At 43.3% G+C, this 144,179-nt stretch overlaps 2 protein-coding genes across 2 annotated transcripts; both read right to left on the reverse strand.

The window, feature by feature from the left end:
• Window positions 1-7,224: 7,224 nt before the first annotated feature.
• LOC110490298 (endothelin-2) lies at window positions 7,225-14,583 on the reverse strand. Its single transcript, XM_021563612.2, has 4 exons — window positions 14,259-14,583; window positions 11,141-11,291; window positions 10,655-10,768; window positions 7,225-8,036 (listed from the first exon to the last, which is right to left on the reverse strand). The coding sequence occupies exons 1-4, from the start codon at window positions 14,314-14,316 to the stop codon at window positions 7,946-7,948; spliced, it is 414 nt and encodes a 137-aa protein (XP_021419287.1). The 5' UTR covers window positions 14,317-14,583; the 3' UTR covers window positions 7,225-7,945.
• A 25,783-nt stretch (window positions 14,584-40,366) lies between these two features.
• Window positions 40,367-108,501, reverse strand: LOC110490306 (transcription factor HIVEP3). Its single transcript, XM_021563622.2, has 7 exons — window positions 108,218-108,501; window positions 58,506-63,223; window positions 58,078-58,217; window positions 48,954-49,129; window positions 44,865-44,966; window positions 42,532-43,181; window positions 40,367-42,121 (listed from the first exon to the last, which is right to left on the reverse strand). Exons 2-7 carry the CDS (start codon window positions 62,805-62,807, stop codon window positions 41,618-41,620), a joined length of 5,874 nt encoding a protein of 1,957 aa, XP_021419297.2. The 5' UTR covers window positions 62,808-63,223; window positions 108,218-108,501; the 3' UTR covers window positions 40,367-41,617.
• Between the last annotated feature and the right edge of the window lie 35,678 nt (window positions 108,502-144,179).

Consider the following 144,179-nt stretch of genomic DNA (forward strand, 5'->3'; position numbering starts at 1 on the left):
AAAAAATACAGTTTTATATCTTTATGTTTGAAGCCTGAAATGTGGCAAAAGGTCGCGAAGTTCAAGGGGGCCGAATACTTTCGCAAGGCACTGTAAATATTTGTATATTTTTTCCGAGTTTGCTTTCTGGTGAATATTTGAATGAATTGGCTGTGAATGTTCATTGCAAGTAATAAAATATTGACTGAAATTGACTGTTCATTTCCTTACTTGTCTTTAAAACCCCTTCTCCCTGTTAATTAATATTTTGTGCCCAATTACAAATCAAACTTTAGAGCAGGGTTGGTTTGGAATTGGACATCGGTTTCTAGTTAGTGTTTGCATATCTGGAGGTTCTAGATTTGTGTAAGTGATGTGGCAGAAGTGTCCGAGAGCCCATTACACAGCAGGGTGGAGTCATCACCATATTGCGACCCCTATACATGCCCCATCAGGTCAAACACAGAAATTATACAGTAGGGGGTTAAGGGCGTTAATTAAACTGGTTTGAATTTTTATTGTAATTTTATAAGCCTTCTCTCGGTCTTACTCACATTGGTTACAGAGAGCGAGATCACACAGTCATCTGAAAGACATAGCAAACAACTGGATACCGCCTTTCTAAATACTCTGCACTGATGACTTACCTACTATAATTCAGCCAACGTCAACCCAGTCACAGGGACATCAAGTGCACTTGTGCAGCTACAGAAGATTTTCTACGGGGTTATTGGGGTCGCTTTGCAAAGCAGCCAAATCGGGGACAATAGGAGTGCGAGGCATTTATCCGGGGGAGTAGAACGGGGGGCAAAAGTAACTTTGTTTGTTTGGGTTGTTGAGGAAACAGCCCTTCCTGTTTTGGAGACCACCATGTAAAAGGCAAAGAGTTACAAAGGTTGTATGGGGTTGGATAGGAGATGGATAGCCAACTGTACACTCTATACTGAGTGTAATTGTATACTAGTCTCACAGAGTCAGGCAAACTAGTGTGTCCATATATTGTATGTACGCTGGCATGTAACAGTATACAAGCTGTTACAAAAACATCACCATTTTCTTTTACTGCAGGCTCCCTTATCCAAGCTTTGAAACCAGATTATATTGGAGGATCTAAAATGATTACCAATAGTTTGTCACTGTTTTCTATCTCATCATTGCAGTCATGAAACATTCATCATTTTCCCATTGTCACGCCCTGGTCTTAGTATTTTGTGTTTTCTTTATTATTTTGGTCAGGCCAGGGTGTGACATGGGTTAATTATGTGGTGTGTTGTGTCTTGGGGTTTTGTAGGTGTTGGGATTGTGGTATAGTGGGGTTGTCTAGAAAAGTCTATGGTTGCCTGAAGTGGTTCTTAATCAGAGGCAGGTGTTTATTGTTGTCTCTGATTGGGAACCATATTTAGGCAGCCATATTCTTTGAGTGTTTCGTGGGTGATTGTTCCTGTCTCTGTTTGCACCAGATAGGCTGTTTAGGTTTTTTCATCTTTATTAAAGATGTATACAAATAACCACGCTGCATTTTGGTCCTCCTCTCCTTCACCGGAAGAAAACCTTAACAGAATCACCCACCACAACAGGACCAAGCGGTGTGGTGACAGGCAGTGGCAGCAGGAGCAACAAAGTCTGGATTATACGACTTGGGAGGAGATAGACAGGTGGGTGGTCGACCCAGGGAGAGTGCTGGAGCCCGCCTGGGATTCGCTGGAGCAGTGCGAGGAGGGTTATATGAGAATGGAGTTGGAGAGACGAACACGGCGGCGTGGAAGGAAGCCCGGGAGTCAGCCCCAAAAATGTCTTGGGGGGGGGGGGGGGGGGCTCACAGGAGTATGGCGATGCCAGGTAGGAGACCTGCGCCAACTTCCTGTGCTTACCGGGGGGCTAGAGAGACTGGGCAGGCACCGTGTTATGCTGTGGAGCGCACGGTGTCTCCAGTGTGGGTGCATAGCCCGGTGCGGTACATACCAGCTCCTCGTATCGGCCGGGCTAGAGTGGGCATCGAGCCAGGTAAGGTTGGGCAGGCTCGGTGCTCAAGAGCTCCAGTGCGCCTGCACGGTCCGGTCTATCCAGTACCACCTCCACGCACCAGCCCTCCGGTGGCAGCTCCCCGCACCAGGCTTCCTGTGCGTGTCCTCGGCCCAGTACCACCAGTGCCAGCACCACGCATCAGGCCTACAGTGCGCCTCACCTGTCCAGGTCTGCCAGAGCCTTCCTCCTCTACAGCGCTGTCGGAGTCTCCCGCCTGTCCAGCGCTGCCAGAGCTGCCAGTCTGCAAGGAGCTGCCAGTCTGCAAGGAGCCGCCAGCCTGCATGGAGCAGCCGGAGCCGCCAGCCTGCATGGAGCAGCCGGAGCCGCCAGCCTGCATGGAGCAGCCGGAGCCGCCAGCCTGCATGGAGCAGCCGGAGCCGCCAGCCTGCATGGAGCAGCCGGAGCTGCCAGGATCTGTCGGAACCGCCAGCCAGCCAGGATCTGCCAGAGCCATCTACCTGCCCGAGCTACCCCTCAGTCCCGAGCTACCCCTCAGTCCAGTGGGGCCCTTGGTTAGGGTTACTAAGCCGAGGTCGGTGGCGAGGGTTGCCAATCTAAGGACGCGATGCATGTGGACTAAGACTTTGTTGGAGTGGGGTCCACGTCCCGCGCCGGAGCCGCCACCGTGGACAGACGCCCACCCCTATCGGTTTAGGTGTACGGCCGGGAGTCCGCACCTTGGGGGGAGGGGTTCTGTCACGCCCTGGTCTTAGTATTTTGTGTTTTCTTTATTATTTTAGTCAGGCCAGGGTGTGACATGGGTTAATTATGTGGTGTGTTTTGTCTTGGGGTTTTGTAGGTATTAGGATTGTGGTATAGTGGGGTTGTCTAGAAAAGTCTATGGTTGCCTGAAGTGGTTCTCAGAGGCAGGTGTTTATCGTTGTCTCTGATTGGGAACCATATTTAGGCAGCCATATTCTTTGAGTGTTTCGTGGGTGATTGTTTCTGTCTCTGTGTTTGTTTGCACCAGATAGGCTGTTTAGGTTTTTCACGTTTATTGTTTTTGTATACTGTTCGTGTTTTCATCTTTATTAAAGATGTATACAAATAACCACGCTGCATTTTGGTCCTCCTCTCCTTCACCGGAAGAAAACCTTAACACCCATGATGAACCTTCATGCCACAATTTCTTTCAGAATCTCATTCTGTAAGAGATGACTGACTACGTTATGATGAAACATTATCTTACATTTTCTCCTTATTTCCTAACCGATATGAAAGACCTCTTTGAAAAGGACAATCTGACACGATCATCTGACATTACTTCATTGGAATGCTTGGAATTGGAATGCTGACAAATTGTTATATCATCAGTTACAGAACTATACAGACTTTCCAAGCCTGTGTGTGCCCTCCTGACCCACTGTCTGCAGTGATGTGAATCATTTTGGCTCTAATATCAAATGAGTTGTGAAGAATGAACAAACTACATACACTTCACTTGATTTATTAATGCACTGTAGTTGTAAGCGACTGCAAGCCTTAACAAGGCTACATTTGATTTTCGTACCCTAGTTACATATTCACAGAATTCATTAATTTACTAATGCACTGACATACTAGAGTGGATGACTTACGTGATAATGTACCCTTATTTCTTGCACATACTTGAACAAGTACATTATAATACATGTTTTGATTAATTCCTTGAACATTAGGTTTGATGGTACATTAGGTTGTAGAATGTAAGAGTGACACATTATTGTAGCGGTATTTATTAGAGAGGGGTAAAAGATTTTGTTCGGGCGCCAGGCAGGTATTAACCATGCCGAAAGGAAAAGAGTAGAATAGAGAGAACCACTACCAGACCCACACACATCAGCAGAAGAGACTGCCTAGAGTGTAGCCTGTTTACCAGATAGCCAGTGGAGAGAAAAGAGAATACACATCATATAAAACCCACATCACAGCACAGGGGTAACCCCAACAAGAATACCTCATACAATAATACTAATAATGGCAGAGCAATTCAACAGCAACTTCATACAAGAACGAACCCAGTCAGAGGATTTGCAATAATCTGTATTACTTTCTAGTGGATGAGTGCAGAGGGTATGAATGTGTGTGGGGGGGGTGTTCATCGACACAACAAAGGCCTTAAAAATGTCCACAGTCTTCTCGGCCACATGTCATTAGTACATCTCAATACAGTTCACATAACAATACACAACTTGCAAACAACCTCCCTTTTAACTAAAATGTCCAAATACTTCTGGCAGGGCAATAATAGTCCAGCTCTAATGAACCTCAATGGGAAGTGCATTGGAAAAATAGAGAGTCTGTTGCAGGGTAAAGCACTGGAACGATAGAGGGAAGAGAAAAAGAGAAAGAGAACAAGAGAGATCTTAGCTGTGGTCTTCAGGCGTGCAGGTGTACTGTCTGACTGTCCGATGGTTTGTTGGTTTGCATGTTAAAGCTTCGCAACAATGTTGCTACTAATCCATGCGATCCATAACGGGTGCGGTCCCAAACGAAAACAACCACGACCTAGAGCGATTACACCGATGATTGAGTCAAATACTCTATAAACTACACACGCTGAAAACAAACAAAACTTCTGCAGCACAGCACACACAATCAAACTGTCGCGCCACCAAAGAGCCCCTCCCCAAAGAGCTGAACGAGCTCTCTTTATTTCCTCCTTCCTTACTGCTCATGCGCTCTTAAAGTGGCAGTGCACGGTGAAGGCTCCGTGCAGATTTCGCCACAATATTAGTGGCAATAATAAATCAAGTGAACAAAAGAGCATGAACCAACTATACCAACATATCTCCTCAAACCGAAATGTTGGAAATAATGTCAGCTCAGTAACTTTTGAGGGAAGCTAGTAATTTACTTCTATCAGAACGCAATATCTTAGAATAGTCTTCAATCAATGCATTATCTCCTCTTGTCACTTTAGGCTAACTGATCACAGGAAGGATGAAAGTGATGTTAGCGTCTGCAGTTTGAAGTCTGGCTTATACAGTAGGCCCTTTAGAGACTTACAGCACCATGGATAAAGTTTAGCCAGCCCAGTAGAGGCACAGACAGATGCAAGATTCTGCTGCCAGCTGATTTTAAATCCATGCTGCAGGTTCTCATAGGAAATCACTTCACAAGGTCACAGTATAGCTGTTCATTGTTACTAATGAATAGAATGTAGAAGTGGGTTAACATAAACTATACCCATTGAGTGGCATGCTGTTTTCATATATAAATATTGTTGGGTACTTTTGCTTACAGATCGTACTGGGGTAATGACAAAAGTGCACCTTGGCAACAGCCAAACAGGGAGAAAACATTACTCACCTCATTATCAACCCTCCGCTACTTCATATCACTTCCTCTCATTGACCAACAACTAGCCTGCAACTTCCTGTAATTTCTCCCTCCTCAACTTTGGATGAAAAGGAATGGGAGAAAGCATCCTGTTTTTCTGTGTAGAACCGATATGACCATTGTTAGGTTCTAATTAACCTATTAAAACTCACGGACGCTTAATAAAGCACAAACCAAGTTCATTCACCAATTGAATCGATACAGCTGCATAAGACAAAATACATATTCACACAAGCACTGATATTTAACCCTTTCTCCTATGCTGAGTCTCCTACACATCTGAACAGCCAATGCATCGCGGTTGCTAGACAGAACCTAAGTGATATCTGTTCTTCTGGCCTGCTTTTGAAGGGGAAATCTTTTTTTTGTTTTAATTAATTTGAGGTTTTGAATTCCTTGGGCCTTCGTTTGAACTAAGAGCAGTGTTTGCATTGGCTTGAGAGACTGGGAGAAGTTAAATACTATACACAAACAGAAAAATCATATTTCTCAATTATTTGCTCCATGTGGCATGTGAGAGTATTTTTCAAAACAGTAGTTTTTCAAAATTGTTATTAGTTTGCTTCCTAGTAAAAGTGAATGGAGAATCATAATGTATAGGTCTGTTGGAGAGCTAAAATGTACCTTATATACGTAACAATTCAATATTACAGCATTTTCTTCCTCACTATAGACGCGTCACATCATAAGCTCATTTCTATAGTATCCTTTCAACGTTTCACATTCTGGTGAGATTCAGTGGCTTGGTGTCAGTTCAAAATGTTGTTCTACACCACTGACAAATGAACAGTCATATACTGTACATTACATAGTTTAGAAATGGCCTATTCAATCTCACCTATTCCTGCATGCAGTGCAGGGAGTTCTTCACACAACTCTAAAGTTACCTTTTACTTTTCCACACATACCTCATGAATTAACAATACATACAGTATGATGTGGAGTGATAATGATTTATATGATTCCGTAAATTCAAAGTGCTCAGTCATTGCTTATTAGGTGTTTCCCTTTCTGTCCCAGTTATTGATCTAAGTATACACCAGGAAAAAAAAAGAAGAATCCAGGCAACTTGTATTACTGAACATGCTTCCTGTCTCTTATCCCATGGGCTAGACGTGTTCTGTATCGCACCATAAAACAATAACACAGGAGAATCGGCCACATGACTTGGGTGCAATTCCTCGTCCCTTGACATTTCCTTTATAATATGTTCTGTTGCAGGGTTATAAACCAAAGAAGACTGACAACTCCATTTCGCCTGCACTCCTTGACCCATCAGAATATTTATAATGGAACTATTACACTGTGTTGTAGGTAAACGTAGAGTTCATCATCTAGTCAACGCAGTCAAATAAGGAGAGTCTGGCAAGTATTTTGTATAATTCAACTATTCATTTGTTTATTATTATTATTATTATTATTATTATTATTATTATTATTATTACACACTGCTTCACACAGTCACTCAATACAGAAGTGGTCAAAATCAATTTAATACAACAATATACCGTATGTTTCAATGTTATGTATTTTTTACTCCCACCCAACCATACCCACTCAATATACACTGAGTGTACAAAACATTAAGGACACCTGCTCTTTCCATTGCATAAACTGACCAGGTGAATCAAGGTGAAAGCTATGATCCCTTATTGATGTCACTTGTTAAATTCACTTCAATCAGTGTAGATGAAGGGGAGGAGACAGGTTAAAGAAGGATTTTTAAGCCTCGAGACATCTGAGACATGGATTGTGTATGTGTGCCAATCAGAGGGTAAATGGGCAAGACAAAAGATTTAAGTGCCTTTGAACAGGGTATGGTAATAGGTGCCAGGCTCACCGGTTTGTGTCAAGAACTGTGACGCTGCTGGGATTTTCACACTCAACAGTTTCCCGTGTGTATCAAGAATGGTCCACCACCCAAAGGACATCCAGTCAACTTTACAACTCAATATTAGGAAGGTATTCTTAATGTTTTGTACACTCAGTGTATAATCCTAAACATTGCACCTTTAAATGACCTCAGTCATTTTCCTTGATGAATAACCTGCATGGCAATCATAATATGTTGTTATTATACAAATCAAATAAAGGAGAGATTAAATATGTTTGGCAAAATAATGAGAAAAACATAGTGGCTATCTCATACATAATTTTGATGATCGTATCAGTCATATTCTCCCTGTTCATTGCGGTCATGATGGAAAGAATGTGTCTGCCACTGTTTTGAGCACAGACAACCAGCATAAACACATCAACTGTTCTTTCCTCTACGGCTACCTGGCCAGAGTCTGCCAGTAGCATGGACCATCCTTGTCCCTCCTGGCCCTAACAAACATTTTGCTGCACAAATACCCTGTATGTATCATGCCTGATCCATCCCTCAAGGTTTGGATCTAGTGTCTATTCTCTGTCTTCAGGCCTCTGTCCCATTTTGTTTTCCAACCTCTCCTTATAGGTGCAAACCAACAAACAAACAGGCAGTCCCACCGGTCTGTGGCCTTCCTGCAAGTGACACATCTCTCTATCAGCAGCCCTTTGTTCTGCTCCTCTCCATGTTAGAGTGTCATTTGTTCTGGTACTCGCTCTTCACTCCTTACTGTCTGCCACACAATGTCGTTTAGCGCTCATTAAGCCCAGGGGCCCTGGCTGCTTCCTTCCTGGGTGGAAAGGCCCATCCCCTGGCTCTCTCAGAGGCTCTGACCATAGATCTTTGGAGGAAAGAGACACTGGTCAGCAACATAATAATAACGGTCATCTTGTGGTACAATATGAAATAATTCTGTGTACAGCCTATGCTTCATTTGAAAACCAGAATAGCAAACAGCTGTTTCAAGCTCATTAAGGAAAGTCAAAAGGTTGGGGAGCTCTTAATTGAGCTCTGGGTGAAGAGTTATCTGAGCTGTACACAAGAAGAGAGAGAGATGGGGGCAGACTGGCCTACAGAGCTAAGCGCAGGCAAAATCTTAGAGGAAATCCTAGTTCAGTCTGCTTTCCACCAGACACTGGGAGATTAATTCACCTTTCAGCAGGAGAATAACCGAAAACACAAGGCCATTTCTACACTGGAGTTGGTTACTAAAGAAGACAGGGAATGTGGCCAAGTTACCGTTTAGATTTAAATCTACTTGAAAATCTATAGCAAGACCTGAACACAATATCCCATAACGTTGAAGTGAACATTTTTACAAATTAATAAAACATGAAAAGATTAAATGTTGAGTCAATAAGTATTTAACCCCTTTGTTATGGCAAGCCTAAATACGTTCAGGAAGAAAAGTGTTCTTAACAAGTCACAATAAGTTGCATGGACTCACTGTGTGTGCAATAATAGTGTTTAACATGATTTAGGAATGACTACCTCATCTCTGTACCAAACACATACAGATAATTCCAAGGTCCCTCAGTCGAGCAGTGAATTTCAAACACAGACTCAACCACAAAGACCAGGGATGTTTTCCAATGCCTCGCAAAGAAGGGCACCTTTTGGTAGATGGGTAAAATACAAATAAAAAGCAGACATTGAATATCCCTTTGAGCATGGTGAAGTTATTAATTACACTTTGGATGGTGTGTCAACACACCCAGTCACTACAAAGATACAGGCATCTTTCCTAATTCAGTTGCTGGAGAGGAGGGAAACTGCGCAGGGATTTCACCATGAGGCCAATGGTGACTTTAAAACAGTTACAGAGTTTAATGTCTGTGATAGGAGAAAACAGATGATGGATGTACAACATTGTAGTTACTCCACAATACTAACCTAATTGACAGAGGGAAAAGAAGGAAGCCTGTACAGAATACAAATATTCCAGAACATACATCCTGTTTGCAACAAGGCACTAAAGTAATACTGCAAAAAAAATTGGCAAAGCAATTCACTTTTTGTCCTGACTACAAAGTGTTATTGGATATGCTCCAAACATACAACACATTAATGAGCACCGCTCTGCATATTTTTAAGCATACTGGTGGTTGTATCATGTTATAGGTATGCTTGTTATCGTTGAAGGACTGGGGACTTTTTCAGGATAAAAAAATAAACGGAACGGAGCTAAGTGCAGGCAATATCTTAGGAAATCCTAGTTCAGTCTGCTTTCCACCAGACACTGGGAGATTAATTCACCTTTCAGCAGGACAATAACCGAACACACAAGGCCATTTCTACACTGGAGTTGGTTACTAAGAAGACAGGGAAGACAAGTTACCGTTTAGACTTAAATCTACTTTAAAATCTATGGCAAGACCTGAAAATGGTTGTCTAGCAATGATCAATAACCAATTTGACAGAGTTTGCAGAATTTTGACAAGAATACTGGCCAAATGTTGCACAATCCAGGTGTGGAAAGCTCTTAGAGACTTACCCAGAAAGACTCAGAGGTGTAATCGCTGCCAAAGGTGCTTCTACAAACTATTGACTCAGGGGTGTGAATACTTATGTAAATGATATATTTCTGTATTTCATTTTCAATAAATTTGCACAATTCTCTAAAAACATGTTTTTCCTTTGTCATTATGGGGTAATGTGTGATTATTTTTTTTTAAATCCATTTTGAATTCAGGCTGTAACACAACAAAACATAGAAAAAGTCAAGGGGTATGAATACTTTCTGAAGGCACTGTAGATACCCTTCAAACAAACTCAGATCAGTGAATTCTCACAATACCTTTGATCAAAGAATCAGGTGTGTAAAGAACTGTTGCCTCTTTTTTTTTTCAATTTGGCAATCTAAAGACAACTTTATTGTACACTAAAAGTTTTACTGACATCAAGGTCATAGACCAAACAATAATGTCTTTACAATATAATGTCTAACGGCTCTATCCAAGCGTGTAGCGTTACAGATTGCACGCTAGAAATTAGGAGTGCATTGAGTCTCTGGGTGTCTCCAGGTGCCTGTATTTGTTTCTCTATCATCCTTAGGAACCATTAATCCCAAATTCAGCCTTCAATTCTTGAGAGTCCTAGACACTTCACTCCCCTGTCCCTTGAGCCAATCAAAACATGCAGTGGGGATTACACAGCCTGGGATTACACTGCACCTTCGGGCACTTGGTAACATCCCACCACGAGAGGGAACGCCTGTGTGACACACACAACAACACTCCCTCAAGCTAATAATAGAATCCCAGAGAAGTGAGCTATGCTCTCAGACAACACCTTGAAGAGCTTCAACAGAGAGTCCCTCCTGTTCTGTGTACTCAAATGGCCAACTAATAAAACTAGAACATTCCACAGTCTCTGAGTATCTGTCTGTCTGTCTGTCTGTCTGTCTGCGGTGGTGGTGTGTGTGATAGTGTCTTGGCCATTGTTTTGACCCCAACTCACCTGTCTTGACAGAAGCTGGTGCAGGTGTGGTCGTCAGAGTCGGCACACACACAGCGACCGGCAGACCTACGGCGACGTGACAGAGGGCTGCCCAAGCCGTAAACAGTGGTCTTACTATAGAAAGGGAAAGAGAGAAAGGGAATATCTGTTTGCTCAGTCACTCTCAAGATATAACCAGAATGTTTATAGACTTTGTTCCTTGGCATTAATAAAATGCAGTGTTGCAAGACAGGGATGATTGCCAGAATAATGTCATATTGATACCAATGATACACAGCCAAAATAAAAAAAAACGGTGCAAATATTAATGTTGATATCATCACACTGTGACGTAATTGACCCACATAAGTGAATTGCTCAAGTATATGTCTGCAAAGCTGAGTAGGTATTTGTTTGACGTCTTTGATGGTGTGTAGTGTAAGTAAGTGTATGAGCATGTGTTTCTCTCTGTGAATGCATATATTTCTGTGATGTGCGTTTGCCCACCTTGGTGTGTTGACCCAGATGATGTCAAGATGGCAAAAGTAGTGGCATTCAGAGTCCAGCTGGTTGTTGCAGGCACAGCGTTTGGTCCGCACTCTGTGAGGTGGAGCCAGATCACTGGACTTAGGCCTCTCTGACAGTGGAAGTCCAAATCCTACATGACAGACAGAAGGATATAGCTAAGAAAGCAATCCTGGAGCATCAAGAACGTACAATCCACCTGCCAGGGTTGGGTAGGTTACTTTCTAAACGTAATCCTTTACAGTTACTAGTTACCTGCCCAAAATTGTTATACAGTAACATAACTTTTGGATTACCCAAACTCAGTAACGCATTCTGATTACATTCCATTACTTTTAGATTACTTTCCCCATAAGAGGCATTAAAAGAAGACAAAAATGTATGTTACCAATTGAACGACATCTATTGCAGGATAAATCAATGTTAAAGTTTACATAGCTGGCCATATATGGGATGTTACATTTTACTTTATGAGTTTGTTATGTAGGCTTCTGCTTTCAGCTACAAATAATAATAATACGATTAAATTATGTCTTTACATTAAAAACCAAAGTCATTCAGAATTCCAGTTATTCCAATAAATGTTATACCCCTTGATCTTCAAGAATAGGACTTGGAAACATGGTAAGTATTGATTAGCCAAATTGTTTTACCTGAGCATGACCCCAGAACTAAGGATGTATTAGCCAGCCCTACTCTGTTGTTTATGATTTTGTTGTCATGGAGGACTGATTAGGCTCATTGATTCGAGTTGAAAAGTAAATGCTGCGCTCATTAAATGGCATGTTTTGAGCGCTACTGAAAAGTGCTATTTACATGTGAAAAATGAATGCAATATGCTGCATTTTCTATAGGCCTATTGTTGACCTTTTTGTTGGTGACACTTCGATATCTTGATAATATGCAGCTGTTTAAAGGGCAAATCCACAGATGAAATAATAACAAAACGGTCACCTTCTGTTTTGGTAAAAAGCTGAGGGATGGGCCTGGAGAAATGTAATCACTCTCAGATTAACAGACAGAGCTGTGGTTGCAAGGACTGACCATCCATGATATCAAGAGTATTGTTTTAACCATATTATGAGGCTATACAGTGTTTGATTACATTTATAATGTTTACAAACATTGGAGAAAAACAAGCTTATATTTTGGTTTCTCATGGAGTGTGCCATTTGAACTAAGCTCAGGGGGCATTTATAAGTTATATTCCTCAATAATAAATGGATAGATATATCATTTATATGTCCAAAAATGGATGTAGCAACTACAGATTGCCCCTATAAGTCTATCAAAAGTGTGTGAGTTTGAGCATGTGTCCATTAGGCCTATGGATTTTATTTATTTTTTAATCAGCCTGAATTAGATTGAGCAATAAAAGCCCCACTTTTATTCCATAGGCTTGGATCCGCACTATGCAGCTGTTGCAAGAGCGCATTTTTCACTGGTTGTCCACTGGTTTCAAAAACAATGATTGATAGGCAGCTTAAACTTCTTGAATTCAACCATTATTGGGTTCAAATACACATTTTAGATTTGTGAACAGCCATCCACAACAACCACAATCCATAACACGCAAAAAGCTAAATGAGAGAGCAGAACTGTGATTCACAATTACATCAATGCAGATATCAATAATAAGTGATATCTGTATCACTGTAGACTAACCCACTGCTGTCATCCTTACCTCCAAGCGTTGATTCAAGTTGGATAATCTTTGGATGCCGACAGCAGTCGCACCATTGGAAAGAATAGCTTAGATTGTAGCCTACAAAAGCCTGTTCCTGCTCTTTTCCCGCGATCCATCAAACACATTTGGTGTGTCATCATAGTGGTCTTTGACTTGTGGTCAGACTCGCTCAGATGGAACAAACTTAAACGTGTGCCTTTTTTCAATGCTGATTTGAATGTCATTGAGAAAACAGAGAAGTGTCAAAGATTTTTTTTCCGCAAACATCCTTTCTGAATTTAAAAGTAGTTCTCAAAGTAATCATCTAGTTTTTCAAAAGTATCTGTAATCTGATTACAATATTTTTGCTGGTAATGTAACGGATTACAGTTTTTTGTAATCCCTTACTCCCCAACCCTGTCACCAGCATAAATGGACACTAGACAAATGAATTATTACCGGTACTCCGCTATTTGCCTTGATCGATCACACCAGTCTAATCAATCCTTTCTGTGGAAAGCTAGTAATCATCTGTAATCTCTGTTATCTGTCTGTTCAAACATTCTGAAGGGAGTGCCAATGCCAATAGTGAAGGGCAAACAGACATCTGGAGGAGACTTCACCTCTTTTTGACCGTTTTAAGTAAGTAAGTGGGTCCCTCGATAGGAAGGGAATGTGTACTAGTGTTTCAGTGGAGTCAGTACATCTCATTTGTCCCGATACAGAGATGACCAGAATATGGAGAAACACAGCCTCTGGTATTTTATGATTGTACAATGATAAGTCTACAACCAGCAAACAAACATTGTAATGCTCTCACAAGTTCAAGTTTAAGGTGCTTTTGACAACCAAGATCACTCAAACACAAGATAATCCATTCGCTGTGTGAGATGAAGAGGTTCTCCAGAGAATCAACATTTGAGAATGTGTACCCCTGAGCTAGTCAGCAAGGTTGAAGTGAGATGTAACACGGGTCCTAATGTGTTAACGATAAATCTTCATTGATGATGGAACAGTTGGAACGGGGCTTGGTGAAACGCGTCTCTTTGTTGCTTTGCATATCTTGTCACTGAATATAATGAGTGTGCTTATGAGTAAATCTTTACATTGCTCTGGACAATAAAAACATGTAGTCAATGCTGCACCATGTCATCATTGTATAGGGATATTCATTCGTTTAAATAGAAAGTCAGCCAGTGTTTTGTTGATGCAGAACCTCAATACAATTACATCATTTTTTATATAGTGTGTCATTCCAAAGTAATATTTTTATGATATTTTTATATTTAGTTATGCATTCAAAAAATGATCAGTGGAAGACACTTGACCATTATTTTTCAATACTTCAATGACATGATTAAGTCTATTTTTGCTTGTGGAAGACATAACAATTCGTAAGATAATTTATTATAGTAATAGCGCTGTAGTACTCACCTTCCTGCATGGACACACACACAGTGATGAGAAGGAGCAGGCTGGTGTGTGCTGACATGGTTGCTGTTGGTCTGTTTGTAGAACTCACGGTGAAGTAGAATATCCTTAAATGCACTTTGGCAAATTATCCCAGCCGTCTTCTGCTTTGCTGCTTGCTTGTTTGTTTGCAGGTGCCTGAGAGGTGGCCCTCAATTTATAGTCCTCTTTCCCCATAATGTCACACTGGAAGTCCTGCCCCTTGCTGCTACAATGTTACACAACTCCTTCAGAGGGTTTGAGATTCCTATTATCATAGGAATCTATATTCACTCCACCCCACCACAACTCACCAACCCTCCAGCCTGCAGGTCAATGGGCAGACAACATCTGTACTTATCACCTGTAGCATGTTGCATTCACTTTCCACATGCAATTTGGTTGTGTGACATGTACTTTTGCTGTCATATTTTGAGTGATGTTTGACATATGGCGAGAGCCTGAGGGGGAGGGTAGGAGGGAAGGAGAGGGCGGGAGTGGAAGACCATGTGGAAAAGGAAAGAGATGGCTCCTGATTGCCTGCTTTGCATGGAGTCTGCAAGGGAAGGCCAGGGTGCTGTGGAAACAATGATCAGGGGGAACATTATCCAATACAGGGGGGTTGGCAGATTGTGGTGGTGGAGCAGATGTGCATTGGGTGACAATTGACTCAATTCGGGATTGATTGACAGAACAAATTAATTCCCCATGGTGTGTTGACCGAACAATATTATTTAATTTGTTTTCTCTTTTAAAGAAGAATGGAATTCCACCATCCTTACGATACTTATTTACTCAAGCTCTATTTATAGTATAGACAGTGCCGAAGATTGCAGTTGTAACATGTACTGTTTGAATACTGCTGTGAGTGTTACCACTAGGCCACACGGGCGCTGTCACGAGTCCGACCGAGGGTGTTTCCCTTTCCCGGGCAGGTGGCGCTCGGCGCTCGTCGTCACCGGCCTATTAGCTGCCACTGATTGTTTTTCCTTCCCCTCCTTGTATGTTGAGTGGTAGCACCTGTGGATGTTTAATTAGTTTGTCTTTATTAGACAGCCGGCCCGCCTGGTTGCTGTGCGGGATTATTTCTATGTAACCTTCGGCTCTGTGGTATAGGCACGTGTTAGTGTCCGGTCGGGATTGTTTCCCCATTTGTACATTTTGATTCCCTGTGTTTTGGGAACGTAACTTTTTTGTGAGCACCGTGTGGTGCGTTGGTGCGATTAAAAGACGCGCAGCATTGAACTCTCTGTCTCCTGCATTTGACTCCACACCCAAAACACCCGGAGCATTACAGAACCCCGCACCTATCAAATTGAATGGAGTCAGCAGGAGCAGCAGCCAACCCTCTCCCATCGATGGAGGAACGGGTTCTCCACCACACCACCGTCCTTCATCGGATCGGATCCGCGATGGATCAAGTGATGGAGAGAATGGACAGATGGGAGAGGAGTGGGCTCCTCTCTCCACCTTCGGCACCCACGGTTCCGGACTCCCCATCTCCCGACTCCTCTCGGAGTCGGGAGATGGGGAGTCCGGACGCTACCAAGGGCTTATGATGGAGCGGCGGCGGGTTGCCAGGGGTTTCTGTCGCTTCACCCTTTCTGCTCCAGCTGGAGCTATACCTGGCCACCATCAGACCCACTCCCTCAGGAGCAGAGAGGGTGAGTGTCCTCATCTCCTGCCTCACGGGTCGTGCCCTGGAATGGGCGAACGCGGTCTGGAATGGTCCAGACTCAGCGCGGGAGCACTACCCAGAGCGGGAGAACGACTATTTCACCTCAGGCAGGAGAGGAGGAGCGCCCAGGATTACGCGCTGGAGTTCCGGACCTTGGCAGCCGGATCTGGGTGGAACAACAGGGCCCTCATGGACCACTACAGGTGTAGTCTCCGAGAGGACGTCCGCCGGGAGTTAGCGTGTCGGGACACCACTCTGTCACTGGATCAGCTGATTGACATGTCCATTCGACTGGATAATCTGCTGGCTGCCCGCGGGCGTTCAGAGAGGGTCCTGTGCGTTCCACCACCCAGCCCCTCCGCTCCCATTCCGATGGAGTTGGGAGGGGCTGCGCCGAGGGGTACCGGAGGAGGAGGCCTTCCCTGCACCAACTGTGGTCGGAGAGGACACACGTCTGATCGGTGCTGGGGGGGTCCGTCTGGGAGTAGAGATGGCAGGCGGAACGCTTCTCGGTCACCCCAGGTGAGTCAGCATCAAACTCACCCAGAACCCCCTGTTGGCCACATGTTTGTCTTAACTTTTTTCCTTCGCTTTTTTCCCCTCTTCCCAGCATAGGGCGCTAGTCGATTCAGGCGCAGCTGGGAACTTTATGGATTGCGGACTCGCCCTTAAGTTAGGGGTTCCGCTGGTGCCGATAGATTATCCTTTCCCCGTGCACTCCCTAGATAGCCGGCCATTAGGGTCAGGGATGGTCAGGGAGACCACGGTCCCACTGGACATGGTGACGCAGGGGAATCATAGGGAGCGTATCAGTTTCTTTATTATTGATTCGCCTGCGTTTCCAGTGGTGCTGGGGACTCCCTGGCTGGCCCGGCACAATCCTAAAATTTCGTGGAGACAGGGGGTTCTCCAGGGGTGGTCAGAGGAGTGTTCTGGAAGGTGTTTGGGAGTTTCCATCGGTGCCACGTCGGTGGAGAGTCCAGACCAGGGTTCCACGGTGTGCATTCCCCCCGAGTATGCCGATTTGGCAATCGCTTTCAGTAAAGTGAAAGCGACTAAATTACCACCTTATCGACCGGGAAGGGATTGTACGATAGATCTCCAGGTAGACGCTGCGCTTCCCAAGAGTCACGTGTACCCGCTGTCCCAGGAGGAGACGTTGGCAATGGAGACATATGTCACGGAGGCGCTGGGACAGGGGTACATTCGGTCCTCCATTTCACCCGTCTCCTCAAGTTTCTTTTTTGTGAGGAAAAAGGAGGGAGGCTTGCGTCCGTGTATCGATTATAGAGGTCTAAACGCCATCACAGTGGGGTATAGTTACCCTCTACCTCTCATCGCTACGGCGGTGGAATCATTCCACGGAGCGCAGTTCTTCACAAAACTGGATCTCAGGAGCGCGTATAGTTTGGTGCGTATTCGGAAGGGAGACGAGTGGAAAACCGCATTTAGTACTACATCAGGCCACTATGAGTACCTCGTCATGCCGTATGGGTTAAAGAATGCTCCAGCCGTTTTCCAATCCTTTGTAGATGAGATTCTCAGGGACCTGTGCGGGCAGGGAGTGGTGGTTTATATCGATGACATTCTGATCTACTCGGCCACTCACACTGCTCATGTGTCTCTGGTGCGCAAGGTGCTTGGTAGACTGCTGGAGCATGACCTATACGTCAAGGCTGAGAAATGCGTGTTCTCTACCCGAAACCTACCTCTCTCTTTTCTGGGATATCGCATTTCCACCTCGGGGGTAGTGATGGAGGGTGACCGCATTCGGGCCGTGCGTAATTGGCCGACTCCGACCACGGTAAAGGAGGTGCAGCGGTTTCTGGGTTTTGCCAACTACTACCGGAGGTTTATCCGGGGTTTTGGCCAGGTAGCGGCTCCCATCACCTCACTGCTGAAGGGGGGCCCGGTGCGTTTGCAGTGGTCAGCAGAGGCGGACGGAGCATTCAACAAGTTGAAGGCGCTGTTTACTGATGCGCCCGTGTTGGCGCATCCGGACCCCTCTCTAGCATTCATAGTGGAGGTGGACGCGTCCGAGGCTGGGGTGGGTGCCGTGCTATCACAGTGCTCGGGTACGCCACCAAAACTCCGCCCCTGCGCTTTCTTCTCAAGGAAGCTCAGCCCAGCGGAGCGTAACTATGATGTGGGGGACCGGGAGTTGCTAGCGGTGGTTAGAGCTCTGAAGGTGTGGAGACACTGGCTTGAGGGGGCTAAACACCCCTTTCTCATCTGGACCGACCACCAGAATCTGGAGTATATTCGGGCAGCTAGGAGACTTAACCCACGTCAGGCAAGGTGGGCCATGTTCTTCACCCGGTTCCGATTTACTTTGTCTTATAGACCGGGCTCCCAGAACGTGAAGGCTGACGCACTGTCCCGCCTTTATGACACGGAGGATGGGTCCACCGAACCTACTCCCATCCTTCCCGCCTCGAAGCTGGTAGCCCCAGTGGTATCGGAGGTGGACTCGGACATCGAGCGGGCGTTACGGGCTGAACCCGCGCCTCCTCAGTGTCCAGCGGGGCGAAGGTACGTGCCGCTTGGTGTTCGGGACAAACTGATTCGGTGGGCTCACGTCCTACCCTCCTCGGGTCACCCTGGGGTGACGAGGACAGTGGGGAGCCTTCAGGGGAGGTATTGGTGGCCTACGTTGGCGTTAAGGGTTATGTCTCCTCCTGTTCAGTGTGCGCTCAGAGTAAGGCTCCTAGGCACCTTCCTAGAGGGAAGCTACAACCCCTCCCTGTTCCACAGCGGCCATGGTCACATCTGTCCATAGATTTCCTAACCGATCTCCCGCCGTCTCAGGGGAACACCACGGTTCTGGTGATTGTGGATCGGTTCTCTAAGTCATGCCGTCCCCTTGTTGCCCGGTATCCCTACAGCCCTACAGACTGCGGAGGCGTTATTCACCCATGTCTTCCGGCACTACGGGGTGCGTTCATGGAACGTTTGGGGGTCTCTGTCAGCCTGACCTCCGGTTATCACCCCGAGAGTAATGGGCAGGTGGAGAGAGTGAACCAGGAGGTGGGTAGGTTTCTGCGGTCGTATTGCCAGAATCGGCCAGGGGAGTGGGCACGATACATTCCCTGGGCTGAAATGGCTCAGAACTTACTACGCCACTCCTCTACTAACGTGTCCCCTTTTCAGTGTGTGTTGGGGTACCAGCCGGTCCTGGCACCATGGCATCCGAGCCAGACCGAGGCTCCTGCGGTGGAGGAATGGGTACAGCGCTCCAAGGAGACCTGGAGGGCCGTCCAGGAATCTCTACGACAAGCGAGTGGACGGCAGAAGAGGAGTGCTGACCGCCACCGCAGTGAGGCCCCCGTGTTTGTACCGGGGGACAGGGTCTGGCTCTCGACCCGAAACCTACCTCTCCGCTTGCCCTGCCGGAAGCTGGGTCCGCAGTGTGTAGGGCCCTTTAAAGTCCTGAGGAGGATAAACGAGGTGTGTTATCGATTACAACTCCCTTCCTATTATCGTATTAACCCCTCGTTTCATGTGTCTCTCCTCAGGCCGGTGGTAGCTGGTCCCCTGCAGGACAGTGAGGTACCGGAGGTACCGGAGGTCCCCCCCCCCCCCCCCCCGCTGGACATCGAGGGGTCCCCGGCGTACACGATCCGGGCCATTCTGGACTCAAGACGCCGGGTGAGGGGCCTGCAGTACCTCGTGGACTGGGAGGGGTACGGTCCGGAGGAGAGGTGCTGGGTGCCGGTGGGGGACATCTTGGATCCCTCCAAGATGCGTTGGTGCGATTAAAAGATGCGCAGCATTGAACTCTCTGTCTCCTGCATTTGACTCCACACCCACGACACCCGGAGCATTACAGGCGCCACAGAGTAAAAATTTCAATCATACACAGTTGTGGGTCTACAGTGCCTTCAGTCTACAGTGCCTACTTTTTCCACATTGTTACATTACAGTCTTATTCTAAAATGTATTAAATAGTTTTTTTCCCCTCATCAAGCTTTCACACAATACCCTTAATGACAAAGCAAAACCAGTTAAGAAATGTTTGCTAATTTATATATAGAAAAAAAAGATATTGCATTTACATATGTATTCAGAGCCTTTACTCAGTACTTTGTTGAAGCACATTTGGCAGTGATTACAGCATTGAGTCTTTTTGGGTATGACGCTACAAGCTTGGCACACCTGTATTTGGGGAGTTTCTCCCATTCTTCTCTGCAGATTTTAATTGCTAAAAACTTGTTTTCACTTTGTCATTATGGGGTATTGTGTGTAGATTGCTGAGGAAAATGTTGTATTTAATCCACTGTAGAATAATGCTGTAACGTAACAAAATATGGAATAAGTCAAGGGGTCTGAATACTTTCCAAAGGCACTGTACAATAAATGAGTCAGGCAATATGTGTTTTAAGAACATGATGCGTTATTGATGTCTGAGAGTATTACGTTCATCTGATTAGTCATTGAACAAGATAAACTGGGGTCCAATGGAAATTGAAGACCAGAATGGAAATACGTTTTTTTGATGTATCGGATTTTTTGTCTCCAGCTGGAGCAGCCTACTACTTTTAATTATCCAATCAATTCTATCAATTAATCTAAAGGATGTGGTAGTGATGAACACTTCATCTAAAAATGGTTATTGGGTTGAAGAGAGTCAGACAATAGATGTGAGGCTAAGGCCAAGGTACAATACTCACAGTAAATCACGAGCCAACCCTTATGACACACTACCTCAAAGTCAGCAACGTACAATACAAAACATCTTATGCAATACAGAAGCAGTATTTTGAAAATGAAGGCTACAGACCAACAGAAATATCTCTACTACCATTGCCAGCTATTACGTTATGATTGTTTGGACAACTGCACTGTCAAAGAAGTTGCTAAACTGTTTCTGGAATTACATTTGATCAAAATATTCTTGGTGTATTCCAGAGAAAAAAATATCCCTTCGTCTCTTGTTCCGTGATGGCTGGCACTAGCCCATGCACAGATAAACCAACAGCTCTCTTCCCTGCCTCAGGGTACTGGTGCTCCCAGTGCATTGTGCCACCCACACAGTGCCCAGTGAGTGACTGGCACAGGAGCCAAGGGGGGAACCTTACCACTGCTATGCAGATAGCCAAATGGGAGCACTCACTCATGCAAATGAACTGCGGCATTAATCTCCCCACACACTCAGATTAGTCAGGTTAATCAAGATGGATTTTATCACTAATGCCATAAAGTGGCTTAGGTGTTGGTTAAAGCCACCGGGGCATGGCCGATGAGTGGATGGTCAATTATCTGATAGGGAAATATGGCAAATGTGTATGGAAATGCTGCATGGATACAGCTGTCAGTCATCAACATCAGCGTGGGCTGTGATGAGCTCTGTCAGACTTAGATACTGGGGTCCACGTGTCTCGACAACACACACACACGCACAAACACACACACATCTAGAGTATGATGAAAGTGAAAAAGAGTTGAGTGTGTTTTTTTGTCTAGGCATGTGTGTAAATCTGAATCAGTTTTACATGTGCATTTTATGACCATAGGAGTCTCGGCGCCCTTCTGAACATTTCTGATTATATAGGATTATAATATACTTATACTACGGTTCTTGTGGATGTGAAAAAATGTGTTATCTTTTTCAAATAGTCTATTCTTTACCAGTACTGCATCTAGTATGCAGTCTGTTGACAAATATAACACACACACACACAGACAGACGAGCACATGGTCAGCCCCAGTATAGCACAGAGATTTGAACCTGCAACCCTCTGCCTCTCTTAATATTTGTGCAAATATTCCTTGATTTGTTCCCTGAGTCAAAGGGATGGCATCTCTCTGTGAGTACTACATGTACTATGTTTTGAAGAAATTGGTGCGTGCCTGCTGGGAAATGACTTCTGTGAGACTTAACACCTTAAAATGGAATCTAAAAGAGTACAAGTTCTTTAAACTGGTACTTTTCCTACACAAATCTTTTGTATTAGACAAATTGTCCATGAAGACAAGACCAACATGGTGACCTGCTGTACAACCCCCCCCCCCCCCTCTCCCTTCTCGATAGGGCATCCGCGTTTCCATGCTTCACCCCTGGGAGCACAGCGCTTCCTTCAGACGGCTGAATGACGCTTCTGTCTCGTTCGTCCATTTCACTGTTTTTGGGAGGCGCTGGTTAGATCGGTGAGGGGGGAAGCTATAGCCGCAAAGTTGGGGATAAATCGGCTACAGTATACTCCCAGTCCCAGGAAGGACTTGACCTGTGTCTTGGTGAGTGGAACGGGCCAGTCACGAACCGCATGAACCTTCCTCTCCTGGGGCTTGACGTTCCCCCATCAGATCAAATACCTCAGGTACTCCTCCTCGTCGAAACCTAGTTTGCACTTCTTGGGGTTCGCGTTCAACCCGGCTTGTCTGAGCGTGTCCAGCCCCGTCTGGATGTGCTTCAAGTGCTCTTCCCAACCTTGGCTGTGGATGATGATGTCATCCAAATAGGCCGCTGCGTACTGCTGGTGGGGTCGAAGTACTTCGTTCATCAGCCGTTGGAATGTGGGCGGAGCTCCGTGGATACCGAACGGGAGCACCCGGTACTGATACAACCCGTCTGGTGTCGAAAACGCTGTCTTCTCCCGGGAGGAGGCTGCCAACGGTACCTGCCAATATCCTTTGGTCAGGTCAAGGGTGCTGATGTACTGGGCCTTTCCCAATCGGTCGATGAGCTCGTCCACCCTTGGCATGGGATATGCGTCGAATAAGCTGATACCGTTCACCTCCGGAAATCTTTACAGAAGCGGAGGCTACCGTCCAGTTTGGGCACCAATATGATGGGGCTGCACCATGCACTGTGGGACTCTTCAACAACCCCCATCCTCAGCATAGCCTCCACTTCCTGCTTCACGGCCTTCCTTCGGGCCTCCAGAATCCGATATGGCCTCTTTCTTACAGTTTCGCCGGGCCGGGTATGGATGTGGTGTTCAATGAAGGTCGCGCAGCCCAGCTTCTCGGAGAACACCGTCGTGTTCCGATCGACAAGCTCCCTGAGCTCTTGCTTCTGGGCCGGGTCGAGGTCCTCATAGCTCGGGACCACCACTGGCTGTCCTCTCGTGCCACTTCTTCAACAGGTTCACGTGTGAGGTTTCCATCTTCCTGGTTGCCGTACGCGATAATTGACAGGTCCCATCTTCTCGACGACCTCGTGCCATGTTGCCAGGAACTTACTTTCGGCCGTGGGGATTAAGACCAGCACCCTGTCTCGCATCTGGAATTCTCGGGGCTGGGCTTCCCGATTGTAGACCTGGGCTAGGGCGCCTTGGGCCTTCTCCATATGTTCCCTCATGAAGGGCTATATGGCTGTCATCCGCTCCCTTATCGTCTCTTCGTGCTCTACCACGCTGTGTAATGGGGTCGGTTGGGCTTACCACACCTCCTTTGCGAGGTCCAGTAGGCCGCTTTACCTCGTCCCATAGAGGAGTTCGAACGGGGAAAACCCAGTGGAGGAATGGGGTACTTCTCAGATTGAGAATATTAGGTGGGGTAGTAGCTGGTCCCAGTTCTTCCTGTCCTGCTTGATGACCTTCCGCAGCATCTGTTTGAGCATTTTATTAAAGCACTCGACGAGCCCACCCTTCTGCGGGTGAAAAACGGAGGTACGGATCTGCTTGATCTGCAGGAGGGCACACAACTCTTTCATGAGGTGGGACATAAACTCTGTACCTTGGTCTGTCAAGATCTCGTTCGGGATGCCCACCCAGCTAAATAGGTAGAACAGCTCCCGGGCGATTCCCTTGGATACCACCACACGTAGTGGATTGGCCTCGGGATACCGGGTGGCATAATCTACTATCACCAGGATGTACAGGTGTCCTCATGCCGTTTTTACCAGGGGTCCCACTACGTCCATGACGATGCATTCAAAGGGCACCCCGATGATTGGTAGGGGGACCAATGGGCTTCGGAAGTGGGCTTTCGGGGTCGTGAGTTGACACTCCCGGCAGCTGCGACAGTAGTCTTCCACAGCCATCCTCATCCCGGGCCAGTGGAACCGGGCGGCGATCCGTTCCTGGGTCTTCTCCATTCCCAGGTGCTCCCCCAACAGGTGGGTGTGGGCCAGCTGAAGAACGGTTCCCACGTACCGTCGTGGCAGCAACAATACCTCTCGAAGTTCCCCCTGTTGGCATGACACCTGACACAAAAGGTTATTCTTGATTTTGAAATGGGGGTATCGCCAGTCACTCACCCCCGGAAGTAGCTGTCCATCCACCGCTATCACTTGGGCTGCGGCGGCTTTCAAGTTCGGAACCTCCCACTGGGCCGTCCCGAATTGTCCCCTCATTTGGCCCTCAGCGGGGGTCTCGACTGGCCCCTCAAAATCGAGGAGGGGGAGGATGGGCTCCTCCTGCAGGGGTTCCCCAGGGGGTTCGGGTTCCGGCGCCCCCTCCGACTCTAGAGCCGTAGACCCATGCTGGTTAACTGGTTGCTTCCGGGCCGCACAGGCTATTGGTCGTCCCCGCTCTCTTCTTCGGCCGGCTCGTACCTTCTTCCTCAACTCGTGCCCCCATAGGGCCACGAACAGCGAATAATCGCGTCCCACTAGGAGAGGTACCGGCAACTCTGGCACGGCACCCACCACCATCTGGCAGCTCCCTTGTGGTGTCACGATGGTGGTCCATACTGTTGGATACCGCTTTATGTCACCGTGAGGCCAGGAAATGGACATCTCCCTACCCCTTTCGTTCTCCTGGTTCAGCAGGCTCATGGTTACGAGCATAACCATACTTCCAGAGTCCAATAGCGCTTCCGTGTTGTGTCTGTCAAACTTCACCAGGACCATGGGTGCAGTTGAAATAAATAATAAATATAAATTAGACGGCTATAACGACATTTAGCGGGGCGGGTGGGTCTTTTGATGGCGGCTATATGTTGTCTTACCTCCATTAGTAATAACAGTAACCGCTTTTAGTCATTGGTCCATTTCTCAGTGACCAGGATTGTCCATCAAAAAACGTTTTGCCTCTTTGAGAGTTTTGAAGTGTCGCAGAGCTCCTTGGAGAAGAATCCTGAGCTTGTTTGGGTATTTGAATCCCCTAAATATTTATTTATTTATTTATTTATTTATTTATTTATTTATTTACTTACTCTCTCTCTCTCTTTCTCTCTCTCTCGACAGGTGGTGTCACGCCCTGGCCATAGAGAGGGTTTTATTCTCAATTTTGGTTAGGCCAGGGCGTGGTTTCATTTTTATTTTCATTTTGTCTCAGTGTTCAGTTTAAATAAATTATCATGATTATACCACGCTGCGCATGCAACGACGAGCGTTACAGGCGGAGCCACTCGGGAAGTTTGTCTTGCAGGTAGCGGAACAATGGCATGTTCCCCTCTTATTTTTCGCCCAGATTTAATAGAACACAATTATTCCTTCGCCCCCTGTTTTCCAGGTCCTCTGTTTTCTCTTCCAGATGCTCTATTTCTTTTTAGCATAGCTATTGTTTCCATGGCGTCTGTCAGTGAGTTTTCTATGGATAGGATTCCAGGTTTGTCACCTTGCCCCCTATTGCACTGAGCTGAGAGTTAGTGTAATCTAATTTGATGTGAGTTCTGTACGTTGGGATCTCAGCTCAGAAAGGATGTCTTCAACAGAGTTAGAGGTTGACATTTTTTGGGGGATGGGTCCTCTTGCTCCTGGCACTAGCTTTTTCTGAAGCTAGCTATTTCTTAGAGGCTTTTTCCGTGGCTAATGCTTCAGTAAAAATGTCACCTGTAATGGTCGCCTTTTGTAGCCGCCATTACTTTTTGACTAAAGCTAAATGAGTTAACTTGAATTGGAGGTAAGATTAAGAATTGGAAACTACTTGTGCGAAGCTCTTAGTTCATGCGGCCATCTTGTTCAAGGGTCACATCTTCCTAGATTTGTCCTGTTTTAAACATTTTCAAATGTTACATCTTTTACTAAACTTGTATTTTCTTAGTCAAAGTAAAGTGAAACAGGATGGTCATAATGCTTCTTGACTGTGTCATGAAGTGTATTTTCTAAAAGGTATTTAAAATATGATGAAAAAAAACAGGACAGTGAAGAATTCATTACAACAACAAATGATTTAAGAAACACACTTTCAAACGAAAGGAAACTTCTTGGCAGGGAAAAAACTAATATAAATAAATGTGGGTTTTGACACTCTTATGTGGGCCTCATAACCAGCCATAAAATAACACGTGTCACAACAGGAGTAAATATATGGATCATGACAGTTATGACCATATTATGACAGGTTATGACAAGTTATGTCAGCTGTTATTACATATTATGACATGGTTATGCAGTGTTAACGTGTTATGACACTGGGTGTCAAGTAAAGTGTTACCAGAGATGACTAGACAGGACATGAGATACTCTAGTGCAGGGTTTCCCAAACTTGGTCCTAGGGCCACGCCTCTGTTCAATTTTTTTTATTTTTTATTTATTTCACCTTTATTTAACCAGGTAGGCCAGTTGAGAACAAGTTCTCATTTGCAACTGCGACCTGGCCAAGATAAAGCAAAGCAGTTCAACACAACAACACAGAGTTACACATGGAATACACAAACATACAATCAATAATACAGTAGAAAAATCTATATACAGCATGTGCAAATGAGGTAGGATAAGGTAAGGCAATAAATAGGCCATGGTGGCGAAGTAATTACAATATAGCAATTAAACACTAGAATGGTAAAATGTGCAGTAGATGAATTTGCAAGTAGAGATACAGGGGTGCAAAGGAGCAAGATAAATAAGTACAGTATGGGGATGAGGTAGATTGGATGGGCTATTTACAGATGAGCTATGTACAGGTGCAGTGATCTGTGAGCTGCTCCGTGCTTAAAGCTAGTGAAGGAGGTAAGAGTCTCCAACTTTAGTGATTTTTGCAGTTCGTTCCAGTCATTGGCAGCAGAGAACTGGAAGGAGAGGCGGCCAAAAGAAGAATTATCTTTGGGGGTGACCAGTGAGATATACCTGCTGGAGCGCGTGCTACGGGTGGGTGCTGCTATGGTGACCAGTGAGCTGAGATAAGGCGGGGCTTTACCTAGCAGAGACTTGTAGATGACCTGGAGCCAGTGGGTTTGGCGACGAGTATGAAGTGAGGGCCAGCCAACGAGAGCATACAGGTCGCAGTGGTGGGTAGTATATGGGGCTTTGGTGACAAAATGGATGGCACTGTGATATGATGCAGTCTATCAAATCAAATGTTATTTGTCACATACACATGGTTAGCAGATGTTAATGCGAGTGTAGCGAAATGCTTGTGCTTCTAGTTCCAACAATGCAGTAATAACAAGTAATCTAACTAACAATTCCAAAACTACTGTCTTGTACACAGTGTAAGGGGATAAAGAATATGTACATAAGGATATATGAATGAGTGATGGTGCAGAGCAGCATAGGCAAGATACAGTAGATGGTATCGAGTACAGTATATACATATGAGATGAGTATGTAAACAACATATTTGTTGAGTAGAGTGTTGGAGGCTATTTTATGACATCGCCAAAGTCGAGGATCGGTAGGATGGTCAGTTTTACGAGGGTATGTTTGGCAGCATGCGTGAAGGTTGCTTCGTTGCAAAATAGGAAGCCGATTCTAGATTTCATTTTAGATTGGAGATGTTTAATGTGATTCTGGAAGGAGAGTTTACAGTCTAACCAGACACCTAGGTATTTGTAGTTGTCCACATATTCTAAGTCTGAACCGTCCAGAGTAGTGATGCTGGACGGGCGGGCAGGATCAAAGAGCATGCGTTTAGTTTTACTTGCATTTAAGAAAAGTTGGAGGCCACGGAAGGCGAGTTGTATGGCATTGAAGCTCATCTGGAGGTTCATTAAGTTGTACATGAAGAGGATGTGGTACTGGTCCTATAAGCACTGATAGGCTTACCATGTGATTTGAACCAATAACAGTCTCAATATCAGCACTGCCATACAAGCTCACTAAACAGAAGCATTGTCGGTGGTAAAGGGATTACATAACTTCACCAGTCCGTGGTGTCTCGTTTGACTCTGGTTAGAGACACAGTCACGCTCCCAATAAACCCTGCTCCTACTTTCTAACCATCATCTGTGCATGCGGCCAGTTTATGTTTAGAGGTAGGACATGTTAATATTTTATCTGAATTATTCATATTCGGCTCCCCTACTTCTTAATACATTTGAACACTTCATTTACCTACAACCTCTGGGTGACTGCTTGTTCTCGGATAGAGCAGTACCACAAGTTGTCCCTACTGATTCACACAGAGATACAGGATGTGTGCACTTCACATTCCTAGCTGCCTTGTTTGCAATTACTACAGCGGCAAGTGTCTCTCTGAGCTGGGCTGTTTGACTTCGAGAAGAGAAACCTCATGGCTTGTCTTCTAAGTGCAGAGGCACAGTAGAGCAGAGGTCACTAGTGCTCCTCATCTGACTTGTCAGAAGGAGATTATGCTTGTCATCCCAGAGCCATAAAGAGCCTTCAAGATTTAAGGAACAGAATAATAAATCTCAGTATCTCTGATAGTTTATGGGTAAAGAGCTGGGTGCCATCTCCAGTTATGTTTTTATTATGTCAACACATTCATACTGCATCGTACTTTATCACTCTGTCTAAAAATTAACACATCCATCACTGTAGCAATTATCTGATATGACAATCATTTATAAATACATTTATAAATGCAGTGACTGCACTGATTTGCCCACAGTGGTGGAAAAAGTACCCAATAGTCCTACTTGAGTAAAAGTAAAGATACCTTCATAGAAATTGACTCAAGTAAAATCAAAAGTCACCCAGTAAAATACTACTTGAGTAAAAGTCAAAGTATTTGGTTTTAAATATTCTTAAGTATCAAAAGTAAAAGTACAAGTAAACAATAATTTTTAATTCCTTATATTAAGCAAAGCAGATGGCCACATTCTCTAGTTTTTATTTATTTACATACAGCCAGAGGCTCAAGCCAATACTCAGACATAATTTACAAACAAAGCACGTGTTTTGTGATTCCACCAGAACAGAGGCAGTAGGGATGACCAGAGATGTTCTCTTGATAAGTGTGTGAATTAGACAATTTTCCTGTTCTGCTCAGTATTCCAAATGTAACGAGTACTTTTGCGTGTCAAGGCAAAATATATGGAGTAAAAAAGTACATACATTTTCTTTAGGAATGTAGTGAAGTAAAATATGTCAAAAATATAAAATAGCAAATGGATACCGATACCCCCAAAAACTTCTTAAGTAGTACTTGAAAGTGTTTTTACTTAAGTACTTCACACCACTGCTTACCCACCCAACCCCTGTTGTCCCCAACTGTATCCATCCACTCTTGGTCATTCACAAATCTACATAGAGACTTCAGTAGGATTATCTACACTTCAAACAGACTGCGAACAGACAGAGCACATCAAAGGGAAAAAGGGGAATACTTTAGTGACTTGCACACAAAACATCTGGAGACACCCTATTTTGTAGGTTTCATGTCCCAAATAGAAGGGAAGAAGTGATTATGAATTACTCGCTACCTCCTCCACGGTAGTGTGCAGAGGAGGTCAAAGTTCAGAGACCGATAGGGAAGCAGGGGATGTTGGGCTGGGGAGTTTATTAAAGATGAGTAATTGTGCATGGGGGTGTGGTAGCTAATTAAAGACAAAATACCAACAGCAAGGACTGAAAGACTATTCAGACTCACCCCCTTCTGTCTAGAAGGTAGAGCAGAGGGCTAAGTGTATAAACTGCTTATCTTGCTTTTCCCTGACTTGCAGACACTCCATTGTTATTGATTTGAAGTCGGCAGCTGCGGTGTGGTGTGTTGCTGCTGAAGAGACGGGTTGTGCGCCTTATGGGATGAACTCATAACCTCTGTCTGCAGAGGCATCATGCCCCCTCAGATTTTTCATTTTAAATTCATTACTTCAATTACTCAACTTAAGGCCACGCTTTATCATAATTATTTATAAAAATATCTGTCAGCTGTATTTTGCGGAGGGGGCACACTGACTGGACCAGGCAGCAGACCCATCCCCTCTTCTCCATAGTAAGTGGTTCCTTCCAAGGTGCACAAAGGAACAAACACACACATCGTTTGATTTGATTTTAGCTGCGGTGATGGGCTGGACGAAAATGTTCTGTTGTTTCTCTGTCATACTGGCCACCTAGCCATTTTATGAAGTTGACTTTAGGTTCCCTATCTCCCAACCTTTTCACTAGCTACAACCTCTCCCGCAACGTGATCAAGACAAAGGAGATGATTGTGGACTGTGATTGTTCCTTTGTGTCCACATCACCAACAAACTATCATGGTCCAAACACACCAAGATAGTCGTGAAGAGGGCACGGCAATACCTATTCCCCCTCAGGAGACTGAAAAGATTTGGCATGGGTCCTCAGATCCTCTAAAAGTTCTAGAGCTGAACTATCGAGAGCATCCTGACAGGTTGCATCACCGCCTGGTATGGCATCTGCTCGGCCTCCGACCGCAAGGCACTACAGAGGGCAGTGCGTACGGCCCAGTACATCATTGGGGCCAAGCTTCCTGCCATCCAGGACCTCTATACCAGGCGATATCAGATGAAGGCCCCCAAAAATTGCCAAAGACTCCAGTCACAATAGTCATAGACTGTTCTCTCTGCCACCGCATGGCAAGTGGTACCGGAGGGCCAAGTCTGGGTCCAAAAGGCTTCTTAACAGCTTCTACCCTCAAGCCATAAGACTCTTGAACAGTTAATCAAATGGCTACCCTGACTATTTGTATTGTCCCCATCCCCCATTTTTACACTGCTGCTAATCTCTGTTTATTATCCAGGCATAGTCACTTTCCCTATACCTACATGTACAGGACATATTACCTCGACTAACCGGTGCTCCCGCACATTGACTCTGTACCGGAACCCACTGTATATGGCCTCACTACTGTTATTTTATTGTTGCTACTAATTCTGTGTTATATTTATATTTCTTTTTTTCTTAATGCTGCATTGTAGGTTAACTTTTTATGGCTGCAGGGGCAGTATTGAGTAGCTTGGATGAAAAGGTGCCCATTGTAAACGGCCAGCTCCTCAGTCTCAGTTGCTAATATATGCATATTATTATTAGTATTGGATAGAAAACACTAAAGTTTCCAAAACTGTCAAAATATTGTCTGTGAGTATAACAGAACTGATATTGCAGGCAAAACCCTGAGGAAAATCAAAACAGGAAGTGGCTTCTATTTTGAAAACTCCATGTTCCATAGCCTCCCTTTGCTGGATTTAAAGGGATATGAACCAGATTCCTTTTCCTATCGTTTCCTCAAGGTGTCAACAGTCTTCAGACATAGTTTCAGGCTTTTATTTTGAAAAATGAGCCAGAAAGATAACATCGCGTCAAGTGGTCACATGAGTTTTGCTCGCACAACATACTTTGGATAGGTATTGTTTTTCCCTCTCCTACTGTGAAAGACATTTGCGGTTGATATATTATCGATTATATATTTTAAAAACAACCTGAGGATTGATTATAAAAAACGTTTGACATGTTTCTGTGGACATTATGGAAACTATTTGGAATTTTCGTCTGCGTTGTCGTGACCGCTCTTTCCTGTGGATTTCTGAACATAACGCAAAAAACAAACGGAGGTATTTTGGATATAAAAATAATCTTTATGGAACAAAAGCAACATTTATTGTGTAACTGGGAGTCTCTTGAGTGAAAACATCCGAAGATCAAAGGTAAACTATTAATTTGATTGCTTTTCTGATTTGTGACCAAGCTTCTTGATGTTAAGTGTACTTAATGTTTTGTCGTGCGATCGATAAACTTACACAAACGCTTGGATTGCTTTCGCTGTAAAGCATAATTTCAAAATATGACATGACAGGTGGATTAACAAAAGGCTAAGCTGCGTTTTCCTATATTACACTTGTGATTTCATGAATATAAATATTTGTAGTAATATTTATTGAATGTAGCGCTATGCTATTCAGCGGTTGTTGATGACACTTATCTCGTTAACGGGATTGCAGCCATAACAAGTTAATGGCTTGTAAAGTAAGCATTTCACTATAAGGTCTATCTATACCTGTTGTATTCGGCGCATGTGACATATACAATTGGATCTGATTAGACTTTATGCCATTTCAGGCTATTTGAGGTTTTATTGAACCTTTAACTAGACAAGTCAGTTAAGAACAAATTCTTATTTACAATGATGGCCTACCAAAAGCCCTCCTGCAGGGACGGGGGCTGGGATTAAAAATCAAATAAAAATACAGGAAAAAACACATCACGACAAGAGAGACACCACAACACTACATAAAGAGAGGCCTAAGACAACATAGCATGGCAGGAACACGTGAAAACACAGCATAGTAGCAACACAATATGGCAGCAGCACAAAACATGGTACAAGCATTACTGGCCACAGACAACAGCACAATCAATTAAGTTAAAGTAGATTGTCTAACAATCTTAGCTAGCATGCCTACTGGTAAGGTTGCTAGAAAAGCAAGCAATTACAAAATGTACTGAATAAGATTAAAATTATTTTCAATCTTTTACCCAGATTTTTAGCAGAGCTGCTAAAAAGAACCACCAGTCAGGAGGATACAGACAGCTCAATCGGTATGTTTGGATATGCCCAAAAAGGGCAAAGGGTCCAGAACGGCAGGCAGTCTCAGGGCAGGCAGAACGGTAAAAACCGAGAAGGACTAGAAAAACAGGAGCAAGAAACAGGCAGGAGCAGGGGAACAGACCCATGCTGAAGTACAAACTTCAAGCAAGGCAGCTAGAAATGAGAAGTGCAAACATCCCTTATCTCTATGTGAATCAGTAGTGACATCTAGTGGTACTGCTCTATCAAAGAACAAGCAGTCACTCCAGACGTAAGAAAATTAAGTGGTGTTAAAATGTAGTAAGAAGTAGGGGAGTATAATATTAATATTGAAGGTGCTATATGAAGGAATCGCTTTGCCATTTCCTGGTTGTTAAAATTCTAATAGTTCGCCTAATTTCAGTGTGTGACAAAACAAGCAACAAGTGTAGATAATCATTGTACCATCTAAACCACTGTGAAATACACTGCTCAAAAAAATAAAGGGAACACTTAAACAACACAATGTAACTCCAAGTCAATCACACCTCTGTGAAATCATACTGTCCACTTAGAAAGCAACACTGATTGACAATACATTTCACATGCTGTTGTGCAAATGGAATAGACAACAGGTGGAAATTATAGGCATTTAGCAAAACACCCCCAATAAAGGAGTGGTTCTGCAGGTGGGGACAACAGACCACTTCTCAGTTCCTATGCTTCCTGGATGATGTTTTGGTCACATTTGAATGCTGGCGGTGCTTTCACTCTAGTGGTAGCATGAGACGGAGTCTACAAACCACCCACTGGCTCAGGTAGTGCAGCTCATCCAGGATGGCACATCAATGCGAGATGTGGCAAGAAGGTTTGCTGTGTCTGTCAGCGTAGTGTCCAGAGCATGGAGGCGCTACCAGGAGACAGGCCAGTACATCAGGAGACGTGGAGGAGGCCGTAGGAGGGCAACAGGACCGCTACCTCCGCCTTTGTGCAAGGAGGAGCAGGAGGAGCACTGCCAGAGCCCTGCAAAATGACCTCCAGCAGGCCACAAATGTGCATGTGTCTGCTCAAATGGTCAGAAACAGACTCCATGAGGGTGGTATGAGGGCCCGACGTCCACAGTTGGGGGTTGTGCTTACAGTCCAACACCGTGCAGGACGTTTGACATTTTCCAGAGAACACCAAGATTGGCAAATTCGCCACTGGCGCCCTGTGCTCTTCACAGATGAAAGCAGGTTCACACTGAGCACGTGACAGACGTGACAATCTGGAGACGCCGTGGAGAACGTTCTGCTGCCTGCAACATCCTCCAGCATGACCGGTTTGGCGGTGGGTCAGTCATGGTGTGGGGTGGCATTTCTTTGGGGGGCCGCAGCCCTCCATGTGCTCGCCAGAGGTAGCCTGACTGCCATTAGGTACCGAGATGAGATCCTCAGACCCCTTGTGAGACCATATGCTGGTGCGGTTGGCCCTGGGTTCCTCCTAATGCAAGACAATGCTAGACCTCATGTGGCTGGAGTGTGTCAGCAGTTCCTGCAAGAGGAAGGCATTGATGCTATGGACTGGCCCGCCCGTTCCCCAGACCTGAATCCAATTGAGCACATCTGGGACATCATGTCTCGCTCCATCCACTGCATTGCACCACAGACTGTCCAGGAGTTGGCGGATGATTTAGTCCAGGTCTGGGAGGAGATCCCTCAGGAGACCATCCGCCATCTCATCAGGAGCATGCCCAGGCATTGTAGGGAGGCCATACAGGCACGTGGAGGCCACACACACTACAGAGCCTCATTTGGACTTGTTTTAAAACCTGTTGGTACTAGGGGGCAGTATTTTCATTTTTGGAAAAATAACGTTCCCAAATTAAAACGGGATATTTTGTCAGGACAAGATGCTAGAATATGCATATAATTGACAGTTTAGGATAGAAAACTCTAAAGTTTCCAAAACTGTAAAAATATTGTATGTGAGCAAAACAGAACTGATGTTACAGGCGAAAGCCTGAGAAAAATCCAATCCGGAAGTGACTCATCTTTTAAAAGCCCTGCGTTCCGATGCGTCCCTATTAAGCTGTGAATGCCCTATCAACCAGATTACGCATTCTACGCATTCCCCAAGGTGTCTACAGCATTGTGACGTAGTTTTACGCATTTATGTTGAAGAATACCCGTAGGCGGCTTCATTGCTCCCAGAGAAATTCTCGTGTAAAATACAGAGGTAGCCATTATTCCAATCGCGAATAGATATTTGAAAAACACCTTGAGGCTGGATTATAAACGTTTGCCATGTTTTGTCGTGACCGCAATTTCCGGTCGATTTCTCAGCCAAAGGTGAAGACCAAACGGAGCTATTTCGCCTACAAAAATAATATTTTGGGAAAAAATTAACTTTGGCCATCTACCTGGGAGTCTCGTGAGTGAAAACATCTGAAGTTCATCAAAGGTAAACGATTTAATTTGATTGCTTTTCGTGACAAGATTGCCTGCTGCTAGCAAGGCATAATGCTATGCTCGGCTATCGATAAACTTACACAAATGCTTGTCTAGCTTTGGCTGTAAAGCATATTTTGAAAATCAGAGATGACAGGGTGATTAACAAAAGGCTGTGTTCCAATATATTTCAGTTGTGATTTTCATGAATAGGAAGATTTTCTAGGAAGATTTATGTCCGTTGCGTTATGCTAATTAGTGTCAGATGATGACAACGGTTCCGTTCACGGGATGGGGTGTCACTAGAGGTTAAGGACATTACATCAAAGTTGGATCAGCCTGTAGTGTGGTTTTCCACTTTAATTTTGAGTGTGACTCCAAATCCAGACCTCCATGGGTTGATAAATTTGATTTCCATTGATAATTTTTGTGTGATTTTGTTGTCAGCACATTCAACTATGTAAAGAAAAAAGTATTTAATAATAATATTTCATTCATTCAGATCTAGGATGTGTTATTTTAGTGTTCCCTTTATTTTTTTGAGCAGTGTATATTTTTAATATGCAAAAATATTGTATTTTTCAGCTGTTGTAAACTAGTGCAAAAAAACGAAAATAAGAACAAAACTTAAGAATGGGAAGCACCTGAAACAGCTTTTCTGCATATCGAATCATACCGCTTGAGATGTCTGTACCCTCCTGACCAGTGTTTTTTATTCATTTATTTTTTATAAAGTAAATGGTGTTTCTCTGCTAAAATCTGGGTAAAAGATTTAAAGGAATGCATGTCTTATGACATGAGTACCCTGATATCGGGGAATTTGTGCCAATAACATGTAGTTATTGCCTGCTTTTCTAAAGTCTAGCAACCTTGCCAGCAGGCTTGCCAGCTAGTTAGACAAGCTACTCTAACTTGATTGATAGCCTGAAATTACTTGCAAGTCATGAGTTTGATTGATTGGGAATTTATCTAGCTGGATACCTAAAGACAACTTTATAAAATTGCTAGGTGACTCGTTTTATAGAGAAACAAAACATTGTTTATGTTTCATCAAGAAGGAATGAATAGGCTTAATAGCTTAATCAAATTAATTTGCAAACATACCTCCAGCCCATCACCAGGAGCTAAAATCAAATTAGACACCGAGTGTCAACCTGGGAGGAGGTAGAGAGGTGGTCGGTCGACCCAGGGAGAGTGCCAGAGCCTGCCTGGGATTCAATTGAGCAGTGCGAAGAGGGATACCGGAGAATGGACACGAAACACGAGGAAGCCAGAGAGGCAGCCCCCCAAAATATTTTGTGGGGGTCACACGGGGAGTTTGGCTGAGTCAGGTTGGAGACCTGAGCCAACTCCTCGTGCTTACTGTAGGGAGTGTGGTACTGGTCAGGCACCGTGTTACGGCGTTTCCAGTGCGCGTTCACAGCCCGGTGTGCTACATTCCAGTTCCCACATTGGCCTGGCTAGAGTGGGCATCCAACCAGGACGGATGGTGCAAGCTCAGCGCGCCTGACCTCCAGTGCGTCTCTTCGGCCCAGGATATCCTGCGCCGGCTCTGCGCACTGTGTCTCTGGTGCGTCTGCACAGCCCAGTGCGTCCTGTGCCAGCGCCCCGCATTTGCCGGGCGAAGATAACCATCCAGCCAGAACGGGTTGTGCAGGCTCTACGCTCGCTCTGTTTCTATGTTTTGGTCAGATATGGTTCTCAATCAGGGACAGCTGTCTATCGTTGTCTCTGTTTGGGAATAATACTTAGGCAGCCTGTTTTGCCACCTTAGTTGTGGGTAGTTGTCTTTGTTAGTGGCCTGTATAGCCCTAGTAAGCTTCACGTTCGTTTTTGTTATTTCTTTGTTTGTTGGCGACATTTATAATAAAGTAAAATGTACGCTCACAACGCTGCACCTCGGTACGGTCATTTTCAAGACGACGTTCGTGACAAAAGCAGAGATCATAAAGGCTCAGGTGAGCTGGGTCCCAGCCAATTTTGGGGTGGAGGGGAATGAGGCAGTTGATGTACTGGCTAAACAGGCACTTAGTAGTGGGGAAGCTATAATGAGCTTAGATTGGTCAACAGCGTTAGGATGTGGCAGAGTATTTGCATACTCAGCTTTCCCCAACTTTTGTCCCGCCCTGTTCATGCTCCCTCACCCATGGAAGTTAGGATTTGCCATTTGTGTGGCTGCACGACTTCAACACCATCATTAAGTTTGCTGATGACATGACGGTGGTAGGCCTGATCACCGACGACTACGAGACTATAATAGGGAGGAGATCAGTGACCTGGCATTGTGGTGACAGGACAACAACCTCTCCCTCAATGTCAGCAAGACAATGGAGCTGATCGTGGACTACAGGAAACGGAGGGCCAGGCATACCACCATCCACATCGACAGGGCTGTAGTGGAGCTGGTCAAGAGCTTCAAGTTCCTCAGTGTCCACAACACTAAGGAATGTTCCACACACACCAACATAGTCATGAAGAAGAAGCGGCAACGCCTCTTCCCCCTTAGGAGTTTGAAAAGATTTAGCAAGGGCCCTCAGAATCTCAAAAAGTTATACATCTGCACCATTGAGACCATTTTGACTGGCTGCATCACAGCCCTGGTATGGCAAATGCTTGGCATCTAACCACAAGGCACTACAGAGGGTAGTGAGTACGGCCCAGTACATCACTGGGGCCGAGCTCCCTGCCATCCAGGACCACTATACCAGGCTGTGCCAGAAGGCCTGAAAAATTGTCTCGACTCCAGCCACCAAAATCATATACTGTTCTCTCTGCTACCGCATGGCAAGCGGTACCAATGCACCAAGTCTGAAACTAATAGGACCCTGAACAGCTTCTACCCCCAAGCCATAAGATTGCTAAATGGTTAACCAAATAGCTACCTAGACTATCTGCATTGACCTTTTAGCAATAATTATTTTTCCTCATGAAATATGCTGCTGCTAGTTTATTATCTACCTATTGCCTAGTCACTTCACCCCTACCTGCACTCAGTGACCAGTTTATTAAGCACTCGGTCAGACCCCCTTTGTCTCCCGAACAACTTGAATTCTTCAGGGCATGGAAACATAGGTCCCTTGATACCAATTGAGCAAACAGAAAAACATTCCCCACACCATTACACCACCAGCCAGTACCGTTGACACCAGGGAAGAGTGGCCAAATCCTGACTCTCATCAGCATGACGCAACAGGAACCGGGATTTGTCGGACCAGGCGATTCTACTCCTCAATTATCCAGTGTTGGTAATCGCGCATCCTACTGGAGACTATTCTTCTTGTTTTTAGCTGATAAGGAATGGAACCCGGTGTGGTCATCTGCTGCAATAGCCCATACATACGTGACAAGGGCCGATGAGTTGCGCATTCCAAAATGGCGTTCTGCACACTGCAGTTGGACGGCGCAGTTATTTCCCTATTTGTTTCCGTCTGTTAGCTTGCAAGATTCTTGCCATTCTCCTCTGACCTCTCATCAACGAGCTGTTAGCGCCCACAGACTTTTTTGTTTGTCGCGCCATTCTTGGTGAACCCTAGACACTGTCGTGCGTGAAAAGCTCATTTTGCCCATTCTAATGTTCAACCGAACAGTAACTGAATACCCCAATGCCTGTCTGCCTGCTTTATATAGCAAGCCACAGTCACGTGACTCACCATTTGTGAACAGGGTGGTGTACCTAATAAACTGGCCTCTGTTTATCAGGTACATTGACTCAGTATTGGTACCCCGTGTATATACAGTGGCTTGCGAAAGTATTCACCCCCCTTGTCATTTTTTCCAATTTTGTTGCATTGCAACCTGAAATAATTTTTGGGGGGGTTAGTATCATTTGATTTACACAACATGCCTACCACTTTGAAGAAATATTTTCTCTTGTGTAACAAGAAATAAGACCCCCCAAAAACTTGAGGGTGCATAACTATTCACCCCCCCCCCCCCCAAAGTCAATACTTTGTAGAGCCACCTTTTGCAGCAATTACAGCTGCAAGTCTCTTGGGGTATGTCTCTATAAACTTTGCACAGGTAGCCACTGGGATTTGTGCCTATTCTTCAAGGCAAAACTGCTCCAGCTCCTTCAAGTTGGATGGGTTCCGCTGGTGTACAGCAATCTAAGTCATACCACAGATTCTCAATTGAATTGAGGTCTGGGCTTTGATTAGGCCATTCCAATACATTTTTTTCCAACTTTAAACCACTCAAGTGTTTCTTTAGCAGTATGCTTAGAGTCATTGTCCTGCTGGAAGTGAACCTACGTCCCAGTCTCAAATCTCTGGAAGACAAACAGGTTTCCCTCAAGAATATCCTTGTATTTAGCACCATCCAACATTCCTTCAATTCTGACCAGTATCTCAGTCTCTGCAGATGAAAAACATCCCCACAGCATGATGCTGCCACCACCATGCTTTACTGTGGGGATGGTAATTCTCGGGGTGATGTGAGGTGTTGGGTTTGCGCCAGACAGTATTTTCCTTGATGGCCAAAACACTCAATTTTAGTCTCATCTGACCAGAGTACCTTCTACCATGTTTGGGGAGTCTCCCACATGCTTTAATGCCCTCCTTGCCTGGTCCCTGAGTTTTGGTGGACGGCCCTCTCTTGGCAGGTTTGTTGTGGTGCCATATTCTTTCCATTTTTAAACCATGGATTTAGTGGCGCTCTGTGGGATGTTTAAAGTTTCTGATATTTTTTTATAACCCAAACCTCACCTGTTTGGAGAGCTCCTTGATCTTCATGGTGCCACTTGCTTAGTGGTGTTGCAGACTCTGGGACCTTTCAGAACAGGTGTATATATACTGAGGTCATGTGACACTTGCACACAGGTGGACTTTATTTAACTAATTATGTGACTTCTGAAGGTAATTGTTTGCACCAGATCTGATTTAGGGGCTTCCTAGCAAAGGGGGTGAATACATATGCACGCACCACTTTTACATTTTGTATTTATTTTTTGAAACAAGTCATTTTTTTCATTTCACTTCACCAATTGACTATTTTGTGTATGTCCATTACATGAAACCCAAATAAAAATATATTTATATTACAGTTTGTAATGCAACAAAATAGGAAAAACGCCAAGGGGGAATAAATACTTCTGCAAGGCACTGTAAACCAAGTAATCGTTACTCATTGTGTATTTATTCCTCGTGTTAGAATTTTATTCTATTATTTTAAACATTTTCTCTGCATTGTTGGGATTGTTGTTCTCTGCATTGTTGGGATTGTTGTTCTCTGCATTGTTGGGATTGTTGTTCTCTGCATTGTTAACTAAGCATTTCACTGTTAGTTTACGAAGCAAGCGACAAATGTATTTGTTTTTGTTGATTTTAACTCCAATTGTTATTTTGTTTGAATTCAAACAGCAGCATTCTATATGGATTAATCAATTGTTATTTTAGTTTATCTATAAAAAAAGATATATTTTTCAAAAACAAGAAAACCAGTAAAACAAAGAAGTATGGTGCAATTTTTATTGGTTCAGAGACAAAACATTTGCTGTGTGTGAAAATCTTTAGGGCACTTGTTCCTCCTTGTACCATATCCAATCTTAAAGAGACCTTCCTGTCCATCTCCATTTCAAGTTGTGAGAACATTATGAAAAAGACAGACATGTTTTTTTTCCTCCAAAAATACAAAGTAAAAGAACTTAAACAAGAATCACTTTCATAGTTAAACAAAATAATAAATATGGAGCACTTCTCTGTACATAGGCATTACATTGACAAATCTTTTTTTATAAAAAAATATGACTTCAGTGCATTTTCTTTGCAAAGCGCTCACTGCTCCTTCAATATACCACCTCATATCCCATATTTTAAAATACCCTGACATCAATGCAATGGCCTTAAAGGGATAGTTTGGGGTTTTGGCAATTCATTTTCATGTCTCTGCATCCAGTATGAATGAAGGTAGAGGTGCTGTAGTTTCGCAAGCCAATGCTAACTAGCTTAGTGCAAAGACTGGAAGTCTTCGGGTACAGCTAGTTAGCATTGGCTCGCGAAACTACCTCTAACCCTTAACTATCCCTCTAATAAGGATACAAACAGTCATCACGCCACACAGGAACCCCCTTCCTAGAAACACAGAGTGCATATCACAGCCTTTTATCTTTGTCGTCATCTCAAGACACAAACCCAGACAGAAAAGGCACAAGTAACTACAGTTTGAGTAATACTGGACAAAGAGACAAAACAACATGTGCATTTATTGTTGATTAAAGATTTTGGTCATTTACAAATGTATTCATATTTATTTTACATATATTCAAATATATATTAAGATAGCAGTATCAATAGAGATACAGAAGGTAAGATCGAGAGATTTAAAGAAATCGTCAAAAAGAAAAAAGTGCATTTTATAACAAACCTGAATATTGCAGAACTAACATTTAAGTTAACAATTGTATTGAAAACTGTATAAAAACAAAGCAATACAAAACCCAAAAACAAGAGTAGCAACAAAAAGCGTAAAGGACGCATGACGTATCAAAGGGTGGAGTGCTCTGGCCTTGATTGGTTGAGTCTCCACCTTTAGCTCCTCCCTCTACCAATTCTGAACCAGTCGCTCTGGACCCCAACCCTGGTGGCTCCTGCCTCTCAAACAGCTGTCCAATCCTGTGTGTGGGAGGGGGGGACTGGCTGACTAGGGGGATGGTCCTGCCTGGCCATGTGAGGGCCATCGTTCTCTGGTCTCTGCCTCAGACCTGTGTCAGTGGGAGGAGCTGTGTGAGCTGTCGTATTGCTTTGTGTTTATCATCCCTGGGTCCATCCTACCTTGCTGCGAGGTGGAGGGTTTGGAACGTATGGGTGGGGTTAAACTGGGAATGCACAGCCCTGATTGGCTGGCTCCTACTACTTCCTGGCTGTCTGACCAGTGGTCCTCGGGAGTTCTGAGCCCTTGAGTTCTGGGGGTCCTGCACCAGGGGGCTTCCCTCCTGGTCTGGCCCAGTAGAAGCCCCTCCATCGGGGGAGAGGAGGCCGAGGTGGGGGTAGTGGGGTGGGAGCGGGGACGAGCCTGCACCATCTGAATGCCCCCAATGGGGATCATCAGGTAGGGCACCCTGGCCTGCTGTGAGTGCAGTGGCAGGTGGCTGAAGATGCGGTCCATGGACTGGGCTTTAGTGCTGTCCCTGGGGGACAGACGGAAAGCTGGGGGGAATGACAGGCAGGGCTCTGGACCAATCTGCCCTTCACTTGGTGTTCCTATCCTCTCCTGTTGGGGGAGCAAGGACCACATTATTACTTCACACAGTAGAACAAAACACTGAACTTGTTTTCACATTGCCTTTGGCTAAACTGGGCTTACAATGCAGGTTTTAAAATGCAGGGGAGGGAAGCAACAAGCAGGCATTAAACACCATCAACCATCAAAAGTACATTTACAAAGTATAGCATAGTTATGTATTTAGGCCTCTGCTATTTTCATATAGTGAGTGTTAGCTTAGTACCAAAAGGGAAATTAGTCTGCAATAAGATTTACGTTTACTACTGACCATTACTGACAATGTAGTTATGTGGAGGGATGGCTAATTACATCTCATTTTGTAACTGACAAGAATAACTGTGGATTAAAATAACATGAAAAACTACAGGATCAGAAAGTGAATTAAATGCATAACTTACCATTGAGCCCACCTGTCTGCGATCGCTGGCCATCGTACTGGGGATGTCCCATGGCAAACGACTGGGTGAGCTCCGAGGTCTATGCTGAACCCCCAGGGGCGAGGGAGAGGCCTGGGCCCACAACACCCGATACTGGGTAGGGGACATTGGCCGGAGAGGGGAGAGAGGCCGCATAGGGTTCAGGGGGGATAGAGCTCTGATGGGGGATGGTCCTCTCTTGGGGGAAGGCGAGAGGTGTCGGTTGTGGGAGGCCAGCTTCCGTCTGAGGGAAAGGCTTCGGATGGGAGAGCAGCTTTCACTGCTAGGGGAGAAAGCCCTGGGGGAGGCGTCCAAGCCAAGGCGGGAGAACTGTGCCCTCCGGCTTTTTGGAGAGGAAGCATGCCCGCTGGGCCACAGTCTGCGGGTGGGAGAGAGATCCTGGCTGGGACAGGGGCTGGGAGCTGGCTGGGGTTCTGGGGCTGAGGGGTCAGGCGTGCCCTGCTGGGACTGTCTTTTGCTGCTGGAGTGCCCCCTTGCAGACAGACTGCAGTTGGAGGAGCAAGATGAGGACTCTTCTTCTTCCTCATCATCGTCCTCCTCTGAATCATCCACGTCAGAGAACTGGTGCTCATCCTGGTCCTCGGAGCCAGACAAATGCTCTTCAATACCTCCTGATGAGAAGAAGGGGAAAACTTAGAAAGAGGGGGAAACTCACACAATTCTCCAAACTCCAGTCCTCCAGGCTACACCTAAATTAACACAGTTGTGTTCAGTAGTCACGAAATGGAAGAAAGCAGTCAGAAACAGAGTGAAACGGGAAGGTACTATCAGAACCTGTCCAATACGAAACATTTGGTCTAAACTAGTTCCAGATTGAATGGCAAGACTGAAAACCAGCAGACAATTCAGCTCTCCAGATACGAAGTTCATCTAAGTCACTCTGGACTTACAGCGAGCTCTAAAAGTATTGGGACACTGACATTTGTTGTTGTTTTGGCTCTGTACTCCTGCACTTTGGATTTGACTATGAGCTTCAATAAAAATAGAATATGTTTCTAAACTCTTCTACATTAATGTGGACGCTACCATGATTACAGATAGTACTGAATGAATCGTGAATAATGATGAGTGAGAAAGTTAGACGCACAAATACGCTAACCTCCCATTCTATTGTAATGGTGAGAGGTTAGCATGTCTTGGGGGCATAATTCTTGTGTCTAACTTTCGTAATCATCATTATTCACGATTCATTCAGGAATATCCATAATCATGGTAGAATCCACATTTACGTATAAGTGTTTAGAAAATGATATTCTTATTTACAATAAAAGTGACTCCAAAATGACACGATACATTATTTATCATTCATTACTATTGGGCAAAAACATTTCTTAACACAATCAAAAACTTAAAATGCATTCAACAAGTTTGTAGAGTAATGTAATCATTGCATGCTAGGAATATGGGACCAAATTCTAAAACTTTGACTACTTTAAAACACATAACTAAATGTGTCCCAATACTTTTGGTCCCTGAAAATGAGGGGACTACGTACAAAATGTGCTGTAATTCCTGACGGTTCCCCAGATTTGGAAGAAATTACCCTCAAATTAAAGCTGACAGTCTGCACTTTAACCTCCTAGTCATTATATCATTTCAAACCCAAATTGGTGGAGTGCAGAGCCAAAACATAAAAAAATTGGGCACTACCACAATACTTGGAGCTCACTGCATATAAACACACATTCATACACACGAACACATGAAATGGGCACAAGGACCAGGACAGGCTGGCTTCCTATCCAACATAACATTCTATCAACCTGATGTTATAAATAGCAAGCAGACGGACAAGGTTTGATTTAATGGAATCGTGCTGCTATTTCCATTCATGAAGTCTAACAGCTGGCTTTTGAATGGAAGGGTTATTTGAATGGGCTGTCCTCGGCTCAGTGTTGACTGCAGTCTGCTACCGGGATGGATTGAGAGAGGGATGGGTGGCATTGAGCCTGCACAGAGAGGGGGTGGATGTGAATGTCTGGAATGCTGTTCTTTAAAGGCTAGGACTGCAGCCTTGAAAACAACAATGTACATCTCTCCCATCCTACACCAGAAACAGACTCTATGGAATGTATTTGGCCATGTATTTTTTATGTATTAATTTAATATTTTTAATTTCTCTTTAGCACGACAGAGGAACGAGAATAGCACCATACTGCCTTACATATCCAACATACATGTCATGCCCAGTTCCAGTTTCTTTAGAGGAGCAGATATAGCTACAAGGGTAGCTATCGAGTCAGGTTTGAGGAAAGATGTTTGATGGGTGAAGTTTCCTCCCTATGTTATTGTACCTGCTTCCTCGGTCTCTGGCTCGTCCAGTGAAGACCCAGACGTTCCCATTGACTGGCACTTCTTCCCATGAGCCTTGGACTTCATGTGCTTGGTAAGGTTCCCTATGAAGACAAGGAAAACAAGAACAGCAAAGCCACATTAGACTGAACCGGAGCAGGGTAGATGAGGAATAATTGATGGTGCGGGGAGAGACCAGAGTACAACCAAATAGTCGAGCATAGCTAGGTTTGCAAAATTCTGGGAACTTTCAATAAATTCCCTGTTTTTTCCAGAATCCCAGTTGGAAGATTCCTGGAATCAGGAGGGAATCCAGAAACCTCCAACCAAAATTTCTGTAAAACCAGGGAATTAATTGAAAGTTCCCTGAATTTTGCAACCCTAAGCCATTTCCCAGTCATTTTTAGATGGAATGTCACAGCCCGCCCGTGAGGAAAACCACCTCTTGTTATCTAGGTTACCCCATTGGTTCACAGCAAAAACGTGACATTTTTAAAACTGAATTTTCCTGTCTGCTTGTTTTAGTCAACTACAAAATTACATTTAAGTACAACATGTCTAAAGATTACTTTTCAACATTCACATTACTAAAAGTAATATTGTAGGGCTTCCCTCATGCCCCTTTTCATGACGCATGAGGCCTTCTGTCTTCTGGTAGGCCATCATTGTAAATAATAATTTGTTCTTAAATAAGGTTCATATATTTTTATACATTTGCAAAGAAAAACCAACCTATTTTCGCTTTGTCATTATTGGGTATTGTGTGTAGATTGATGAGGGATAAAAAAAAAATTAAAAAAAATAGAATATGGCTGTAATGTAATAAAATGTGGAAAAAGGCAAAGGGTCTGAATACTTTCCGAATGCACTGTAGCTATGTGTGTGTTAAACTTTTCATCACATTTAACTTGTTTAGTGTAGTCCGTTTATAACTCCACTCACTACTGGTATAGTCTGTTTGTTTATGTTGTTGGTTTTGGCTAGCTTATAATGGTCCAGTCGGTAGGTAGCTAGCACTCACTCACGTGGCTGCTAGCACCGTCATTTTTTTTCTCTTTTTTTTTTTTCTAACTAGGCAAGTCAGTTAAAGACCATTAGCTATGAGACTTGAAACTGAGCTCAGGTGCATTCTGTTTACGTTCATCATCCTTGAGATGTTTCTACAACTTGAACTTTAATTAAATTGATTGGACATGATTTTGAAAAGGCACACACCTGTCTATATAAGGTCCTACAGTTGACAGTGCATGTCAGAGAAAAACCAAGCCACGAAGGTCGAACTAATTGTCCGTAGAGCTCCGAGACAGGATTGTTTCAAGGCACAGATCTGGGGAAGGGTACAAAAACATTTCTGCAGCATTGAAGATCTCCAAGAACATAGTGGCCTCCATCATTCTTAAATTGAAGAAGTTTGGAACCACCAAGACTCTTTCTAGAGCTGGCCACCCGGCCAAACTGAGCAATCGGGAGAGAAGGGTTTTGGTCAGGGAGGTCACCAAAAACCCGATGGTCACTCTGACAGAGCTCCAGAGTTTCTCTGTTGAGATGGGAGAATCTTCCAGAAGGACAACCATGCAGCACTCCACCAATCAGGCCTTTACTATAGAGTGGCCAGACGGAAGACACTACTCAGTAAAAGGCACATTACAGCCTGCTTGGAGTTAGTCAAAAGGCACCTAAAGACTCCCAGACCATGAGAAACAAGATTCTCTGGGCTGATGAAACCAATAATGAACTATTTAGCCTGAATGACAAGTGTCACATCTGGAGGAAACGTGACACCATCCCTACAGTAAAGTATGGTGGTGGCAGCATCATGCTGTGGGGATGTTTTTCAGCAGACAACGCAGGAGTAGATTTGAGACAAGTCTTTGAATGTCCTTGAGTGGCCCAGCCAAAGCCCGGACTTGAACCCAATCGAACATCTCTGGAGAGACCTGAAAATTGCTGTGCAGCGACGCTCCCCATCCAACCTGACAGAGCTTGAGAGGATCTGCAGAGAAGAATGGGAGAAACTCCCCAAATACAAGTGGGCCAAGTTTGTAGCGTCATACCAAAGAAGACTTAAGGCTATTATCGCTGCCAAAAGGTGCAAGTCCCAAGTACTGACTAAAGGGTCTGAATACTTATGTAAATGTGATGTCAGTTTTTATTTTTATTTTATAAATTCGCAACAATTTCTAAAAACCTATTTTTTCTTTGTCATAATGGGGTATCGTGTGTAGATTGAGGGGATTTTTTAATTTTTTTTATCCATTTTAGAAATCATTTTAGAATAAGACTAATGTAACAAAATGTGTAAAAAGTCAAATAGTTTGAATACTTCCTGAATGCACTTTACGTGTGGCCTACTTGGGAACCGGATCCCATATTTTCCATGTCGAATAGCCTGAAGCCACATGGCTTTTTTCGCAGGCTCTATTTCCTTATGTTGTTTTTATCTGGTTATATGTTCATTGAACAACACAGCAGTTTTCCGGCATGTATTGTTATTTCTGTATAATAAGAACATTTATGAAGTTGGCTCTTTTACTATGGGGGTCAATGGGAAAGAATGTTTGTGTTCCCCAATTTGTGGACGTGGTCAAGGGGAATTCCTTCTTATGGTGTGAATATCGACTTGGAGTATAGCTAATCGTTAAAGAAACTGCTCAACCATATACGAAGCAGAGCGACACCGAATGCCGTATTATGATTTGGGGGCCTATTTTTTTATTTATTTTTTATTTCACCTTTATTTAACCAGGAAGGCAAGTTGAGAACAAGTTCTCATTTACAATTACGACCTGGCCAAGATAAAGAAAAATAAGTCTATATACAATGTGAGCAAATTAGGTGAGATAAGGGAGGTAAAGGCAAAAAAGGCCATGGTGGCCGAAGTAAATACCATATAGCAAGTAAAACACTGGAATGGTAGATTTGCAGTGGAAGAATGTGCAAAGTAGAAATAGAAATAATGGGGTGCAAAGGAGCAAAATAAATAAATAAATAAATAAATAAATACAGTAGGGGAAGAGGTAGTTGCTTGGGCTAAATTATAGATGGGCTATGTACAGGTGCAGTAATCTGTGAGCTGCTCTGACAGCTGGTGCTTAAAGCTAGTGAGGGAGATAAGTGTTTCCAGTTTCAGAGATTTTTGTAGTTCGTTCCAGTCATTGGCAGCAGAGAACTGGAAGGGGAGGCAGCCAAAGGAGGAATTGGTTTTGGGGGTGACCAGAGAGATATACCTGCTGGAGCGCGTGCTACAGGTGAGTGCTGCTATGGTGACCAGCGAGCTGAGATAAGGGGGGACTTTACCTAGCAGGGTCTTGTAGATGACCTGGAGCCAGTGGGTTTGGCGACGAGTATGAAGCGAGGGCCAGCCAACGAGAGCGTACAGGTCGCAGTGGTGGGTAGTATATGGGTCTTTGGTGACAAAATGGATGGCACTGTGATAGACTGCAGAACCGTCCAGAGTAGTGATGCTGGACGGGCGGGCAGGTGCAGGCAGCGATCGTTTGAAAAACATGCATTTAGTTTTACTTGTATTTAAGAGCAGTTGGAGGCCACGGAAGGAGAGTTGTATGGCATTGAAGCTCGTCTGGAGGGTTGTTAACACAGTGTCCAACGAAGGGCCAGAAGTATACAGAATGGTGTCGTCTGCGTAGAGGTGGATCAGAGACTCACCAGCAGCAAGAGCGACATCATTGATGTATACAGAGAAGAGAGTCGGCCCAAGAATTGAACCCTGTGGCACCTGCCAGAGACTGCCAGAGGCCCGGACAACAGGCCCTCCGATTTGACACACTGAACTCTATCAGAGAAGTAGTTGGTGAACCAGGCGAGGCAATCATTTGAGAAACCAAGGCTATCGAGTCTGCTGATGAGGTTATGGCGATTGACAGAGTCGAAAGCCTTGGCCAGCTCAATGAATACGGCTGCACAGTATTGTTTCTTATCGATGGCGGTTAAGATATCGTTATGGACCTTGAGCGCGGCTGAGGTGCACCCATGACCAGCTCTGAAACCAGATTGCATAGCGGAGAACGTGCGGTGGGATTCGAAATGGTCGGTAATCTGTTTGTAGAAAGGTCACACCTTCTCTTTCTCACCTTTGGTTTTGAAGGCGAAGTTGCAGTGTTTGCAGATGTAGGGCCGGAGATCCGTGTGTGTCCGAATGTGCTTCCTTAGCATGCTGGGCTTCTTACAGCGGATCCCGCACTCTCCGCACACGTACTTTCCTCTTCCGCGACCCCGCACATACACATACTCCTCATTAGACTTGTACCTGATGGGAAAGAGGGGGAGAGGGAGAGGAAGTGGGGGGGAAAGAGAGTGAGTAATTAAAAAAAATGCATAGTAAGTTAAAAGTAGGTAAAGATAGCTCCCTGGGCCTACTCTACACAAGGCACTCTTCACATCAGAACGGGTTAGCCCCACTAAACCCCAGCTTCCTCTATGTCCCCCTGTAGTTCGCTCTCTCCAGCCTGTCTACGCCCATAGCAGGCAGGCAGGCAGGTAGACAGAGAACCCAACCTTTATCCTCAGTTTTGTTGGCTCGGCCAACAACAGCAGCAGCTATAGAGAGGGAAGCCTGGCTTTAGCCAACTGCCCCAAAACTACAATACGTACAAAATCCAACTCTACATTTAGCCCTACTCTATAAAAGACTAGTTTATATGTTGTTTTTAATGCTTACGGAAATACTATGCACTACCCAACTCGATGTACACTCATCTTTAAATAGAGAATTTGTTATACAGTATACTAGATCAACATGAATAAAGATCAGTATTCGCATTGAGCTTTCCAATGAGGCAACAACAGTACTTTGAACACACTCTTACTCAACTGAGAAACAGTCTCCAGAGTGCCATTCTATTGCATTCACTCAGTACAGCCTGTGTCTGCACACTGACACATTTCGTGGCATGGCTAAAAATATTGCCTCACATTTCCAGCAGAGTGAGACTCAAGCTGCACACATCTGCCTTTCAATCGGGGGCACTCAAGGTGTTCCTGCAAGGAAGCTGACAAATCATTCCCAGTTGTACAATGGCATAACTGATAAGAGTAAACAGATGTGACGAAGCACAACTCTTCCTATAGTTCTTTTAGATGGGGACTGTGAATTTCAAAGCAGCAACAACGGATGGTGATAATGCCATTGATGGAATGCAACAGTGTTTTCAGTCACTACTGTGAGTGCAGGCACACGGCATACACCCAGCAGGAGAAACAGGACAAAATAAGTGAAAAAATGACCTTAACACGGACAATTTCAATCTGTTTCTGGTTGTCATGAATGTGACTGTGAATTATGGTAAAGCCTGCATCCTGTTGAACTTCATACAATACAATATGATAAATACACTGATCATGACCTCACAGGATAACAGTGGAATGAGCTAAGCTGACTATGTCACCAAGCCAATGAGAAAATGTGACAATGTATTTACTCCATAAAAATGTATGTGTGGCTGTGTAAAGAGCAACTAGACAGTTGCAGCTGCACTAAATGCAGATTAAGGAGATTAAATTCAATGTTCCACTGTCACAGAGGACGCCCACGGCTCCTTTAGTTTATGAGAAAAGCGACAGCGAGGAAAAAGCCTGCCATGTTACAGCATCTGTTTCTCCAATTGAATAATGTTAATGTGCTCCAGAGAGCCCCCCCCCCCAGTCAGTCCCTCCTCTCTCACAGACGTGACTTAATTGGATCAGGATGGAAACATACAAGTCATTAAAACCACAAAAACAGAGCTGAGCTGCCTGCATGCCGTGTATTTATAGAAAGTAGTGATGTGTGTTGTGTTCTGATGACGGCAGTGGTGGTTGAGAACACAGAGAAGAGAGGTAGAATGAATGTTTCTATCGTGCTACATGCATTGTGTGTGTGTTTGTGTGCTCCCCAATATTTGCAAGATTTAAGTGTCCCAGACAAGTTTTAAAGAGAAGGGTGAAATATGCAGAAACTCATTTGCGCATTCTTCTGCTCATAGTGCGAGATGGTCAACGAGCCCTGATGGATGATGTTAAATTCTCCAGATTAAGACTGGGACATCACAAAAATGTTCAGACATGTTTGATATTTTTGCTGTGTTAAGAGGGGACACCCGTACGAACAGCGGCACTAACCCGTAGAAACGCATGTCAAGTACCTCTGCCGAGTCCCCAACAAACGGTAGTTCCAGTTTTCATGGAAAATGGAACGAGAGCCTGTGATTGGACTTCTGCTCCATATTAACTCTTCCTCCACATTTACTGGACTGGTTGAACAGTGCAGAAGAGCACCTCCCAAAAGTTTTTTCCCCTTCTCCTCAAGACCAGTATGTAGGCCATTGTAGGGGATCTAGATTCAGGCGTTCATTTTACGCCCGCTATGTTAGGTTAATCTGTTTGCTACGGAACCGAGAGAGAAGTCCGCTGTAGCATATTGTATTTTTTGCTGTGCAACCTGGAAATTGGATTTGAGCACAGTGCTTCTAGAAAAATCTCCCAGATGTCTAAATTCTGTTTAGGTCATTGTGTTGTTTCCTGATGAGCAGCAGCTGTTCCCCATTCCCCAAGTCAATCTTCCCCGTTTAGCATGTATCACATTTCATGCTAAAATCACCTCTTAAATTGATAGCGTTACTCAATGAATTGGTATTTTTTTGTTGAGATTTGGGCATGGAAAAAAAGGTCTCCCAAAATGCTAATGTTGCCAAATCTTTGCAATGGCTAGTTTCAGAAAGTCAAAGTGTGGATTGCAATTACTCCTTTTCCATAGACTGCTTTCAATTTAAACAAATATTTACATATGTAAAAATCACTAAACTATCCATTTAAGGTCAAAACTTTATGGCTTGTAAATTGTAAACCCCTGTTAGCAACCACTGATGATAGTTATAGATGTGGGGGGACATAACCTGTCGGTGGTCCATCTATAGCTAATTTCCTGCATTTCTACACAATCCAATATGCCATCTTTATTTAGAACAACAAAAAGTAAACAAAAATGCCCCCAGTCTTCAAACTTGGTAAGAGATCATTATTAAATATGTTTAAGTCATTGATAAGACTGAACTAGATCAAAGGAAATGCAATAATCAATGTTGCACCTTTAACCAATAACATAACAAATTAACAAAAATACAAAGACTTGATTGTCTTTAAGACATCATCTATATAACATTTCTGCCAGACTGCCCAGCCAGCCCGAGCCGCCTGCAACCCCGACCACCACCGAAAGTACATAACGCAACTTTTTCTCAACACAATATACATTAACACAAAGAAACAGCAAATCCTCCATATAATTAATCTCATAGGCCTAATAGTACTGTAGAGCGCCTTTTACATGCACACAAAATAGCTGGGTCGCCCCATCTTGTTCCTAGGGGTCCAACACCCTGCAGCGCCCCAACCCAACACACCCCACTCAGCTTTAGGATCTTAGAGAAACATAAATTATTGGTTTTGGGTGTGTTAGGCCAAGGCCAGAGTGACAACCCACAAGATGGAAGACCCCTAGGGCCAGGTTTGAGCAGTCCAGCAGCTAGGGATTGACAAAAAAGGTATCTCCCCTGACTTGGGCATGTTTTCAATAGACTCCTTTTGTAGTACTACATTACATATAAGGCATGCAGACCTTATAAAAGTGCCCAGTATACCCTTAATAAATCAATTCTGGTGATACATAACTTGATATTTCTGCCATCCATTGTGACATTGAGGGAGGATAACCAACCTTCAAATTAATGGCAATGCCTATAAATACTTGGTTAAACAGTTTCTTCTGATAAGTCTCCAGTATCAACATTTCCAAGCAAACAAAAACAGGGAGAAGGGAATCTGTAGACATGCTGAGGTAAAATACCATACTCTTTGCCAGAATTCAGCCAGCCTTCACAAGACCATAACTTATGCAAATATGTCCCCTTTTGAGTTTTACACCTCCAGCAGAGGAATTACACTTCTGAGGGCATGTAATTAAGTTTCACTGGCATATAGTACTATGGACTGTCTTATAGCCTATGGACCGTCTTAAAACTGCAGTAATTTATGTCTGAGATTATATGAACATGACTGGGCATTCAAACATATCTGAATCCATGAATCATCATCAATAGCTTCCACTAGGTCTTCCTAATATTTTTGTTTTACATGTTTTGTGTCATTGGGAAAAGCCTCTTCCAAACTTTACCAAGGGTTGATAATCAACTTGAGGTTTTTCAGACTGCCTTAAAATAGTTTCAATCTTTGAAGTATCTGGTGTGTCCAGTGGTTGCTGCACAGAGAGAATAAAGTATAGCATCTCTAAAAATCTCAGCTCTGTCACAGACTGGGTCTTCCCTGGCTGCCTGACCCTGCTGAGACCCCTGTCACAATCTGATTCTCGTAAGATGAGGCATGACAAAGAAATACCTTGGTGTACGTTTATAAATTATATTATCCAAGAATAGAATCATGGTTTAATCGTTTGATCTAGGTCTAGCATGATTGAGGCAAAAAATAATAGCTAACATTAACCAACTTTTGACCAGCTCTCTCTCTAATGGTACACCAACTGGCGAAAGCTAGCCCTGTTCATGTACATCTGTTGAAATGAGACAAAACAAAGACTACAAAACATTTCCACACAAACCACAACAGCTGTTAGAAATATAGTAATAATAGCCACCTCATATTTCTACTTGATAGATGGCTAGACGCTAGAGCTGAACTGGCTGTGGTAGCTAGCTACTAGAGATTTAATTCACCTCAGTTGATCGGTGATGAAACATTGGCTAACGTTACATATCAGTTACACTAGCGCTACTAGCTTAGCACTGGGAATATTCACAAATGTAGTATTTTTTTCTGTTACATTAAACAAAAGTTACCTTGCCAGCTACATTAGTCAACAAAATATTAGCCTGTTTCTGCTCTGCTTGCTTTTACAATTCGGAGAAAAGACAACACCACATACAGTGCCTTCGGAAGGTATTGAGATCCCTTGACCGTTTCCACATTTTGCTACGTTACAACATTATTCTAAAATTGATTAAATTACCAAAAATCGTCAGCAATCTACACACAATACCCCATAATGACAAAGCAAAAACATGTTGATTTTTCCGGTGCAAATTTATAAGATATAAAAAAGAGAAATACCTTATAAGTATTCAGACCCTTCGCTATGAGACTCGAAATTGAGCTCAGGAGCATCCTGTTTCCATTGATCTTGGGAAGGGTACCAAAAATTGTCTGCAGCATTGAAGGTACAAGAACACAGTGGCCTCTATCATGCTTAAATGGAAAAAGTTTAGAACCAAAAATAATCTTCCTAGAGCCGACTGCCCGGCTAAACTGAGCAATCAGAGGAGAAGGACCTTGGTCAGGGAGGTGACCAAGAACCGAATGGTCACTCTGACATAGGTCTAGAGTTCCTCTGTGGAGATGGGAGAACCTTCCAGAAGGACAACCATCTCTGCAGCACCCCACCAAATCAGGCCTTCATGGTAGAGTGGCCAGACGGAAGCTACTCCTCAGTAAAAGGAACACGACAGCCTGCTTGGAGTTTGCCAAAAGGCACCTAAAACTCTCAGATAATGAGAAACAAGATTCTCTGGTCTGATGAAACTAATATTGAACGTTTTGGCCTGAATGCCAAGCGAAACCTGGCACATCTCTACGGTGAAGATTGGTAGTGACAGCATCATGCTGTGGGGGTGTTTTCAGAGGCAGGGACTGGGAGACTAGTCAGGATCGAGGCAAAGATGAATGGAGCAAAGTACAGATAGATCCTTGATGAAAACCTGCTCCAGAGCACTCAGGACCTCAAGACTGGGTTGAAAGTTCACCTTCCAACAGGAAAACAACCCTAAGCACACAGCCAAGCCAATGCAGGAGTGGCTTTGGGACAAGTCTCAATGTCCCTGCATGGCCCAGCTAGAGCCCGAACTTGAACCCGATCTAACATCTCTGGATAGACCTGAAAATATCTGTGAAGCAATGCTCCCCATCCAACCAGAGAGCTTGAGAGGATCTGAAGAGAAGAATGGGAGAAACTCCCCAAATACAGGTGTGCCAATCTTTTAGTGTCATACCCCAGAAGACTCAAGGCTGTAATTGCTGCCAAAGGTGCTTCAACAAAGTACTGAGTAAAGGGTCTGAATACTTATGTAAATGTGATATTTAGTTTTTGAAATTTTTATAAATTAGCTAACATTTATAAAAACCTGTTTTGGCTTAGTCATTATGGGGTATTGTCTGTAGATTGATGAGGGGGAATTTCTTTTAGAATAAGGATGTAACCTAACAAAAATTTGGAAAAAGTCAAAGGGTCTGAATACTTTCCGAAGGCACTGTACACACCGACAGCAGCTGCCAATATTCAGCTAGTGGTTGGGTTGGACGACTCCTTGTCCATCGACTCCCATTTCTGGGTTTCAAGCTTAGATTCCGCTAGGAAAAGACTCCGAAGATTCAGTATTTCTGCAAGGAAGGACACCATTTTTTGTAGTCTACTTCGAGAACAAACTCTTGCATCGTTCACAGAAGAAAAAGAGAGCAAGAGCGAGAGCGAGAGAGAAGTGGCACAGCCAGGCATAGTTAGGCATGTCGGCCACCAGGCAGACAGTCAGAAGCGTGCAGGTAATCAAAATATGTAGGCTATAGGAATGAAATCCTGGCTGGCTGTTGATGTCACGAACAGGGTTGGAGAGCCCTGTCCTAGGAAATAGATCACAAAGCAGGATCCCTGCTAAACCTTTTGGAAATAGCAAGTTCACTTTCTCATCCATAAACACGGTCAAGTGCAAATATGGTTCAGCAGCTGAAATCAGCAGGATGGGGGGGATTGCTATTAGGAAGGACGTCTACCATGGATGGATTGCTAAAATAATGATTATGATCACAATTCATTCATTTAAATATTATGGGGAGACCTATACATTTGGAAGCCAAGCATGAAGTATCAGTGTAGCCTATTATCGTCTGGACATGACGTTGAAATATCTGCAGGCTTCCGTCATAAGAGCCGATTCAATTCGAAAAATTAAGAATTACATGGGGCAGTTTTGAAAAACGAATCCTGTGTGAATTCCTCTGGAATAAGGCACATGCTAGGATAATAATTACAAAACCAACATATCTAGTAATAGCTGTCCGAATAGGGCTTGAACATGGCAAAGAATGGCCTTATCAGCATAGAGTGCACCGCATCATCCCATGGGATCGGTCAAGGCGGCACACAGCAGAAATATCACTGAAATATTCGAGTTCCTTCACATCACCGTCTATATTCAAACAGAATAACCTTTTCATAGGCAAATGGGCAGCAACATGCTCATGTCAGTCCTCTAGAATGCAAATGAAGTCTTCCTAGTAGGACTCTGCAACAAAGAGGTATGTGTGTGCGCATCCGTTTCAGCGCGTTTTGGGAGTTGAGCAAGAGTCAACTCCTACGACTCCAATCACAGGAGTCGAAGTCGACTCCAAAAAACCTGGAGTCGTGCACCACTATGTTCAACTCTCCTGTGCTGGTCCAGCCAGCCTTCCAGAAGCTTTGCCTTCACACAGCCTGTTTGCCCGCTTTGTGGTGTCCACACGGTCCTAAATCCAGCCAAACAGCCTCCCCGTCCATTATGCATGGGAATACTTGGGAACAGATTACCAAAATTAAAATCAGCGGACTTCCTTGTGATTTACAGTCTTTCACACCCCCCCAAAAATAAAAAAGGTTTAATTGGGGAGCCAAGTAAAACAACTGCCAGTTGGGGAACGCTGATTTATAATATCTGCATGTATTAAACACAATAACTTATTTTCATTATATTTAACAGATTTCTTCCCTTTATATTCCATTAGTGGAAAACTGTGATCATGCCCCAAAAAACATGCTAGCCTCTCACCATTACCAATAACAAGGGAGGTTAGTATTTTTTTGGGGGGGGCATGATATTTACTGTATGCCTCTAACTTTATCACTCATCATTATTCATGATTATCCATAATCATGGTAGCATCCACATTAATGTAGATGTGTTCAGAGCCAACTATATAGAATTATAATTTTTCAGATTTGATAATTATGACAAAGCAAGCTCTCTATATTAGAAAATTATGGTGATTTATGGAAAGCTGGAATTATCATTCTTCACAAATGTTATAATAAATCAATGTATAAGTAACAATTTTACGAGAAATCATTATTAATATCCTAAAATACTGTCAATAATTAGACCACAGACAGCATTGTGTAAGCTTAATCACCCCCCCCCCACCCACATGCACTTCTTATGTTGTCCATCTGTCATTCGTTGTAAAAACCTCTCTATCACACATCTTTCTATCAACACCTATCCGTTTGTATTTCTGTCTCCATCTCTTTCGCACACGTCCTTGTCTGTCATAAGGAAACAAAAAATGTTCAAGGGTTCCTTCTATTTTTCCCTCTCTCCACCATTTCCTCTCTGTCTTTCCCTTTCAATTCCATCTCTGTCACACTGTCTTTTACTGTGCTCTTGGCAGATCACTATCTGTTGGCTAGACTGTAGCAGCTGCCACAGGAAAGGCAGCTTTGTGAGCTGTGCTCAGAGGCAACAGTGAGAGCAGATACTGCAGTGGGAAGACTGACACCCACAACTCGCAGCAATTAGCCTTGTTCAATCCCCACACCCAAATATTGCCTTTACTCAAGATACTTACAGTGACTTCTTTCCTACACATGTATGTACAGTACAGCAGCTAAACTTCAGTTGCTCTCGTGTCATTGAGAGGAAGGTATACAGATACAAATGAGAATATCAAAACAAAATCTGGAGGGATGCCTTCTGCTTGTCTGCTGCACTGCACAAATACCAACCCCATTCAGATCTACATTTTCTACCAGCTGTGAATGGGAAAGGCTCTGCTGTCGGTGTAAATTAAGTCCCTGGGGGCCAGCTCACCTGTTTCTCTGTTATTCTGGGAGATTGAAGTGTAAAACATTCTCCACTGTCACTGCCTTTTTTCCCTTCCCTTTCCCCTTATATTTTGAGACTCTGCATTTGGTGGCAGCTCTGTGCTGCCTGGTAAGGCTACCGTATCTGAATACAGTGACTCACATCTACTGTTTTGTTACATCTCTACTGCCTTTGCCTTTATCAATCAGTAAAGTTGAATATCTGCATGATGAATTTTGCTGAAAAATCTATCTGCTCATAGAACAAATCCACTAGTATTAGCTGATCAGAGAGGTATGCAGTACTCCTGTGGCCTTTCTCTTACCCGCCCTCGAAGATTTGGACGCGGAGAGGTTCGCTCTGTTTGGAGGTGGAGGGCCCTTGCTCTTCTCTCTTCCCCTTCGTCTCAGGCTGCTGTGGTGGCTCCTTCACTTCGACGGGGGTGCTGGGTGGGATAGCATGTACCTACACTCAAAGACAGACACAGGCAAATTCACCAACGCACCCTGACATCGTGGTTGGCAATGATGATATACAGTACATTGGAACAACAATTAATGTCAAACATTTAATGTTTTGGTTGTAGTATATAATATAACAGCATAGTGTCTGGTGATTTCCAGCTGTGGAATTGTGGGGTATGCATTATACTATTTAATTCATAACTAAAACTAAATCAGTGGTTTTGATAGTTTTGGTCTAATTGGCCCATGCTGTGTTTTCCAAGATATTGAATATTGCTGTTATATTTACCTCTGAAATGTAGGTCTTTCTGCTGCTGGCAGAGACCACCTTGCCTGTTGCAGGGGTTAGAGCTGTGGCCATGGTGTATGTCTCCGAGCTGTGCTTCTGCTTGGAGCTCAGCAGGGACAGGGCCAGCTTGGTGGACAGGCCTGGCAGGTTGGGGTTGTACATGCTGACGCTCCAGGAGGTGTAAACGGAGGTTTGTGACTCCCTCTGAGCAGACGGGTTGGGCTTCACGTAGTTCAAGTAGCACCAGCTGACTGAGGTGGTTGTGTGAAGGCTGGTATACGAGGGGGCTTTGGCTCGCTCTGGACTCTGGGGTACAAAGGAAGCACTCACTCCCTGGCTCGCATTCTCCTCCCTCCCCTTTTCTTTCTTAGGTTCAGCCTTCCCTTGTATCTCCCTCTCTTCCCTGTGCCCCTCTGGGTCCCGTACCTTCTCTTCCTCCTCGACTTTCACAGTAACTCCTATCTGTGCCTTCTCCGGCTCTTTCTCTTCATCCTCCCCTGCTTCAGGTTCTCCCCCAGTACCCCTATTTTCCTCTTCCTCTCCCACCTTCTCTTCCTCCTCCTCTTCCTCCTTCACTCGTTTCTGCTGGCGCTGGGCCTCTGTGCTAAGCTCCAGACTGGCTGCAGGGGAGAGCATGCGTTTGCTCCCTCCAGCCCCCAGTGGCCCGTAGCCCTCCCTGGACACAGAGCCCAGCTCCAGGGGCAGAGACAGGGGCAGGTAGCTCTTGAAGTCCGGGGTGGGGATCTTCAGATAGGACCTCTGTAGCTTGTCCTGCTCCAGCTGGCCCATGATAACCATGGCCATGCAGCAGATGGGCTCCTGGGAGCGGGCTGATGCCAAGATCTGGGATAGGGTGGTGTACAGGGCACTGGCATAGGTGGTCATGTGGGTCTGGAGGCGCACTGGAACCACCAGTGACACGACTGGCGTCAGCTGCGCCAGGCACGTTGCGATGACAGGCGGGGGATAGAGGCAGGGTAGGGGGACTAAGGACTGAGGAGATGGGGAAGGGAGAACCACAGTGGAGGGTATGGGGGGCTGTGTGGGGACTTGGATGGTGAGCCCAGGGGAAACAGGGAGGTACACAGTCTCGCCAGCCCCGGTGGGGTTCTGCAGGGAGAGCAGAGCTGAGAAAGGATGGAGAGGCAGGCCTAAGCATTCTGCAACGTGAAGCTGCCCTGGGTGGACTTGTATGGTTGGAGGAGAAGGGTGTTTGTGTAAGAAGGTTCTGTGAATGATGTGGGTGGAGAGGACATCTGAGATGGCAGTAGTGACAGGGTGGAGTTGGGCTACCTGGCCAAGAGGGAACCGATCATGCCCAGTTGGTTGCATGGGGAATGGGGGTATCCGGGGCTGGTGGAACAGCTGCACAGTCTTCCCTATGGCCTCTAGGCTGAGCCTCGAGGTGCTGGCTTCAGCTGGGTGGAGGGCAAGGTGGCTGGTGTAGGACGGGCTCGGCTTGGGGCTCCCTGGTCTGCCCGAGTGGCTGGCCACGGCCCCTTCCTCGTGGTCTGGCTCGCCCAGGGTGGCATGCTTCACCAGTAGGCACTTCCTCCTCTCCCTCCAGGCTGATGCAGACTGTTGCGGCGATAGGGACCCATAGTCAAAGGATTTGCTCCTCGTCTCCACAACCTCGTCCGTATGCTGTGGGCTGGCAGGGGCCTGCTCCGAGGCTGAGCGCCGCATCTCTCTTTGGGGTTGATATTGTTGGTGGGGGCCCGAGGGCACGGCTAGCATGTGGGAGCCCTGGGTGCAGCTGGAGCCCCAGGGGGAAGGCTCAGCAGGTTTTTCCCCCATGTCTTCAAAAGAGGCAGATCGGCTGGGTGAGTGGGAAATGTTGCTCTCCTGGCTGGGGCTCCGGGGCCCCAGCGATACCGACTCAAAGCTGGACTCCCCGGAAGACTGGGCAGCAGCCTCGGCTAGACGGAGACGCTTCTTCTTTGGTGGCAGCTTCTCGGAGGGGAGCTGAGCCATACTCTGGCTACGCTGAGGCCACTGGAACTCCTCCACCACTCTCTCTGGCTCCTTGGACGAGGATGCCGTCACCGTGGGCGACACTGACACCATATCAGCGTCAGGCTCCACCGTCACTAGGATCTCTGGCACTTGGATGTTGTGCTGGCGGACCAGGCGGGACATGGAGGGTGATGATTTTGGCTGCGGCTGTTTTTGCAGTGTTGACTGGCTCTCTCTGAGCCCCATAGACTCCTGGCTCTCCATGGACATACTTTCCTGCTTCTCGAAGGAGCTGGTGTGCTGGATGACAGAGATGCCCTTCCTGTCTTGCTGCTGCTGCTCAGCCTGTGAGAGAGCACCTGAAAAGGCCTCACTCTGCTCCACCAGGCTTGGCACTGCAGTGGTGATTGCATGGCTGCAGGTCACAACAGCTGTAGGCCCAGGGCTAGGAGGATCCTCCTCCAGACTCTCCTCTTTCCTCCTCTTCCTCACTGCCATGGCCAGTGCCCGGAATTTATAGTGCATCATCTGGGGACGGTCATCCCGGCACGCCCCATCCACCTCTCCTCTCTCCAGCTCCTTTATTGGCTGGCCTGTGCAAAGACCCCTGTGGGCCTCGTAACTCTCCCTTTGTTTACAGCGGACTCCGCAGGCCTTGCACTCATAGAGCCTTGGACATTTGCGTTGCTGCTGTTGCTGCTTCCTGGTTAGGCCACTTTCTGTTACTGTGTAGGAGGGGCCAGCCTCCTCCAGGCTGAGTTCAGCCCCGAGGGGCATCTCGATGGCGGGCTGGCGCCTCAGCAAACGGTGCTGCCCGCCCACCCTCATCTCAGCCACCACGGCCTGCTGCTCATCAACGGAGTGGCTCAGACGACAGAAGCCCCAGGGAGAGGTGGTGGAGTGGTTTCCCTGGCCTTCTGAGGTGGGCATTGAGTGGCTTCTCAGCAGAGGCACTGAGGAGGAAGACTTCTGGACCCCAGATGGGTCTACGTCTTGGACATGGGGAAAGAATGATTGGCCTGCCATACTGGGGCTTGGGCTTTCTCCCTTAGGCTCAAACATATAGGGGTCTTTGGGGCAGGAGAACTTGGGTAACTCCAGACTACTCTTCCTGGAGAGTGAGGAGCGCCTGGGCTTGACGCTGTCGATCTCGCTGGTGTCCACTACCGCCTCGTTAATGGTGATGAGTTTGGTGATGTGCTCGATGACCTGCGTCTTGGGCATGCTAAAGGGCATGCTGCTCTTCTCCTCCATCCCTGGTGAAGAAGAGTGGGCGTGTTGCTGATGGGGACCGCGCTGCCCTCCAAGCCGTCCATACTTGCCCAAGATGATCTCGGCATACGTTTTGGCGGTGGGAGGGCTCACCTGGGAGTCAGCTCGGCTCATCTCAGTGCTCCTCGAAAGGGAGAAGTAGCCTGACTCTTGGCTGCCTTTACTGCTGGGGCCCAGTGAGGAGGAGGTGGAGGAGGAGGGAGGGTCTTCTGGGGAGGCCATGGGGCCACGCTTCCTCTCACTCAGCCTCATGGCCAGTCTCTGCTTCACGGCCTGGGAGTTGTCAGACCTCTGGCCCTCTTCTTGCTCTAACAGTGCCAAACTGCTGCTACTCTTCTGCTTGCTCAACCTCTCCTTCCTGTACTGACCCGACTCCTCCTCAGAGTCTGTGCTCTCCCCCTCTGTAGGCTCCTCGGGATCCTCTCCCGGGGCGCTCATCGCAGGTCCACTCAGGCTCAGCTCATCCCGGCTGGACACCAGGCCTGCCTTGATTCGGTGGGCGTGGGACTTGCGGTGCTTGTACAGGTTACTCTTGGTCTTGAAGGAGAAGCCACAGGGGACGCAGGGGTAAGGCCTCTCCCCTGTGTGAGAGCGGATGTGTTTCTGGAGAACGCTGGGTTTGGCACATGGACGGCCGCAGTAAGTGCACACATACTTCCCCAGTTTCTGGGGCTTCCTCTCACCTCTTTTAGACGGGCTGCCCTCTGGGGCTTCCTGACTGGGCTGGGACTGGACCCCCTGAGTATTGTGGCCTTGGGTAGAGGAGGATTGTAGGGATGAGGTGGAGGGGGAGGAGATGCTGCCTCCTGAAGGACCTGGGGTATCTGTTGAGAGCTGCCATGCTGCTGCTTGGGTCTTGTGCTGATGCTGAAGCCTGAGGAGCAGGTCGCTACGCTTGGGCTTGCGGTGGTGGAGGCGTCCCTGGCCAACGTGGACAGGGCAGGGGTTGGATGGCGGCTGCTGTGGCTGAGGTGGACGGGACCCTGTGGGGGACTCAGCGGCCTCAGCAGACAGAGGCTGCTGTTTCCTTCCGGATCGCTCACCATCAGCAGGATGGCTGTGCTCCGCCTCCATAGAGTGGGGAGGAGGCCTTACAGACACACAGGGAATGCCTCTGGGAGCAGTGTGCCACACAGTCTCATGAGGCTAGCCACAGTGCCGCAGAGATGCCTGGGACAAGGGAACATCTAATGGAGTACCTTTTTTATGAGCAGGCCAAAAGTCATTCAAGAGGATCAAATAAGACATAATTAAAATGTGCCCCAGAGCAGCATAGAGGATGTGGGTAAACATAGATCCTCTCTCATCACGGAGTAAGCCTGTTCCCATCCGGCCTGAGCCATTGTGACAGGTCTTCACCGTGGACTGGGAGCTAGATGAGGGTTTGGCTTGGCATACTGCTGGACCGTTCTGACACTGTGGTTCTGCTGAGTAGAAACCTCTGGGTCTTCTCTTGTTCCTCACTGGTCAATTTAAGCACCTCACTGGATCTGCAGAAACACAGAAATAAGCACAAGTGAGTCACAGAGCTTAAGCAGACCTGACAAAATACACCCAGGCATTTGTTTCATCATTATTGGTTATGACTCGTGACACTATCAATGGCTAGGTGGCCAGTCCCTACAGACACCAAAAACAGACTGTTTGTCATGGGGTTAAGGCCTCGTCAAAGCCCTGTGACCAAAAACTGACTCTCACGTTGATATTGCTGCCACATATCATACCCTGACAAATAAGGCCACATTTCCTTGGCCTGATGAGTGGGGGAAGCGTTCTAATGATCACATTAGCGAGGTAATTGCGGTAATACTGTTATTGCTCTGATCTGTTCTTGCCCTACCTGTATGCTGAAGGGTCTCTGCCACATACAGAAAATGTCTATTTCAGTGTACCTCTACCCTGTAATATTGGTTCGGTATGCAGAAATGTGCTTGAATGGTCTCAATGCACTAATGTGCAATATCCAACATAAAACCTCCTAGTTCCAAAAAGAGATCAGACACAGTGAGAGAGAAAAGCCTACCACACCACTGTGTATCTACCTCTGACTACAAACCATCTGGCTAGAGCACAGTCTGCACGTGACACCACTGCTCTGAGATGGCCAAGCAAGGTCAACATCCAGGGCAGCAGTGCCAACAGAGGGGGTAAAAGTGTGACACAATGTCATGGCACCAAGTCTAAACAAACATTTGAAATTCAGCCTTTCCCTAGCTTTTGTTCTAAAGCTAGGGAAAGGGGGGCTATCTTCTTGTAATGAGTCAAAATGAGTTGACAACAATGGGTGAAGTAGCTGAAGAGAGAGAAAAAAAGACTGCAGGAAGATGAGGAAGTGCTCCCCTCCTTTATCAAGACATATCTGCTGTTATATTTCCCACATTAGGAGAAACCCAGGGTTCAACTCCACACACAGAAATCTTGTACCGCAGCCAATCAAAACACATTCTGGGAGCAAATGTCACTGAGCTGCCGTAGCCAACTGCTGACAGTCCGAGCTGAGGCCCATCCACTGACATCCATCATCAGAGCAGAGCCAACCAGACACACTTCTCAGGATAGCTTACTCTCTCTGCTCATGTGCATAGTGATCTTTGCATTTTAAACTGTTCTCCTCCCTGCTACAACAGGATACAAAGATATCCCTCCATATCTCTGGTGTTCATAATAGGCCACACTATTAGGTAATCAGGTGCATAAGTATAACAATCAATAAAAGTATGATAACATCTTAATATATAATACTTCAACAAGTTTTATTTTAAATCAATCGGGAGTAAATCATAATTTAGTCTGAATAATATTTCAGAAGACAGTGTGTAAGACAGTGTCTCCTCCCACCTTCCCTGGGTAAGGCAAAAGCAGTGGCAGAGGCTGACAAGTTGACAGTGTGAGTGAGTGTGCGAGAGAGAGAGATAACTCTGAGAGGCTGTGTGGAGTCATTCAGTGTTCCAGCGGCTGGCTAAACGGGCCTAGCAGAAGACTAGTCTGACAGACTCCAGCTTGGGCAGCGGTGACAGGTTTTTTTAATGAGCCCGGGTTTCTCTCTTTCTCCATATGTTCCTGAAAAACACAGCACAGTCTGGGTTCATTACAATATAAAATAAAACAGAAACACTCTTCCTTTATGGAAGTGAATTGACAGATTATCAGCTCCATTTCCACGTTCCCCCACATATGATGATCATCCATTTAGTCTGTTTCGCCAAACAGAAGTTAACTTTGTTTACAGCAGAGTACCATCAACAGTAGTGTGAAGGCATTAAAATGAACTCAAATGCCTCACAGTAAGAGAGGTAGACAAGAAAATGTTCTGAGCTGTCCAGCTACATTGTGGTGTTAAGCCTTGGGAATTAGCTAGAATAGTTAGAAAAGGGATTGTTTTATACTGTAGCTAGGTCATGTACCATTGTGGTCTCTTCACACACAATTCCCAAGAAAGAAAAGTGAGTGTGAGAATACTACAGGAGTGTGAGACTGAGAAATAAAAAAGGCATGAGTGGGAGAGACAGGAAAAGAAAGGTATAGAGTGGGAAGATGAATGGGGAGAAAAAAGACCCCACTATGAAGCCAGAGTGCGTAGGAGGGCGATACATATTGTATTTTGAAATATCGAGAGAGAGAAAGAAAAAAGAAGAAAGGAAAGTGACTTCCCCCTTCCTACTTGTGTTGTTTGAACTGAGCACACGTTGGCCATCACAGTGTAAGGCTTAATAATCTCTGGCATAGTATTGATGCAACCTTTAAACAGAATGATTAGGCGGTTTTAGGGTGGGGGAGAGCACCGTCTGAATTATGCATGGCAGTGTAGGCTAGACTCCAGCTCAGAGCAGGGAAACACACATTAGGGCTTTGCCAGGACGACAAGGGGAAAGCCTGCCAGAGTGAGCAAGCACATCATCATCATCTCTCATGCAAGCACACCCATTTAAACAAGTATGCATACAGTACGTACGTGCACGCACACATACAGACATATACACACTCAAGCATGTGTGCACACTCAAGCATGTGTACACACACACTAATGAATAGTAGTGGAGTCCTTGACCACAAGAGTCAGAGTTGACTCCAAAAATCCAGGAGTTATACAACAACAAAAAATTGCCTAGGCAGCTAGCTGACGTAGGCTACTGATTAGCTTTGAAAATGTGTCAGTAGATTGTCAGACAGCTCCATATGCATTGCTAATCAATCACCTAGTTCAATAGTGTGCGAGGACGCACACACAGATGGTGCAGCTGTAGAACCTTTTGAGGATCTGAGGATCCATGCCAAATCTTTTCAGTTTCCTGAGGGGGAAAAGGTTTTGAGGTGCCCTCTTCACAACTGTCTTGTTACGTTTGGACGCCAAGTAACTTGAAACTCTCCACCCGCTCCACTACAGCCCAGGCGATGTTAATGGGGGCCTGTTCGGCCCGCCTTTTCCTGTGGTCCACGATCAGCTCCTTTGGCTTGCTCACATTGAGGGAGAGGTTGTTGTCCTGGCACCACACTGCCAGTTCTCTGACCTCTTCCTTATAGGTCGTCTCATTGTTGTCGGTGATCAGGCCTACCACTGTTGTGTCTTCAGCAAACTTAATAATGGTGTTGGAGTCGTGTTTGGCCACGCAGTCGTGGGTGAACAGGGAATACAGGAAGAAACAAAGTACAAACCCCTGAGGGGCCCCAGTGTTAAAGCTCAGCGTGGCAGACGTGTTACTGCCTACTCTTACCAACTGGGGGGGGCCTGTCTGGAAGTCCAGGATCCAGTTGCAGAGGGAGGTGTTTAGTCCCAGAGTCTTTAGCTTAGTGTTGAGCTTCGTGGGAACTATGGTGTTGAACGCTGATAGTGAACAAGACTACGGCATGCTAACTAGTCATGCGGCCCCGAGCGGTCGGTGTCCAACTTCTTAGAGGGACATGTGGCTTTCAGCCACACGAGATTGAGCAATAACAGGTCTGTGATGTCCGGGGCTACACGCGAGGCACACTGAGCGGCTCCGCTTGTGTCTACCCTTCACGGAGAGGCGTGGGTAACCCGCTGAACCCCACTCATGATAGGGATTGGGAAATGCAATTATTTCTCATGAACAAGGAATTCCCAGTAAGAGCGTGTTAAGCTCGTGTTGATTAAGTCCCTGGCCTTTGTACACACACCGGCCGTCGCTACTACCGATTGGATGGTTTAGTGAGGTCTTCTGATCGGCCCTGCGGAGGTCGGTCACGGCCCTGACGGAGCGCCGAGAAGACGCTCAAACTTGACTATCTAGAGGAAGTAAAAGGGTCGTAACAAGGTTTTCGTAGGTGAACCTGCAGAAGGATCATTAACGGGTTGCCAGCCACCCCACCTTTCCCCGTGGGCAGGTGCGTCAGCCGCATCTGAAGGGGATTGCCGTTGAAGCGGGTCTTCCCGCCTTGGTCTCCAACATTAAGCTGCTTGGGTTTCACCCAGGACCCTCGAACGGTTCAGGGAACCTAGCCAACCACTCTGCACCCCGGTGCAGGCGAGGGTTTAATGTCTCCCAGTCCGTCGCGGTGGCGGCACACCCGGATGCTTTTCGTTCAACCTCAAACCTTTTTGCTCCGTGAACTGTGGCCTCTCACTCTGGTGAAGGGCGGGCGAGGGAAAGGAGGGCAAACTCCCCAATTCCGCCTAGCCACTAGTCTCTGCGCAAAACAAAAAAACTAACGAGTACGACTCTTGTGGATCACTCGGCTCGTGGATGGATCACGGTGGATCATGGATCACGGTGGATCACTCAGCTCTGTGTTGATGAAGTACGCAGCTAGCTGCGAGAACTAAAGTGAATTGCAGGACACATTGATCATCAACACTGAACGCACCTTCCGGCCCAAGGTTTGGTTGGACTTGAACCTTGAGTTATTAACGATTAAAGACGAAAATGGGGGTTGGGGGATTTGACCCCCAACGGCTGAGAAACACTGAAGCCCTGTGGGTGGCAGGGCTTATGTCGATAATGCGGCTTGTCCGGTAGTAGCCTCACTCAGCTCCAGGTTGACTAGACAGGAACCAGCGCGATTTCAGAAACTTGGGAACCATGTCCTAGAGATCCGGGGACGGTGGCAAACTTCAAGACCCGTGCGGTTATGCAGAAATGGGCTATTTCGAGGGTTCTGGACCACGGTTTTAACGCTCCGAAGGTGATCCTCCCTTCAGCGACCGTTTGGTTGTTGTTTGCTCTTGAGCCCAGTTCCCAGCTTGGTTGCGGGAGGATATTGAGCTCTGTCCTTGGCAACTGCTCTATCCCAACGTTCACCTTGCATGCATGGTTGATGCATGGTTCCTCTCTGTTGTCCAGACAGTTTCATTCCTTCTGACCAATTGGCATCCGTTATCCACCTGGGAGGTCCCCCGTCGGCAGGATGGTTCCTCCCGCCCCACGTGGATTTGCCTCTATTGGTGGAGCCCCTTTCGGAGATGGTTTACCCCGTTTCTCAGATACGCTCCAGCCGAGCCCCGTCCGAGCGAGACCCAGCCGACCTGTCTGACCCAGTGGCCCTACATTGGTGTTCCAATGCGGGCAGTGGCACGCCCAGGAAGCAATGCCTGTGGTAGGGGGCCACCCTGCTACGCACCAGGCGCAAGAGACACGTGTGTTTCTCAAACTGTGTTGTTGGCTCGGTTGTGCGGTTCCTACTAAAACCTCCAGCTTGACAAAGACCTCTCGAGCGGCGCCCCGGCTCCTGTGGAGTCGGCCACGGGCAGTGCAGGGCATCCTGCTGGGCACGCGGTTGATTGCACCAGGACCTTCTCAGCTCACAGGGTAGAAACGTGACCCGGTCGTTCTCCAGGGAAGGCCGGAGGTTGCGCAAATGACCTGTTCCCGACTCGGGGAGGTAGTGACAAAAAACAACAATACAGGACTCTTGAGGCCGTGTAATTGGAATGAGTACACTAAATCCTTTAACAAGGATCCATTGAAGAGCAAGTCTGGTGCCAGCAGCCATGGTCATTTCCCAAGAATATTTTCATTAATCAAGAACAAAAGTCTGAGTTTTTTTGTCCAGGTGAGAAAGGGCAGTGGAGTGCAATTGAGATTGCATCTTCTGTGGATCTGCTGGGGCGGTCAAAGCACTTCATGGCTACCGACGTGAGTGCCACGGGGCGGTAATAATTTAGCAGAAACATGTAGGTATTACAGACTCTCTCAGGGAGAGGTTGAAAATGTCAGTGAAGACACTTGACAGTTGGTCCTCGCATGCTTTAAGTACACATCCTGGTAATCCGTCTGGCCCAGCGACTTTGTGAATGTTGACCTGTTTAAAGGTTTTGTTCACATCGGCTACCGAGAGCGTTATCACACAGTCATCCAGAACAGCTGGTGCTCTCGTATATGCTTCAGTGTTGCTTGCTTTGAAGCTAGCATGAAAAGGTATTAAGCTCGTCTGATAGGCTCACGTCACTGGGCAGCTCGCGTCTGGGTTTCCCTTTGTAGTCCGTAATAGCTTTCAAGCCCTGCCACATGCAACAAGCATCAGAGCCGGTGTAGTAGGATTTAATCTTATTCCTGTATTGACGCTTTGCTTGTTTGATCTTTCATCTGAGGGCATAGCGGAATTGCTTATAAGCATCCGGATTAGTCTCCCGCTCCTTGAAAGCGGCAGCTCTAGCCTTTAGCTCAATGCAGATGTTGCCTGTAACCCAAGACTTCTGGTTAGGATATGTACGTACAGTCACTGTTGGACGACGTCCTCGATGCACTTATTGATGAAGCCGATGACCGAGGTGGTGTACTCCTCAATGGCATTGGATGAATCCAGGAACATATTCCAGTCTGTACTAGCAAAACAGTCCTGTAAGTTTAGCATCTGCATCATCTGACCACTTCCGTATTGAGCGAGTCACTGGTACTTCTGGCTTCAGCTTTTGCTTGTAAGCAGGAAATCAGGAAGATATAATTATGGTCAGATTTGCCAAATGGAGGGCGGGGGAGAGCTTTGTATGCATCTCGGTGTGTGGAGTAAAGGTGATCTAGGATTTATTTCCCTATTTGCATATGTGACATAATGGTAAAAATGTTGGTCAAACTGATTTAGGTTTCCCTGTATTAAAGTCCCGTGCCACTAGGAGCGCCGCTTCAGGATGAGCATTTTCTTCTTTGCTTATGGCCTTATAGAGTTGGTTGAGAGCGGTCTTAGTGTCAGCTTCATTTTGTGGTGGTTAATAGACGGCTACGAATAATACAGATGAGAACTCTCTTGGTAGAGAGAGGCGAGTAATACCTCGAGACTTCTTTAATATTAGACATCGCGCACCAGCTGTTATTGACAAAGACACACACCCCCACCCCTCGTCTTACCAGAGGTAGCGTTTCTGTTCTGCCGGTGCATGGAAAATTCCGCAAGCTCTATATTGTCTGTATCTTTGTTCAGCCACATCTCGGTGAAACATAAGATGTTACAGTTTTTAATGTCCCGTTGGTAGGATCATCTTAATCATAGGTCATCAATTTTATTTTCCAATGATTACATGTTAGCCAGCAGAATGGAAGGCAGTGGGAGTTCACTCGCTCGCCTCCGGATTCTCAGAAGAATGCCCGATCTGCGGCCCCTTTTCCGCCGTCTTTTCTTCACACAAAAGGCGTGGATCTGTGCCTGTTCCAGTGAAAGCAGGATATCCTTCTCATTGGATTTGTTAAAGGAAAAAGTTTCTTCCAGTCCACGGTGAGTAATCACTTTTCTGATGTCCAGAATTTGTTTTTTTTTGTCATAAGAGAAGGTAGCAGCAACATTATGTTACATTAAAAAAAGTTACACAAAACGCAAAAAAAAAATATATATTACAAAATAATGTTCTTCGGCGCCATCACAGTCCGACTGAGTCTGGTGACTTTTACTTTGACTCAAAAGATGAGTCCGGTGATGAAGCATTCTGATGGTGCATAAGCTCAACAACCATACTGCCAATGGCTACCAGTCAGAAGGGAGGCACACCCCTGGAGAGACAATGGATCACCTGGAAACTCCTCTCAACTGGCTCGAATATATAGAGCTTGGAACTCCAGAGTTGGTTCTTGCTGCTACACGAGACATGAATCAAACACTTAATCCTATACAGACTGTCATCATATTAATTAAATGTATTAATAACGTTTATTTCACTTGGCTACATTGTCATTATTGTATTCCTTTCACAATTATTTGAGATTGGATAAGGAACTACACTGCTTAGAAATAATAGGCAAATTCATAATCGTTGTATTACACAGGGAGCAATCACCTTGGGCTGGGGAAATATGGCAGAGACGGTCATGTTATTTTCTTGAAAACGCACACACCAACTCTCTCACACATTACACCGTCCTCTGTAGCCTGTCGGTCTCAAATCCATTCTGACAGTCAGATCAGGTAAGCAAACCAGACCCGAAAGAGATCCTGCCATTCCCCAATGGCTCTGGTTCCTCTCAATGTTTTCTCCTGTTGTTTCACAAAGGCTTTTCCTTCCCACTGACCCCCTTACCTTAATGCTTTACAATAACCAGGTAGAAAGGAACCATATGAAGGAAGTAAGACAGAAAATGCACAGCAGTTGAAGGCTGACAGTCCAAACACTTCAATGCTGGAATCACAGGATGGTAATTAGAATTCTACTGTGGATGAATGCAGACGGGGAAAAGTTGCTGATTCACTCATTCACAAAGATCTATTTATAGTCTATAGGGTGTGAATGTACTGTTAGTGAAGCCGACGATGCAGCAGTGTTCCATTTTCTTACAGTGACACATTCCTTTGAGAGGAGTTGTCACAAGCAAAACTCCAGAGCTAATATCAGTATCAGAAAATTAAACAGCGAATCCTTTACTCTGCAGAATCAGGTCCTTCAGTATGGGAACCTGTAATGGGACACACCTCTCAACTGTCTATCTTTAACCTTTGCCTGTACAGTACATGCCTTTGCTGTCATCAGTTGGAAACAGTACCAAGTAGACTTGGGGTGTGGTCGGAGTGTATTTTTATGTCTCTGTGTGCATGCGTGTGAGGCGTGCATATCATGCTGTGAAAGGGATTGCCTAGCTCCTGCCTAGCTCAGACCATTAAGTGAGGAGGGGGGTTGTGGGTGGAGGGAGGGAGAGTGTGAGTGCGGTGCATTGTCAGCAGACACACAAACAGTGATGGCGGTACCCAGGGGAAAGGAGACCCAGGAAGAAGCAGTCTTTCCTTCATGCCGCTCTTCTTGTTCCATGGAACACTTGCAGTGAGTCTGCAGAGACATGTTTAAAAATGCAGGACAGGTTAAATATCCCTTCACTCTGGATATGTGTCATGCATTCAAATGTCCTCACAAAGACTTGAGGGGTTACCCTTGGATTTCATCAACACAAAAGATATAAGCTGTAGGGCATCAGCCTTATCAATATGGCACCTTGAAGCACCTTGGCTAAAACGGTATTAACATGTTGATTGTAAGTGGTTGTAATGCGTGGACGACATGAGGAACAGCACTGAGTAGCTAAGCAAAATGTTCACCCAGACTCCAATCTAATGTTCTAACTTCTTTAGGGAGCAAGAGTATTCTGACATTGGGGGGATGTTTGTAAAAGACAGAGGAAACCTGACCATGCCAATAACAGCTAGAAACATTGCGATAATGTTGTTAAAGAGTTCTTTGAGCAAGCAGGTCTGCTGGAAATCCTGCTATGTTAACCTTAACATCTGAAGATTGAGACACAGCAACAAATCGAGATCTACTGTAACTTTGATAAGTTGAGGTCACATAACATGAGGCATCATTACAAGCACCATTCAGTCACTCATTACGTAAAAAGCTGTAACAGTACAATATCAGAACTGTCTCCATATTAATATGCACAGACACCAAGAACAAAGAGCAGTCTGGGTTATGAGTTTGTGCTCATTGTGGAAGGTCTTTCCACAGCTGGTAATGATGGATAAAAATATGAGCTAAACATTAAATTAGCTTGTGCCCGGAGAACCGATAAACCCTCTTTCCCGCCTCTCCTTTCCTCGATTTAGCCTAGTGCTGCTGGTTCACTGGTTCCCATGGAAACAGGTCTACTCGGAGGTACGGCAGATGGGGAGAGAGCTGGAGGGCTACATGCCCCTCTCTGGGCACGGACGCAAGCTGGCAGGAGAAAGTGGTGGAACAGCCGGACCTCTGCACTAATGCAGAACAGCCCCTAACCCCTGACCCCTGGGCTTGAGGGTCGCTGAAGGTAGAAAGCAGCCTACAGATCTAGGCCCAGCTCACCTTCACCAAATTGTCACCATAACCATCAGACCGTGACAATGCTACATTGCTGTAAGATCAGTGTCTCGGGGCAACTTGTTTACAAGTTTGGGGAGGCAGGGTAGCCTAGTGGTTAGAGCGTTGGACTAGTAACCGGAAGGTTGCAAGTTCAAACCCCCGAGCTGACAAGGTACAAATCTGTCTGACTTGCCTAGTTAAATAAAGTTAAATAAAGGAAAAATAAAATAAAAATGACTTAGGTCTGTGGAAGTGACATTAGCTCAAACCATAGTCCTGTGGAGGGATTCGCCCAGTTCTTGGTACCCTTTCCCAGAGAGAGTTTAAGCACTTTTACCAGATCAAACTAATGCCCAAACCTGGACTTGAGGGTGGGGCAAAACACAATATAACTATTTTTACTAGAACTTACAATTAACGAAACCTAGAAGACAGAAAGCTCTCAAAACCAGATGGCATTTAAGACCAACGTTCCCCAGACCCACCTAGGGTTACTCCCACTGTGTCTAGTAGGAGATGTATACACTCAGAGGGAATTCTCTTAAACTGCATACCATCTCTTTGAGGTCTGCTCTGCTATGCCTCTGAGGCCGTGAACAGGCAGAGCAGGATTTTAGCAGCACAAAGGCATAGCGAAATGTACATCTAAACTAGGGATGTGACAAATGGGAAAAAAACAGTAATGTTTAATTATGGCTTAGATCCCGCTAACGGGATCGATATGACAACAGCCAGTGAAAGTGCAGGGCGCTAAATTCAAAACAACAGAAATCTCATAATTAAAATTCCTCAAACATACAAGTATTTTACACCATTTTAAAGATACACCTATTGTTAATCCCACCACAGTGTCCGATTTCAAAAAGTCTTTACGACGAAAGCACACCAAACGATTATGTTTGGTCTGCACCTAAAAACAGAAAAATACAGCCATTTTTCCAGCCAAAGAGAGGAGTCACAAAAAGCAGAAATAGAGATAAAATGAATCACTAAACTTTGATGAGCTACATCAGATGGCACTTATAGGACTTCATGTTACACAATACATGTATGTTTTGTTCAATAAAGTTCATATTTATATAAAAAAATCTGTTTACATTGGCGTGTTATGTTCAGTAATGTGTTGCCTCCAAAACATCCGGTGATTTTGCAGAGAGCCACATCAATTTACAGAAATAGTCATCATAAATGTTGATGAAAATACAAGTGATAGACATGGAACTTTAGATAAACTTCTCCTGAATGCAACCGCTGTGTCAGATTTCAAAAAAGCTTTACCGAAAAAAGCACACCATGCAATAATCTGAGTACAGCGCTCAGACAACAAAACAAGCCATACAGATATCCGCCATGTTGTGGAGTCAGAAGTCAGAAATAGCATTATAAATATTCACTTACCTTTGATGATCTTCATCAGAATGCACTCCCAGGAATCCCAGTTCCACAATAAATGTTTGTTTTGTTCAATAAAGTCCATAATTTATGTCCAAATACCTCCTTTTTGTTCACGCGTTTTGTACACAATCCAAACTCACGAGGCGCGTGCAAGTCCAGGCGAAAGTTCAGACGGAAAGTCATATTACAGATCGTAGAAACATGTCAAATGAAGTATAGAATCAACCTTAAGGATGTTTTTATCATAAATCTTCAATGATGTTCCAACCGGAGAATTCTTTAGTCTGTAGAAATGCAATGGAACGCAAGCTAACTCTCACATGATCAGCTCATGCCACTCTGGCAGAGCCCTGACTCAATCAGCTCTCATTCCTCCCTCCTTTACAGTAGAAGCATCAAACAAGGTTCTAAAGACTGTTGGCATCTAGTGGAAGCCTTAGGAAGTGCAATATGACCCATAGACACTGTATATTCGATGGGCACTGACTTGAAAAACGACAAACCTCAGAGTTCCCACTTCCTGGTTGGATTTTTTTCTCTGGTTTTTGCCTGCCATATAAGTTCTGTTATAATCACAGACATAATTTAAACAGTTTTAGAAACGGCAGAGTGTTTTCTATCCAAATCGACTAATAATATGCATATATTAGAAACTGGGCCTGAGTAGCAGGCAGTTTACTCTGGGCACCTTATTCATCCAAGCTACTCAATACTGCCCCTAGTCCTAAGAAGATAAACTATAATAACCATGCAAATTCACAATGCAGCTGCGCTGCTGCCAGCAACAGTTTGTCTCTCAGATGGTTATGCACTCCACCTGTACTACCATTACTGTACCTCAATTCCACCTCGTAAAGTTTGCATTTCGTTCTCATTTAACTTAAAATAATTGCCATTCAGGACTTTGCTGCTGATGACGTAGTGGCGGAGAGCAGACTCCAAAATGGTTTATTCCTCGACTCCTTGCATGTCGACTCCCATTTCTGAGGGTCAAGATTAGATTCCGCTAGGAAGACTGATTTATTTCCATACTTTGAAGAACACAAACACTTGCATCTTTAATAGCGAGAGGGGAGGGGCACAGTATAGGCAGGTCCGCCACCAGGCAGACAGAACTGTGCCCTAGGCCTGACTCTAATCGGCAATCAAAATCTGTATATCACAATGGAATGCTGTACCTTGAAATGTTGTGGCTTGCAATGTCTTGCAACTCCAGTAAAGCTGGCCTGTCATCAATGAATAGGCTAGGATATTCAACACGCAACAGACCGAAGACTGAACACACACACACACACACACACACACTCATCATAAGCGAAGAGAAAGAGCAGGCGAGCCAGAGCAAGGGAGAGAGAGAGGTGTGATAATTTCTCTTAATTAATGTTAAAAATCCCAACTTCGTTTAAATGTTTAAACGTTCACAACAGTAATCTGAACCACAAGAAGAACCCAGAGGGATTTGGCAGAAATGAACAAGGGGCTAGGATGAAGGTCATTGATCATGTATTCAGGTAACATTATAAACTATAAGAAGAGGAGCTCTAACCAAAGTACTGTTCTCATATTTTCACAAAGTCTAGGGATTCATTCAACCCAATCCAGTAAAATCAGGCTGATTAGCCCGTAGAAGCTGTCAATATGTATTTTACTGCCTTTTCAACGTATCAAGAAATGCATAGAGCACGCCCACACCAGGAAGTGGAGGGAATATGCCTGTATAACTGAATCATGCATATGTAGACCACACACTCACATACACCGATTAGTCATTCTCTCTCTAGCCACCATTAACCCTCCAAAAACAAATGGAGAGTATTGAGGACTTTGCTTTTCAGCGATGCTCTTTAAAACACTCCCATTTAGCTGCACTCAAGCATGAAAGAACTAGAACTCCTAGAATCCAGGTAGCTGCTACACTCACATCCAGTACATAACACACTCAAGCAAACTGGAGTAAAGAAGACAATCAGGAACGGCAACTCATTCAGAGAAAGCACACACAGATAGAAACACTACCTACGGTACAGCAGCAGATCACACAACAGACAGTTATGAGGACTATCAATCCCAATCTAACAGACTAATCCCATTACAGTGGCCATTTAGCCTCAGGGTGTATGAGAGAGAGAGAGAGAGAGTTGTGAGAGAGGAGAGCGGAGAGTGGGCGAAAGAGTGAGATAGTGAATGAGGACAGAGAGATTGATGAAGGATGGAAAGAGAGAGAGAAAATGAGGGAGGATGGAGAACAGTTTACCTGGGAGAGAGTAGCCTGGTTTCACCCCTCAGAGGAGCTTCAGAGTCACAGAGACATGCGGGGAGAGAGCGAGCAGATGAGTGCTTGGGAGGGTGTGTTTCTTAGAGAGGGAGGGGGTGAGGCGAAAGGAGAGTGATGGAGAGAAAGCGTTAACAAGTGTTAGCCCTGTAATGGAAAGTAGAGGGATGGGAAGAAAAAAAAAGTGAGAGCTAGGAGGGACCTCCAAAGTTGCCACCTTAGAATAACCATCATCATCGCTGTAACATCGAAGCATGTTAACTAGAGATCCACCGATATGACATTTGTGGCCGATACCGATATTTTCCTCGCCAAAAAAAAAAAAACGATACCAATATTTAAAAATGTAAACAGCCTTTTAAGCATTCCAGTAGTTAAATAGCTCAAACACACACACACACCAAAAAGTTATTTTGTTGGCATTTACGCATGTCCCCGTTACCAGTAAAACATAATCAAAACGTATCTATTTCACTTACTTTCTGTGCTATTTCATTGTTCATTTGTTTAGTCATTACATTCAACCAGGATTTCATCATACATGTCAAGCAGTGAAGTTTCAGCTCTGTCTGTCTGTGGCCTCTCTTCCTCAGTATGCACTGTCACTGTGTCCGTTTCCAACTTGTCTAGCTAGGTCTAACATTTCACGTAAACCCCGTTTCTTGTCTGTATCGAAGTAGCGGTCCTTGTACTTAGCATTGAGCATGGTGGCGACACAGTAAAGAGGCTCAGAGAGAATGCCCACCAAAACGCTTGTTCACAGCCTTTTATTTTAACCCTACGGTCTGTGTCGGCAGTTTTATTGAGTAGGCGTTTCAATGCCATGACAGATGGTATCACGTCTGCTGCAGAAGTTGAGCTCATTTCTCGAGTCAGTTGTTCGAATGGAGCTAGGTGTTCATGTTTCCAAGTTTCAAACATGTTCTCAAATGCCATTGACATGGCAGCAGCGGTATGAGAACCAGCACATTCTTGAGCATGCAATACGGCTTTCCTCCGGATTAAATCCTTGTTGACCCACTGTGCGGTCAAACTCCGCATGCTCATGGGGCTGACATCGCTGGTCCAAATGTTAGTCGTGAAGCTAATAGCAGTGATGCACATAGCAAGTAGCTCATGGATGTGCGTTTCAACAATACTGTGTAACTCCGGTAGGGCAACATCTAAAAAAAAAAATAGCGCCTACTTGGTAGTGTGTACCGGGGCTCGAGGTGCTCAACCAGTCGGCGAAAGCAAACATCATCCACAGAGAACGGTTGATTGCTAACTTCTTATGGCTGTGGGGCAGTACTGAGTAGCTTGGATGAACAAGGTGCCCAGAGTAAACTGCCTGCTACTCAGGCCGAGAAGCTAAGATATGCTAAGATATATTATTAGTATATTTGGATAGAAAACACTGAAGTTTCTAAAACTGTTTGAATGATGTCTGTGAGTATAACAGAACTCATATGGCAGGCAAAAACCAGAGAAAAAATCCAACCAGGAAGTGGGAAATCTGAAGTTTGTAGGTTTTCAAGTCTTCGCCTATCCAAGATAGGAAGTGAAATTGAACTAAATTTACACTAAGGCTTCCACTAGATGTCAACAGTCTTTAGAACCTTGTTTCAGGCTTCTACTGTGAAGGGGGAGCGAATAAGAGCTGTTTTGAACCAGGTGTCTGGCAGAATTCAGTGAGTTAAGTCTCGCACGAGGCCATGAAAGCGAGCACTGCTCCTTTTCATTTCTAAAGACAAAGGAATTGTCCGGTTGAAACATTATTGAATATTTATGATAAAAACATCCTAAAGATTGATTTTATACATCGTTTGACATGTTTCTACGAACTGTAATAGAACTTTGACTTTTTGTCTGGATTTAGTGCTCGCGGGTTGTTCATTTGGATTACTGGACTAAAAGCACAATCAAAAAGGAGGTATTAGTACATAAATTATGGACTTTATCGAACAAAACAAACATTTATTGTGGAACTGGGATTCCTGGGAGTGCATTCTGATGAAGATCAAAGGTAAGTGAATATTTATAATGCTATTTCTGACTTCTGTTGACTCCACAACATGGCGGGTATCTGTATGATGGCTGAGCGCTGTACTCAGATTATCGCATAGTGTGCTTTTGGTCCAAATGAAAAAACATTACTGAACATAACACACCAATGTAAACTGAGATTTTTGGATATAAATATAAACTTTATCGAACAAAAGATACATGTATTGTGTAACATGAAGTCCTATGAGTGCCATCTGATGAAGATCATCAAAGGTTAGTAATTCATTTTCTCTATTTCTGCTTTTTGTGACTCCTCTCTTTGGCTGGAAAATGGCTGTGTTTTTCTGTGACTAGGCTCTGACCTAACATAATCAGATTGTGTGCTTTCATCGTAAAACCTTTTTGAAAATCGGACACTGCGGTGGGATTAACAACAAGTTTATCTTTACAATGGTGTATAATACTTGTATGTTTGAGGAATTTTAAATATGAGATATCGGTTGTTTGAATTTGGCGCCATGCACTGTCACTGGCTGTTGTCAAATCGATCCCTTTAACAGGATTTCAGCCGTAAGAAGTTTTAAGGGCAATGAATTCCATTATCTTGGCATTACTGGATTCTGCCTTTGAGTTGTCTCGCTGAAATGTTCTTATTCTTTCAAATGACTGCTCGACTTGAACTTGTTTAGTTGTTAGAAGTGCGCTTAGTTTTTTTCTGCTTTTGTTCTAAGTAGTCGCTGAACGTTTGGGGGTGATGCACTTTCAAATGAGTAATTAGGTTTGTGGTATTGAATGATTTCAACTTCTCCCCTCCTCGGGAAACAATAGCAGCACAAACGTTGCATACGTCCATTTTGTTATCTTCCTTTGAAACTTCAAGATAGATCCACGCAGCAGACATTGTGGGCTAGGTTAGGAATTGCTGTGTTGCATGTGTAGCTCTGTATTTTTTGCGGCATCATTACGTCGTCTACCTACATTATATAAGTATGCACGTTAGCTTTTTGCACGTCGCCGTTAAACTAGACATCGGGCCAATGCCGGTGTTGGCATTTTTAGCTAATATCGGCCGATTCCGATGTGCTTACCGATATATCATGCATCCCTAATATTAAAGTTTGTGGTCAGACTTTACGAGCAGAATAAACACAGTGCCAGGACTAAGAATGAAAACACACTCATTCAAACCAGGTCTGAAACCCCTTGCTTTGAGACTTTATCACAATTACTCTCCTGTGCACCTTTAACCTCACTGCGCACGGAACCCGCTAGCGGGCTGAAATTCCACAAAATACGGTGATCGCTACATAAATAGTCATATTAAACATTCATGAAAATACAAGTGTCTCACATGTATCGAAAGCCTAGAATCTTGCTAATCCAACTGCGTTGTCAGATTTAAAAAAGGATTTACTGCAAAAGTATACAATGCGATTATTAAACAAACTATTTTAACCAGCACAGGTGTAACAATCACAAACTGTATTAAAATAAATCATTTACCTTTGACGATCTTTGTCTGTTTGCAATTCCAATGCTCATTGCTACACAACGCATGATCTTTTGTTTGATAAAATCTGTTTTTATAGCATAACACAAAACATTTTGTGAACCGCTTGTGTCGTGAATTCCGTCTCATTCCATTTTCGACGACACATTCCAGGTAAATAACCCACACAGAACGTGACTTTTCCAGTCATGTTTGGTTTCACTGCAATCAACTGGTTTGTTTGTAACACAATCAAACATGATGGGCTGTATTGGGCCGTATTGACTGAAAGAAACCGATTTGAAGACAACAAGTCATGACATCATTGTGCACCACTGATTTGCCCGCTGTTTCGTTGATTGACTGTCTTTTAACCCAATGACCACTGATCGTCTTGAAATCTAGCTGGGTAGATAGCCAATGAGCTGAGCTAAACGGCAATACGCCATGTTTGTGTTGCAAGACCAACCCATGTAGTAAGCTTCAGCGCAAAGTGAGTCATTCGCTATTGAAGTTTCATACAGGAAGAAGCTACGCATATTACGCATTGCAGTGTTTGGTGAATGCGCAGATTCAGCTGTTTATATATCAATCATTATGACGACTAAGTCAGGGAAAGCTAAATCTAAGTATCTGTTTATTATACCTGTTGATACAGGGCTCTTATGTGAAACTATTCTAACTGAACATTGTCTTTCACAGTGACAATGACTCCGAATGGGAGTCTTATCCGGTGTCCTCTGTGAATTTAAGTATGCTCTCTCTAATTCTCTCTCTCTCTCGGAGGACCTGAGCCCTAGGACCATGCGTCAGGACTACCTGGCATGATGACTCCTTGCTGTCCCCAGTCCACCTGGCCTTGCCGCTGTTCCAGTTTCAACTGTTCTGCCTTCGGCTATGGAACCCTAAACGGTTCATTTTTACTCTTGAGGTGCTGTCCTGTTGCACCCTCTACGACCACTGTGATCTCCACCCGACATAGCCAGAAGAGGACTGGCCACCACTCATAGCCTGGTTCCTCTCTAGGTTTTTGCCTTTCTAGGGAGTTTTTCCTAGCCACCGTGCTTCTACACCTGCATTGTTTGCGGTTTGGGGTTTTAGGTTGGGGCTATATAAATTGATTTGATTTGATAGAGGACTGAGGGTCTTCCAAATATTGAAAGTGTGTAAATAGTTACCCATGTTATTTTGTGTGTATGTATATAAAAAATATATATATATGTATGTATGTATGTATGTATGTATGTATGTATGTATGTATGTATGTATGTATGTATGTATGTATGTATGTATGTATGTATGTATGTATGTATGTATGTATGTATGTATATATATACACATACACACATACATATAAAAATATATGTATATATATATATATATATATATATATATATATATATATATATATATATATATATATATATATATATAAAAATATATATATATAAAAATATATGTATGTATGTATGTATGTATGTATGTATGTATGTATGTATGTATGTATGTATGTATGTATGTATGTATATATATATATATATATATATATATTTTTATTTTTTTTTCATATATTTTTTAATCAATAATTATTATTTTTTTCCATTATTTTTTCCCCATTTATTTGACTAAATATTTTTTTTTTGGGGGGGGGGGGGTGTGTTAGAATACCATTTTGGTATTTTGTATATAGTTATTTGTTTCAAAATGTATACCTTCACCAATTTGGCCACATGGGTACCTTTGGGCTACTTGTGTGGGACACCTGGGTGACTTGATAAATGTCATGTAGCACACTCATTTTGGAAGTTATCATTCTGAAACTTTGCACAAGTACGGTTGCCCTCTTATGTTTTTCACTGAAATTGTCGCCATCATCCTATCTGAATTTTTGTTTTATCATGTTCATTTTAATTATGACATAAAACAAAAACGTATGTTTTTTTTCATTGTTTTATCTAAACCTCTATTGTGTGTTATTCTCCTACATTCAATTCACATTTACACATATAAATATGCATATCCTTGGTTCTATGCCTGAGCTACAGGCTGTTAGATTTGGGTATGTCTTCAGGCGGAAATTGCACAAAGTAGGGGGGGGGAGCTGCAAGAGGTTAAAGTGGCCCAGTGGGCTGTAAATTCCATTACAAACAGGTCTTTCCCCCGGAGAGCAGGTAGGACACCGAAGGGAGACAGATCCTGCGGAAAAACCTAGCAACCCGTCATCATCGCCAACCATTATTGACTAAGTAAGCAGAAGTAGTGATGATGGCGTGATGAATTCCCAGAAGATTTCACTCAAGAAACACTGGAATGCAATGACTGTGTCTAACGGTGGCCTTTTCCTGCTAACAAAACGTCAGTCATGGTGCTCTATTTTTTACATTTAAAAAAATCTACCTTCCAAAGAAATCTACCGCAGTCCCTGTGCACTAGTAAATGAATTCCAGAGCCACCTCATCCATTCAAAAAAAATGTTGCACAGTTTGAAAAATATTACTGCTGTGTGGAATTGAGAATGAGAGGAGGCCCTACTGTTCCATTGAGGCCTCATTGGTTGGGCACAGGAAGTGTGAGTCATACTCGAAAATAAACAGTCGCACAAAGCGAGCTCAACCGGCACACATACAGACAAAGGGAGGGAGTGCAGTCTGCTAATTATTACCCAGTGGGACAATTACCATTCTCCTTACTGGGCAGCAGGCATGAGATACAGTGGAAGACACAGTGGGGGTCACTACGGGGGTTTCTACAGTCTCTAAACCTTGGTCAAAAACAACTTTTCCCTCTCTCTCTATATCATTTGCTATCCTTTGTCCCCCAGCTAGTTTTCCTTTATCCACCTTCTCTTCACCCATCTCGGTCCCTCTCTCTTACTCTCCTCTTTTTATCCACTTTTTCCTCAACCCCTTTGCTGTCCCACTCTCTATTTTTAGTTGTTGGTGCTAACCCTAACCCCCAGCTCTGTGTAGCAGCCAGGCGTTGTGGTGTTGTGCTAGCCTGGGGCCGGTCCTGTCCTGGCCGAAGGGGCTCTATAGTATTGTACTGTATTGTGTTTGGGTTGAATGTGATCTTTGTGGCCGTCGTATGGCAGCCCTAGCACACACCTCCCATACTGTACTCCCCAGAGAGGGAGTTTCACCCATCCGTCATCCTTTTGTCCTCTGTTCTTCAAACTGGGGGAGGAGTGGGGCTTAGTGGATGGGCGGTAGGTAGCGACAATACAGCCTCTGTGGACATGATTGACAGGGAAGCTGCTACACATTGACATGATAAGAAGGGCTGGGGACCAGGCTGCAAGCTCAGTTACTCTCTGGAAAATAGGATACAACAAGTAGGAAATTAAATAATTCCATACATAACAAAGGAATCAGATAGATTCAAGTTGTAAGTTCCTGGACAAGAGCTTGGATTACTTCAATCCTTGTCAGTTCAATTGGACATCATGGAAATACTCCATAAGAGCACAATGAAATTATTGAATGAATGGATTGAAATTGAGGTACTGACCGCAAACCAGACCTGGATAGTATTGTTTGAGAACGGCGCTGGAGGGAATAGCGTCCGTTTTTATGGTCTCCCGACCAATGCTCCCTCTAAACTGTGTGTGTGCTGGGGCGTGCAGCTCCCCTCAGACTGCAGAAATATCAGCCAGCACAAATAAGCACTAGATTGAACATCACTCAACTTTCTAGAGTTTTCCCCTTTAGTTAACACTATCAACGTTGCGCTCTACTGTGGGAATTGTGATCGAATTACGCAATATTAGCCACTTTCAATGTAACATACCGTAACAAAATGAACTATGCAAAACAGAGATTTTCTTGAGGGAGAGCACATTGGAGTAGGATTCTATTGCATTGACATGCATGACTCAGGCCTGTACTCTACACAGACTGGTGTGTCATAACCAATCAGGGTTGCAGTAGGCCTATATGCAAATAGCCATTCCCATATATAGATCTGTGCCATTTACTTTGAACTTGTGTATTGATATTCTAGTTTGTCCCTTTAGGGCACCTGTAACACCCGCCCTGCTTACGTACATTAGAATGTTGTCCTGTGAAACGCATTAAACAACGCCCACGTTAATTTCTACTCCCGTCTCATGTCCTGTCCTTATATTAGTTGTATAAGTAATACAGTGTGCTATACAACAGAACTGGACTGTGTTTAGAATACAGTATGAGAGGTCATGAGTAGATGCGCTTGTTTTGAGATCAAAGCGAGAGCTGCATGTAACCACATGTGCACATTTGTTTATATCCTTTGCTAGTTAGTGAGTTATTAGCCCAGTTATAGGTAATTTCTAGTCAACAATGGGGGAGTAGTTGCTTCCAACAAGAGCACAAAATGTGTGCATTTCTAGCTATCTTTGAAAAGCGAGTCAGGTAAAGAGCGTTTATCATCTTGAATGTGTTGTATTTTGAGACATCTTGAATAAGCTAAGTAGACAATGGGCAGAGCGTAGCATAATTTGTCCGATTCTCTGTAATTATGGTACGGGAATAATGATGAATTGTATTTTGTAAAGTGGTTTCTTGCACTGAACACCACACAGTGGCTGCTACTGTAGGCTGAATGATAGAAAAGCTTTTTTGACGTAAAAATATTATGGGATGCATTTTCTCCATAGTTTTTGATGTTAGGCCACTCTGGTAGGCCTACATTATAATCATATAGCCACAGTAGACTACTTGGCCACTTAAAACTAACTTAAAGCTGGTACAGCCTTAGTGTTCACAGTAAATGTGCACTGGAAGTTGCACAGAATTTTTACAACGTTCAAGTTTGTGCTCAGCAGACATGAAATTTGCTCAGTGCTGAAAACAACGAGGGAACATCGCTCCTGACCAATTGTGCTATTTTGTGTATTTCTTTCACGCTGATCATAACTTTTTTTTGTACATAACGTTTCCACCATTGTTACTTATAACCGAAAAGAGCTTCTGGACACAGAACAGCCATTACTGACCTACATTTGAAAGAGGACTTCTACTTCAATGAGTCGGAGGCAAAAGACATTGATTATCCCGGACCAGGCGCAAATCACCAGACACTCAGAGGAGACTGCGCTAGAGGCCGGCATGCTGGATACCTGACGAGATTACGTTGGAGAGTGGATAAATCGTTTCTACCCTCTGCTCTATTGGTGAACATGTAATCATTGGAGAATAAACTGGATGAGCTCCGTTAGAGACTATCCTATCAACATGACCTAAGGAACTGCAATATATGTCTCTGAGTTGTGGCTGAACAAGAACATGGTAAATATAAATGTAGCATTTTTTTCTATACATCAGCAGGACAGAACAGAAGCTCAGGGGAGGTGGTGTGTGTCTCTTAACAACAGCTGGTGCGCAACCTCTAACAGTAGGGAAGTCTCGAGGTTCTGCTTGCCTAGGTTAGAATACCTCATGATAAGCTGTAGACCATACTGAACAAAAATTTAAACACAACATGTAAAGTGTAGGCCCCATGTTTCATCAGCTGAAATAAAAGATCACAGAAATGTTACATACGCACAAAAAGCTCTCTCAAATGTTGAGCACAAATTTGTGTACATCCATGTGAGTGAGCATTTCTCCTTTGCCAATATAATCCATACACCTGACAGGTGTGGCATATCAAGAAGCTGATTAAGCAGCATGATCATTATACAGGTGCTGGGGACAATAAAAAGGCCACACTAAAATGTGCAGTTTTGTCACACAACACAATGCCACAGATGAATCAAGCTTTGCGGGAGCATGCAATTGGCATGCTGACTGCAGGAATGTCTATCAGAGCTGTTGCCAGAGAATTGAATGCTAATTTCTCTACCATAACATGCCTCTGTCGTTGTGCTAGAGAATTTGGCAGTACGTCTAACCGGCCTCACAACCGCAGACCAAGTGTAACCACGGCAGCCAGGACCTCCACATCCGGCTTCTTCACCTGCAGAATCCATCTGGGACCAGCCACCCTGACAGCTGATGAAACTGAAGGGCATTTCTTTCTAAAGCCCTTTTGTGGGGAAAACTCATTGTGATTGGCTAGGCCTGGTTCCCCAGTGGGTATGTCCTAGAGGTCGACCGATTAATCGGAATGGCCGATTAATTGGGGCTGATTTCAAGTTTTCATTACAATTGGAAATCTGTATTTTTGGGCGCCGATTTTTTATATACCTTTATTTAACTTAGCAAGTCAGTTAAGAATACATTATTATTTTCAATGACGGCCTAGGAACGGTGGGTTAACTGCCTTGTTCAGGGGCAGAACGACAGATTTTCACCTTGTCAGTTCAGGGGATTCAATCTTGCAACCTTACAGTTAACTAGTCCAACGCAATAACGACCTGCCTCTCTCTCGTTGCACTCCACAAGGAGACTGACTGCCTGTTATGCGAATGCAGTAAGCCAAGGTAAGTTGCTAGCTAGCATTAAACTTATATTATAAAAAACAAATCAATCATAATCACTAGTTAACTACACATGGTTGATGATATTACTAGATATTATCTAGCGTGTCCTGCGTTGCATATAATCTGACTGAGCATACAAGCATACAAGTATCTGACTGAGTGGTGGTACGCAGAAGCAGGCACGTAAACATTCATTCAAACAGCACTTTAGTGCGTTTTGCCAGCAGCTCTTTGTTGTGCGTCAAGCATTGCGCTGTTTATGACTTCAAGCCTATCAACTCCCGAGATGAGGCTGGTGTAACCGGAGTGAAATGGCTAGCTAGTTAGGGCGCACTAATAGCGTTACAAACGTCACTCACTCAGCCTTCTAGTAGTTGTTCACCTTGCTCTGCATGGGTAACGCTGCTTCGATGATGGCTGTTGTCGTTGTGTTGCTGGTTCGAGCCCAGGGAGGAGCGAGGAGAGGGACGGAAGCTATACTGTTACACTGGCAATACTAAAGTGCCTATAAGAACATCCAATAGTCAAAGGTTAATGAAATACAAATGGTATAGAGGGAAATAGTCCAATAATAACTACAACCTAAAACTTCTTACCTGGGAATATTGAAGACTCATGTTAAAAGGAACCACCAGCTTTCATATGTTCTCATGTTCTGAGCAAGGAACTGAAATGTTAGCTTTCTTACATAGCACATATTGCACTTTTACTTTCTTCTCCAACACTTTGTTTTTGCATTATTTAAACCAAATTGAACATGTTTCATTATTTACTTGAGGCTAAATAGATTTTATTGATGTATTATAATAAAGTTAAAATAAGTGTTCATTCAGTATTGTTGTAATTGTCATTTATAACCCCCCAAAAACTAAAAAAACTTTTTTTTTTTAAATGGCCGATTAAATCGGTATCGGCTTTTTTGGTCCTCCAATAATCGGCATCGAAAAATCATAAATCGGTCGATCTCTAGTATGTCCTCCAAGGTCTACCCATGGCTGCGCCCCTGCCCGGTCATGTGAAATCCATAGATAATGGCCTAATGAATTCATTTCAATTGACGGATTTCCTTATATGAACTAACTCAGTTAAAAAAAAAAAATAATAATAAAAAATAATAATAATAAAAAATAAAAAATAAAAAAAATTAAAAATTAAAAAAAAAAAAAAATAAATAAATAAATAAATAAATAAATAAATAAATAAATAAATAAAAATAAAAAAATCGCTGAAATTGCTGCATGTTGCATTTATATTTTTGTTCAGTATATTTACCAAGAGAGTTTTCACCTATATTTTTTGTATCTGTCTATTTACCAACACAACCTGATGCTGGCACTAAGACCGCACTCAAGGAGCTGTATAGGGCCATAAGCAAACAAGAGAATGCTCACCCAGAGGCGGCGCTCCGGTGACTTTAATGCAAGAACACTGAAATCCGTTGTACTTCATTTCTACCAGCATGTCACCTGTGCAACTAGAGGTGAAAAACCTTTACTCCAAACAGAGATGCATATAAAGCGTTCCCTCGCCCCTATTTCGCTAGCACAGACAGACTGGAATATGTCCGGGATTCATCTGATGGCATTCAGGATTTTACCACATCAGTCATCGGCTTCATGAATAAGTGCATCGAGGGGGTCATCCTCACAGTGGCCGTACGTACATATCCCAACCAGAAGAGAGCTACTGCTCTCAAGAAGCGGGACACTAATCAGGAAGCTTATAAGAATTCCTGCTATGCCCTCTGATGGACCAAGTGTCAATACAGAACCAAGATCAAATCGTACTACACCGGCTCGGTCACTAGTCGGATGTGGCAGGGCTTGGAATCTATCACAGATTACAAAAGGGAAACCCAGCTGTGAGCTGTCCAGTGACGTGAGCCTACCAGATGAGCTAAATACCTTCTATGCTCGCTTCGAGGCTAGCAACGTTGAACCATGCATGAGAGCACCAGCTGTTCTGGACGACTATGTGATCACACACTCTGCAGCCGATATTAGTAAGACCTTTAAACAGGTTCAAATTCAAAAGGAAACAGCAGAGGGAACACCCCCCTATCCACATCGACGAGACAGTAGTGGAGAGGGTAGTAAGTATTAAGGTCTTCGGCGTACACATCACAGACAAACTGAATTGGTCCACACAGACAGCGTGGTGAAGAAGGCGCAGCAGCGCCTCTTCAAACTCAGGAGGCTGAAGAAATTCAGCTTGTCACCAAAAGCACTCACAAACTTTTAAAGATGCCCAATCGAGAGCGTCCTGTCGGGCTGTAACACCGCCTGGTACAGCAACTGCTCCGCCCACAACCGTAAGGCTCTCCAGAGGGTAGAGAGGTCTGCACAACGCATCACCGGGGGCAAACTACCTGCCCTCCAGGACACCTACACCACCCGATGTCACAGGAAGGCCATAAAGATCATTAAGGACAACAACCACCCGAGCCACTGCCGGTTCACCCCGCTATCATCCAGAAGGCGAGGTCAGTACAGGTGCATCAAAGCAGGGACCGAGAGACTGAAAAATAGCTTCTATCTCAAGGCCATCACTGTTAAACAACCACTGCTGCCGACAACATACTGACTCAACTCCAGCCACTATAATATTGGAAAAATTGATGTAAAAAAAAAATAAAAATGTATCACTAGCCACTTTAAACAATGCCACTTAATATAATGTTTACATACCCTACATTACTCATCTCATATGTATATTCTGTACTCGATACCATCTACTGCATCTTGCCTATGCCGTTCTGTACCATCACTCATTCATATATCTTCATGTACATATTCTTCATCCCTTTACACTTGTGTGTATAAGGTAGCTGTTGTGAAAATGTTTAGGTTAGATTACTCGTTGGTTATTACTGCATTGTCGGAACTAGAAGCACAAGCATTTTGCTACACTCGCATTAACATCTACTAACCATGTGTATGTGACAAATAAATTTGATTTGAAAAGGCCTCAGGGCCTGACAGATTACCAGGATGTGTACACATGCACATGCTCTGACCAATGTCTTCAATGACATTTTCAACCTCTCCCTGACCCAGTCTGACTTACCTACAGTGGGGCAAAAAAGTATTTAGTCAGCCACCCATTGTGCAAGTTCTCCCACTTAAAAAGATGAGAGGCCTGTAATTTTCATCGTAGGTACACTTCAACTATGACAGACAAAATGAGAAAAAAAAAAATCCAGAAAATCACATTGTAGGATTTTTAATGAATTTATTTGCAAAACTCATTAGTGCTGGACGATTAGTGCTCGAGGTTGGTTCAGTAAAACAAAATAATAATAATAATAATAATAATAATAATATTTTTTTATTAAACTTTAAACTTATTTCGGTTTCAAATATTTTCTTTTACATTACAAGCACTACAAATTGTGGGTTTAATGTTGTAACAGAATAAAACAATTAATAAAAGTTCCACGATGGAAGTGACTGCACATTACTGTTTATCACTTCCTCCCAGCTGCCCACTGCACTGAGGCTAGGAAACACTGTCACCACCGATAAATTCACGATAATCAAGAATTTCAATAAGCATCTCTCTACAGCTAGCCATGCTTTCCTCCTGGCTGCTCCGCACCCCCCGCAGCTACTTGCCCAAGCCTCCCCAGCTTCCCCACCACCCAAATCCAGATAGCAGATCTCTGAAAAAGCTGCAAAACCTGGACCCATACAAATCAGCTGGGCTAGACAATCTGGACCCTCTCTTTCTAAGATTATCTGCCGCCACTGTTGCAACCCATATTACCAGTCCGTTCAACCTCTCTTTCGTATTGTCCGAGATCCCTAAAGATTGGAAAGCTGCCACGGTCATCCCCCTCTTCAAAGGGGGTGACACTCTAGAACCAAACTGTTTTAGACCTTTTTCCATCCTGCCCTGCCTTTCTAAAGTCTTCGAAAGCCAAGTTAATAAACAGATCACAGACCATTTCGAATCCCACCGTACCTTCTTCTCTGTGCAATCCGGTTTCCGAGCTGGTCACGGGTGCACCTCAGTCAAGCTCAAGGTACTAAACGATATCATAACTGCCATCGATAAAAGACAGTACTGTGCAGCCATCTTCATCGACTCTGTCAATCACTGTATTCTTATCGGCAGACTCAATAGCCTTGGTTTCTCAAATGACTGCCTCGCCTGGTTCACCAACTACTTCTCAGACAGAGTTCAGTGTGTCCAATCGGAGGGCCTGTTGTCCGGATCTCTGGCAGTCTCTTTTCTCTGTATATATCAAAGATGTCGCTCTTGCTGCGGGTGACTCCCTGATCCACCTCTACGCAGACGACACCATTCTGAATACATCTGGCCCTTCTTTGGACACTTAAACCTCCAAATGAGCTTCTATGCCATACAACACTCCATCTGATCTTAAATGCTAGTAAAACCCAATGCATGCTTTTCAACTGTTTGCTACCCGCACCCGCCTGCCCGACCAGCATCACTACTCTGGACGGTTCTGATGTAGAATATGTGGACAACTACAAATACCTAGGTGTCTGGCTAGACTGTAAACTCTCCTTCCAGACTCATATTAAACATCTCCAATCCAAATTTAAATCTAGAATTGGCTTCCTATTTCGCAACAAAACCTCCTTCACTCACGCCGCCAAACATACCCTCGTAAAACTGACTATCCTACAGTCGTGGCCAAAAGTTTTGAGAATGACACAAATATAAATGTTCATAAAGTCTGCTGCCTCAGTTTGTATGATGGCAATTTGCATATATTTCCACTGCATTTCAGCCCTGCCACAAAAGGACCAGCTGAAATCATGTCAGTGATTCTCTCGTTAACACAGATGTTAACACAGATGTGAGTGTTGATGAGGACAAGGCTGGAGATCACTCTGTCATGCTGATTGAGTTCAAATAACAGACTGGAAGCTTCAGAAGGAGGGTGGTGCTTGGAATCATTGTTCTTCCTCTGTCAAACATGGTTACCTGTAAGGAAACACGTGCTGTCATCATCGCTTTGCAAAAAAAGGGCTACACAGGCAAGGATATTCCTGCCAGTAAGATTGCACCTAAATCAACCATTTATCGGATCATCAAGAACTTCAAGGAAAGCGGTTCAATTGTTGTGAAGAAGGCTTCAGGGCGCCCACAAGGAAGTCCAGCAAGCGCCAGGACCGTCTCCTAAAGTTGATTCAGCTGTGTGTTCGGGGCACCACCAGTACAGAGCTTGCTCAGGAATGGCAGCAGGCAGGTGTGAGTGCATCTGCACGCACAATGAGGCGAGGACTGTTGGAGGATGGCCTTGTGTCAAGGGCAGTAAAGAAGCCACTTCTCTCCAGGAAAAACATCAGGGACAGACTGATATTCTGCAAAAGGTACAGCGATTGGACTGCTGAGGACAGGGGTAAAGTCATTTTCTCTGATGAATCCCTTTCCCGATTGTTTGGGGCATCCGGAAAAAAAGCTTGTCCGGAGAAGACAAGGTGAGCCCTACCATTAGTCCTGTGTCATGTCAACAGTAAAGCATCCTGAGACCATTCATGTGTGGGGTTGCTTCTCACACAAGGGAGTGGGCTCACTCACAGTTTTGCCTAAGAACACAGCCATGAATAAAGAATAGTACCAACATAACCTCTGAGAGCAACTTCTCCCAACCATCCAGGATGGAGCACCTTACCATAAGGCAAAAGTGATAACTAAGTGGCTCGGGGAACAACTTCGATATTTTGGGTCCATAGCCAGGAAACTCCCCAGACCTTAATCCCATTGAGAACTTGTGGTCAATCCTCAAGAGATGGGTGGACAAACAAAAATCCACAAATTCTGATAAACTCCAAGCATTGATTATGCAAGAATGGGCTGCCATCAGTCAGGATGTGGCCCAGAAGGTTATTGACAGCATGCCAGGGTGGATTGCAGCACTGAAAATATTGACTCTCTGCATCACTCCAGTGTTAATTTGCTAAATTGTAATTACTATGGCCTATTAATTGCCTTACCGGTCATGCCATTCGCACACACTGTATATAGACTTTTTTTCTATTGTGTTATTGGCGTTTGTTTATTCCATGTGTAACTCTGTTGTTGTTTGTGTCACACTGCTTTGCTTTATCTTGGCCAGGTCGCAGTTGTAAATGAGAACTTGTTCTCAATTGGCCTACCTGGTTAAATGAAGGTGAAATAAAAAAATATGTTTTGAAACCATAATTAAGTCACATTACTTTAATAAAATATTTCAGTTGTGTATATTACATTTGTTTAATTGGATTACTTTATTTACTTCCAAGTCACTATCTCAGACATTATTGGACTCTCGAGTGGAGCAGAGGTCTCAGGACCTGAATCTCGGTGCGAGAGACACCCTGGTTCGAATCCAGGCTGTATTACAACAGCCGTGATTGGGAGTCCCTTAGGGAGGAGCACAATTGGCCCAGCGTCATCCGGTTTTGGCCGGTGTCGGCCGCCATTGTAAATAAGAATTTGTCTTTAACTGACTTGCCTAGTAAAATAAAGGTTACATTTAAAATAAATGTAAAAAATCTCATCTCTATAGAGCTGCTGCTGACAAAATCATAAGTAAATAAGGCAGATTTTTATGACTGCTGAATACCAACTATCAAGCACATCGATCCTGATTTTTCTGGTAGATACCTGGTTAAGCAACTGCTCTCTATCCCTCTCGATATCACATTTTTCGGTCTCTTCTCTCCCTCTCTGTGTCTGCACCACACAACCTAACATAGCAGGCGTAAAATAAACCCCACACAGACCGGACAAGTAAGAGCACAATGGATTATGCGCATTGTAGTAAATTACAATGTTTTCTGTGCTAAACTATGTAGAATATTGGCCTGTTGGAAACTCCCTACATCATTGCACAGTTCGGGTTTGATTGGATTTCTCTCTAGAAAAACTGCGCATTTAACTCACAACAAAATGTACAAAATGAAATTATAATATTTTTACCGACGTTGTTCAATATGTTGTTTAAAAACCAAAAAATTGCTCAGGACTAAAACACCCTAAAGCTGGCTTATGACAAATATGATTAAATTAGGTTGTTTGACTCTTTATAGATCTACACTTGTTGGTGAATGAATACATAGTCCACCTACTGTAAGAGGGATTCTCTCTGGTGCCCTATTGGTAAGAAAAACAAGGTCTAATAGCAGACCCTGTAGCTTTAGTTTATCTTAGCTGTCCTAACTGCCTGAGGAACAGGAGCTGAGAAATGAGTCCCTTTTGCATCCCTTTGATATTTTAAGTGGAAATTGTGCACCAATACTTAATTTGAAAAGCCCTTAAATGAAGTGCCCTATAATCTTACTTCTACCCCCTCCTTTTTCGAACATTCTGTTAAAAATCGCGCAACTTTTCAGCGTTCTGCTACTCATGCCAGGAATATAGTATATGCATATGATTAGTATGTGTGGATAGAAAACACTCTGAAGTTTCTAAAACTGGTTAAATCACGGCTGTGACTATAACAGATCGTGTGTTTCATTGAAAAACGCAAGAAAAACTGCTCTCTGAAAGCTAAAAATAATTTCCATAAGTCACTTTCATGGGTTGTTAAAACGGCACAAAATATAATATCGACCTGCATGCAATTCATACAGATTCTACACGATGTCGCCATTGTCGTCATTTTCAATTGAGTTTTTTGTTGGAAAATCCAACTAACTGGATTCCGTTTCTTCCGGTCTCCACCAGGATGTTTTCAATGTGCACATTGGCAGCCATTGATTTGCAGACGAGGAGCTATTGAATATACATCGCCCTGTAATCATTTTGATAGATTATAAACGTTTACTAATACCTAAAGTTGGATTACAAAAGTATTTCGAAGTGTTTTGTGAAAGTTTATCATCGACTTTTTTAATTTTAAAAAATGACGCAGCGTTTAAAAACAATGTTTTTTTCTGAATGACACAGCTTCCATAGAAAGCTATTTTGGGTATATATGGACCGATTTAAACAAAAAAAAGACCCAATAGTGATGTTTATGGGGCATATAGGAGTGCCAAGAAAGAAGCTCGTCAAAGGTAATGAATGTTTTATATTTTATTTCTGCGTTTTGTGTAGCGCCGGCTAAGCTATATCTTTGTTTACATCGCATTCAGGCATTTTGGGGTGTTGCATGCTATCAGATATTAGCTTCTCATGCTTTCGCCGAAAAGCATTTTAAAAATCTGACTTGTTGGCTAGGTTCACAACGAGTGTAGCTTTAATTCAATACCCTGCTTGTGAATTTTGATGCACGTTTGAGTTTTAACGAGTACATTTAGCATTTAGCGTAGCGCATTTGCATTTCCAGGTGTCTACTTGAGACATCTGCGTCTCAAGTAGAAGAAAGATTAATGTAGACCACATGGAGAATTCAATAATTCAGCATTTTCACATGTTCCTCCAACAACAGTGTCAGTTCAAGGAAGACTCTAACCCACTTAATCCCAAACGTCTCCAAATTTCTAAGAATTTTGTTGCTTTGACAAAAAGTAATTTCTGACGATTATGTATTTATTTCATGTGATTAGTGATACATTTACATCTGTCCCTCATTTTAAGGTCAGCCCTATGACGTGAACTGAGCACTCGTTTTAATATGGTGAAACTATTCCTTTAAAAATATTAAAAAATATATATATATTGAACATCTTATCATAGACTAAAAGCAGGTGAGCTGGTTCTACTCTTTCTGGCAATTGTCTGGTGTTTGTGGTAGGAAACTGAGAGGATCGTTGTGTAACACATCAACCCTGTTAACCATAGATAGTGTTACGACGTGGCCTTTTGGGGGTGTATATCGTGGCTCCCCCCTCTCCCCACCACAAGTTATGACTTTACAACAGGTCATAAATACCTAGTAGAAACTGCCATGCAGTTTTGAAAGAGAGTCGACCAGAACAAAGAGCTTCGCTTAGTTCAAAACTCCTAATCCTCAAAATGGGAGAAATAAACAATATTTATATTTTTGAGAATGTGAGAAAGGTCCGTGGACACTTAAGGGACAGTCATGACGAGTGCATTTAATTTGGTGATCTCATGACGGACAGGAAACACACAACTGTATCTCTTAAAGTGTACATTTCCCAGCTGTCAGGTTTACACCTAAATATTGTGAAATATATGTGATTAAACATGAAACTATTTGTGAAAAGATGTATGGTGATGTTAACCTTTAAATGAGAGTATGGATTTTCATATAAAGTTTAACTAGTCAGTGGCCACACCCCCGTGAGCCCAGACATCACATTAGGCATCATAGAACCGCCCCTGCTTTCAGAGTATAAAACAACATCCTACAAAATATACATTAAGTCAGAGAACGACGGGAAAGAGCTCCCATGTTGGAATGGCTAATTTCTATAGGCCATCGGAGACCATACAACTGTAGTTTTGGCTACACGGCTGAAAATGGTTAACCTTTCTAGCGCAGGCGTTCTGCTAGCAGAACCCCTCGACAACATTCCGCTGAAAAGGCAGCGCGTAAAATTCTATTTTTTTTCTCAGAAATATGTAACTTTCACACATTAACAAGTCCAATACAGCAAATGAAAGATAAACTTCTTGTTAATCTACCTATCGTGTCCAATCTCAAAAAGGCTTTACAGCAAAAGCACAACATATGATTATGTTAGGTCAGAGCCAAGTCACAAAAACACACAGCCATTTTTCAAGCAAAAGATAGGCGTCACAAAAAGCAGAAATATAGATCAAATTAATTATCTTCATCAGATGACACTCATAGGACATCATGTTACACAATACATATATGTTTTGTTCGATAATTTGCATATTTATATCCAAAAATATCATTTTACATTGGCGCGTTACGTGCAGTAATGTTTTGATTCCAAAACATCCGGTGATTTTGCAGATAGCCACATCAAATCCCAGAAATACTCATAAAAAACATTGATAAAAAGATACAAGTGTTATTCACAGAATTAAAGATATACTTCTCCTTAATGCAACTGCTGTGTCAGATTTTTTTTGAACTTTATGGAAAAAGCATAATCTGAGTACGACGCTCAGAGCCCAATTCAGCCAAAGAAATATCCGCCATGTTGGAGTCAACAGAAGTTAGAAATAACATTATAAATATTCACTTAGTTTCTACAGATGGTTGACATCTACTGGAAGCCTTAGGAAGTGCAACTTGACCCCATAGACACTGTGTATTCGGTAGGCCAAGCTTTGAAAAACTACAAACCTCAGATCTCCCACTTCCTGGTTGGATTTTTCTCAGGTTTTCACCTGCCATATGAGTTCTGCTATACTCACAGACATCATTCAAACAGTTTTAGAAACTTCAGAGTGGTTTATATCCAATACCACTAATAATATGCATATATTAGCATCTGGGACAGAGTAGGAGGCAGTTTACTCTGGGCACTCATTTCATCCAAAAGTGAAAATACTGCCCCCTATCCCAAACAGGTTCAACTCTGAGACTAATTGATCACTAGAGAATAGGAACAAATCAGACATATAATTACTAGTCTGCAGCTAGAAATTACGTATGTCTAGAATGAGAATACTGACAACCGCCAAAGCATCTATGAGAACATTTCCTAATGGTACTCTGAAGTATTCATTCTAACCAACTACAACCATGAAAGACAGCGATTTCTGGGAAAGTTAACCAAAGACTGACGTCTACAGGACGATCGAGGATTCCAACAGAGACGACAACAATGACATACGGGCGTAAATATATACATTGTAATTACTCTCGATTGATTGGCCGTTCATGTGCAAAAGATTAGCATTTCAATGATTATAATTATCCACTGTGTGTAGTGAATCCATTTTGTCTTTCCCGCTCTCTCAGTCCCCACCCCTTTCCTTTGTCTACCAAGCCGTCATATCAGCTAAGCCCACTAGGGACTTTTCTATCATTATTAACTGCTTGTTTGTTGTGTATTTCTGTGATTAGTTTGTAAATAGACCATTTGTATATTGCTGATTCATGACGGAAACTAGGGTTAGTGCAGATATCCAAGGGTTTGCAAGGTTCAGTAATGAGAACTGATGAGGTAATAATAAAAATTAATTAATAGAAGACTAATAGATAGGATAATAAAATGTGAAGCATTCAATTCTGAGAATTATGACTTTGTAAAACTCAACATTTTCCGTGGTGCCCAGACGTAGTTAATGTCTACATGATTAGTTTAAACACATAATATTTATTTAATTATTAATCACGTAATATTTTGTTTTGTGAAGCTTGCATTCAATTGCAACTCCCAGTTTGTATTTATTAGGGATCCACATTGGTTGCTGCCAAGGCAGTAGCTACTCTTCCTGGGGTGAAGAGACCTCTGGTAGCATGTGTTGTGGGGTATGCTTGGATGTTCGAGCTGTGTGCTATTAGTTTAACTTGTTATGGCTGCAATCCCGTTAACGAGATAATTGTCATCAACAACCGCTGAATAGCATAGCGCTACATTCAATAAATATTACTAAAAATATTTATATTCATGAAATCACAAGTGCAATATAGGAAAACACAGATTAGCCTTTTGTTAATCCACCTGTTGTGTCAGATTTTGAAATTGTGCTTTACAGCGAAAGCAATCCAAGCGTTTGTGTAAGTTTATCGGTCGCGCGACAAACCATTAAGTACACTTAGCATCAAGTAGCTCGGTCACGAAAATCAGAAAAGCAATCAAATTAATCGTTTACCTTTGATGATCTTCAGATGATTTCACTCACGAGACTCCCAGTTACACAATAAATGTTCCTTTTGTTCCATAAAGATTATTTTTATATCCAAAATACCTCCGTTTGTTTGGCGCGTTATGTTCAGAAATCCACAGGAAAGAGCGGTCACCACAACGCAGACAAATTCCAAATAGTTTCCGTAATGTCCACAGAAACATGTCAAATGTTTTTTATAATCAATCCTCAGGTTGTTTTAAAAATATATATAATCAATAATATATCAACCGCAACGGTCTTGTTCAGTAGGAGAGGGAACGGCAATGACTGATCAAACTCTGTTGCGCAAACAAAACTCATGTGACCACTTGACGCGATGTTATTGTTCTGGCTCATTTTTCAAAATAAAAGCCTGAAACTATGTCTGAAGACTGTTGACACCTTGAGGAAGCGATAGGAAAAGGAATTTCGCCTGCAATATCAGTTCTGTTATACTCATAGACAATATTTTGACAGTTTTGGAAACTTTAGTGTTTTCTATCCAATACTAATAATAATATGCATATATTAGCAACTGAGACTGAGGAGCTGGCCGTTTACAATGGGCACCTTTTCATCCAAGCTACTCAATACTGCCCCTGCAGCCATAAGAAGTTAAAAAAGACAGCTCGGTCTTACAAAAACAAGTAGTGTTGATGGCAATCTCTCTTCCACTTTGAGCCATGAAAGATTGATATGCATATCATTAGTGTTAGCTCTGTACTTTTAAGGGCCAGCCGTGCTGCCCTGTTCTGAGCCAACTGCAATTTTCACCTGACCACACGACTGAACAGCAGTCTAGGTGCGACAAAACTACGGCCTGTAGGACCTGCCTTGTTGATAGCATTGTTAAGAAGGCAAAGCAGCACTTCATTATGGACAGACTTCTCCCCATATTTGCTAATGATGTATCAATATGTTTTGACCATGACAGTTTACAATCCAGGGTTACTCCAAGCAGTTTAGTCACCTCAACATGCTCAATTTCAACATTTTTCATTACGAGATGTAGTTCACGTGAAAGATTTGTCCCAAATCCAATGCTTTTAGTCATCTGCATACTTACGCTTTACTCAAAGCCAGTGACATGTCGTTAGTAAAGATTGAAAAATGTAAGGGGCCTAAACAGCTACCCTGTGGAATTCCTGATCCTACCTGGATTATGTTGGAGATGCTTCCATTAAAGAACACCCTCTGTGTTCTGTTAGACAAGTAACTCTCTATCCACAATATAGCAGAAGGTGTAAAGCCATAACACATACATTTTTCCAGCAGCAGACTATGATCGTTAATGTCAAAAGCCGCACTGAAGTCTAAAAAAAAACAGCCTTCGCAATCTTATCAATTTCTTTCAGCCAATCATCAGTTATTTGTGTAAGTGCTGTGCTTGTTGAATGTCTTTCCCTATAAGCGTGCTGAAAGTTTGTAAATTTGTTTACTGTAAAATAACATTGGCCCCCCCAAAAAATCTGAAGTTTATTAAGGGTTGGTAACAGGCTGATTAGTCGGCTATTTGAGCCAGTAAAGGAGGATTTACTATTCTTGGGTAGCGGAATGACTTTTGCTTCCATCCAGGCCTGAGGGTACACACTTTCTAGTAGGCTTAAATTGAAGATGTGGCAAATAGGAGTGGCAATATCATCCTCTATTAGTAATTTTAAATCCAGATTGTCAGACCCCAGTGGCTTGTCATTGTTGATAGACAACAATAATGTTTTCACCTCTTCCACACTCACTTTACGGAAATCAAAAATACAATGCTCATTTAAAATGTTTTGTCAGATATACTTGGATGTATAGTGTAAGCATTTGTTGCTGGCATGTCATGCCTAAATTTGCTAATCTTGCCAATGAAAAAGTCATTAATGTAGCAATATCAGTGGGTTTTATGATAAATCTTATTCAATGAATGATCGAGCCGAGTTTGCTTTTCCCCCAAAATGTCATATAAGGCACTCCAAAGCGTTTTACTATCATTCTTTATATAATTTATTTTTGTTTCATAGTATTGTTTATTTTTATTTAGTTTAGTCACATGATTTCTTAATTTGCAGTACGTTTGCCAATCAGTTGGACTGCCAGACTTATTTGCCATACCTTTGGCCTCATCCCTCTCAACCACACAATTTTCAATTCCTCATTGATCCAAGGGGATTTGAAAGTATTTACATTAATTCTTTATGGGTGCATGCTTATTAGTAACTGGAATAAGCTATTTCAGAAATGTGTCAGGTCTGGTTGCTCCTCAATACACTCCACAGACCAGCAAATATTATTTACGTCATCAACATAAAATTCACGACAAAACTTCTTGTGTGACCTCAACAAGCTTCCATTCCCCCTGTTACAAGGGAATTTATGGCTGGTTTAAGAATAAATCGTCAACCCCTTTACTGTCAACTCTTACTTTATTTGCACCTTGATAATCACTTTTTTTTTTACCTCTTGATTTGGGAAAACATGCTTTTTTACGAAGTCGAACATGTGCTCTTCATGTTAAAATTAAGTTTAAGTTAAATTTTAAGTTACACTTGTCAAAAGGCACTGAATTGATGCAATGACCCATCTGTGAACATGTTTTTTTGTGTCTGCCTAGTTAAATGAAATATTTTGTATTTATTTTTTAACTGTCAGAAGAAGGCCCACACAGAAAGCAAACAGAAGTAAACCAAACACTCACTGTCCGTCTAAGTCTTTTCAACTGCAAAAGTAGCTGTCTGAACCCAACCTTAAACAACCCAGAGCCATAGAACTGACAAGATAGATGCACAAAGGAAAGAAAAAATGTGATGCACAATGGCATGAGGGAAAGATCGAAGGCAAAAATAGAAAGAGGATGTGATGTGTCATTTTTAGACGCGAGGCCCCTCCCTCCACCCACGTTTCGCTGCTGTTGTGTGGGCGTCAGGACAGCATGCAAATATTTTTACACTTTCACACTCCTCTACTTACACTCTCTGTCTAGAGAAAACTCACACTCAGCCTATAGTCCCATAGCGCCCATAGAGTCATTCTAAGGTAACTATAATATGAGGTGAATGACAATTTGAAAAGAGAGAGGGAGTTGTATGAAAAATGGAATGACTCACCATACAACTCAACAACTGAGCAAAGACATCCCATCAATTTCAACTAAAATCCAAAACATCAGGAACTGAGTATTTGAAGCAACCATGAAAGGCAGGGAAAGACCAATTCAAATTCCCTCCACAGAGCTTCCCTCGTATAGCAGAATCCCAGTGCTGCCATCACTATTGGTGCATTCAGTGTAACCGGGCGGCATATCAGCGGATATTTGTAACCGCTGTGACTATGATAAACTATGCTAATGCAGTATAACCCGTTGGGTGCTCCCCTGCACAAATACAGGCTCAAGGGAGAGTCAACAGGTGGGAGCTCCGTTTAAGTGTGTTCAAAAAAAGGGCAACAGGTTGCTGGATCTCAGGGGTCTTCCAGTTGTAAACAGACCTCCCACGGCAGGCAACCTGCTGAGGAGGGAGTTTACCCACACCACCGCCCAGCCAATCTAAGTAATAACTCTCTGCCCACAGTGACAAACATCTCCATTCAGACCCAGAGTTGGTTTACAGTGGACAAAAGCCTCCCATGTGTTCCCACTCTGCCTAGGCCAGTACTACACTGCATGCCATTATGCAAAAATAGTGTTGTACTGTAGGGAGAGATACTCTTCTATGACCTTAACACCACCATCTAGTGGTCAGAACCTGGTAATACCAGGATGTATGATAGGTTAATGTCCCAACTCTGAACATGGACAAAAAAACAATCCCCAAATTCGATGAGAATACATTACATTGGATAAAGAAACAACACTCCAGGCTGCAGCTCCAACCTACTTGTCAGACATAGATAACAGATACTGCATACTTATTGGGATTGGAGTATCCGTGGGTGGCATTTGACTATTTCTTTAGATTCCACGTCTTACTCATAACCACGTTTGCAGCCACAAAAGTCATATCGTATAAAACAACAACTGTGATGGAAACTGGAAGTTTCGGTGCAATTAAAAAAATGCAGAAATAATTATTTTGTTCGACGTGGTGGGATGTTTTTGTGTCTGTAAACTTAATTATGCGAGAAATGGCAGTGGAAGTTCCTTTGTGCGCGTATATTGAAATCTTAACCATCATGTCTCACGACAATATGGTGTGTGGTCCTCCCACTACAACTCGAGAAACCATGCAGTTTATTAAGTTACGGATTAAATAAGTTGTGTTTCATAGGGTGGTGAAAGTGCATGGTGATGAGCTTGATGCTCCGTTCCAATAAATATTGATAGTCTTTTCTGGTGATATGACAATCAATGCTTAACTGCCGTTTGACAGATACAAATATTATTGCTCTTATCCACAATAGTCTCATAATGTAGACTTACTTGCCTACCCGGTGTATCTGCAAGCTGTTTTTCTAGGGTGCACGTGCCTTTCTATTCTGGTTTGAGACAGTTTGCACTGTTCTGTGAAGGGAGTACTACACAGCGTTGTACGAGATCTTACATTTCTTGGCCACTTCTTGCATGGAATAGCCTTCATTTCTCAGAACAAGAATAGACTGATGAGTTTCAGAAGAAAGTTCTTTGTTTCCGGACATTTTGAGCCTGTAATCGAACCCACAAATGCCGATGCTCCAGATACTCAACTAGTCTAAAGAAGTTGTATTGCTTCTTTAATTAGCACAACAGTTTTCAGCTGTGCTAACATAATTGCAAAAGGGTTTTCTAATGATCAATTAGCCTATTAAAATGATAAACTTGGATTAGCTAACACAACGTGTCATTGGAACACAGGAGTGATGGTTGCTGATAATGGGCCTCTGTTCGCCTAGGTAGATATTCCATGATTTATTTTTATTTTTTTATAAAATCAGCCATTTCCAGCTACAATAGTCATTTACAACATTAACAATGCTGACACTGTATTTCTGATCAATTTGATGTTATTTTAATGGACAAAAAAACAAGGACATTTCTAAACTTTTGACTGGTAGTGCGTTTCAAACGTGAGCTTGTCTGAGGTGTTGGACTCGGCGACAGTTGCTATCCATTGGCGCGCTGCGATTGGTTGCCCAAAATTCTGGTGCGGGACTTAGCGAAGAGTCAATGGAATTTGCTACAATCAATGGGAAATCATAGTCGTCACAAACCACTATGTTAAAGTATAGTAAAGAAAATAAAAGTAGAGTATAGTGCAATACAGTACTAGAGTTGAATACACGATAAAGGTACTATACTCTACTTTGCTGTCCAAACTTGTAAAACATACACTACCGGTTAAAAGTCTTAGAACACCTACTCATTCAAGGGTTGTTCTTTATTTTTACTATTTTCTACATTGTAGAATAAAACTGAAGACATCAAAACTATGAAATAACAAATATGGAATCATGCAGTAACCAATTTTTTTTTAACAAATCAAAATGTATTTTATATTTGAGATTTTTCAAATAGCCACCCTTTGCCTTGATGACAGCTTTGCACACTCTTTGCATTCTCTCAACCTGCTTAATGAGGTAGTCACCTGGCAATGCATTTCAATTAACAGGTGTGCCTTGTTAAAAGTTCATTTGTGGAATTTCTTTCCTTCTTAATGCGTTTTAAAGTAACTGATTGGCTCAGACATGAACTTTGAAAGTTTATTCAATTGCAGTCACAAAAACCATCAAGCGCTATGAAGAAACTGGCTCTCATGAGTACCACCACATGAAAAGAAGACCCAGAGTTACCTCTGCTGCAGAGGATAAGTTCATTCGAGTTACCAGCCTCAGAAATATCAGCCCAAATAAATGCTTCACAGAGTTCAAGTAACAGACACATCTCAACATCAATTGTTCAGAAGAGACTGTGTGAATCAGGCCTTCATGGTTGAATTTCTGCAAAGAAACCACTACTAAAGGACACCAATAATAAGAAGAGACTTGCATGGGCCAAGAAACAGGAGCAATGGACATTAGACCGGTGAAAATTTCTCCATTGGTCTGGAGTCCAAATTGGAAATTTCTGGTTCCAACCGCTGTGTCTTTGTGAGACGCGATGTGGGTGAACGGATGATCTCCGCATGTGTATTTCCCACCATAAAGCACGGAGGAGATGGTATTATGGCATGGGGGTGCTTTGTTGGTGACACTGTCTGATTTATTTAGAATTCAAGGCACACTTAACCAGCATGGCTACCACAGCATTCTGCAGAGATACGCCATCCCATCTGGTTTGCGCTTCTTCTTTTTTTTTCAACAGGACAATGACCCTACACACCTCCAGGCTGTGTAAGGGCTATTTGACCAAGAAGGACAGTGATTAAGTGCTGCATCAGATGACCTGGCCTCCACAATCACCCGACCTCAACCAAATTGAGATGGTTTGGACTGCAGATTGAAGGAACTCGGGGCTCCCAAAAGGGTGGCTACTTCGAAAAATCTTGAATATAAAATTTATTTTTATTTGTTTAACACTTTCTTGGTTACTACATGATTCCATGTGTTATTTCATGGTTTTGATGGCTTCACTATTATCCTACAATGTAGAAAATAGTACAAATAAAGAAAAAAAATGTGTAGCTGTGTCCAAACTTTTGACTGGTAATGTATATCTGACCAAATTATGAAAGACAAGCATTGTAATTTTGAATTCGGTAACGTGAGTGTGGAAGAGGTGAAAAAAATATTGTTATATAGCAACAATGACAAGCAACCAGGGTCTGAAAAGTTGGATGGAAAACTACTGAGGATAATAGCAGACAATATTGCCACTCCTATTTTCCATATTTTCAATTTAAGCCCACTAGAAAGTGTGCTTAGGCCCCTTACTTCCTTAAATGAGTAAAGCCAGTGTGTATATGTATACAGATGACTCAACACTATACATGTTAACTACTACAGCGACTGAAATGACTGCAACACTTAATAAAGAGCTGCAGTTCGTTTCAGAATGGGTGGCAAGGAACGCAGACAAATTCCAAATAGTATCCGTAATGTCCACAGAAACATGTCAAACGTTTTTTATAATCAATCCTCTGGTTGTTTTAAAATATATAAATCGATAATATATCAACCGGCACTGTCTCTTTTTCAGTAGGAGAGGGAGAGTCAATGGCTGCCCCACTGTGTTGCACAAGCAAAACTCATCCATGACGCGATGTTATCTTTCACGCTAATTTTTCTAAATAAAAGCCTGAAACTATGTCTAAAGACTGTTGACACCTTGAGGAAGCGATAGGAAAAGGAATCTGGTTGATATCCCTTTAAATAGAGCAATGGGAGGCTATGGTACATGGAGTTTTCAAAATAGAAGCCACTTCCTGGTTTGATTTTCCTCAGGTTTTCACCTGCAATATCAGTTCTGTTATACTCACAGACAATATTTTGACAGTTTTGGAAACGTTAGAGTATTTTCTATTCTAATATGTCAATTATATGCATATTCTAGCATATGGGCCTGAGAAATAGGCCGTTCACTTTGGGAACGTTAATTTTCCAAACATAAAAATAGTGCCCCCTAGCTGAAAGAGGTTAAACATTAACAGAAATACCTTGTTTAAATATGTATTCAGACCCTTTGCTCAGAGACTCGAAATTGAGCTAGACTATTCCTAGAGCTGGCCGATTGGCCAAACTGAGCAATCGAGAGAGAAGGGCCTTGGTCAGGGAGGTGACCAAGAACCCGATCATCACTCTGACAGAGCTTTAGATTTCCTCTGTGGAGATGGAAGAACCTTCCAGAACAACCATGCAATACTCCACCAATCAGGCCTTTATGGTAGAGTGGCCAGATGGAAGCCACTCCTCAGTAAAAGGCACATGACAGCCCACTTGGAGTTGCCAAAAGGCTCCTAAAGGAAACAGGATTCTCTGGTCTGATTAGAACTCTTTGGCCTGAATACCAAGATTCACATCTGGCAGAAACCTAGCACCATTCCTACGGTGAAGCGTGGTGGCGGCAGCATCATTTTTCAGCAGCAAGATTGAGGGAAAGATGAACAGAGCAAAGTACTGAGAGATCCTTGATGAAAACCTGCTCCAGAGAGCTCAGGGCCTCAGACTGGGGGGAAAGTTCACCTTCCAGCAGGACAACGACCCTAAGCACACAGCCAAGACAATGCAGGAGTGGCTTCGGGACAAGTCTCTGAATGTCCTTGACTGGCCCAGCCAGAGCCCGGACAAGAACCCAATCGATAGATTTATTTGCTAATGAAACAGTGATGGGTTGTGAATGAGATTATTAGGAATGTGCACAGGGAAACTTCTAAACTTCCAAAAGAGCAAGCTACTTCTCTCTGAATGAAGGACAGTATTAAAAAAAATGAAAGAAATGTATGCAGATTTTAAAGTTATCCACACTAATGAGTAATTAACATATGGGGTAATAGAAAATATGAAGGAAATAAGGAATAGATGCAAAGCAAATGCTTCAGGATTCCATGCAAAACATATTTTTATATCATGGGCATGTCATGTAGGCCTACGGTATAGTCTAACTGTTTGGCCTAAAATGCCCTTGACGGCAGTACCTTTTAACATGTGTAAAAAAAGAACCAAGAACGCATCGCGTCAAACGCGGACAATAAAAAAGAAAAATATTGACCATGTCCTATGACAAATGCACAGAAAATGTCATACCACCATATTAAGGATGGTGGAGATCAAATACGATCAACATTACTGTAATGTGTGTTTTCTGACAGGCGACCCACTACAGTGCACTGACTCAAGCTTTCCCAACAAAGCAACCCATCACTAGGCTATGCGTAATTTCATTCTGGGCAGTGGGCGCTCTCCAGAATTCATAATCAACAGATGACTGGCATATAGGTAAGCCAAAATTGGATGAATGCATGCTTTGCTTTCACATTTCAAGATGATATTTCTAGAAATCGCATCTTGGCAGATGTTGGCCTATGAAGTTCAATTCTAAGCTATTATTTCACCTTATAACATGATCAACTGCAATCATCAATAATATATTGAGCAAGTTATCACATTAATTCATATAAATGGTCAGACTTTACGTTGGTGAATGAAGGCAGGTAGACCTAACGATTTTTGCCATCCTTCTTTTTCCCCATTGCACAAGAATGTAACCAAGAAAAAAAAAATTAAACTTTTGCCTGGCTGGAGTTTATGCACACAAATATTTTGCGCACGGTTATTTTACGCACACAATTGACACTAGACATGCACGATGTTAGGCTATATTACAACAACAAAAATATTTTAAACAGACAGCTGCACGTATGTCAAATATATAGCATATTCTTATTTTAGCCTATGTCAAAAAACACATTAAAAAATCTTAATAATAGCATTGCATATTCAGAATTTGATCAAAGATAGTACAGTATGAAGATGGGGATGTCTACTGAAGAAGCAGTTTCTGCCGTTCGCACTTTGCGATGTCATGGCGATGTTAGCTTGCGAAACTGATGCGCAGAAACACGTAAATGGGTCAAACGGTCGTCTCGCGCCAATCTGCGCATGTGCAGGCCGTAAAATAAAGGCCCTCCTTCGATATGAAGTTGTTTCTGAATGAAATGAAAACGTGTCCGTTTGTCATCTTCCAGAGGCTGGAGTGTTCAACTACTTAAGACATAGGCTCGAATCAAGGTTGTGCCTTTAGATTTCTGAAAATTAACTAAGTAACAATTACTCTCACTGACTTCTCAAACCTGGACTGCTTGGTCTGTTTCGCAAGCGTTCCCGAAAGTCTTACGATGTTGTGCCTCTGGGTTTAGAAACTATGTGATTTGGCAGTCAGGAAGTGCAATTCAATTCACGGCATGTACAACAGTTACCGTTACAGTAGCAATATTATACTGTCTACTTTATACTGAGATTGGGCAACTTCAATGTTGAGCACCTCAACAATTGTAAAAATAAACAGAGTGAGTGCCAAAGTCCGCCACTTCACATCATTAGCCTACAACTGCCATATTTCTTAATAGTTCCTAGAGCTTGGACATAATGCCATCATATTATTCACTAACCCGGTCATTCGAACGACTAAAATACATAGCGTGAAGTTACACCGTTTAGCACTACTTACCAGCTTGCTACGGTGTGGGTGCTGCAGCCATTTAACCCGTAGCGAAAGGGCTAGAAGTCCGCATTTCCTCGGCTGTGTCACGGTGTCTGTAGCGCAGGTCTTGCAGCGATGCTTGAAGGCAAGCTGAAATAAATTGTGGGGGGGCTTTCCCTACGCTTTGTCAAAAGAACTACGAAGCCATATTCAGAAGATTAGAACAACAAAAACATCATCTCGCGCTACACAAACATCCGCGCCGGCGCACCAGACGTCAAGAGGATCCCGCCCCCTTTCGTCATCTCTCATTGGCCTGGCTTAACAGGACATTTTACATAGATGGGACTTGTGACGCAAAAGTCCCAACTTTAAATATACTACTATCTGGAAAACGAATCCATTTACACCGTTTAAAATGCACTACACAGAAATTGCTCCACCATTTCTTGGTTGCTAAAATTCTAATAGTTCACCTAATTCAGTTTGTCACAAAAAAGCATGTATATTGTAGAAAATCATTGTACCATCTAAACCGCTGTGAAATATATGTTCCACAATTAAAAATATTGCATTTATCTGTTTGGAGCTGGTGTACAAAACCAAAAGTAAAAGATGCAAAAAGGAAACTTAATCAAGGAATCATAGAAATAGCGCACATAGAACATATATATCACTTCTTAGACTTGCTTTCAATGAGAATGACATATCCATAATTCACATTTTTATCTGAATTGGATCACCCAAAAAAGTTACATATTGCAGCTTTATGCTAGACACCTCATTCAAACTTTAAAATGTGCAGAGCGGTCAGGACCAGTGTGTGCATACAACTTTTTGATACTGTATCTTTAATACTTTTAAAACTATTAAGTTTTTTGTCCATCTTCATTCACTTTCACTGGATTTCTTTAACATTCTTAAGTTCCCATTGTGACATCAACTCCCTGACTCCCAACATTCCATTCACAGTGAACAATGCAAATTTTAACAAAGATACGCTACTCTGACCCCTTTCCCATCAATTTTAACAAAAAGTTCAAGCATATGAAATCTTACTCTACTTCCAAACCATTTACATTTTTACAACTTTAGACAAAAACTTAGAGGGTACTTATTGGTCTACTTCTCTGCTATTCAAATCAGGAATCAGAAAAAAGTTATCTGATACCAATAAAAAAGACAGCTAAATTACCACATTAACAACTTTTTGTCTCAACTTTTACAAACTGACATTTTCACCACTTTAGACAAAAACTTAGAGGGTATAACATATTGGTATACTTCTCAGCTATTTAAGGGTGTTTTCTTCAAAAGAACCAATCTCAGTCCTCTTTTTAAAAAAAGCAAAATAATTCAGTTCACTTTGTATTCACACTGCCCTTTCCATTGAGTGAGGACTCAACTCGTTTGCCAGTTCACGTCAACTATTTTTTGGACCAAGTCGTCTTTAAATTCACATTGCTATGTTTAGAAAGGAACCAATATCTTTTTCCTACATGCAATCTGGGTTTTTACAAAGTGCAGGACAAGCCATTCAATCAGATTGCGTTTTTGGAAAGCTAGATGTAACAACTTACATTTTGGTAGCTAATATACTACATTTAGTTAAACTATGACATTTACAGTACTTTTGGAAAGTGTTCAGACCCCTTGACTTTTTTCACATTTTGTTATTATTATTCTAAAATGGATTAAATAAAAAAAATCCTCATCAATCTACACACAATATCCCATAATGACAAAACAGGTTTTTAGAAAGGTCTGATGAAATCAAGATTGAACTCTTTGTCCTGAACGCATCACATCTGGAGGAAGCCTGGCACCATCCCTACTGTGAAGCATCAAGCTAAGGGGATGTTTTTCCACGGCAGGGACTGGGAGACTAGTCAGGATTGAGGGAAAGATGAACGGAGCAAAGTACAGAGAGATTCTTGATGAAAATCTGCTCCAGTAATGCTCCAAGTAATGCTCCAATAATGCTGTAATTGAAAATTGTACACCCAAGGTAATGTAGGCTACTGCCCCTTTGAGAGAGAATAGATTAATTTCCGGCGCCGACAGAGATGGCCGCCTCGCTTCGCGTTCCTAGGAAACTATGCAGTTTTTTGTTTTTTTACGTGTTATTTCTTACATTGGTACCCTAGGTCATCTTAGGTTTCATTACATACAGTCGAGAAGAACTACTGAATATAAGAGCAGCGTCAACTCACCATTAGTACGACCAAGAATATGACTTTCGCGAAGCGGATCCTGTGTTCTGCCTTTCACCCAGGACAACGGAATGGATCCCAGCCGGAGACCCCAAAAAACGACTTCGTAAAAGGGGTAAACGAAGTGGTTTTCTGGTCAGACTCCGGAGACGGGCACATCGTGCACCACTCCCTAGCATTCTTCTCGCCAATGTCCAGTCTCTTGACAACAAGGTTGATGAAATCCGAGCGAGGGTAGCATTCCAGAGGGACATCAGAGACTGTAACGTTCTTTGCTTCACTGAAACATGGCTCACTGGAGAGACGCTATCGGAGTCGGTGCAGCCAGCTGGTTTCTCCACGCATCACGCTGACAGAAACAAACATCTTTCTGGTAAGAAGAGGGGCGGGGGCGTATGCTTCATGGTTAACGAGACGTGGTGTGGCCACAACAACATACAGGAACTCAAGTCCTTCTGTTCACCTGATTTAGAATTCCTCACAATCAAATGTCGACCGCATTATCTACCAAGGGAATTCTCTTCGATTATAATCACAGCCGTATATATTCCCCCCCAAGCAGACACATCGATGGCTCTGAACGAACTTTATTTGACTCTTTGCAAACTGGAATCCATATATCCTGAGGCTGCATTCATTGTAGCTGGGGATTTTAACAAGGCTAATCTGAAAACAAGACTCCCTAAATTGAATCAGCATATCGATTGCGCAACCAGGGCTGGAAAAACCTTGGATCATTGCTATTCTAACTTCTGCGACGCATATAAGGCCCTGCCCCTCTCTCCTTTCGGAAAAGCTGACCACGACTCCATTTTGTTGGTCCCTGCCTACAGACAGAAACTAAAACAAGAAGCTCCCGCGCTGAGGTCTGTTCAACGCTGGTCCGACCAATCTGATTCCACACTCCAAGACTGCTTCCATCACGTGGACTGGGATATGTTTCGTATTGCATCAAACAACAACATTGACGAATGCGCTGATTCGGTGAGCGAGTTCATTAGAACGTGCGTTGAAGATGTCGTTCCCATAGCAACGATTAAAACATTCCCAAACCAGAAACCGTGGATTGATGGCAGCATTCGCGTGAAACTGAAAGCGCAAACCACTGCTTTTAATCAGGGCAAGGTGACCAGAAACATGACCGAATACAAACAGTGTAGCTATTCCCTCCGCAAGGCAATCAAACAAGCTAAGCGTCAGTATAGAGACAAAGTAGAATCTCAATTCAACGGCTCAGACACAAGAGGTATGTGGCAGGGTCTACAGTCAATCACAGACTAAATAACTTTTTTGCCCGCTTTGAGGACAATACAGTGCCACTGACACGGCCGCAACCAAAACATGCGGACTCTCCTTCACTGCAGCCGACGTGAGGAAAACATTTAAACGTGTCAACCCTCGCAAGGCTGCAGGCCCAGACGGCATCCCCAGCCACGCCCTCAGAGCATGCGCAGACCAGCTGGCTGGTGTGTTTACGGACATATTCAATCAATCCCTATCCCAGTCTGTTGTTCCCACATGCTTCAAGAGGTCCACCATTGTTCCTGTTCCCATGAAAGCTAAGGTAAATGAGCTAAACTTCCGTCATCATGAAGTGCTTTGAGAGACTAGTCAAGGACCATATCACCTCCACCCTACCTGACACCCTAGACCCACTCCAATTTGCTTACCGCCCAAATAGGTCCACAGACGATGCAATCTCAACCACACTGCACACTGACCTAACCCATCTGGACAAGAGGAATACCTATGTGAGAATGCTGTTCATCGACTACAGCTCGGCATTTAACACCATAGTGCCCTCCAAGCTCGTCATCAAGCTCGAGACCCTGGGTCTTGACCCTGCCCTGTGCAACTGGGTACTGGACTTCCTGACGGGCCACGCCCAGGTGGTGAGGGTAGGCAACAACATCTCCACCCCACTGATCCTCAACACTGGGGCCCCACAAGGGTGCGTTCTGAGCCCTCTCCTGTACTCCCTGTTCACCCACGACTGCGTGGCCACGCACGCCTCCAACTCAATCATCAAGTTTGCGGACGACACAACAGTGGTCGGCTTGATTACCAACAACGACAAGACGGCCTACAGGGAGGAGGTGAGGGCCCTCGGAGTGTCGTGTCAGGAAAATAACCTCACACTCAACGTCAACAAAACTAAGGAGATGATTGTGGACTTCAGGAAACAGCAGAGGGAACACCCCCCTATCCACATCGATGGAACAGTAGTGGAGAGGGTAGTAAGTTTTAAGTTCCTCGGCGTACACATCACAGACAAACTGAATTGGTCCACCCACACAGACAGCATCGTGAAGAAGGCGCAGCAGCGCCTCTTCAACCTCAGGAGGCTGAAGAAATTCGGCTTGTCACCAAAAGCACTCACAAACTTCTACAGATGCACAATCGAGAGCATCCTGTCGGGCTGTATCACCGCCTGGTACGGCAACTGCTCCGCCCACAACCGTAAGGCTCTCCAGAGGGTAGTGAGGTCTGCACAACGCTTCACCGGGGGAAACTACCTGCCCTCCAGGACACCTACACCACCTGATGTCACAGGAAGGCCATAAAGATCATCAAGGACAACAACCACCCGAGCCACTGCCTGTTCACCCCGCTATCATCCAGAAGGCGAGGTCAGTACAAGTGCATCAAAGCTGGGACCGAGAGACTGAAAAACAGCTTCTATCTCAAGGCCAGCAGACTGTTAAACAGCCACCACTAACATTGAGTGGCTGCTGCCAACACACTGACTCAACTCCAGCCACTTTAATAATGGGAATTGTTGGGAAATGATGTAAAATATATCACTAGCCACTTTATATAATGTTTACATACCCTACATTATTCATCTCATATGTATACGTATATACTGCATCTTTATGTAATACATGTATCACTAGCCACTTTAACTATGCCACTTTGTTTACATACTCATCTCATTTGTATATACTGCACTCAATACCATCTACTGTATCTTGCCTATGCCGCTCTGTACCATCACTCATTCATATATCTTTATGTACATATTCTTTATCCCCTTACACTTGTGTCTATAAGGTAGTAGTTTTGGAATTGTTAGCTAGATTACTTGTTGGTTATTACTGCATTGTCGGAACTAGAAGCACAAGCATTTCGCTACACTCGCATTAACATCTGCTAACCATGTGTATGTGACAAATAAAATGTGATTTGATTTGATTTAGATTTTGTACCCTATGTTGAGATTCTCACCAAATATGGTGTCTTCTCACACTATTCAAACCACACAATCAATAAACAGCTTATAAAGCTATCTTTGCCTATGATGCACATATTGCAAACAAATCATCTGAACTAAAAACTTGACACATTTTGGAATATATCCGTCCTTGACAATCGCTAATCATTACGCAAAACCGCACACATTTTTTTCAGCAAACCTGCACATCATCGTCTCTCTTTTGTGGCACCAATGTTAGGGTCTGTGGCAGGGGAAATGGTGTTGCAGTAGTCTAGTGTGTGGTGTGCGAATTATGACAAGCGAACCTGGGGAGCTTTGCATTCATATTGTACTCAAAAAGGGAACCTGACCCTGGAATAGGAACTCAGACCACTTCTCGAGATGGTCTCAGTTCGGTTTGCTTCGGTGGCTCTTTTGAGGGGTCTTAGTTCCTTTGGAGTGTTCACACTGCACAAAAAAAATAAGCGTTGCTGTTTTTCTATTTAAAAAGTGTGATTTTCAGAGCGAAAACCTAAAAAAAACTAAACAGAGAAAAAGGAATCAGGCAAAACATTAAATGGATTGTATATCACCCTGTGTATGCTATGCTCAGTTAACTTGTGTCCCTGGGGGCAGAGGTGCAGAGGTTCCCTCTTCCCACTCATCCCCCTCCAGCCCAGAGAGGACTTCAAGAAAATACGTTGTGAAAAAATGTATTTGTTTTTTTTTAAACTTCAACAATGCCTCATTGTCTTCAGTGCTCTATTATTAAATTTATTCCTCTATGACAAAATGTAAACTGCTAAACAAGCCCCACAACTTTACTCCATGTAAAGTTACCATCTACAGATGTCGGATCTTAACTTGATCACTCTTTTGTCGCTGAGAATATTTCTGATGCATCAGGAAATTCAAATGAGCCTTGTGAGTGGCTGAAAATGAGCAGCACTCTTTCTCTCCATGCGGGGGCATTTGAGTCTTTGAGATCAGGGCTATCAAAATAATGTTCTCTCTCGCTCACTCTCAAATGCTAGGCCTAGGTCCTATTACTGCAACATTCAAATGTACAAAAATGTATCTGAAATGCAGCCGTACACATAAAAAATTGTTGTTTTATATAGCTTAACCCATTACAGTAAAAGCCCTGTCTATGTTCGACTAAGCTACATGGACTTGTTTTAAGGTCATACCAAGGATAATTTTTAATTGACAGCTTTGCACACTCTTGGCATTCTCTCAACCAACTTCACCTGGAGTGCTTTTCCAACAGTCTTGAAGGAGTTCCCACATATGCTGAGCATTTGTTGGCTGCTTATCCTTTACTCTGTAAAGTGTTTTTGAAATCTGACACAGCGGTTGCATTAAGGAGAAGTATATCTTTAATTCTGTGAATAACACTTGTATCTTTTATCAATGTTTATTATGAGTATTTCTGTAAATTGATGTGGCTCTCTGCAAAATCCCCGGATGTTTTGGAAGCAAAACATTACTGAACGTAACGCACCAATGTAAACTGAGATTTTTGGATATAAATATGCACTTTATCGAACAAAACATACATGTATTGTGTAACATGATGTCCTATGAGTGTCATCTGATTAAGATCATCAAAGGTTAGTGATTTATTTTATCTATATTTCTGCTTTTTATGACTCCTCTCTTTGGCTGGAAAAATGGCTGTGTGTGTTTTTGTGACTAGGCTCTGACCTAACATAATCATATGTTGTGCTTTCGCTGTAAAGCCTTTTTGAAATCGGACACGATGGGTAGATTAACAAGAAGTTTATCTTTCATTTGGTGTGTTGCACTTGTTAATGTATGAAAGTTACTTATTTCCCCAAAATATTTTTGAATTTCGCGTGCTGCCTTTTCAGCAGAATGTTGTCGAGGGATGTCGCTAGTGGAACCCCTAGCCGTAAGAAGTTTTAATAGTATTTTATTAGCTGACTGATATAGCCGTCTGCAGCACAGGCAAAACTTTAGCTATGAATTTTTAAGTCAAATGTTGAGTAACTGATCAGCCGTTGCCAACCTAGCTAGGTGACATGTAGGACACGATAGCTAGCTCGCAGGTGATATCATCCTGTTTATCAGCTGTTTAGTATGGAAGTCCAGAGAGGACATATGAATAAAAAAAATACTCCCTCGTCATGTCGATCACAATTTATGTACAGTATCTCATGATCACGACATACATTTTTTTGTTGTCAATCACAATAATTTTCTCATGATCATGACATAACAAAAGTGGTTTTGTCAAGATTACAAGATAAAGTCTGTAAATAGGAGTGGATGTATTGATGATAGATTGACAGTGTGGCTGAGGATGGTGGATCAGCGCACACGTCTTTATTGATTGCAACACTAAGGGACGATACATTCCATGCTAGCATTATGCTTTCATTTGTGTTTAATGTCAATTAAGTTAGAATGTTAGCAAGCTAAATGTCCCTTACCTTGAGCTAAGAGCTCATGGGCCAATTAAGCTTTATTGGGACATTTAGGTCCTGAACAATGCCTGACAGGCAACACTGTCTCCCAGGCTGTGTGCCACCCGCAAGACCACAGCCAAACGCATGCAAGCAACAATGCAGCTAACTTGGCTACTTTTGTGAGCGAGTTCATCTGCGTGTAGTTTACATTAGGATGAAGTAGCCTTCCAATCTAAGATTGCATCATATCACCTTTCAATATTAGTTATCATGAACATCAGTGTCATTTAATAATATGCACGGGTGTGATAGTTGTATAAATTAATCACAATTGCATGCCTACTCATTAGGAAAAAAACTTCAGCAGCTCTAATGCAATATTAGTTTCACATTTAAACACCACTATTCTAGCTTTTAGTAATTTTTTAACAGTCAGTAAAATAGTTTATTTAGCTATTTTAAAAAATCATGGCCTGTATGATATGCATGCAAGTTTACCTGTCGTGTCCATAGTGATGGAGCAGCAGACCAGGCAATATGCCAGAGGAGGACTCTATACCGTAGGATAGTTATTCTGGTCAGTGTCAACTTCACTCATTAACAGGTACTCAAGAGATTGATTGTACTTGTTTATTTGTTATTCATGTCAGATATTTCCATTTTGGGATAGTTGTTCACTGAATTGATAGCACTAGTTGCTCACGCTGCTATAGTGGCTATGTGTGACTCGATCATTTAAAAGGCTGCATGGTCAATCTGATGTCTGGAGTGGCCAAACAGCATTTACTGGGATGCCGCCTCCACAGAAGTCAGAGCATTCTTACGTCTTGCTCTTCTGGGAGCAGTCATAGGCATCCAATAAAATGCATCCAATAAATTGGTCTGCACCGCACCACTCGTAGTGATTCTGGGCAGTCAATTACAAGCAACTGGCTAAATGAAAAGACAAGACCTTACTTCTTCTGAGATGTTGGAGTCTGTTTCCCGGTGCTTGACATAGGAGGTCAGCCAAGATAGCATGAAGTAAAAATACTGCACCATTCTCCCACCTAAATCTCCATCCCAAATCTCCCCCATTGCCCCCTGTTATATAAATATTCATACACATAGCTCATATAAACAAAGACATTCCGTCGTAAGAACACATACACCCAGCCATAAGACTGACCCCCTCTTCCTTATATAAACACACATCTCATCTCCCTCTAACTGGCCGGTCCCAAGAGCAAAGAACTTTTGCTGTGCACCAATGGGGCCCGCTCTGGCTAGAGCAAGGCCCGCCTCCAACCCTCCGACCAGTCAAGAAGACCGAAACGACAAGACTCCACCTACTTTATTCTATGTATAAAAATGTATGTAACCATTGTATAGGCCTCTTTTTCACCTGGCTCCTTGCCGAGTTATGTGAACTAGGTCCGTGCACGTAAAACTGCGGGACAAGATATCTCTGACTCATTAAAACTGTCTTTTGTTACAACTGAAATCCACTCTGTCCAACGTCCGTGATTTAGTCTCAACTCTCCAGTTTTTGAACACTAACAGAATTGGTAGCAGAGGATGGTTGTTCTTGAATTCGATCTATTATAAGTTAGTGTGAGAGGACGAGACTGATCACGGCTAAAAAATCAGACGGAAGAGTGACTTCCCCAGCCATTCATCTTGCCTCAGGAAATCTGATCGGAGCGCTCTATATAAAGGTGAGCAGAGCCCGTTATATCGAAATCTGCATATTGTATTATAGTCTAAACCAAATTTTGATCAGAAAGTACTGGGCGTGAGTATGAATCGGTGCCCAATTTTTTTACATAAGAACCTAAGACATTGATTAAAGATATCTTGTTTTGTAAAAAAAAAATATATATACATATTCTTATTAATGGGCCTATACTCAGTTATTTTAATAGGAATGTGTGAATTGTGATTGACCAATGTGTTAAATTCCTCCAGGGACCCTATTTGTTCTGAAATCTGCATAGAAAACTGTCCTAATTATATATGTATTGGGTTGTGTATAGAGGTGACGTTAAATAGTGGCTGTGTTTTAACACGTAATGGACACAATTATGGATGTTGGAAATTCAATGAGAATTTCATACGAATGAATGAATTATAGATGAACCGAATCTGCAAGTAAGGTCTTGTGGAGGTGTGGTTATAGATGAACCGAATCTGCAAGTAAGGTCTTGTGGAGGTGTGGTTATAGATGAACCGAATCTGCAAGTAAGGTCTTGTGGAGGTGTGGTTATAGATGAACCGAATCTGCAAGTAAGGTCTTGTGGAGGTGTGGTTATAGTTTAATGATAGATGAACCGAATCTGCAAGTAAAAATTTCCTATTTTGATACGTTCTGTACTATCGAATAAGGTCTTGTGGAGGTGTGGTTATAGTTGAATGATAGATGAACCGGATCTGCAAGTAAAATCTCCTGTTGATACATATAACATCGAATAGGTCTTGTGGAGGTGTGGTTGGATTGAATGAATCTGCATGAAAAATGCCCTATTAAAAAAGCTGTGTATTATTTAATAGGTTTTGTAAGAGGTGTAGTCGAGTAGATACAGGATATGTAAGTTTGGCCTTCCACTAGACAGAGATCGGGAATGATGTGGCTATTGCACATCAAACAATAAACATAAGATGAACCAGAGTTGACATTCCATGATTTGGAGATGGGGGAAATTAAATTGAAAGAAACGTTTGTCGCGGAGTAGGTTGGGATACGTAACTGGGCTATTATGCACACGTGCTGGTAGACAAAGCCACCTTAGTATCGAATGGCCGTGCAATTTTGATTGACAGCAGCCGGGCCGAAATACTGATTTTCGTTTTTTTTCATTCCTGTTGATATTGCCTAAAGTTTAAAATTATTCTGACAATTGCTATAGAATCGCTGGAATTTACTGATATAAGTTCATAAAGGAACTTACTGAATTGTTTCTAGAAAGTATTTAAATAAGCCGCCGAGCTTAATACAGACTTTGTTTTACAGACGCTAAAAGCTACACACTGATTTTGGGGTTTTTCTATTCTATCCATATTTCCTAAATATATAGAATTATTCTGACAATTGCTATAGAATCGCTCGAATTTACTGATATAAGTTCATAAAGGAATTTACTGAATTGTTTACAGAAAGTATTTAAATAATTCACTGAACAACTCTTAGTTGTCTAGAAATTCTATCGATATTTCCTAAAGAGCTAGAATTACTCTGAAAATTGTTATAGAACCGCATATATTCACTGATATATTGTTCCAAAAGGAAATCGCAGAATCATTTATAGAAAATACCTAAACGAATCGCTGAACAAATTCAAATAAAATACCGGTGAAATACACACGTGGCGGGCGTCACATATTGATAACCCCCTTTGTCTCGACCAGGGACAGGCTAAGCATACAACGATAGAAATAAACACCACATAGTAAGGATTGAATATACCTAAATAACGCATTATACACATTATCAGACGACTTAGATAAAATGTCTGCAGCCATCACGCCCAAACAAATGATTGCAGTAGAAACTCAAGACCAAGGGGAGCAGCCAGATAACACTCAGATCGTGGCACAGACTGTCTCTCAGATGATCCAACAGCAGACAGCCCCACCACCCCATTACCCTCCCCCACAGCGGTATATCCTGCAGGCAACGGGCTCAACGAGGCCCCTACACTGGACCATACAGAGGGGGAAACTACCAGTGGTATAACTGAGGAATTCCCGGTCACTATGCCAGATATTGCACGAAACCACTCTCCCCGCAGCAACAGCAATGGAGAGAAAGAGGAAGAGGACGTGGAGGGGCACCAGGAAGAGGAAGAGGACCCTCTCCTAGACACATGCAGCAGGAGCAGCAAGATTACAACCAACCCTCCCACTTCAACACCTGATCACCCAGTAAGAATGATGAGGATGCCACTCCTGCCGATGACCACACTGTCTGAAGCCCAAGAAGTGTACTGGCTAAAATGCCTACCCACAGGGCCTGCCACCCCTCACATCCAGTTTAAGTTCAACCAACTGAAAGCTCAAATCTACACTCTGCACCCATATAAGACTCCCCAAGCTGAGATCCATTGCACACTCAATGCAACAGAAACTGATGACTGCCTCTACACTGCAGACTGGGACGAAGACATGATGCACCTGACCCCATCTATCAGGTGTTGTACCATTGGGTGTGGCCCAGAGGGGGTGGCAGCACCGGTCATCCTACGATCAAGGAACCTCCATGCACCCCTGGCCTGGACGGCTGAAGCATCAACAGCCATAGCACTCCTGAAAACAGATCTATCAGCGGCAGCAGCTCTGACGGCACCTGACTACAAGAACAAGTTCCATTTGGATGTTTCTGGAAGGGAAGGATTCACCTCATCCGTCCTATTCCAGAAACAAGAGGGGGAGAGAAGGGTCTTGATGTACTACTCTTCAAACTTGACCACATTGAGGTAGGACAGTCAACATGCTCCAGATACGTTGCTGCAGTAGCAAAAGCTATTGAAAAAACAGCTCACCTCGTGATGTCACCCTTCAATCAGCCATCATCCCTCAACCAGCATCGGCCAAATTAGCTGAAATCATCGGATTGACGCAGGTCCTCATCAGAGGAAAAGGAAAGACTGAATATCTATACAGACTCAGCCCATGCCCATGAAGCAGGCCACACTGATGGACCCAGAACTTTTATGAGAAACACATGGCCCCACACACGAAGGCAAACTAAAGACCCTCCAAAAAGGCCTCGCACATCTGGTGGCACCCTCACATAAAAAATATGACTGACTTATTTTATGACGATGATTTATTTTGTGACGAATGCAATGGTTGTGACAGACACAACCCAAAGAAACCATATCAAACACCAATGGGCTCATACGTAAAACCTAATGCATGTTTTCAGGATATTAGTATAGACTACACCGACATGGGCCCCGAAAATTTATCTAAAGGCAAACTCTATCTCCTAGTCATAGTAGATAGGTTCTCCAAATGGGTAGAGGCAATAATAACAAAAGGGGAGGATGCTAGGTCAGTCTTTAAGTGGCTACAAACCAAACTAATACCCAGGTATGGCATCCCAAGACAAATCAAATTTGACAAATGGCTCACATTTAACAAACACCTGAGACAGGTGGAAGAAAGATTTGGCATAACCCACAGATTTGGATCTGTGTACAGGCCCCAATCCCAAAATCTGGTGGAACGTCAAACCAAAAGCTAAGATAGCTTTGGGATAATGACTGGTAGAGTCATGCATGGTCCACCAAGGGAGGGAGGTCATATGCCCGCCCTTGATGTACAACAAATTGTAATGTCTAATTATGTGAAAAAACTGACGGTTCTCTCTGCAGCACTCTCTACCCAGGTTCACAAGGTCCAGGAGGGGGAGCTGCCGGGGGACACGCCACTACTGAAGGTAAAGGTTGGTGACGGGGTGAGGGTTACAGTCCACAAGAGAAAGTGGCTGGAACCCAGGTGGACTGGACCGTACGAAGTGAAGGAGGTTACTTCACACTCAGTCCAGGTCAAAGGTAAATCAGGCACACCTTGGCACCGCCTTACACATTGCACCCCAGCCCCAATTCCTTCTAGAACACTGACTGAAGTCAGAGCTGATTTGAGCGGCCTAAATTCGATTCCAAATGAAGACACTCCTTCCTCAGGTGATGCGGCATCAAACTCCGCCTCCCCTGAGAAGGGAACCTCGCCCAGTTAGAGGGAAATTTCTCCCTCTCTGGGTGAGGCTGGGGATATCTGGTCCCTTATTTGTGATATTCATACTGATATTTGGAGTAACCCTAGGACTTTCACATGGTGAAACACAACTACTTCACCCTGCCACATCACATACACCAACCCCTACACATGTCCCTAACTCCTTTCCTGATATCACTCCCTCCAATCACTCCCGTCCCAAACGTAGCACTACACCTACAGACCCACCATGCAAACCAGACAAGGTTAGGAGCACCACCTTATGTATACCCACGATTGCAACCGCCACCTTTCTGCTATAGTTTTCACGTCTAATAGATGTGAAGAGGGGGATTTGTTATATAAATATTCATACACATAGCTCATATAAACAAAGACATTCCGTCGTAAGAACACATACACCCAGCCATAAGACTGACCCCCTCTTCCTTATATAAACACACATCTCATCTCCCTCTAACTGGCCGGTCCCAAGAGCAAAGAACTTTTGCTGTGCACCAATGGGGCCCGCTCTGGCTAGAGCAAGGCCCGCCTCCAACCCTCCGACCAGTCAAGAAGACCGAAACGACAAGACTCCACCTACTTTATTCTATGTATAAAAATGTATGTAACCATTGTATAGGCCTCTTTTTCACCTGGCTCCTTGCCGAGTTATGTGAACTAGGTCCGTGCACGTAAAACTGCGGGACAAGATATCTCTGACTCATTAAAACTGTCTTTTGTTACAACTGAAATCCACTCTGTCCAACGTCCGTGATTTAGTCTCAACTCTCCAGTTTTTGAACACTAACACCCCCCACCCCCCCCCCCCCCCCACCCCAGCGCGCTAAGGTACAAATTAAAGAATAATGCTTGTATGGATGTCAATACATGTTCATGTCATCGTCATCAATCAACTGCGTTACGATTAAAAACTACTTTGACTACCACCACCAACTTCTGTATGCTAGCTATGCTACCAGGTTATACGAATTCTAAATGTTATGCAGCCAAATACAGTGCCTTGCGAAAGTATTCGGCCCCCTTGAACTTTGCGACCTTTTGCCACATTTCAGGCTTCAAACATAAAGATATAAAACTGTATTTTTTTGTGAAGAATCAACAACAAGTGGGACACAATCATGAAGTGGAACGACATTTATTGGATATTTCAAACTTTTTTAACAAATCAAAAACTGAAAAATTGGGCGTGCAAAATTATTCAGCCCCCTTAAGTTAATACTTTGTAGCGCCACCTTTTGCTGCGATTACAGCTGTAAGTCGCTTGGGGTATGTCTCTATCAGTTTTGCACATCGAGAGACTGAAACTTTTTCCCATTCCTCCTTGCAAAACAGCTCGAGCTCAGTGAGGTTGGATGGAGAGCATTTGTGAACAGCAGTTTTCAGTTCTTTCCACAGATTCTCGATTGGATTCAGGTCTGGACTTTGACTTGGCCATTCTAACACCTGGATATGTTTATTTTTGAACCATTCCATTGTAGATTTTGCTTTATGTTTTGGATCATTGTCTTGTTGGAAGACAAATCTCCATCCCAGTCTCAGGTCTTTTGCAGACTCCATCAGGTTTTCTTCCAGAATGGTCCTGTATTTGGCTCCATCCATCTTCCTATCAATTTTAACCATCTTCCCTGTCCCTGCTGAAGAACAGCAGGCCCAAACCATGATGCTGCCACCACCATGTTTGACAGTGGGGATGGTGTGTTCAGGGTGATGAGCTGTGTTTCTTTTACGCCAAACATAACGTTTTACATTGTTGCCAAAAAGTTTAATTTTGGTTTCATCTGACCAGAGCACCTTCTTCCACATGTTTGGTGTGTCTCCCAAGTGGCTTGTGGCAAACTTTAAATTACACTTTTTATGGATATCTTTAAGAAATGGCTTTCTTCTTGCCACTCTTCCATAAAGGCCAGATTTGTGCAATATACGACTGATTGTTGTTCTATGGACAGAGTCTCCCACCTCAGCTGTAGATCTCTGCAGTTCATCCAGAGTGATCATGGGCCTCTTGGCTGCATCTCTGATCAGTCTTCTCCTTGTATGAGCTGAAAGTTTAGAGGGACGGCCAGGTCTTGGTAGATTTGCAGTGGTCTGATACTCCTTCCATTTCAATATTATCGCTTGCACAGTGCTCCTTGGGATGTTTAAAGCTTGGGAAATCTTTTTGTATCCAAATCCGGCTTTAAACTTCTTCACAACAGTATCTCGGACCTGCCTGGTGTGTTCCTTGTTCTTCATGATGCTCTCTGCGCTTTTAACGGACCTCTGAGACTATCACAGTGCAGGTGCATTTATGCAGAGACTTGATTACAAACAGGTGGATTGTATTTATCATCATTAGTCATTTAGGTCAACATTGGATCATTCAGAGATCCTCACTGAACTTCTGGAGAGAGTTTGCTGCACTGAAAGTAACGGGGCTGAATAATTTTGCACGCCCAATTTTTCAGTTTTTGATTTGTTAAAAAAGTTTGAAATATCCAATAAATGTTGTTCCACTTCATGATTATGTCCCACTTGTTGTTGATTCTTCACCAAAAAATACAGTTTTATATCTTTATGTTTGAAGCCTGAAATGTGGCAAAAGGTCGCAAAGTTCAAGGGGGCCGAATACTTTCGCAAGGCACTGTATATCCAAATCAGAATTTAGTAACCACATTGTGAGCCTGTTACAATACATCAATCATTAAGGATTTGACAAATATCCACTTTGTTAGATCTGACAAATATCCACTTTGTTAGATCAGATTTGTTGAATGTGCTCCAATCCATCGTCCTCTCCCCCACAGTGTGATTTCTACAGCAGGATTAATACGTCCTCTCCCCCACAGTGTGATTTCTACAGCAGGATTAATACATGCTCTTCCGGCTCCGGAGACGTGCTCCGACCAGCTACTGCCTATCATGTGTTCATAGGGAAGAACATGCATGTTTATAATTGATAATTGATCGCATGGTGCAATAATGAATGCAATTAATTGATTATTGTATGTTATGATGGACACAGCTTTGTAGAATCAAACTCGATTCCGAATTGTTCGCAAACAATATTCTGCATTAGGTTGCGCTGGATGTCATGCATTTCATATGGTGAAGTTAACAGAGTGGAAATACAACGCCCCCTTGCTAGAGAAGGCTCTGCTGCTAGACGGACGGCGCATACATTTGTCAAAATTTGCATCGTCTTCAGTCCAGCCAAACTTAGAAGAAGATGAAAATATGTGGTTTTTGGTGATGGCTTATGGGATAGCAATTAACTTGTAAACAATTACCCGTTCCTATTAGTGAGAACTATTTTAATAGTAATGTTAAATATACAAATTGTCTGTTAAGCCAATTCTATGATATGACTGTTGTCTCCCGTTTAAGTTTGTGATGGTAATGATGTTTGTTTTTGATGATAATTATTAGATGGTGGTCGCTAGCCACAATGTTCGCTAGGCACAATGTTATCTAAATAAAGGTTAAATAAAATAAATCTTCAACCTGCTCAGAATTGCAAGCTAGCTTGACTTTCTATAAAGTTAGAGAAACAAGGTGAGGAAAAAGTAACTAAACAAAATCAGTTTTATTATCTTGAGTGAAAAGGTCATATTTTGCAATTTCCCAAAATAAATGCGATTACTGACGAGAAACAGTTTCTCCTCCATTTTACGCTACAAACAGTACACTTGTCCATTCAGGAGTGGGGCAAGAATCTGAAGATGAAGTACTGGTGTAAATGAAATACGTAACAATGTAAACGGGGAATCCCTCTCACGGCAGTCAAGCCATGCATTCTGCCAAGAGCCGTTCACAATCTAGTCCAGTTGCGGCCACAACTAGACCTCCTTCAAATGTATCAAGAAATATTCTTATTTGTATGCCTAGCTATCAACACATGTACATTGTTTAAAGTACACTTTTACCAGTCTCAGTCACAAATGACAGTTCCAATAAGCTCACTATGGTAAAGGACATGTGAACGAGAGGTTTGTGCATGACTCATTCGAGTTTTAAATTCATAATTTGTCGGTAGGAGTCACACCTCTTATTAGGTGGGACTTGTTAAGCAAAAGTCCCGACTTTAAATCTTTGTCGTATTTCTTATTAGGTTGGACTTGAGAAGCAAAAGTCACGACTTTAAATCATCGTCATACTTATTATTATTATTATTCAGTGCTCTACTGTGTCCAAATCCAAGATGGCATAGCAGTGCAGATGTGGTTTGTTGTTCTCTCGTTTACATTTTGTATTTTTCGTCTTTTTTGTGTATATTTAAAATTATTTTCAATCTCTTTAACCAGAACCTACATCAGAAGCTAGCCATCAGGAGCTAACCAGCTAAATAGCTACTAGCTATTTAGTCATTTTTAGCCACTGCTAGCGGCCTTTACCTTCTGCACAGACACCAGACATTTTTTTTAGCCTGGATAATACTTGCCAGCCTGCCAGTATCGGACTGTTTTCTCCACTACAACCCTGGATTCCTGCTGTAAAACCTGGACCATTACTCCTGATCATCACAACTAGCTGCCACCGAGAGACCCAGCCCACCTCCCGGCCTACTCTGTGAACACTCGGCTACTCAGCCGATGCCTCCCAGACTCTACCCCAACACGGCTAGAATCCACTACTCTAACAGATCCTTGCCATAAGCTCTGGATCATCGCTGCTACCGAGTGGATATACAGTGCCTTGCGAAAGTATTCGGCCCCCTTGAACTTTGCGACCTTTTGCAACATTTCAGGCTTCAAACATAAAGATATAAAACTGTATTTTTTTGTGAAGAATCAACAACAAGTGGGACACAATCATGAAGTGGAACGACATTTATTGGATATTTCAAACTTTTTTAACAAATCAAAAACTGAAAAATTGGGCGTGCAAAATTATTCAGCCCCTTTACTTTCAGTGCAGCAAACTCTCTCCAGAAGTTCAGTGAGGATCTCTGAATGATCCAATGTTGACCTAAATGACTAATGATGATAAATACAATCCACCTGTGTGTAATCAAGTCTCCGTATAAATGCACCTGCACTGTGATAGTCTCAGAGGTCCGTTAAAAGCGCAGAGAGCATCATGAAGAACAAGGAACACACCAGGCAGGTCCGAGATACTGTTGTGAAGAAGTTTAAAGCCGGATTTGGATACAAAAAGATTTCCCAAGCTTTAAACATCCCAAGGAGCACTGTGCAAGCGATAATATTGAAATGGAAGGAGTATCAGACCACTGCAAATCTACCAAGACCTGGCCGTCCCTCTAAACTTTCAGCTCATACAAGGAGAAGACTGATCAGAGATGCAGCCAAGAGGCCCATGATCACTCTGGATGAACTGCAGAGATCTACAGCTGAGGTGGGAGACTCTGTCCATAGGACAACAATCAGTCGTATATTGCACAAATCTGGCCTTTATGGAAGAGTGGCAAGAAGAAAGCCATTTCTTAAAGATATCCATAAAAAGTGTTGTTTAAAGTTTGCCACAAGCCACCTGGGAGACACACCAAACATATGGAAGAAGGTGCTCTGGTCAGATGAAACCAAAATTGAACTTTTTGGCAACAATGCAAAACGTTATGTTTGGCGTAAAAGCAACACAGCTGAACACACCATCCTCACTGTCAAACATGGTGGTGGCAGCATCATGGTTTGGGCCTGCTTTTCTACAGCAGGGACAGGGAAGATGGTTAAAATTGATGGGAAGATGGATGGAGCCAAATACAGGACCATTCTGGAAGAAAACCTGATGGAGTCTGCAAAAGACCTGAGACTGGGACGGAGATTTGTCTTCCAACAAGACAATTATCCAATACATAAAGCAAAATCTACAATGGAATGGTTCAATAATAAACATATCCAGGTGTTAGAATGACCAAGTCAAAGTCCAGACCTGAATCCAATCGAGAATCTGTGGAAAGAACTGAAAACTGCTGTTCACAAATGCTCTCCATCCAACCTCACTGAGCTCGAGCTGTTTTGCAAGGAGGAATGGGAAAAGATTTCAGTCTCTCGATGTGCAAAACTGATAGAGACATACCCCAAGCGACTTACAGCTGTAATCGCAGCAAAAGGTGGCGCTACAAAGTATTAACTTAAGGGGGCTGAATAATTTTGCACGCCCAATTTTTCAGTTTTTGATTTGTTAAAAAAGTTTGAAATATCCAATAAATGTCGTTCCACTTCATGATTGTGTCCCACTTGTTGTTGATTCTTCACAAAAAAATACAGTTTTATATCTTTATGTTTGAAGCCTGAAATGTGGCAAAAGGTCGCAAAGTTCAAGGGGGCCGAATACTTTCGCAAGGCACTGTAGTGGCTAACGCCCCTGCCCTGAAGCTAGCACCAGTTAGCCGCAAGCCAAGCACATCTCCCGGCTAGCAAACTAAATTACTACAACTACAATACTTCTTTCGCCATCTGGCCTGTACCCTTTGCCGACACGGCACCCCGCCGTACCACCACGACTGGTCCGCCAACGTAACTCTATCCGCTGTACCCTCAACCGCTGTACCCTCCCTGTGCCATCTGTTGCTGTTCATTGGACCGTATGATCACTTGGCTACATAGCTGATGCCTGCTGGACTGTTCATTAATCACGGTACTCCATTTAGTTTATTTTTTGTTTATCTGTCGGCCCCAGCCTCGAACTCAGGCCCTGTTTGTAGTTAACCGACCCTCTCTACCCATTCATCGCCATTTTACCTGTTGTCGTTATCTTAGCTGATTAGCTGTTGTTGTCTTACCCGTTCTTGTCTAGCTCTCCCAATCAACACCTGTGATTGCAACCTCTTTTATCATCACTCAGTGCCTGGGTTTACCTCCACTGTACCCTCACCCCCCCCCCCCCCCCCCCCCCCCACCTGTACATTATGCCCTGAATCTATTCTACCACAACCAGAAATCTGCTCCGTTTATTCTCTTTCCCCAATGCACTAGACAACCATTTTTGATAGCCTTTAGCCGTACCCTCATCCTACTCCTCCTCTGTTCCTTGGGTGATGTGGAGGTTAACCCAGGCCCTGCGTGTCCCCAGACACTCTCGTTTGTTGACTTCTGTACCCAAAAAAGCCTTGGTTTCATGCATGTTAACATCAGAAGCCTCCTCCCTAAGTTTGTTTTACTCACTGCTTTAGCACACTCCACGAACCCTGACGTCCTTGCCGTGTCTGAATCCTGGCTTAGGAAGGCCACCAAAAATTCTGAGATTTCTATACCCAACGACAACATTTTCCGTCAAGATAGAACTGCCAAAGGGGGAGGAGTTGCAATATACTCCAGAGATAGCCTGCAAAGTTTTGTCATACTTTCCAGGTCTATGCCCAAACAGTTCGAGGTTCTAATATTAATGATGAATCTCTCCAGAAATAAGTCTATCACTGTTGCTGCCTGTTATAGACTCCCCTCAGCTCCCAGCTGTGCCCTGGACACCATATGGGAATTGATTGCCCCCCATCCATTGTTCTGTTAGGTGACATAAACTGGGATATGCTTAACACCCTGGCAGTCCTACAATCTAAGCTTGATTTCAATCTCAAACAAATTATCAAGGAACCCACCAGGTACAACCCTAAATCCCTAAACCTGGGCACCCTCATAGATATAATCCTGACCAACTTGCCCTCTAAATATACCTCTGCTGTTTTCAATCAGGATCTCAGCGATCACTGCCTCTTTGCTTGCATCCGCTATGGGTCCACGGTCAAACGACCACCCTTAAATGTAGAACAAAGAACAGATATAGCCCTTGGCTCACTCCAGACCTGACTGCCCTCGACCAGCACAAAAACATCCTGTGGCGTACTGCACTAGTATTGAATCGTCTCCGCGATATGCAACTTTTCAGGAAAGTCAGGAATCAATACACACAGTCAGTCAGGACAGCAAAGGCTAGCTTTTTCAAACAGAAATTTGCATCCTGTAGCTCTAACTCCAAAAAGTTTTGTGACACTGCAAAGTCCATGTAGAATAAGAGCACCTCCTCCCAGCTGCCCACTGCACTGAGGCTAGGTAACACTGTCACCACCGATAAATCCACGAAAATCAAGAATTTCAATACTCATTTCTCTACGGCTGGCCATGCTTTCCTCCTGGCTACCCAAACCACGGCCAACAGCTCCGCACCCCTTGCAGCTACTTGCCCAAGCCTCCCCAGCTTCTCCTTCACCCAAATACAGATAGCAGATGTTCTGAAAGAGCTGCAAAACCTGGACCCATACAAAACAGCTGGGCTAGACAATCTGGACCCTCTCTTTCTAAAGTTATCCGCCTCCATTATTGCAACCCCCATTACCAGTCTTTTCAACCTCTCTTTCGTATCGTCCGAGATCCATAAAGATTGGAAAGCTGCCGTGGTCATCCCCCTCTTCAAAGGGGGTGACACTCTAGACCCAAACTGTTATAGACCAATATCTATCCTGACCTGCCTTTCTAAAGTCTTCGAAAGCCAAGTTAATAAACAGATCACTGACCATTTCGAATCCCAATTCTTCTTTGTGCAATCCGGTTTCCGAGCTAGTCACGGGTGCACCTCAGCCATGCTCAAGGTACTAAACGATATCATAACCGCCATCGATAAAAGACAGTACTGTGCAGCCGTCTTCATCAACCTGGCCATGGCTTTCGACTCTGTCAATCACCGTATTCTTATCGGCAGACTCAACAGCCTTGGCTTCTTAAATGACTGCCTAGCCTGGTTCACCAACTACTTCTCAGACAGAGTTCAGTATGTCAAATCGTAGGGCCTGTTGTCCGGACCTCTGGCAGTCTCTATGGTGTACCACAGGGTTCAACTCTCGGGCCGACTCTTTTCCCTGTATATATCAACGATGTCACTCTTGCTGCGGGTGAATCCCTGATCCACCTCTATGCAGACGACACCATTCTGTATATATCTGGCCCTTCTTTGGACACTGTGCACTATTTTTATGTTTGGAAAAATAATGTTCCCAAAGTAAACAGCCTATTTCTCAGGACCAGATGCTAGAATATGCATATAATTGACATCTTAGGATAGAAAACACTCTAAAGTTTCCAAAACTGTAAAGATATTGTCTGTGAGTATAACAGTACTGATATTGCTGGCGAAGGCCTGAGAAAAATCCAACCAGGAAGTGACTCTTATTTTGAAACCCCTGTGTTCCTATGCATCCCTATTGCCCATTGAAAGGGATATCAACCAGATTCCTTTTTCTATGGCTTCACCTAAGGTGTCAACTGCCTTTAGACATAGTTTCAGTCTTTTATTTTGAAGAATGAGCGTGAACGACCACATTGCGTAAGTGGACAGGTGGGGGCTCTCAGAGTGATTTTTGCGCAAAAGAGAGAGGCGGCCATTGTTACTCCCGGTCCTAGTGAAAAGCCAACTGTCCCGGTTGATATATTATCGAATAGATATTTGAAAAACACCTTGAGGATTGATTGTAAAAAACATTTGACATGTTTCTGTCGACATTATGGATATCATTTGGAATTTTTGTCTGCGTTGTCGTGACCGCTCTTTCCGGTGGATTCCTGGGCATAACGCACCAAACTAACGGAGGTAGTTGGATATAAAAAATATCTTTATGGAACAAAAGGAACATTTGTTGTTTAACTGTCTGGTGAGTGAAAACATCCGAAGATCATCAAAGGTAAACGATTAATTTGTTTGCTTTTCTGATTTTATTGACCAAGTTACCTGATAACTTGGTCAATAAAATCAGAAAAGCAAACAAATTAATCGTTATTGTTTTGTTTTGCTATCGATAAACTTACACAAATGCTTGTATTGCTTTCGCTGTAAAGCATAATTTCAAAATCTGAGACGACAGGGTAATTAACAAAAGGCTAAGCTGTGTTTCACTATATTTCACTTGTGATTTCATGAATATGAATATTTTCTAGTAATATTATTTGACTGTTGCGCTATGCTATTCAGCGCTGCTGATGACAAATATACCAGATCCGGGAGGGGGGGGGGGGGGGGGTTCTAAGAGGTAAAACAAACCTCCAAATGAGCTTCAATGCCATACAACACTCCTTCCGTGCCCTCCATCTGCTCTTAAACTCTAGTAAAACCAAATGCATGCGTTTCACCCGCCCGCCCCGACTAGCATCACTACTCTGGATGGTTCTGACTTAGAATATGTGGACAACTACAAATACCTAGGTGTCTAGCTAGACTGTAAACTCTCCTTCCAGACTCATATTAAACATCTCCAATCCAATATGAAATCTAGACTCGGCTTCCTATTTCGCAACAAAGCCTCCTTCACTCACGTCGCCAAACATACCCTAGTAAAACTGACTATCCTACCGATCCTCAACTTCGGCGATGTAATTTACAAAGTAGCTTCCAATACTCTACTCAGCAAACTGGATGCAGTCTATCACAGTGCCATCCGTTTTGTCACCAAAGCCCCTTATACCACCCACCACTGCGACCTGTATGCTCTTGTCGGCTGGCACTCGCTACATATAGACCCACTGGCTCCAGGTCTATGCAAGGTAAAGCTCCGTCTTATCTCAGCTCACTGGTCACGATAACAACACCCACCCGTAGCACTCGCTCCAGCAGCTATATCTCACTGGTCATCCCCAAAGCCAACATATACTTGGCTGCCTTTCCTTCCAGTTCTCTGCTGCAAATGACTGGAACGAATTGCAAAAATAGCTGAACCTCACTATCTTTAAACATCAGCTATCTGAGCAGCTAACCGATCACTGCAGCTGTACATAGCCCATCTGTAAATAGCCCGCCCATTCTACCTACCTCATCCCAATATTGTTTTTATTTACTTTTCTGCTCTTTTGCACGCCAGTATTTCTACTTGCACATCACCATCTGTTCATCTATCACTCCAGTATTCATTTGCTAAATTCTAATTGCTTCGCTACTATTGCCTATGTATTGCCTTACCTCCTGACGCCATTTGTACACACTGTATATAGACTTTTTTTTCTATTGTGTTATTGACTGTACGCTTGTTAATTCCATGTGTAACTCTGTGTTGTTGTTTGTGTCGCACTGCTTTGCTTTATCTTGGCCAGATCGCAGTTGTAAATGAGAACTTGTTCTCAACTAGCTTACCTGGTTAAATAAAGGTGAAATATATGTTTGTATTAGAAATTACACAGTTTAAGCTAGAAACGACATTTAAACTTCTACGGATCAAACTATAGAGCTTTTTTGGTAACCACATCAACAACATTTTCTAATTTGTTTTCAAACAACTGCTGTTTTGACCACTTTCCTAGCACTTTATACAAAAACTTAGAAGGTATGACATCTTCCTCTACTTCTCTGATATTCAAATGTGGAAATGAGAACATAAATATCGACTACCAATCAAGAGGTGCAGCTGTTTTAGTTACCACAGAAACTAATATAGCTAACTTCCCACTGTTGAATTAATTGCCATTATTTAAAATTATAACAATGGGGGAGCACATTCTAAACATGAGACAAATAGTAAATAGTGTGACTTGTGACACAAATCAGCTACCTTGACCACTTTTCCCAACAACCTGTCGTAAACAAACATTTTGTCTATGACACTTTGGTCTACTTCTCTGACAATCAAATCTGAAATCAGAACAGCAATAACTACTACCAATCTCCCCCCCCCCCCCCCCCCCCACACACGCCATCCACACTTTCAACTTATGAATATTCCTTCAACCATACATTAATTCCTTTCACACTAATCAGTCCAACATCACCTCCTTTCAACCCTCCATCCATTAGATCTTCCTGTATCCTTACTTTATTTACAGTGCCTTGCGAAAGTATTCGGCCCCCTTGAACTTTACGACCTTTTGACACATTTCAGGCTTCAAACATAAAGATATAAAACTGTATTTTTTTGTGAAGAATCAACAACAAGTGGGACACAATCATGAAGTGGAACGACATTTATTGGATATTTCAAACGTTTTAAACAAATCAAAAACTGAAAAATTGGGCGTGCAAAATTATTCAGCCCCCTTAAGTTAATACTTTGTAGCGCCACCTTTTGCTCTCTATCAGTTTTGCACATCGAGAGACTGACATTTTTTCCCATTCCTCCTTGCAAAACAGCTCGAGCTCAGTGAGGTTGGATGGAGAGCATTTGTGAACAGCAGTTTTCAGTTCTTTCCACAGATTCTCGATTGGATTCAGGTCTGGACTTTGACTTGGCCATTCTAACACCTGGATATGTTTATTTTTGAACCATTCCATTGTAGATTTTGCTTTATGTTTTGGATCATTGTCTTGTTGGAAGACAAATCTCCGTCCCAGTCTCAGGTCTTTTGCAGACTCCATCAGGTTTTCTTCCAGAATGGTCCTGTATTTGGCTCCATCTTCCCATCAATTTTAACTATCTTCCCTGTCCCTGCTGAAGAAAAGCAGGCCCAAACCATGATGCTGCCACCACCATGTTTGACAGTGGGGATGGTGTGTTCAGGGTGATGAGCTGTGTTTCTTTTACGCCAAACATAACGTTTTACATTGTTGCCAAAAAGTTCAATTTTGGTTTCATCTGACCAGAGCACCTTCTTCCACATGTTTGGTGTGTCTCCCAGGTGGCTTGTGGCAAACTTTAAATGACACTTTTTATGGATATCTTTAAGAAATGGCTTTCTTCTTGCCACTCTTCCATAAAGGCCAGATTTGTGCAATATACGACTGATTGTTGTCCTATGGACAGAGTCTCCCACCTCAGCTGTAGACCTCTGCAGTTCATCCAGAGTGATCATGGGACGGCCAGATCTTGGTAGATTTGCAGTGGTCTGATACTCCTTCCAATTCAATATTATCGCTTGCACAGTGCTCCTTGGGATGTTTAAAGCTTGGGAAATCTTTTTGTATCCAAATCTGGCTTTAAACTTCTTCACAACAGTATCTCGGACCTGCCTGGTGTGTTCCTTGTTCTTCATGATGCTCTCTGCGCTTTTAACAGACCTCTGAGACTATCACAGTGCAGGTGCATTTATACGGAGACTTGATTACACACAGGTGGATTGTATTTATCATCATTAGTCATTTAGGTCAACATTGGATCATTCAGAGATCCTCACCGAACTTCTGGAGAGAGTTTGCTGCACTGAAATACTGAATACTGAATAATTTTGCACGCCCAATTTTTCAGTTTTTGATTTGTTAAAAAAGTTTGAAATATCCAATAAATGTCGTTCCACTTCATGATTGTGTCCCACTTGTTGTTGACTCTTCACAAAAAAATACAGTTTTATATCTTTATGTTTGAAGCCTGAAATGTGGCAAAAGGTTGCAAAGTTCAAGGGGGCCGAATACTTTCGCAAGGCACTGTATTTATCTATCCAGCCATAACATTATTTTAGAAGCTTTATCGTTTGATTAAGAAATTAATGTGTAGTTGAAGTAAGGGATACACACTTGGGATAAAATAATGTTTTTTTGTTTATTTTAAACTTCAACAATGCCTCCTTGTCTTCTGGATACACTACCGTTCAAAAGTTTGGGGTCACTTAGAAATGTCCTTGTTTATGAAAGGAAATCCCCCAAAATTTGGTCCATTTAAAATAACATCAAATTGATCAGAAATACAGTGTAGACATTCTTAATGTTGTAAATGACTATTGCAGCTGGAAATGGCTGATTTTTTATGAACTATCAACATACAGGGGCCCATTATCAGCAACCATCACTCCTGTGTTCCAATGGCACGTTGTGCGGAGGCACCGGTGTCGAGGTAATTTAGGTAATATGTACATGTAGGTAGAGTTATTAAAGTGACTATGCATAGATAATAACTGAGAGTAGCAGCTTCCCACAATAAGTTGGGTGAATTTTGTCCCATTCCTCCTGACAGAGGTGGTGTAACTAAATCAGATTTATAGGCCTCCTTGCTCGCTCACACTTTTTCAGTTCTGCCCACAAATGTTCTATTGGATTGAGGTCAGGGCTTTGTGATGGCCACTCCAATACCTTGACTTGGTTGTCCTTAAGACATTTTGCTACAACTTTGGAAGTATGCTTGGTGTCATTGTCCATTTAGAAGACCCATTTGCTACCAAGCATTAACTGATGTCTTGAGATGTTGCTTCAATATATCCACATAATTTTCCAGCCTCAAGATGGCATCTATTTTGTGAAGTGCACCAGTCCCTCTTGCAGAAAGCACCCCCACAATATAATGCTGCAACCCCCGTGCTTCACAGCTGGGATGGTGTGGCTTGCAAGCCTCCCCCTTTCTCCTCCAAACATAACGATGGTCATTATGGCCAAACAGTTCTATTTTTGTTTCATCAGACCAGAGGACACTTCTCCAAATAGGACGATCTTTGTCCCCATGTGCAGTTGCAAACTGTAGTCTGGCTTTTTTATGGCGGTTTTGGAGCAGTGGCTTCTTACTTGCTGAGCGGCCTTTCAGGTTATGTCCATATAGGACTCGTTTTACTATATATCATTTTGAACCTGTTTCCTCCAGCATCTTCACAAGGTCCTTTGATGTTGTTCTGGGGTTTGATTTGCACTTTTCGCACCAAATAACATTAATCTCTAGGAGACAGAACGCGTCTCCTTCCGGAGCGGTATGATGGCTGCGTGGTCCCATGGTGTCTACAGATGAGCGTGGTACCTTCAGGCGTTTGTAAATTACTCCCAAGGATGAACCAGAGTTGTGGAGGTCTTGGCTGATTTCTTTTGATTTTCCCATGATGTCAAGCCAAGAGGCACTGAGTTTGAAGGTGGGTCTTGAAATACATCCACAGGTACACCTCCAATTGTCTCAAATGATGTCAATTAGCCTATCAGAAGCTTCTTAAGCCTTAACATCATATTCTGGAATTTTCCAAGCTGTTTAGAGACACAGTCAACTTAGTGTATGTACACTTCTGATCCACTGGAATTGTGATACAGTGAATTGTAAGTGAAATAATCTGTCTGTAAACAATTGCTGGAAAAATTACTTGTTATGCACAAAGTAGATGTCTTAACCGACTTGCCAAAACTATAGTTTGTTAACAATACATTTGTGGAGTGGTTGAAAAACAAGTTTTAATGACTCCAACCTAAGTGTATGTAAACTTCCAACTTCAACTGTATCTGCTATTTGTATTTACTGCTAAATCCCTCCATGTTCCCTGATTAAGAGGTGATAACTACTCCACTCCACTACCATTGTCAACTTTCTCCTGACATGAAGTGAAGCCACAACGTCTCATGTGCCCCCTCATCCACTGGCACATTGAATGTTTCCCTTCCAAGCACTGCGAGTACCCCTATCAATTTTATGTCATTTCTATATGTAGAGTCAATCACATACACAATGACATTATTACACATCAACGATTTTACTATTTGCTTGGATTAACTCATTCTTAGCTCTTTTATTCCCACTGTGTAGTGTCTTGTGTTATTGTTTTTTGTCTTCCCAGTAAAATCCTGTCCTGCACTGGTCTAGCCTCTGAACTCAACTCATACCTCATTCAATCACTGCTGTAATCCCTTTCCAACACTGTGTAAGTAGCCCTCTCATACCCCTTCCCCATAATATTGTACTATAAATGTCTTTAATAAATGCCTTAGGTTAAAATAATTATTCTTTGATGATTTTTTTAAACACACTTTGTGTTTACACTCCATGTGTTCTGCGTCTATACCGTGAGTCTCCCATCCTCCTCAATTGTTCAAGTCACCAGACTCCACTGGTCTTGGCAAAGTAGAAATGCTCACCAACAGGGATGTAAACAAATTTGTGCACAAAATTTGAGAAAAATAAGCTTTTTGTGTGTCTGGAAAATTTCTACTCTATTTCAGCTCATGAAACATGGGACCAACATTTTACATGTTGCGTTTAGATTTTTGTTCAGTGTAGTTAGACAAAAATTGAATGAAATCTTCCTCTAATTCTTTGCTTTTCAAATCTGAAGTCAGAACAAAAATGTATTGGGCCAGTAACCGAAAGGTTGCTAGATCGAATCCCCGAGCTGACAAGGTAAAAATCTGTCATTCTGCCCCTGAATAAGGCACTTAACCCACTGTTCCTAAGCCGTCATTGTAAATAAGAATAAGTTCTTACTGACTTACCTAGTTAAATAAAATTTAAATCAATAATAGTCTACTGATAAAACGATACAGCTGTTTTGAAGGTCGCAATAACATTTCCTCTAACTTTTTATAAACAACAGATCATTTTTGATTAATTTTCCAAAAAGTTAAAGGGTACGCAATCTTCATCAACTTCTCTGCTTGTCAAATCTGAACTCAGAACAAAAATATCTTATTCCAATCAAATGGTACAGCTAGTTTAGAAACCGCATCAATGGCTTTCGTTAAAGATGCAGTAAGTCATGTCAGATGCTAGCAGATTCATTAAACAAAAACAGCTGCAAATTCTAAATAAACATCACATTTTGAAAGTCACTCTCCTTGCTTTGTCTAACAATGCTATCATGAATCTAGCAAATAAGTTTTGAGTGTCAGAGTGTATTATTTATTTAGTTTCATAGCACAACTGACCACAACTACTGACCACAACCACAAAACTACTTACCACAACTGCTAAACCACAAAACTACTGACCACAACTACTGCTCAGGTCTGCACTAGCTCTGGTCCAGCTCTAGTCCTGGTCATAGCTAGCTAGCTCAGGGTTTTTACTCGCTCTGGTCTAGCTCTTTTATGCACTATAAATTATTATTATTATTGTTACAGATTGTTTAGTAAGCGTAACATCTGCTTTTTTGTTGTTGAAACAACTGCTGTTTTGACCACTCCCCCAACAAGTCAGACAAAAACCGCTGTCCACAACTGCTGATCACAACTACTGACCACACAACTACTGAACCACACAATGAATGACCACAGCAACAAAACTACTGACCAAAACTACTAACCACTACTGAACACAACTATTGACCACAGCTACTGACCACAACCACACAACTACTTACCAAAACTACTGATCAAAAGTGATGATTCACTGATGTGTTAATCCTGTCTGGGTTGGCGCCCCCCCTAGGGTTGTGCCATGGCGGAGATCTTTGTGGGCTATACTCAGCCTTGTCTCAGGATGGTAAGTTGGTGGTTGAAGATATCCCTCTAGTGGTGTGGGGGCTGTGCTTTGGCAAAGTGGGTGGGGTTATATCCTTCCTGTTTGGCCTTGTCCGGGCTTGTCCTCGGATGGGGCCACAGTGTCTCCTGACCCCTCCTGTCTCAGCCTCCAGTATTTATGCTGCAGTAGTTTATGTGTCGGGGGGCTAAGGTCAGTTTGTTATATCTGGAGTACTTCTCCTGTCCTATTCGGTGTCCTGTGTGAATTTAAGTGTGCTTTCTCTAATTCTCTCTTTCTCTCTTTCTTTCTCTCTCTCGGAGGACCTGAGCCCTAGGACCATGCCCCAGGACTACCTGACATGATGACTCCTTGCTGTCCCCAGTCCACCTGGCCATGCTGCTGCTCCAGTTTCAACTGTTCTGCCTTATTATTATTCGACCATGCTGGTCATTTATGAACCTTTGAACATCTTGGCCATGTTCTGTTATAATCTCCACCCGGCACAGCCAGAAGAGGACTGGCCACCCCACATAGCCTGGTTCCTCTCTAGGTTTCTTCCTAGGTTTTGGCCTTTCTAGGGAGTTTTTCCTAGCCACCGTGCTTCTACACCTGCATTGCTTGCTGTTTGGGGTTTTAGGCTGGGTTTCTGTACAGCACTTTGGGATATCAGCTGATGTACGAAGGGCTATATAAGTACATTTGATTTGATTTGATGACTACTAACAAAAACTACTGACCACAACTACTGACCACACAACTACATACCACAACTACTGACCAAAACTATTGACAGCAATAACACAACTATGACCACAAATCTATTGAACCACACAACTAATGACTCCAACACCACAACTACTGACCACAACTACTGCTCTGGTCTGCACTACCTCTGGTCCAGCTCTGGTCTTGGGTGTAGCTAGCTAGCTCTGGTTTGCACTAGCTCTGGTCTAGCTCTGGTCTGCACTATAAATTATAACTACTTAAGTGTGCATAGATTAGCATATAACCATATACCCAACAACAATAGTTGTAACTCTTGAACCACTCTTCCGCACAGCTTGCCTCTCTTCCCTTCATACCAAGGGGACCTTAAAGTGTAACCCATGCTTCCCGTAGTAGTTGGGCACTGGGCAGTGGCCACACATTAGTACTCCATACTAGGGGACTTCAGGAAATGTGACCCATGCAACCCCTTAATTGTTGTGGCTCCCATAGTGTTGGATGGCAGTGCTGGTCAGTAAAGGTAGATGGACGGCCCTGCATGGGGCCAACCAGACGTTTAAAGGTCAGTGGACATCAGAGCTCTTAGGTGGTGAGTCATGGCACGCTTGCCCCTGTCACTTCAAAAGTCACATCAAAAGGCGGCATGGTGACGCAGACAAGCCATGGGGGTGAGGAGACGCTTGCTTGTTTTTTCTCTCGCAATAGCGTGCAGTCTTGATGTTTATATAAAATACATTTGTGCACTAAACCCCCCTGAGCCATGTTAAGTCTATGCATCTGCATCATCTAGCGTGTTCAGCCTTTGTTCCCTCAGTTGACTCCAGAACAGCACCTCAGCAGAAAGAGAGGGGAGGGGAGGGGAGGGGAGGACAGAGAGGAAGGGAGGGAAAAAATAGTGTGAGGGAGGACAGTAAGGGAGGAAGAGAAACAGAGTAGGAGGGAGCGATAGACAGAACAAGAGATGGCGGGAGCAGCAGAAGCTGGAGCAGGGACACACTGTGGTGTGAGCTCTCCGTGCTGCTATAATATGACTCTGACAGGCTTACGTAACCGGGCTGGCCTGGCACTCAGCTCACAGCAGACGCCAGCTGTACTGCCTGTTATATAACTACATTAGCTGCTCCTCTGAGCTGGCCAGAGCCTGCACACAGCACTCATTGCCTGCCAGCACTAGAGAGAGATCTGTACTGCACTGCAGCCAACACACACACACATGAACACGCACACGTTACACACACACAGGCAAACACACAGGATCTACAGGGGATAGGAGAGCGGAGGAAGGAAATACAGAACCAATGGAAATATAGTAAAAGCATAAGTATGAAATTAAAATGCATGACTTGGTTACAGCTCTCCTTGATACCCAATCAGTATGCCTTCAGCAGAACCCATGGTGGATGAGCTACAGTTTTGGACCAGTCCTACTGGGCCTCCCTGTCAAAGTGAATCTAGATGACGGGCCTGACACACACCCTATCTACCAGGCAGCCCCCTCCCACCCCCTAACCTAGCGCCAGGTTCCTCATCCTAGAAAGGCCTAATTGGGATCTAAATGTTTCCAGAATACATATGCCAGCAGGGCCTAAACTGAATTAGCTCCCCCTCTGTGCAATGTAATTCAATGTGCCTGGATTCCACACTTAAAATGCAATTACTCATCAGACAGGCTTTCCCAGTCATTATGTAATTAGTGGTGGTCAGGGGTCTTATCCAAATCAATATGATGTGGCTGGAGATTGTGAACTATCCTTAGGAGATCTTTGTTAATGGACCTGTTTTTCTGTAACATCAAAATGGAGTTCATGATATGAAAAATTCCAACTGACTATCTTGCACAATGAATGAATCCAACAGATAAGGGTTGACATTTAAAAAAGACTGCATAGGAGAAAACTCTGATGAAGATCAATGATAAGTTGAAGAAGACAAGCTCTGTTAACTAAGTCTGGTGTCTGGTGGGAATTGATGGGAAATTATGTCAAATATATCACTAGCCACTTTAAACAATGCTACCTAATATAATGTTTACATACCCTACATTATTCATCTCATATGTATATGTATATACTGTACTCTATATCAACTACTGCATCTTTATGTAATACATGTATCACTAGCCACTTTAACTATGCCACTTTGTTTACATACTCATCTCATATGTATATACTGCACTCAATACCATCTACTGTATAATGCCTATGCCGCTCTGTACCATCACTCATTCATATATCTTTATGTACATATTCTTTATCCCCTTACACTTGTGTCTATAAGGTAGTAGGTTTGGAATCATTAGCTAGATTACTTGTTGGTTATTACTGCATTGTCGGAACTAGAAGCACAAGCATTTCGCTACACTCGCATTAACATCTGCTAACCATGTGTATGTGACAAATAACATTTGATTTGATTTGATTTGGTGAGGTGAAACATTATGATTGTTGAAGATAGAAATGTAATGAATAGAGCAAACAATGCTATGCTACCTTACAGAAAATCCTATTTGTTCTTTTAAATATACAAAACATTAACAACACCTGCGCTTTCCATGAAATAGACTGACCAGGTGAATCCAGGTGAAAGCTATGCTCCCTTATTGATGTCACTTGTTTAATCCACTTCAATCAGTGTAGATAAAGGGGAGGAGACAGGTTAAATAATGCTTTTTAAGCCTTGAGACAATTGAGTCATGGATTGTGTATGTGTGCCATTCAGAGGGTGAATGGACAAGACAAAATATTGAAGTGCCTTTGAACGGGGTATGGTAGTAGGCACACCGGTTTGTGTCAAGAAATGCAACACTGCTGGGTGTTGGAGGCATTGGAGTCAACATGGGCCAACATGCCTGTGAAATGCTTTCGACACCTTGTAGAGTCTGTAAAGAATGTAAATAGTCCGGTGGTCATCTGGTTAATTGTTCAGCAGTCTTATGGCTTGGTGGTAGAAGCTGTTAAGGAGCCTTTTGGTCCTAGACTCCGGTACCACTTGCCGTGTGGCAGCAGAGAAAACACTCTATGACTTTGGTGATTGGAGTCTCTTGACAATTTTATGGGCTTTCCTCTGACACGCCTATTATATAGGCCCTGGATGGCATGAAGCTTGGCTCCAGTGATGTACTGGGCCGTACGCACTACCCTCTGTAGCGCCTTACGGTCAGATGCCGAGCAGTTGCCATACCAGGCGGTGATGCAACCGGTCAGGATGTTCTCGATGGTGCAGCTGTAGAACTGTGTTCCTAATGTTTGGTATTTCCTACTGAACGGTTTATATTGTTTCCCGCTTCTGAATGTGCATGCTTGATCTAAATGGCAAGAAAGGGAGGAGAGCTCCCTGGGTTAAGCTTGGCTGAGAGAGTCTCTCTAACTACATTAGATAAGGACAGACAATCACTCTCTGGAGGCGCAGTAACTGGGAAACAGTCTGTAATGAACAAAGCCATGATGCTCAACCAAGCACGGTGCGGGATTACCACGGAATGCTTCGTTATGCTATCTATCATTCGGTTACAAATTACACCAATTATCCCACCAGGAAATTAAGGTGGGATTTATGCCGGTGAAGCATTAGAGGGAAGGGAAAATGGAGAAGATCTCAGCCCATCTGAGATGCATTGTCATTGAGAATATGGTTCCCTTGTACACTACAGCTCTACTAGAGTTGACATTTTAAATAGCTGGAGTTTATGAGGTGATGATTAATATGTATAGGTGTATCTGATGTTTATTCTTTGGTTTAGTTGAGTTTTTCTGTGAAAGAAAGCAAGCACGCTAGAGAGCCAGGATGAGCCATCTGAAGCTCAACTGAGTGGGAGTTTTATTCTGTGCAGGGAGAGAGCACAGCAAGCTCTGAGACTCGTGCACTGTACATTTTTTATTCGGGAGAATGAGGGAGACAGAAAGGAGAAACAGTGTAGAGGTTTACAGGAGGTTCCAGAACTCGAGGACTGTTATTTTTATTAACCTTACAGTGTGTCTTGCGAGACTGAAGCAGTTAAGAATGAAAGGCCAAGAATGAAAGGCCATAAGAGGTTTGTAGAAGAATAGGTTATATGGTCAAGATAGACTATCCTGCTGCTATTCACATCAGAGACTGTCTGCAATGACTCTGTGTGCTCTGAGAGGGTGAAATGAAGTGTAGTGACACTCAACAGGAATTTGTGTTTTTGTACAAGTTTGTGTATGCATGTGTGTGTGTGTGACGACATAGGACCTGACAGACCCCCTGCACAGTTGACCCGCTGAGCATGTGTCAAGGCCAGTGTGCACTTACACTGAAAGACGACACGTAACTTCTACTCTGCCAAACACTGTGTTCACTCTGTTTTCCAGCTGTACTATAAGTTCAACAGAGAGGGTAGGATGAGCTTCTGCCTAACAGTCCTCACATAAGTAACCCTACACATACCACAACTTATCCAATCTTCAGTTCAGCTTTATCCAAGCAAAACGCTCGTCATACTTTGTGTGTCTGTCTATAGTCGTCTAGCCTTGATAATTTGGCCCCACTCTTTACATGTTTGGGAACTCTTTTCCCAATAGCCTGTGACACAATGCATAAACCTTGTGACCAGTTGAAAGCTGAGGGAAGTCAGCCAGGGAGAGGGGCAGTGACGAGAGGCAGAATGTCCTAGGGACTCACAGGCTGTGCCAACTGGAGTCTGTGATAGGAGCAGCCAAAGTCAACATGCCCTGTCTGCCAGCTAGGCGAGAAGGGACCTGTCTCAGTC

This window comes from Oncorhynchus mykiss, chromosome 2, assembly GCF_013265735.2.
Source record: "Oncorhynchus mykiss isolate Arlee chromosome 2, USDA_OmykA_1.1, whole genome shotgun sequence".
Taxonomy (NCBI): Eukaryota; Metazoa; Chordata; class Actinopteri; order Salmoniformes; family Salmonidae; genus Oncorhynchus; species Oncorhynchus mykiss.

Excerpts from the sequence above, each read along its gene's own strand:
- LOC110490298 (XM_021563612.2), bottom strand. The coding sequence starts at position 14,316 with ATGTCAGCACACACCAGCCTGCTCCTTCTCATCACTGTGTGTGTGTCC. Across the intron at positions 10,769-11,140 it reads ATCTGGGTCAACACACCAAG|TAAGACCACTGTTTACGGCT; the intron begins GTGGGCAAACGC and ends CCCTTTCTATAG. Across the intron at positions 8,037-10,654 it reads ACCAGCTTCTGTCAAGACAG|ATCTATGGTCAGAGCCTCTG; the intron begins GTGAGTTGGGGT and ends TTTCCTCCAAAG.
- LOC110490306 (XM_021563622.2), bottom strand. The coding sequence starts at position 62,807 with ATGGAGGCGGAGCACAGCCATCCTGCTGATGGTGAGCGATCCGGAAGG. Across the intron at positions 49,130-58,077 it reads GTCCAAATCTTCGAGGGCGG|GTACAAGTCTAATGAGGAGT; the intron begins GTAAGAGAAAGG and ends CTTTCCCATCAG. Across the intron at positions 44,967-48,953 it reads CTTCGCCTTCAAAACCAAAG|GGAACCTTACCAAGCACATG; the intron begins GTGAGAAAGAGA and ends TTGTCTTCATAG.